The following is a 137,066-nucleotide window of genomic DNA, read 5'->3' on the forward strand; positions in this document are numbered from 1 at the left end:
AAATGTTAAAAGAAGCCACCACGTTCGCCGAGAGAGTCTAGAAATTCCCACGTTAATCTATAAAAGAGAAAAATTTGCACCGTTGGATTTTATAAAAATCTGACGGTCTAGACTATCCCAAAGAATTCTCTAATACTGCTTTATTATATTAGATGTATACAAGTACAACTCTATTGTTTTATATATGGAAATAGCTAATAGAACTGTAATAAGATTTTAATTCGACTTGATCATTGGCCACCATGGTAATTAGCGATAAAAGATGAGCGCAAGAAGAAGCTGTTGTGCCTCATGTTACCCAACCTATCCAACAGCAGTCAATGTGTAAAAGAACCAACTGCCGAGAACAATCAATTCTCCCAGCGCAGGTTCTAGCACGCGGGCTAGCGACAGCGGTCTCGAGCGCGCGGAGCTAGATCATCGGCAGCCAAATCGGCTGAATAGGAGCAGCTAAATAGGTTTATAGGTGTGACGTGCGCGTGGCACGGCAACAGCTTGATTCATGGAAATGAGGAACACAAGCGACCTGACGTTGGCACTATCGTGGCCGCCGGGCGCCGGCAAGCCGCTAGAGATGGAGCAGGGGTAGTCAGTAGCAGGAGGACTCGGCCAATGGCGAGGGGCCAGCAGAAGGTCGCAAGATCGGTGTTTGGCATGCAACAAGAGGAATAAACCAAATAGTATTATTAATTATTTGATTTCATTTTTGATTGAAAACTTCTAGATAGTGTGATTGCATAATGTGAATGTGGGGTGAAAACTTTTACTTTTGATTTAGTCTCTCGCTTATATTTCAGCTCAGCTATATATTTTTCCTAGCTCTGCCACCAGCAGAAGGAACCTGATTTGTATGGAGAATGAGAACAACATGATTTGAGCACGGAGCTGCTCAATGCTGTAAGGATAGCTCTATTAATCGAATGATAACAAGATCGATCTGGTAACTTGAAAACTTGATTAGAGCGGCCACATGGTGCTTTAAGACTAAGCAGAATAGCTAGTGATAGCTCCCACAGATTGGTTCTCTTGCAAAGCTATGAGAGAGAGAGAAAGTAGAAATGGAACACATTTTAGTTGACCACGGAAGATAAGTAGAAGCGATGGAGGAAGTTTACTTCAAGGGGAGGTGCTGCAGCCAAGGTTTTTAAGGCGTCGCCTTGGCGTTCAAGCGAAAAAAAATTCTGGGGTGTCTCCGTTGCTCAAACATCCGCGCCTATGGTGTCCGCTATAGCGGAGAAGGCGAACGCCTTGCGCGTTGGGCGTCCGGGCGTCGGGAAGGCGGGCGCGGCTTTGCGCGCTGCTTCGCGGGCGAATCAGCGCTGGCGCGGGAAGAATCACGCCTTCCGCCTACAGCGCCGGGAGAAATAGCGGGAGGGGGAGAGGTAAGACCGGGAGGGGGGAAAGAGAGAGAGGATAGCCGCCGCCGCCGCTCCTGCCATAGCTGCCACCGCAGCTCCAACCGGGGATTCCCGTCGTGCGCCATTGGATTGAAGCTCTTGAAGAACTCCGGCCGCCAAATCGGCTGGACGCTAGCTGCCAGCTCCATCCACCTTCCTACAGGTCGCGCGCGTGAGAGAGAGAGAGGCGGCGCATGTGGCAGGAGAGTAGGAAAGGGCTAAGTTTTAATGTGCCAGAAGAGGGAGATGGGTCAAATGAACTGCCTGAAGATCTGGGCCGGCCCATTTATTATTCCTGCTTCTTTCTTTTCTCTCTTGTCTTTTTTTTTCTTTCTTAATCCTACTGCTCTATCATGTTGTTTTGTCTACGCCTCTTCTTACCGCTTTAAAAACATTGGCTGCAGCAGTGACAGGTGGCATTCCAGTGATTTATTATTGATGGTGTCACAAGCAAAATTATATGCATGTTGATAAATTTAAGGTTACTTTATTTTGTGGCTGATATGCAGATGAAGAGATGATAGTGATGATGTATTGATGAGATGACAGTTCGATAAATTTTGCAAAAAAGAGGAGGATTTGAGGATGCTAATTCCAAACTCTCTATGGATATACCTATTCTTGCCCTTTCTGTTTCAAAAATTGCCATGCCACTTCCAAACTCTCTATGCACTGTCCTAAGTTAGGTAAGGTTGGCATTTAATGTGTGAGCATGGCAACAAAAAAATATCGGGTGGTGGAGGTCCATATATGACAGAGCATGATGCATAAGCAATAACACATTCCCTTTATCATGTTCACATTTTGTGCCATGAAATATGATGATAAAAAGATGATATCTTGACCTTAGCGATTTAGGAAAAACAATGACAATAAAACTACAAAACAAATTTTTTTGAATAAATTTAACTTGAAGTAAAAAGAAGTCTAAAAATTAGCATAGATGAAAACTAGATACCCGCGCTATTTGCGCTGGCCATCTTGCTAGTTATGGATAAAACCAGTGTTATGAACAATAAAATAAAATTATTTAACTATTTTTGTGTGTAAAAGAAGTCAAAATGTTAGGAGAAAAAAGCTAGTGACCCGCGCTATTTTGCGCGGGACACCTTGCTAGTTTTAGTAACTTGAAACGACCAGGGATGCAATTGATGGGATCCTGTAGCAAGAAGCATTTCCGAAATTCAGCATAGCGGATTTAGATGTTGAAGTTGTTGATGACATGATTGTTAGCACCCCCCCCCCCCCCCCATCCTTACTCCAACAGGATTGACACGTACTGATATAGGAGCAGCTAAGTTCAGGATACAGATATGCGAAATAAAGTTCGGGATAGGGCAGCAAAGCAAGGGATCGGGGAAGGACCAGAAAGAACAGTAGAGGGATAGACTTGAGGAGGAAGATGAACAGGTTCTGGTTCTGATAATTATGCCCCTTCCCCTCTGTGTGCTGCTCCTTGTAGTCAATCGACCAACCCGGCCGGGCGACAGGTGCCGCCGCACGTTCGCTAACACTGGCAGTGGCAATGTGCTGCTGTCGCGTCAGGTGTCCGGGAAGCTGATGTGTGCCATGTCGCGAGCAATCGGCTCAAGGTCCGCCAGGAGCAAGTCGAATGTGCTCGGCTCGGCTAGACGGGCGCGCGCTGCAGCCCTGCCGGGCGTAGACGCCTGGCCTGGCTAGCTTGCCGTGGGGAGCGGACGACGCGCGGGCAGAGATGATGGGAGTTGGGAGGGAGATCGATCGACTGGCGGGTTGGTAGGGCTGGAGCGAGGCTTGGCCGCGTGGGCCGGCCCGCCGGGAAGGCGAGAAAGTGAAACCCGTGGAACAAACACATGGATGGATCGAGCGACAGCCACGCAGGGGCGGAGACCAGGGGGGCGGGCAGGGGCCATGGCCCCCTCTAACATTGGTGTAACTACACATAAAACTCCATAATCTCATTGCTAATGTTGTTAATTAACAAAGTATGACTCCTCCTGATTATCGATATTAATAAATTGACCCATCTATGTTTCAATCCTGGCTCCGCCCCTGCAGCCACGCACGCTGATCAATCGATCCCGCGTCCAATTGTCAAGAAGGTAACACCTGGGATTTGTAACTGTTCGACACCATCTATACACGGGCAGCAAGCCAGCGGCCCCGGCCGTGGTGGTGGCTGATTGCCTGACGGGTCACCATGAATGCATATACATGTATACACAAAATCGACGAAAAGCTGTACGTGGCTGTGCCGCCGGCGCCGGCACCGTCCGAACCGCTCGCGCCGTCCACAGCCGAACTTCCATGCCGGTGACGGGTTCGTAGTCCGGCTGCCACACGGCGACGGCGATGAGAGGACGAGACGCCCAGCCACGCGACCGGCCGGCCTCCGGCTACGCCACGGGCATCATGCACATGCGCAGCGTGAACGCCACGAGCACGGACGCCACGGCCACCACCATCCCCCACTTCTGCACCCCGGCCACCGCCGCCTCGCCGGGCCTCGCCACGATCGAGAGCATGGAGAGCCCGAGGCTCGAGAAGAAGCCGAGGCTGATGAACGCCAGGTCCGCGCTGTACAGGGCGGCGCCGGGCCCGTGCTCCCCCGCCGCCGCCGCCTCGCCGGCGTTCTTGCTCGGGCCGTCCCTCCTGGGGAGGTTCACGAACAGCACCAGCGAGGCGGAGGCCGCGAAGAGGCAGACGGTCTGGACGCTCTTGGCCATGCGCCTCGACTCCGCGTCCTGGGCGGCCGGCTCCTCCTGGCTCTGTCCTTCCGAGGCAGAAGAGAGGCCGGCCAGCGGCGTCGCCGCCTCGATGTCCAGCGTGTGGACGGTCGTGACCGTTGCAGGAGCCGCCGCCTCTTGTGCTTGCGCCGGAGGGGCGGGCTCGTCCGCCTGCTCGGGCCCGACGACCTCGGCGTCGTGCAGCAGGCTGGTCCGGTCGTTGAAGGAGCCGGTGAAGCTGAGCACCCGGGTGAACCCGTAGCTCGCCGTGGAAGCGATGGAGGACTTGATCCGGTCAAGAGCCGGCCGGAAAATGTTGGAGGTGTCCATCTCTTTTCCAGCCAGTGATGATCACTTCACTAGCAGTTGGATATATAAGAGCTCCGACGACTGGGATGGTGACGTCCTAACTGAAGAGCGGGTCCATTCAACCAAGTTTTTTTTTCGAAACACAGTTGACTTTTTAACCTAGGAAAATTGGAATTGCCATATGATATATGCTCGGGCATTTTTCCTCCCCTTCTGGCAATCTGGCACCGGATTTTATTTCCTGACGCTCATGTGACGTGCAACTTACGTTGACAATCACAATGCAAGGACCCACAAGCCTGAGAACGCTGCCATAGGCGGAGGAACCAACTTGGGATGTCCACTTAAAGATGGCTCCGCTGGTATGCATGGCAATGGGGCGGCATGGAAGAAAGAAGACAAGCGAGAATGCCTAACCTTGTCTGTTAATCGCTCCGAGCTGACACCGACAACATAACGTAGCCGAGCAGCCAGCATAAATGCACATGTCGTCAAAGATTCCTCTCTAGATGAAAAATATAGATTGGAGGAGGATTTTGTGGGTAGAACTTGACGTAGTACATAATCACCAAAATATATAGGGCCCTTTTTTCTAGGGAAAATTCGATTCATGCCACCACAACTCCGTGAAATTAGGTTTCACGTTGAAAATCATGCACTCAATGGTATGGATTTCAACATGAAATCCAACTTCGTGAAATTGTAGTGGCATGGATCCAACTGACCCTTTTTTCTAAGGTCACCAGTCAATGCTGTTGAGCTCTGCGTATTCTGAAATCCAACAGGGACTGTTCTTTTTTTCTGGACTCGACAGCCAGATCTTCACAATAATCTTGCAAATCATACAACCATAGGCAGCTACCTGAAGTCCCTGCAATCCGCGCCGTTAACTCGCCCCCCCCCCCCCCTCTCTCCCCCTACTGGCAGGGGATCAGGCCACTGCCGGCGATGAGATCTCGGTGTTGGGAACAGTTGCTAGTTGCTAAGCCTATACTACTCTAACATGAGCAGAAAATATATGAAAATTAACCATATATTATACTGTAAAGGTTTTCTCTTTTCGTTTGCTCAGGGCTACTTGTGGAGCTAAATTCCGCGAGACTACTGTATATGTTCATCCGCTGATGAGCTGTGTGACATCAGCGGCAGAACGTCACAGCAGCCTGGGCCTGGGCGTCAGATCATCGCTCGATCGTTTAGGCACGCTAGCTGTAGCTTCTGTCCGAAGGATACGCACCTCGATTCTCAACGGAAGGCACATTATTGTATTGTATTTGTATTGTTGCGGCGGCAGTAATTGATCGGTCGTCGTCGATCCCATTTCTAAGCTGCAAATTGGCAACGGCCGGGTCCTCACAAGTCACAATCGCGCGCCCCGTGATCCTTGAGAAAGATCTCTTACTAGCCGCCGGACAGACCCTGGGCGATTACGAACGTGTCGCTTTGCTGAATAATCCTCTGATGGATCGGATCTATCTAGTGCTCGATCTATTTCTCTCCTTCTAGAGAGAAGGTAACGAAGCACATGGGGGCGGGTACCTGCCCGGCCCCAAAATTCTTCCGCCACGATCTAATAATTAACAGTGGATCGGATCGAGCGCCCAGGAGTGACGACGACCTGTCTGTCGTCTACGGCTGTGCCACCTTCATTATTCTCCGACCATATCTATCCGATTCCGATGCGCAGGCACGGCGCTCTTCTTCTTGGAGAAAATAGAGCCGGCTGAACGACGACAAAGACGACGACGACGCTAGGTAGCTCCCATGCGAGTCCAGAGCTCGCCGGCCGGCCGGCTGCCGCCACTGGCGGTCAAATCGGCGGCGCAGTTGTCGTGCAGGCAGTGGTGGAGCTTGAGCGCGGGGCTATGGTACTCTGTCTTGAAAACCAATGAACAGTAGCTGATTTACTATTCTTTTAGTGCAGGTTTTCAGAAGTCGGGGGGGTCATGGCCCCTTTCAAATGCACTAAGCTCCGCCAGTGTCAGATTCCCAAATGTGTGGCCGCTGCTGCCGTGTCTGCTGGGCTCCTCGCTGCGGCGACAACCGAGTACCACTGCACCTTTCGCATTGGCGGTATCGTGCTATCCTACGTGCTTTCGAGCATGTTAGCCCTGCTTGACGAGCTGAGGTAAATACTCCTAATGTGGAAGATGTCCCTATGTAATAGTAGTAAATAAGTGACTGCCTTGTGTACGTATGTCTATAGAAGAAGATGTCTTGTCTTACACTGGTGGAGCTTAAACACTAAACGGGTGGAGGGGGGCAACCTATGTAATTTAGCACTAAATATTTATAAACAGTAGCAAATTACTATTCATTTAGTGGAGATTGCGTTGAGCCGGGCGCCACTGCCTGCAAGCCTAGCTATATATACCCTCGCTTGAGCATAGGCATCATCAGCATTCAGCAACGACGACTACTTGACCGCGCAGGCACAACGACGTTGGGGATGCGTGATCCTAGAGTATCTCCAATGGTATCTTGTTTGGAGATCGAGCACGTGCTTGGTGTGCGCTTCAGACAAATTGAGCACGCACGGCTCACTGCTCATTCGCCAATCTGCGCGGGTGGTGATGATGACTGGCACTACTCTGGCTGGCTCCAAGTCCAACAAGTCTCTGAAAAAGAAGCCACTTGTGAGGACGGCCGTTCTGGCCCGTGCCCACAAGACCGGCCACAATTCAGTCAGTCCACGGACCGACCAGAAGGTCCTACAAGTTGAGCATCGGGATAGCAATGACGAGCCAAGAGAACAGCCGCAACTGAATTCACCTCGTTCACTATATATGCACATGGAGAGGAGGAAAGCGAGAGTGCGACAACAAAAACTTGACCGTGGCCGTGTTTGGTTAGTTTGCGCGAAATTACTGTAGCATCTTTGACCGTTAATTTAGAGTATCAAATGAAGTCTAATTACAAAACCACTTCTACAACCCCTCGTGTAAATCGCGAGACGAATCTAATGAGGCCTTTGACCGCGCGATTAGAGGATGGTTACTGTAGTATCACTGTATCAAATCATCAATTAATTACCGCCATTAGATTCGTCTCAAAAAATTACACTCATTCCTAAAAAGGTTTTGCAAATAGACTTCATTCAGTACTCCATGCATACGAGATTCTCTTTTCGAAAAACGTGCGCGAAAATTTTTTAATGTAACCAAACACGTGTGCGAGAGTGCAACAACGACGCTGATCTAGCACGTGCACGCATTGCATGGGGTGCATTCCAGACGGTTTGAATCCTTACGGTTCATTCAACAAAGCTAAGCTAAGCTGATAGGCCGTGTGCATATATAGATGCTTGCTGTTGGCTGGTCGTATCGGATCGATCGGCTGGTCGTGTTCAATCCAAAGTGTACTCCTCACGTACGCTAGCTGCCGGCTCCAAGCAGCTAGTCTCCGACGAAGCAGCAACTTGCCAACTTGGGAGTACGGTTCGCCACCACTGTCCACAATCTCGATCGCGAGATTGTAAGAAAAAAAAAATTCTCACGTTCTGAAATCAGAACGGTTCAGATCCGTCAGACCTGGAATTGTCAAGGGATGCCGCAAAAACTACAAATTTCTTTTCGCCGGGCACTCCCTACAATAATGGCAAAGCTAAGGAAGAAGCGTGCTCCGCCGTACGCCCGGTCGTCGCCGGCCGGTGAAATCATTGAACGACGACGCAGCAGCACCACGCAGTCCGGTCGTCGTTACCAGCGAAGGAACGACGGCAATCAATGCAATCAAGTTGACGTAGTACTGTGCATGTACAGATGTGCACTGTCTTTGTCAGGGGCGAGTCGTTTTCTGATTTCAAAAAAAAATTTAAGAAAAAGAATTTTGAGAAAAAAATTCTAAATTTTTTTTGGACAGCAGAAACTTTTTTCAAGGAAAAAATCAAGAAAAAATAGAGAGCAGAATTTTTTTTCAAAGAAAAAATTTGGAGAGAGGAACCTTCAAGAGAAAAAAAATTATACGAAACAAATTAAAAAAATTCAACAGAAAAAATTTTACATAAAAAAATAAAAAAAACTCAGGTAAAAAAAGAAAAAAATGAAAAAAAAGGAGATGCAGGTGGCGGGGAGGCCGCGCTGCCCCGTCGTGCCTCCCCGCCGCCGGGGGAGCGCGCGGCCCAGGGAGCGCGGCGGCGGCCGCACCAGGGGGAGACGGATCCGCGCGGCGGCAGCGCCGGGGAAGCACCCGCCGGCCATGGAAAGAAGATCTGCGCGCCGACGGAGGCGGAGGAGCGCGCGGCAACCCAGGAGCTGGATCCGGCGGCGCGCGGCGGCGGGGAGGGCGGATCCGGCGGCGGCGATGCGCGGAGGAGCACGCGGCAGCAGATCCGGCGGATCCGGCGGCGGTGGCGCTCGGGAGGCGGAGGAAGCTAGAAGGCTGAGGAAAGGCAGGGGAAAAGTGGAGTGGGGAAAGATGGACATCGACCGTGAGTTGTGGAACTCACGGTCAACCGCATATTCAGCATCCCGGGCGACCACGTCGATCAGCGATGAACAAATGACATTTCCCGGCCGTATATATGTACGCACATGCGCAAGTAGACTCCAAAGCAAGTCTCCAATATATATAGATATAGATATGAACTGTACATGGGCATATATATATATAAACACATAGTATATTTACAAATGGTGAATGAAAAGGAAAAACAGTCGATAACTATCCGGCCGTTTGGGGGCCACTGGAATAAAAATAGAAAACAGGTGGGGGATCCTGTCCCCCTCCGTTGACCCGTCAAAAAAAAAAGGAAAAACAGTGGCTAAAACTCCAATGTCCAACGTCCATTTCCTAGTCTGATGTACTGCTCGATGGCTCGGAGCTCGGGCAACCGTCGTCCATCCGCGACGACTTCCAGATCAACAGCGCAAGTGCCGGCGAGGAGGAGGACCGCCGCGCCGCGCCGGGCTAGAGCGACGCCGTGGGGAGCACCATGCACATGCGCAGCGTGAACGCCACGAGCACGGACGCGGCGGCCACAACCATCCCCCACTTCTGCACCGCGGCCACCGCCGCGCCGCCGGGCCTCGCCACGATCGAGAACATGGAGAGACCCAGGCTCGAGAACAAGCCGAGGCTGATGAACGCCAGGCCGGCGCTGTACAGGGCGCCGCCGCCGGGCCCGTGCTCCCCATCCGCCGCCGCCGCGCCGGCGCCGGCGCCGGGCTTGCTCGCGTTCGGGACGCCGTCGTCCTTTCCGTTGCCGGGGAGGTTGACGAACAGCACCAGCGAGGCGGACGCGGCGAAGAGGCAGACGGTGTGCACGCTCTTCGCCACGCGCTTCGACTCCGTGTCCTGATCCTGGAGGCCTTGCCCGCCGCCGCCCTCGGCTAGTGACGCGGGCGTTGCCGCCTCGATGTCGAACGTGCCCGGCGCACGCGCCTCTTGATCTGCTGCCGACGGAGAGGTGGGCTCCCGCTCCTGCTCCGGCGAGCGCGCGGGCGCGGGGGCGAGCAGCAGGCTGGTCCGGTCGTTGAAAGAGCCGGAGAGGCTGCTGAGCACGCGGTTGAGCAGCCCGTAGTTGGCGGTGGAGGCAATGGAGGAGGTGATCTGGGAAAGAACTGGGAGCACGCTAGCTATGGCGGCCATCGGTTATTGTTGCTCGCTCGCTCGCAACCAGCTCACTGCCCGGTCGAGCGCTTCACGAACTAAGCTTGCTACTTGCTAGGCATTATTGAGTTCGGCTGCGCGCATCATGCCTCGATCAATCGATAGATTGCTGATGGACTCGTGCTCTCTAACGGCTGCCTCGCGTGCCTACGGCTCTCCATTATAAAGCCGAGGGAATTCAGAACAGACAACAGAGACAAAACACCGGTCTCAATGAACGACTTTTAATTTTGTTTCCCCCATCAGTCGACGAGCTGCTGTCTTGCTGAGAGTGATGCCTCCGGTCTTTGGTGATGGCGTCGTCAGCTTGTTTGATGTCAGCGGCATTTGCTTGGTGACCATTTTTGCCATGTGACCATTTACTCAGCTTGGTCAGCTAATGACAGGGCGATGACAATGATGAGTTGTGATGTGCGTTTCTTAATTTCTCATCACGGTACAATATATACCGAATTTACTGCTTAGAGTTGTGAAAGGATACTGTTAGCGCTACACTTATGGCCTATTGGCTTTGCAATGCAATTAAGCCCTATTCAATTCACGGAGCTGTATTATTTTCTACTATCTCTTGAATAGGGCTACACTTACTTGAACATGTTTTTTCTTCCGGTTTCTATGCTCCTTCAGTCCTTTGCTATCACTGTCATCTAGAAGTTGTGAGACTACAGTTTGTGTGGAATCATATCGTATCAGTTACTAAAAGCTATAAAAAATGGATCTAAAAGAGGATGCTTGTTCCGCAAGCAAGAGAGAGAACAAACTTGATACTGTCCGACTCTAGCTACGCAAGCTTATTACTAGTTACCTGATGTTATTGTCAACAATGAATAAAACATCAAACCAAGGCGACATAATTTTGTTCAAACTCCCTCCGTTCCAATTATAGATTATTTTGATTTTCTAAATAATATTTTTTATAAAGTATTTAAAAATAATATATATCTAGATGCGTAGCAAAATAATGTACACTCAACTTATGCCGTCGTCAATTCGTTGAACCTGTCCAGGCCGTCTAGTGGATCGAGAGAAGCAGTGGCGGGGGGCTGGCAGGGGCCATGGCCCCCCCCCCTATGCTTGTTGTAAGTCTACTATAATATATATATATATATAATGATTGTATAAATATAAAAATTAAAGAATACACTAATCTAGTGTAGACATATAAAATTGATTTTTATTTATTACTTGTGTCAATATATTTTAACTATATATTTCACAAAGTATGATCTTTGAGTAATCATTATCATTTTTAGTCTTTTAGCTGATATAATTTGTTTATACCTAACCTTTTAGATATCATGGATAGTTAATAAATATATTCTTATGTCAACTTAACTCTGGTTTCTAAATATCCAAACATTTAACCCTAGTTTACTTTCGCCGCCCGCTACTCCCGCGTCGACGCTCCAAGACCTTGCCACCCGACGCTCAACACGTGGCCCCACCATGACCCTATCTTGCAACGTCTCCTTACTTTGTTAGGAATATAACACCCATGTAGCGCCCCTCACTCCTAGCCTCTTTTTCTATGACCATCACTTAATAATATCAACACTTAAGATTGGCTCCACACAACAAGAGTTTGCACCAAAATTATTTTTCGAGCAGACAAGGGATCGATATCTCACCCACCTACGAGCCTATTGTCCTAAAAAAAAAAGTCTATTGTCGCACTACGAGTGTGTTTATTTTATCTTATCACTTGGCCCCCTATCATTGAATCCTGGCTCCGCCACTGGAGAGAAGATGCACGTGTTAACTTACAACGGGTTAAAGCGTTGATGTATTTCTGACCTCGAAAAATGTATGAAAAATTATCTCGAGTCAAATGCCGGCCCGGCACTTCCAGGCCTCGTCGTGCTCACGGCCGTGGGCTGTGTACTATGTGGGTCGGCGCGGCAAATGCCGGCCCGGCACTTCCAGGCCTCGTCGTGCTCACGGCCGCCGACCGCGCGTTGCCCGATTTGGACTTCGACTTGGACAGTTCGACTGGATCCCCTCACGGCCTCACTAACCCTAACGCGCGCGGGCTGCGGCGGTCGCCGGTCACCGTCAGGCGCCGCGCGCGCGGCGGGAAGTGGCAGGCAGGCGCGCGCGCGCTGGGCGGCTGCGGCTCGCGGCCTCGCGGGCAGGCGTGCGACGGGGCCGGGCGGCTACGGACGGGAAGGCACGCCGTGCGCGGCAGCCGGCAGGGGACGGCGGTTCGGCGAAGGCAAGCTCCATCCTCCATTGCTCCGAGCAGAGGAGCAACCAGGTACTCATGTCACATCGCTAGGTGCTCTGCTAGAATCCTTCTCAATTGACATTTGCTTGTTACAATTGCTCAGGGTTTACCTACCACCTTAGCTATTATGGAATTGTTCAGTTCGCCAATTAGCTTGGTTTTACGCTTTTAATTGCCCATTGTGAATGTACGGCTGTTTCAGTTGTGGTTGAAGGTCAAACTCAAGAACTAGGACTGGCGACTTTATTTTACCTAATTTGAGGCATTATGAAAGTTTGGAGTCCCGAATAGACATACCAAGCACTAAAAAATCCTGGCTACGCCGCTGATTAAATGCATATATATATGTAGCATACGCACTAATTTCAATTTTTCTTTACATAAAATATACTGGATCCACCCCTGCTAGGAGGAGATGATTACCGAGAAGCCAACCTGGATTCGTCACGAGGGGCTGCAGATCTTCTCCATTGACATCCAGCCCGGCGGCCACCGCTTCGCGACCGGTGGTGGTGACCAGAAGGTATCGTGTGTGTTTTCTCCCTTCTGCTTACTTTGAACCCAAAGTAAAATTTCACTTGCTCCTTTAACATCTTTGAAGGAAAAATTTTCTGATTATTTGGCTTGTCAGTTTCATGCTTAGCCTTTTTAGTGCTAACTTGACATTGTGTCTTGTTTACTGTACTAACTGCTGTTGTTAACTTTTTGATCTAGTGATCTTCCCAAGTTGAAAGTATTTGAAAGCTAAGTACTGCTAGCAGCTTATGAGGATTCTACTATGTTCTTGGATACATCTTATTTGATTAAGGGTAATATTTTGGGTCAACTGGCTATTGGAGTATCTGAGATAACCTTAGGATTAGGTAGATAACCTTAGAATTGAGTACTGGTAATATTTAAAAACAGGACTTTTGACTGGGAATTGTTGTGCAATCATTGTTGTCTGAAATTCAAATCTTTTAAGGCCAATTCGAGTTATTTGTGCTGTTTTCAGTCCATTTTAGTTAGCATGTTGTGTTAGGGCGGCTCCAGTGTGTGTGTTTTGAGGATTCTAAAAGGAGAGAGAGAAAGATATAAGAGGTGCAATACATTGGAATGAAACTTTCATCTGCTACTACCCCAGCACCTGGTTCCCAACTTTGCACCCAGTTCCCAGGTTAAAAAGTTATATCCCGCAGCTTCTCCACCTGACATATATGCCATGGCTTGACCTAGCCGAGGAAGCCATCCATCCATCTTGTCGGCATCATGATGACCTGTAGGATGCTCTTTATCGGGCAAGTCTGCTAACCATGTTTGTGGTCGGGCCCTTGCGTTGGATGCAGGGACAGGGCCTGACATACACCTTGTCATCTATGCTTGGTGTGGTTTTCATCCAGCGGCATTATGTACAAGTGAGAGAAGCAAACAAGAACTGTATTTTTTCCTGAGATAGCAAAATTAGTCCATCTCCGATGAAATTGAGAGTACAGGAAAGAAAAGGGGTACGTAGCAATCATTTTTTTTTTTGCCTTGGATTTGTGCAGTGAGTGTTTTTTTTGGGGGGGGGGGTCGGATTTGTGGCTGGATTGCCATGGGAGGGGAGCTTGAGAAGGGTTTTGTTTGGATAAACCCATTCCCTCCCAATCCATCATGATTGAGTACCTAAATTTCCACCTTAGGCCTCCTCCAAAGGCTAGCTCATTGAATTTTTTAGTCTATGAACAGTGCCAAGAGTGAAGAGTTAGCTCTTGTTCAAGAGACAGTCTCATACATGAATTTCAAGATTACAAGAGGATGGCATGTGGGGTCATTCATGCTATGAGCTATGTGGTAAGGGTTAGATCATTGGAAGAGTTGTGATGTGGGGGGATAGCTGAATTAGGGTAACCCGCCCTCACGTTGGAGGCCCTAGGAATTGGACTCTAATTCTGCTTGCTTTCATTGATGAAGCCGGCCCCATTATATAGAGGCCGTAAGATTACAATATCCTAAAGTATCTCAACTTCCTAATTGAATAAGATTAATTCCCTAATTAAAATTACATGCCCAGATCACACGTTGCTTGGGCCTGAAGTAGAGGAGCTGTGCGGTTGCTGTGCCCCATCCTGCAAGGCCGGTGCAGTGCCTGCCCCGGCGCCCTTCTTCCTTCTCTCGTACTTGCGACCCACAAACGAGTCCACAACACTTCCGCCCTCCTTTTGAAACAGCTTGTCCTCAAGCTGAAACGATGGATAGCGCTCCTTGAACGACTCCAAAGGCTCCTAGGAAGTGTCGGCAGCCGGTAGACCGAGCCACTGCACGGAAAGCTCCCACACGCCACGGTTGAGTCTTGCGCGCAGCACCTTCTCAGGGGTAGGGACGGCTCGGCCATGGTCGATCGGCGGTAGAGGTACTGGCGCAGCTGGAGGATCGCCCACAAGCTTCTTGAGGAAGACCACATGGAAGACGTTGTGGATACGTGCTGAGGCTGGCAGCTGTAGACGATAAGCGACTTCCCCGATGCGCTCCAAGACCTGAAACGGACCATAGAACTTGTGTGCTAGCTTAGCAGCCGCACTGGACGTGATACCCGCCGCGGCTCGGTGGTTGAGGCGCAACCACACCCAATCCCCCACTGCAAACTCCACGAAACGGCGAGAACGGTAAGCCGTCTCCTTCATGATGTCTTGGGCTTGGTGAAGGCGATCACGAATGTCGTTGAGGAAGACGTCGCGCTCATAGAGCTGGCGATCCAGGGCCACCACCCGCGCCAAACCTGGCCTGTAGGATGCCAAAGTCGGTGGGGAACGCCCGTAGACCACCTCAAATGGCGTGGCCTTGAGCGCGGTCTGGTAGCTGGTGTTGTAGCAGTACTCGGCCCATGGCAGCCACCGCAACCATTGCCGAGGTCGATCTCCCGCTAAGCAACGTAGGTAGACGCCCAAGATTCTGTTGGTGACCACAGACTGTCCATCCGTCTGGGGGTGGAAGGTGGAGCTGAGGCGCAGCTTGACACCGGCGAGGGAGAGGAGTTCCGTCCAAAACTTGCTGGCGAAGACGGGATCGTGATCGCTCACAATGGAACACGGTAGTCCACGGAGCTTCATGATGTTGTCGGCCTGGGCGACGGAGATCGTCGTGTAGGGGTGCCCCAGTGCGAGGAAATGGGCGTACTTGGAGAAGTGATCGACGACGGTGAGCACCACCGTCTTGACGCTGATCCTGGGAAAATCTTCAACAAAATCCATGGCGATGTCCGCCCAGACTGAGATCGGCAACTCCAGCGGTTGCAGCAGGCCCGCTGGGTGAAGGCGCTCTGTCTTGCTGCGCTGGCAGACGATGCAGCTGCGGACGTAGTCGGTGACGAGCCTGGACGCGTGGGGGCTGTAGAAAGACGCCCTCAGGCGATGCAGCGTCTTCTGGGCCCCTTCGTGGCCGGTCCCGTGGGCGTGCTGAAGGAGAACCAGCCACAAGGAGGAGTCGTCGGGCACAAATATGCGCCCCTTGTGGAGCACCAGACCGTCCCGCTCCGTCCAGGCTGCTCCTGCCAGGCCGTCGGCGATCTCCTTGCGCTTGGCGATGAAGGAGGGAAGGGACACCGCCTCCTGCTTGAGCTCGTCGAAGAGCTCGAACGCTGGTCGGGACAGCGCCAAAGCGTTGATGGCGCACTGATCCTCGTCACGCCGGGAGAGGGCATCGGCGACGACGTTCTGGCGCCCCGGCCAGTACTCCACCGTGAAGGAGTACCCGAAGAGCTTGCTGACCCACGTGTGCTGAGGAATCGTGGACAGCCGTTGGTCCAGGAGGTGCTTGAGGCTGCAATGGTCAGTCCGGACGACGAACGGGCGCGTCCACAGGTACGGTCTCCAGTGACGCACAGCCTGCACAAGACCAATTAGTTCGCGTTCGTAGGCCGCCAGCTTCATGTGACGGGGCACGACCGTCTTGCTGTAGAACGCGATGGGGCCGCCAAGCTGGTGTAGCACGGCCCCGAAGCCCGAGCCAGAGGCGTCGCAGTCGACGACGAACGGCTTGTCGAAGTCAGGAAGCTGCAGCACGAGTCCCGTGGTGAGGGCGTGCTGGAGGGCGCGGAAGGCGTCCGTCGCTTCCTGCGTCCAGCAGAAGGCCTCCTTGAGGAGGGCGGTGAGGGGCGCCGCGATGACGCCGTAGCTGCTGATGAACTTCCGGTAGTAGCCCGTAAGGCCAAGAAAGCCCCGAAGCGCCTGCAGTGTTCGAGGCAGCGGCCAGGCCTGAACAGCCGCTACCTTGGACTGGTCCATGGCCACGCCATCGCCGGTGACGATGTGGCCCAGATAGGCCATGCTCTTCTCGCCGAAAGAGCACTTGGACCTTTTCAGCACCAGCCCGTGCGCCCGGAGGGTCTCGAAGACGGCGCGGACGTGTTGCAGGTGCTCGCTCCATGTCTTGCTGTAGATGAGGATGTCGTCGAAGAAGACAAGAACGAAGCGACGAAGGAAGGGGCGCAGTACCTCATTCATGAGCGCCTGGAAGGTAGATGGCGCGTTGGTGAGGCCGGAGGGCATCACCAGGAACTCGAAGTGGCCATGATGGGTCCGGAAGGCCGTTTTGATGATGTCGGCGGCAAACATCTGGACCTGTTGGTAGCCGCTACTCAGGTCGAGCTTGGTGAAGAACACCGCACCATGTAGCTCGTCCAAGAGCTCGTCGACGACGGGGATGGGAAACATGTCGCGGACGGTGACGGCGTTGAGGGCGCGGTAGTCGACGCAGAATCGCCATGTCCCGTCCTTCTTGCGCACCAGCAGCACCGGCGAGGAGAACGCGGACGTGCTGGGGCGTATGATGCCCTGCCGCAGCATGTCCGCGCACTGGCGCTCGATCTCGTCCTTCAGCAGCTGCGGGTATCTGTACGGCCGAACCGCCACCGGCGCTGTCCCGGGCAGCAGGTGGATGTGGTGGTCTAAACTGTGGCTCGGTGGAAGAGACGTCGGCGGCTCGAAGAGGGCGGCGAACGAGTCGAGGAGGAGCTGGAGGTAGTCGATCGCTGCTACGGCCGCAGCAACTCGCGGACCGGATGGAGCTCCCTTGCCGACGAGGCGCACCCGGTGGCCGCCGTTCCAGAAGGACAGGCGATGGCGCGTGCAATCCCAGTGAAAGGATCCCAGGGAGCGCAGCCAGCGGTACCCCAAGACCAGCTCATAGCCCTCCAGCGGAATGATGAAGACGTCGATGTTGAAGGGTTCGCCGCTGATGATGACGCGGACGGCGCGGCAGATGCCGGAGGACTGCAGCCGCTCGCCATTGGCCACCTTGACGTGGACACCGCTCAGGGGCTCGGGTGACAAGCCCAGGCGCGCTGCTGTAGAGGTCACCATGAAGGTGTGCGTGTATCCCGAGTCGACCAGGGCGGTGATGGGAACGCCTGCGACGTCGGTCTCGAGGAGGAAGGTGTCGGTGCTGCCGAGGCCCGTCATGGCGCACATGGAAACCTCGACAGCCGGCTCGGAGTCCTCGTCAGAGATGTCGTCCTCCAGGGGGGTGTCTTCTGAGATCTCGATGGTGTAGACGCCCTTGCCCTTGCACACCTTGTTGTGCCCGGGAACGAACTTCTCGGGGCAGTTGAAGCACAAGCCGCGAGTACGGCGGTCGTCCATCTCTTCTGCGGACAGCCGGCGGAACCGTGTGAACGGCGGTGCTGACGGCGCGGGATCTGGAGTAGGCGCCGGCCGGGGCTGAGGGGCCGTCGCGGTTGTCTGAGCAGCCGGCGACATCGCTGCTGCAGACGACCTGGAGCCGCGAGGAGGGGGGCGCCACGTGGATCGAGACTCGGTGGTGATCGAGGTCGAACGCCGCTCGTACGCCCGAGCGAGGTTCATGGCGTCCTCGAGGTGCTCCGGGTGCTGCATCTCGACATCAATCTGCAGTGTGCCGCCCAGACCGGCCATGAACAGATCGGTCTGCTGCCGTTCGGAGACGTCGTCGCAGCGGGCAAGATGGGTGAGGAATTGGTCGATGAAGTCGTTGACCGTGCCCGTCCGACGAAGCTGAGTGAGCTCGCCGAGGGGGTTGCTGCGGATGGAGGGCCCGAAGCGACGGTTGATGGCCTGAACGAACTCCAGCCACGATGGAACGCCGCAGTTGCGCTCAAGCCGAAAGTACCATCGGGCGGCTGCCTTGTGCAGGTAGAAGGACGCCGTCCAGGTCTTGTTCGCCTCCGGGGTGCGATAGGCGAGGAAGCACTGTTCGCACTTGTGCAACCAGATCGCCGGATCGTCCTTGCCGTAGTAGTCGGGGAACTTGAGCTTGTGTGCTGGAGATTGATGGGGAGGCGGCGGGTCGGATCCGGACGCCTCGAACTGGTTGGCGGGGGCCTTCTCCAGAACCTTGGTTTGGATCCGGTTGACGGCGACGTCCAGCGCGGAGTACTGGTTCTTGACTTGGCCGATCTCATGGGTGTTGCGCTCGACCGCGCGGAGGAGGTTGTCGAGCTTGGTGCTGATGTCCGCTGGAATCTGATCGCCAGCCATGACGGCCAGGGGTGGCGCCGGGTGAGGGGATTCTCGGCCCGACGGCTGGCTGGAGATCGGCGGTGGTTGGGCTTAGGGTTTAGGCGCAGGGAAGGGTTTGGCGGCTGGGGTTGTAGGCGTAGGGGGTGTGGCGGCTGGGAAGGCAGGATCGAACAGGAAGCTGATACCGGATGATGTGGGGGGATAGCTGAATTAGGGTAACCCGCCCTCACGTTGGAGGCTCTGGGAATTGAACTCTAATTCTGCTTGCTTTCATTGATGAAGCCGGCCCCATTATATAGAGGCCGTAAGATTACAATCTCCTAAAGTATCTCAACTTCCTAATTGAATAAGATTAATTCCCTGATTAAAATTACATGCCCAGATCACACGTTGCTTGGGCCTGAAGTAGAGGAGCCGTGCGGTTGCTGTGCCCCATCCTGCAAGGCCGGTGCAGTGCCTGCCCCGGCGCCCTTCTTCCTCCTTCTCTCGTACTTGCGACCCACAAACGAGTCCACAACAAGTTGTCTCTTAAAGTGCTTAGAGCTAGGTACTAGCTCATACCTTTGGAGGAGGCCTTAGTCCCTCCCAATATGTATGGATTAAGAGGGGATTTGTATGTATCCAAACAACGTGGAAAGAGGATACGGCCATCCAGGTCACCGGTTGAGGTGTTTGATTGCGTTGTTCACAGGAGATACAAAAGAAGATTTTTTTTTCTTAATGCGCTAATTGGGCTTTGTGGATGACTTTATTTGGCTGAAAGGTCCATATGGGCTCAGTTGAGTGTTGGGCTGCGTAGTATGCTGACTGCTTCTTGTACCATGTTGATTGCTCGATCTATCCCAGATTTCCACAATTTCAGGATTCAGCCTCATTACCATGCAAACGCTTAGGCACTCCTAGGTACGCCTAAGCTCTAGGCAGAGGGTTACCGCTTGCTTAGCTTTTAGCGCTTTTTTGAACCTTGATTCTAACACCCTAATACGGTTTCACTTACAGCTTACTAGGATTAGCTGCGTGAACTAAACACAAGGTTTGGCATTGATGTGATGCTTCACCGAGGATGATGGTAACTGGTTTGTTGAGTGATAATTGAAAATTTAACGTTTAGTTTATTGCAATTTCTTATCCTGTTGAGTCATATAACTTGTTGGCTTGTTACCACTTGTTTCCCCCCTTTTATCTTTTGTATAGGTGGCCTTCTCCTTACTAAGTCCCTTTTATTTGCTTTGTTGTTGAAATAGGTTCGAATATGGAGCATGAAATCTGTGGATAAGGATAAGGCCAGCAATGATTCCAGCCAAAGATTGCTCGCTACAATGCGTGACCATTTTGGATCAGTAAACTGTGTGAGATGGGCCAAGCATGGCCGCTATCTTGCTTCAGGATCAGATGATCAGGTTATCCTAATTCATGAGAGAAAAGCTGGTTCCGGAACATCTGAGTTTGGTAGTGGAGAACCTCCAGATGTAGAAAATTGGAAGGTTATTATGACTTTAAGAGGGCATACTGCAGATGTGGTAATTATCATCTAAAAAATCCACTGTGCTATGTTTATGCTCGTTCATTACCTCTTACTATTACCTACTGTTATCATTACTGTTAACTGTTGAATACCTTTTCCATTTCTTATGCCTAAAGTAGGTAGATCTTAGTTGGTCGCCTGATGATTCAACATTGGCTAGCGGCAGCTTGGATAATACCGTTCACATATGGAACATGACCAATGGTATGTGCACCGCGGTCTTGCGAGGGCATTCCAGCTTGGTCAAAGGGGTTACCTGGGATCCTATTGGTTCTTTCATTGCAAGCCAATCAGATGATAAGACTGTCATAATATGGCGTACAAGTGACTGGAGTCTTGCTCACAAGACAGAAGGCCATTGGGCAAAATCTGTATGTCATGTTTGATGACTTTTTTTATTAACTTTATTTGTGATCAACCTGTCTTGTTTTGCTGAATGTCTTTCTTGCTTTCTTTGTTCCTGCAGCTTGGTTCAACATTCTTTAGACGACTTGCTTGGTCACCTTGTGGCCACTTCATAACTACGACTCACGGGTTCCAGAAACCTAGGCATTCAGCACCTGTGCTTGAAAGAGGCGAGTGGTCTGCAACTTTTGACTTTCTAGGACATAATGCACCTGTTGTGGTGGTTAAGTTTAATAACTCAACGTTCCGCAAGAATTTCTCAAATGGTCAAGACATAAAGGCTGTGCCAGCTGGATTGTCCAATGGAGCATCGAAGACATCAACAAAAGAACAGCAACCATATAATGTTATTGCTATTGGAAGCCAAGACAGAACTATTACTGTTTGGACAACAGCGAGTGCCCGACCATTATTTGTTGCTAAGCATTTTCTCTCAAAGTGTGGTTGATTTATCTTGGTAAGATACTTCCATTATTTCTGTACAGCCAGTATTATCCTGTATGCTCTGGCTCATGGTGATACTGTTCTTTTCACTGACAGGAGCCCTGATGGTTATTCACTTTTTGCCTGCTCCTTGGATGGATCAGTGGCCAACTTTCACTTTGAAGCAAAGGAGCTTGGATACAGGTTAAGTGACGCTGAAATGGACGAATTGAAGAGGAACAGATATGGTGACGTCAGAGGACGTCAATCAAATCTGGCTGAAAGCCCTGCACAGTTGCTGCTAGAACAAGCATCAGCAAAGCAATCAACTGTCAAAAAGGGGTTCCAGCCATTTCAAGCACCCCCAAAAGTTTCTACAGATGTGCCTAACCCAGTTCCTGTTGTGCAAAGTCAGAAAGCTCCTGAAGCTTCACCTGCAGATGATAAGAAAACAGCAGCTCCCACTTCTGATGATGTAAATAAAGTTAACCGGTTATCTAGTCCAGTGAAACAGAGAGAATACCGGCGTCCTGATGGCCGGAAAAGAATAATCCCAGAGGCAGTTGGGTTTCCTTCTAACCAGGATAACACACCCAATCTTTCTCAAAATCAAGCTGTGGATTTTTCATCTCTGGATCAACGAATGAATGGAAAAAGACCATCTTATGGCAGCAGCAGTAACTGTAATAACTGCGAGGCTAGGGATCGCTCTGGTGTTACAGCAAGGGCAAACATAACTGAGAGCCTTGTTATTCAAAAAGCTTCAACTAGTGCTGGCAGTGATGGAAGGCTGAGTATAGAACACACCGGATCTGTAGTTCCAGGCTCACTGACCTCCTGCCCTGCGCTTTCTATCCATGTACAAAATGAGAAAGACAAGGATTCTATACCAGCCTGCCTTGAAGCAAAGCCTGTAGAGCGTGCTGCAAGTGATATAATTGGTGTCGGTGGTGCCTTTGCAACGAAGGAATCCGAGATAAAATGTACACGAGGTACAGAAACTCTTTGGTCTGATCGTATCTCTGGAAAGGTTACTGTCTTGGCAGGCAATGCAAATTTCTGGGCTGTTGGTTGTGAAGATGGTTGCCTGCAGGTGAGTAACATCCCCTTTCAAAATTTCTTAATAGATCGATTCTGGGTTTCAATTTGGATGCTACTACACATGTCAATTAATATGAAATATGCTTTTATTTTCTAACTATCTGTTATTCTTCAACATTTAAATTTATTTGTTCTGAATTAATTAGGTTTACACAAAATTTGGGAGGCGGGCAATGCCAGCAATGGTGATGGGATCTGCAGCTGTTTTTATAGATGTTGATGACTGCTGGAAGTTGCTTCTTGTCACAAGGAGAGGTTTAATGTGCATATGGGACCTCTATAACAGGACCTGCATTTTGCAGGACTCTTTATCTTCTTTGGTTGCATCTCCAGATGAGTCATCTGCAAAAGATGCTGGTAACTATTTTGCATCCAGTCTTCAGTTCTCACGTGCTACCTGAGATGGCTAAACTGAACTTGGTTGCATCTAGATTCTTAGTGTTTGTTGAAATAGTTGGCCCTTACTAGTTGCCGTCACTTTGTTGACAGGTACAGTAAAGGTTATATCCGTCAAATTCTCAAGATGTGGTTCACCCTTAGTTGTCCTTGCCAGCCGTCATGCTTTTCTTTATGACATGAGCCTAAAGTGCTGGCTAAGGATCGCCGATGATTGTTTTCCAGCATCAAATTTTGCTAGCTCATTTGGTTCCACTCAGGGTGGGGAGCTAGGCAAGTTGCAGATTGATATAGGCAAGTTCATGGCTAGAAAGCCTATTTGGAGCAGGTCAGTGTGCACATTTGATTTCTTTAGTATTATAGGCTCTTGAAAATTGCTTTGGCATGCTAGTGTGCTATGTATCCGCCTATCTGGGTTTGCTCTAAATTTACTGATGTGGGTGTTTCTGTTTCAGGGTTACAGACGATGGGTTGCAGACACGCTCCCATTTGGAGACCCAGCTTGCTGCTTCTTTGGCTTTGAAGTCAGTACAGGAGTATCGCCAATGCCTCTTGTCTTATGTCCGGTTTTTAGCTAGGTTCGTTCATTGTATCTTTTTATTTTCTTTCCATGTCTGTTGATTATCCGTTAGCTTTTAGCATTGCTTTTGTGGTCCTCAGCTCCGTGTTTGAATTGGTTGAGAAAATATGTGATATTGTACATCTTATGAAGATCTTTGCTGAAATGCTTCCTTTTCATTGGTCATCTTTTGCATGCAGAGAAGCAGATGAATCTCGTCTACGTGAAGTTTGTGAGAGCTTCCTAGGTCCTCCGGTGGGCATGGCTGGTTCTGTGTCATCTATGGATCCCAAAAATCCTGTGTGGGATCCCGATGTTCTTGTAAGTCTTCTTTTCCTTGGGCCTTGGCCATTTGCATACTAGACTTATCCACTTACATTTTTGTAAAAATGACTTTCGATTTGTCACAAGTAGTGTCCTTCCTAGGTAACCATGAGGCTTCATGAACTATAAATAGATAGAACTTCAGTTCTCATGTTTCCTAGTTTGACATGATGTTCCAGTCAGTAAACTAACTGATGGTAATTCCACAGGGAATGAAGAAGCACAAACTTCTTAGAGAAGATATACTTCCTTCCATGGCATCAAACCGGAAAGTCCAGCGGCTGCTCAACGAGTTCATGGACCTCCTGTCAGAGTATGAAGCTGCCCAGACCAAAGCTGACCTGATGGATGTCACACTGACACCACAGCCCACAGCAGAAGCCAGTGACAAGGTGATGCAGCCGGCAACAGAAGCCAGTGACAATGTGATGCAGCCGGAAGGCAATGACAAGGTGACGGAGGCCACAACAGAAGTCAATGACAATGTGATAACCTCGTAGTTACCCTGGCATCCTCCAGTCTGGTTGCTGGAGGCTATACTGAGTTACTGACCCCCCAGCCCCTGCGGTAAGTATGCTAGGATAGTTTGGCACAGATATATGTCCATTTCGGGAAGTGCTTATATTAATCAATTAGTTGTGCATGTAGCTGGTAGATTGTTTAGCAGGGCGAAAAACTGATTCTGAACCCGTTAGATGTAACGCTGAGTGTAACAGTAGAAAAGGGCGCGAGGTCGCCTAGTGATCACCGTGTAACAGTAATCAGCAAAAGGCCGGATAAAGTTCATTTCATTTTTAGTTCCAGGGTAATTTTGGCCTTGATGGCTTTTAGTTCAGGCTGTCTGTTTTTCATTTGTAGAAAATTTTGCTTTGTCATGGCTCGTAGCAGCTTGTAAAAAAGATGCAGCAAGTACAAGCAGAAGAGCATAGGATTGTCCAGGCATGGACGTGAAACAGTAGCTGTTGCCTGTTGGTAACTGGATGAAGATTGCGATAAGCCTTGCGGGCTTCCTGCCCTTGAATATAATCTCAGAAATTGATTCAGCCATTTATTCATATCTTGCCATAGCAGCTGTGACAAGAGGCTTTCACTAATAATGAGGCCTTTTCTGCGCTAGCTGCACATAAAGTTTGTCTGCACATGGCTATCCATCGGTGACTTTTCAGGCCGGCGTACGTGAGCGGAGCTGATCTATCCATAGTTTACGAGTGCCCCCAAAATTCTCACAGAAGCGTGCCCTTTCACCAGTGGCCACACCGATCGATCATAGATCGCCGCATGGACTCATTGCGCTGTAAATTTCTGAGCTGATCATTTCTTCCAAAAAAAAACTGAGCTGATCTGACCAGGCGGCTACTTTTACCTTTTTTGTTGTTGTCTTTGCATATATTCTTCATTCTACGGCCCCCGGAGACGCCGCACCAAATGGCTGCCCAGCGGCGGCGGCGGGAGGTCGAGCTGTACATGCCATGATGCCAACCGGATGACCGACCGGCAAGCCTTTGGTTTGTTTGGTTGACTTGTTAGACCGGTCACTTCACTGAAGCAATTTTTGCATGGATAATGACGAACTTTTTTATATGATAATAACGACACTTTATCTATGTAGTACGAGTGCAAAGCTGCTTGTGCTTGCTGCCATGTGCCAAAGCATCTCGTCCTACCGGATGTCGCGCTAGAGGCCATCGGCCCGTGTGAGATGCCACGGGCTGTTGCCTCCTCTGTCAGTGCGTTTTTTTATTTTTGTATTTTTCAAAAAAAAATTACAGAAATATATTTTTGGTTTTATGTTTTACAGTTCTATACCCCTACCACCCGGCAGGGGAGCGACAGGGGGCCTATCGCCCGGCAGGGAGGCAGTAGTGACTTATATGTAAATATAAAAAAAATTATTTTGCGCAGAGGCGGTAGGCTCCCTCCAAGGACTTCTGCGCAAAATAATTTTTTTTATTTACATATAGGTCCCTACCGCCTCCCTGCCGGGCGGTAGGGGTATAAAACTGTAAAACCTAAAACCAAAAATATATTTTTGTAAATTTTTTTTGAAAAATACAAAAATAAAAAAGACCCTCTGTCATTCCGGCAAGGAGGCCCCCGTGGGCGCGGAATTATTGGTGGGCCAAAAGCGGTGCCAAGAAGGCAAAGACGGTCTCCGATGTCGTCGGGCCGACTAGGCCTCCCGCGCGAACGATGGGCCAGAGACCGCAGGGGACAAGCGCGGGCCGTGGTGAACATGCGCCAGAAGGGGAGAAATGCAGGGACTCAATCAAGACCTCCGCTATCGCGCGCGGGGAAGAAGGTACTACTGGGCGCCGTCGTCCCCGGGCCAGAACCTGCCCTGTGAGCGCCGTGCCCGCGAGGGAGCGACGCAGCGTCAGGCACACGTGTTGGTCCTATCCTCCACGCCCCCCACTTCCCAGGTCCACGAGAGGCAAGTAACCGCGAAAAGCACCCAGGCCCAAAGCAGGCAGCAAGGCGCGGAGAAGAGTGAAGCTGGAAGATGGAGGACTCTCATGGAAGATCCATGCTGATTGCTGAGCCACCTAGTTTTCAAAAAATTGCTGAACCACCTCAAAATTTTTTTTTAAAAAAAAACAAATGCTCAGCCGATGGCTAACACCTGTTGCCTTGATTGCCACAGACACAGGTGAGAATCGGTCCGGGCTGGATTTCCATTTTCTGTATGATCTCTGTCAGTCAGCGCGATCACCGATCACTCCCGAAGGCCACTGGTGATTGATTGATCATCCTTCTGCGCCTTAGATTACCTCGAGATAGGCGCCCCGTGGTCCAGGTCCAGACTGGAAAACAGAACCAGAAGGACGAATGGCCACGTCCGCGCCCCCGGATTAGCCAATCAATCAGGGATTCCGCTGGCTGTGTGCTAATCACTCACCCCTCGAGCAGTTCAGACTTTCAGAGCTGCCCCAGATACAAACCGAGCCGGCGAGCCCCCGCCCCCCGCACAAAACGAACAAAAAAAAAAGAAGGCCTCGAGGAAAATTCCGCAGCCATAGCCCCCGCTTCCTCCGTGCGCTGTGCGCAGATATTTTCTCCTCGCTCCTCTAACCCGTCGATCACGCGCCGGCGAGACCTCCGGATGGCGACCTCGGGCGCGGCGGAGGCGGACCCGGTGGAGCGGGACGACGACCACCACCAGCGCCGCCTCGCGTCCTCGCTGACGGCGCGGTACTCGGACTGGGTGCTGGAGGCGCTGGACGAGCTCCCGGGGAGCTTCCTGCTCACGGACCCGGCCCTGGCGGGCCACCCCATCGTCTACGCCTCCCGGGGCCTCGCCGCGCTCACCGGCTACGCGCGCCGGGAGGTGCTGGGCCGCAGCGCGCGCGTCTTCCAGGGCGCCGCCACCGACCGCGCCGCCGTCGCGGGGTTGCGCGAGGCCGTGCGCGCCCAGCGCGCGCACCAGGTCGCCATCCTCAACTACCGGCGCGACGGGTCCCCGCACTGGGTGCTGCTCCACCTCGCCCCCGTCTTCCACGCCCGCGACGGGAGCGTGCTCCACTTCCTCGCCGTGCAGGTGCCCATCGACGACGCCAGGCGAAGGGCGGGGGCGCCGCCGTGCCGCGGCGCGCAGGGGCCGGTCCTCGCCGCGTGCCGCGAGGAGGCCAGGGTGGATGAGGATTTCCCGTGCGCGAGCTCCTCAGGGAAGGTGTTCGTTGATATTGAGTTATTGACAAGAGAGGTCAGTGTGACTTGCCTGTGTTAGTTACTAGTTGTAGTTGTACTAATTAGGTTACCGTCCCACTGTAGTATTGGCTTTAATAAATGAAATTACTGACTATTACTAGCAATAGTATAATAGACTAGAGTCACCATTAATTACAAGTGAGCAGTTACAACCCTTTGTTGTCCCTATAATATCAGCAATATGCATATATCTGTGAAATGTATGTTACAAAATTGACCTACACAAGATTGCTCATGGGCACGTCCTTGTTTGACTGGTTAGTCATGTTGACCATCATAATTTTAGTTGCACTGATCTTATTCATAGGCACGCCCAGACAAACCCAGCAGTAGTGGCACATTACTCAGAATACACCCCTGTTCGAGTTCTTCTTGGTTCAAAGTCTGTTAGTTGTGGTTATACCGACCCCTGTTTTTTCCAAATGTGGACACAAATACTTTCTAGGTGATGGTTCTTTCCTTAGGTGAAGCTTACATTGGTTGTTCACCAAATAAAAGGCAAAATCAATAATAGGTTTGCGAATCAGGACAAATCACATTATGCAAATTCCATGAATGAAGATTCAGTAGCCAGCCATAGCTAAACAAGGCACATGAAACTTTATCTGGGTTTGCCTTTCTTACTCGTTTTTCTTTTTCATTATACTGTCATGTTAGCTCATTTTTGTGGCAGAATAGTTATATGGGCAATTTCAGATAGGTGTTATACTTGACATCTTAATGTTTTCACTCTCACAAAAACCATAAGTGAATCAAGTTGTCAATATGTTGTTGCTAGTTTGCTGTTACAGGGCTGGAGGCTGAGGAGCCGCGGGTAGCTAGTGATAGTGAGAAAGAGAAGGCAATAAGTACGGCTAACTGCATTGTCTCTGCACTGAACCGCTACAGCAAGCTAACTGGTCTAGTGGTCAGCGGGAAGAGATGTGACTCTGTTGGCATCCCAGCACTCAGTTCTTCATTAAACCTCTCTCTCGGTAGAATCAAACAGAGCTTTGTATTGTGAGTTATTTGCATATCTTGTCATTATTTAGTTGTCTTGTCTTATTTCTTGTATTCAAAATATTTTAGTGTCTAACCCATGCATACTTCATTAAATTGATCCTTTTGAACTGATCACAGGACTCACTCCAGCTTGCCTGATATGCCAATAATTTATGCTAGCGATGCTTTTTTATCATTAACAGGTACATGTTCCTTGACTGCTAATACCAGAGTATGCATTCTAGCAACTTCTTGAAGTAATGTGTAATATGTGCAATTCCCCATATATTACTGGTATCTTTTCATATTGTTTCGCTGGCTCGAGATAATCAAACTGATTATACTTGGTGCATGCCTACACAATACTCATGTCTTTTGGGATTATCTTGGGAAGTAAAGATCATATTTTCCATCCCTGTAACAGAGTGAATCCTGTGTTTGAGAAGAAAAAAAAAGAGTGAATCCTGGCATGGTCTTAATTTAAGATGGCGGTTTATGGTCTATACTTGTAATTTCCTTCTAAAATGATGTAAAATTGCAAGTTTGTCCTTGGTGATGTTTTTGTGGCGAGTGGTGACAGACTTATTGATGCACTTCTCATGTATAACCAGACAATTTGATGTAAGCTGCTTAGAGACCACACATTTCTTGCTTTGTCTCGTTCCTTTGGGTGCGGTTTATTTTTGGTGGGAGGCTGCTGCTGTTTACAGGAAGGACTTATGTTGGTCTTAAATTTTTGCTTCTTCAGGATACTCTAGAGAGGAAATATCGGGCTGTAATTGCAGAGTATTAAACGGTCCAGGTACTAGCTTGGAGGCTTTCGAGGAGGTGCGGACCACGATTACATAGCTTGTATGACCACATTCCCTATCATATTGCTTACTGCTTGAAATTGGATTGGACGTACAGATAAATCAGCATATTTGTTCTGAGCAGGCATGTACAGTGGATCTACTAAGTTACAGGTGTGTTCACGAGTTTTTTGTACTGGTAGCTAACAGGTTCAGCTTATGTAAAGAGCTTGACAGAAATTTCGTTGCCTCTACTTTCTAATCAGGAAAGATGGAAGTTCATTCTGTGATCTTCTACATGTATCTCCTATCAGAGATGCTTCAGGCAAGGTTCGCTTACATCTTTCTCAGGTCTTCCCTGAAAGAAGCTGCTTTTCAGATGAATTAAACAATTACTAGTACTGAATGGTCATGTTTTTAGAGGGTTGTGTATTCTGTATCCATGTTTCTATGGAGCTTTGAAGCAGAATGGATCGACAGTTTGCAATCTATCAGTCAGATATGATGCTCTTGCAGTACAAACAGGACAGAAAGTTCACAGCTGACTTCATGCCTATGCAGGTCGCATTTCATATCTGGGCTCACCTTGACGTGGCTGCAAAGCACGACTTCAATGGGTTGACCCCTGATGTATGGCAGCTTGGAGCTGTTGGTGCGGTGAGAGTTGCAGTGAGAGGCTTGTCGGCATCAGGTAGCCTGTTGAGACCGTCCGGCCGTCCCAATAGCGACTGCAGTCTCCTCACCATTTCATGACATGTCGACTTGCCAATGTACATTGCTGCTGGCTATTGAATGTAAAGTGACTGCTTAGCACAAGAACGAAAATGAATTCATTTGTAAGAGAAATTCTTGGTAAATACAGGATGATCTTGTGATTATGTAACCATCAGAAATGAAGCAAAGAAATGAAACTAGAGGCTCCAGAAGTTCTCCGATCTTGTTCTGATCTTGTTCTAAAAAAAAAATCTCCGACCTCATAGTATAACAGTTTTAATTGGTTATTACTTTTGACACAAATGCACTAGATGGATCTGTGTCGGTTTGGCACTTTGGCCTCACAAAGGTCTGCTCAGATAATAATCCACTGATCTTGTTAAGCACAGTAATTAAGTCTGGCTGCAACTAGTAGAGAGAATTCCGCTTGTTCGAAACTGGAGTCCACAGGTTTTGATTTTTATTTGGTAGGATTAGGACGTCATTGAAAACTATCGTCGTGCCCAACTCGCCTGAAAATGACGTGTCCTGCAACATATCTGTAGCAGGCTTCAACAATGACAGCTTAATCTTATCTCCAAACTCTCGTGGCAGATACACTGGCACGAGCCACCAGTCTATCCGTCCGCAGCATCTGCAGCACTGCGACAACCGTCTTCATACATGAACATGGAAGTGCTTGCGATCTTAGTTAGATAGCTTACATCACAGTGGATAATAAAACAAAAAACCAAACAAAAATAGAATAAAAATCCCATAACTCACACATGACTCTTTTGGTAGTACAGATGCTGCGCCCGGGAATCTGGAACTGTGCTGGTGGCGATGATGAATTTTTTTTAATATATATTATGTAGCACTGAAAGTCTGAATCGAAGCTTCGCAGATGACAGAGCTGTCGGTCCGCAGCCAAGTGGATGCGCGCGCAAGCGAACGAACAACCGCATGGGCCACGGCGGGACGCCGCCCTGTCTCGTTTCGTTTCCTGGCGCGTCCGGCGAGAGCCGAGGGTTTTGCCTCGCCGGAACGGACGCGCGACGCCGCGGTATGCACCACGAAACCCGAAGCCGAAGGTGAAAGTTCGTTCAGGCCCCGGTCACTGTCCTCATGGCTGATGCTGACGTTTTTGCTCCTGAAGTTTACACAGCAACAGTAGAAACAAGAGCTAGAAACAACTGGAGCTTTTGGAGCCTCGGTCAACCCGTCAAATACTAGTAGTAGTAGTAGTCGGAGTGGCGAGACTTTCAGGGTCCCGTTCGAGAGTGTTGTCGTTGCTAGCCTGCCAGCACTTCCCATAACGGCTACGAGGAATTTTCTAAGGGATCCGAGATCCGACAGACGGCAGGTATGCAAGGGATCGTTGATCGTTCTCGTGTCCTGGCCCTGGGACGGAGCGGCAGGCCGACCTACCCTAGCCGTCTCGAGTCGCCGATGTGTCGAGCGGCAACTAGGCCGCGAATCCCATCGTCGCAGCCGCGCCCCTGGCGCCGAGGGAGCCAACAGTCCGCCGCTTGTCCTGCCCGTGCAATATCTGCCCGAGACGCAACGGCGGCGCATGACCCGACGGCGACGTCCACGGAGCACGTTTGTGCCGCTCGACGGATGAGCACTGACTAGGATTTGCACTGTAGATAGATAGCCTCAGGCGGCCGATCGAGGCCGACGGGAAGCTGCCGGGAACACGGCCGGCCGCGTGATTAGCGGGCTCGATCCGGCGGCGCAACCGGCCGCTGCGGCCCTGCGTCAGCTGCCAGGTGCCAGTCGTCCGCTCGCAGCGCGCCGCCGCCTCGCATCGTACGGGTGCGGCGCCTTGCACGCGCATGCCGCAGCCGACAGGGCCAGATGCTCTGCTCTGCTCTGGTCTGGTCTGGTGGCGGCGCGTGCGCTGTCCTGGCATGGCACCGTGGCACGCCCGGGTTGGGCTGGGTGGCAACTGTACAGATATCTGGGCGAGATAGCAGCAAATATCTGGGCATCTGGTCTGGCTCGAGGGGATGGATATGGATGGCAGCCGTCCAAGTAGCCAACGTCTCTGTCCTGCCTCCAAGAATGTTGCGTGCTGCGAGCTCCGTCCTCCGGTTTCTGCACACACACACGAACCCGATGGAGCGAACAGGAAGCCATCGACACAGTCCATTGTTTCATGTTTGGTCTTGCGATAGGCGCGACGAGGTGGCCTTGCAAGACCAAGTGCCAGCGCAGAGCGGGCCGTGCATAGTGCTACGGCTCGATGGGCGCGGCGACGACGGCGACGGCGACGCCTCTCGATGCCCCTCATTAGACGCACGTTTTCTTTGCACGTCGCCGATTAGCTGTACATGGAAAGGCGGCAACGTAGCTCTGGCCATATTTAATGTTCATCCACTCCTTCGGATAGCTCGACGATGGTACCAGCGGCGGAACATTGCATCTGAACCCGGGTCCATCTCAACGAGGGAGGACGATGAGTTATCTTATGTCTAATCTAGAGCATGTTTGGACATACAAATGCTAAAATTTAGCACTAGTTCATCCAAACGGACTAAGCTTTAACCAAGATTAAAAAACTTTAGCAAAAATATGAGTATGGTGCCTGCAGAAGCATCTTCGGCTCTTCGCCGACTCTCAGATCATGTCACGGCAGAGCTGATGGTTTATATTTTTTATATATGTGCGAATTAATTTCGTAGGCGCAGCCTTCCTCGATCAAGTGACGCCACCCACTTAACCAGGCAGTAATAATTAATCAGCAACTGCTGGCTACGCTGGGTCCTGGTAATTTCCGAGTTAATTAACTAATAATCATGCACGTGCTGGAGAATTGACGTACGTCATGGTTGGCAAACATCGAGATCCTCCATGGATACATCACTAGTGTGCTAGCTGACCGACGATAGATCGGGCAATGCGCCAACGCGTGCGTGGTGTATCTAGGACGACGACTAGACCGCGGTAAAGTTGACGCCAACGATCGTTACGTTAGCGAGATTCAGTTAATGTAATTCCAAGTCACTGTCGCCCGTCGCCTACCTCACGTACGCACACGCAGCATCATTAACCGAGGTAGATAGAACGACACCGTGTCCCCGGCGTCGTCGGCGCACGGCCACTACTTTCTACTGCCAGCACTGCTGCTGCTACGCCGGCGTCAGGCCGACCTAGCTCGCCGGCGAAAGTGAGACCAGGCCAGCTTCGTTGCTAGCAGAATGCGAGGCTGATAGGCTCGTGAGTCGTGACAGGTGTCGCCTGCCCCCCCGCGGTCAGGTGCGCCGTACCGTGCCCAGCGTGGCAGTAGTGCGCGCGATCTACCGATCGATACATCGATAGGTCAGGAACACGGGCGATGGATCTTGGACTCGGACGCTATTTTGGACCCGAGGGGGGAAAAAACTTTGGACTCGGAATCGAGGTCGGCACACGGCTGCGTTTCAGCTTTTTCAGGTTTCCTTTCATTTAGACGGCCACGATCGCTCCGCCTGTACGTAACGTGGTGCATCGGACGGCCGGAAATGCACATGCTGATCGCGTGGTAATCCATCCGTGCCCAGCCGTGCAATCATGCATCTCACGGTCACCACTCACCACCCGTAACCAGCGGCGGTCGCGGCTCTCCCTCCTTGACTGATGACTAGCTAGGGTTACATTTTTTGTCCCGTCGAAAAATTCCAAAAGCGCCGGGCAGGGGGCGTCACGTCGCCGCCGTACCAATCGACACGTGACGCATCCGAGTGAGAACCTTCGGATCAGGATCGGGCCCTCCGAAATGAAACATCCATGAAGCCTGCTCGATCGATCGCTTCAGGGTTCAGACGACTTCGAGCTCAGCAGCAGTAGCTGATGGCTGCCTCGCGCGGGCGTATAAATTGCCGGGCCTGACACGGGGAGTTCAATTCCGTCGTCAACAGCAGCGCGGCCAGTGTAGCGGAGGGGTGGAGCAGTGATCGGTGTGCCGTGTGCGAGCGTGCAGTGCGTGCGCATGGCGGCGCAGCTGGGACTCGTCGGCCACGAGGCGTACGCCGCCGCCTGCTCCTACCCGCCGCCCGCCGCCGCCTCCTCCTACTTCTTCCCTCCCGAGCTCGTGGCGGACAGCGGTGGTGCTGGTGCCGTGATGATGGAGTTCCCGCCGCCCGCCGCCTGCACGGCTGACTACTGCCTCCCGGAGATCATGGGCGCGCGAACGCACGACTACTACTGCTCGCCGCCGGCGCCGGCGCTGGCCAAGGGCTGCGCTGCCGCTGCCGAGAACGAGATGATGAACATGTAAATTCTTAGTAGTAGCTTGCCTTGGAGTGTGCAATAATGTGTGGAAGAGATGGTCATGCAAGGTGCTGATGAGTTGGTGGTTTGGTCGAATCCAGGAGCTACGTGGACGATGGCGGGAGGATGACGATGATGGGCGGGTCGGCTGGGAACGGCGGCCGTCAGCCATCGCCGCGGATCGGGTTCCGGACGAGGTCGGAGGTGGACGTCCTGGACGACGGCTTCAAGTGGCGCAAGTACGGCAAGAAGGCGGTCAAGAGCAGCCCCAACCCGAGGTACGCACCCGCCCGCCATTGCCGCCGCACGCAGATTATATTCCACGGTCGCGCCGCTCATCAGCGGTCGATCGGCGGTGCAGGAACTACTACCGGTGCTCGGCGGAGGGGTGCGGCGTGAAGAAGCGCGTGGAGCGGGACCGCGACGACCCACGCTACGTCGTCACCACCTACGACGGCGTCCACAACCACGCCGTGCCCGGCCGCGGCGGCGCCGCCCAGCAGCCGGCGCGCTCGGCGGCGCCCCTGGTGGCGGCGCCGTGGAGCGCGCCCGCCGCTCCCTGTGACCCGTGGGGGACGCAGCTCCATGCCGCGGCTCACTCGTCGGAGTCGTCCTACTGATGGGCCATTTCTAGCTTCCTACGCACCACCATGTAAAATGTTCAGAAATGGGGAGATCGATCCCTGCTTTTTTTGGGTTTGTACCATAATAGTTACACGATGAATCGGTTTGTCTGATTCGCTTGACTGGACATTACAGATTCCTGTGTGTAGTTACTTGTTGTAAGATCTTACATTCTTACTCCTTCCATTTTTTAAAATATATGGTGTTTAGGGCAAGTTAATTAGTTTATTTTAAATGAATTTGCCAATCGATCCTAAACATAATATATTTAGACATGGAGGGAGTATTTTGTAGTACTGATCCAGCTGCTAATCAAGCTTTGGTGGGAACACATCATGGAATTCTATGGTCAATAAGAATGGGGATTGCGCCTTTTATTTCTCTTTTTTAGCATAAAAGGACCGTTTTATTTCTTAAGGTGTTGTATTGATAATATATTGTTCTTGTCAAAAGAAATGAAAAGGCAACCCTATTTCAGGAGCTGATAAGACTGAGCATATACTGGTAAATGAGAGTAAATTCATATTTCGCGAAGTAAACTTATATTGCAAAAAAAAACATCAATTAGGGCGCGCGACTCCATTCATCAGTTAGCCATGTCGTCTTGTCTTCTCTTACGAGGACTCTGCAACTTACGGTGGTTGGTTTGCTTGGTTCAGACTTCAGGTCAGAGTTTCAAGTGCTGTTATGTGTGATTAAAATCGAAGCATTGAAGTAGTAGTTTGTTTGTCAGGTCTCAATACTGTGGCTAATTCATCTTAAACAGCACAGTTCGGGGATCGAAAAAAAAACTCTTACACTTGAGCAAGGGGTTTTGAACAAATTAGGTCTGATAGGTGAATGAACGTGATGAACTGAACATAGCCCACCTCTCAAATTAGCTCGCACCGGTCGGACCGAACGCAGGGCGAGATGGTGCTAGAGGCGCTATCGACTAACCCGGCCCAATCTGATATCGTCGCAGTCCTTAATACCGGTTGAAATTCTGTTGTCATTAATTCTAGGGGAAGTCTGAATGTATGTATATGGCCTGAAAGCGCTGTTTCAGAAACTGAAGAACACATAGGCAGGCAGAACCTGTAACATCCAGCCTCGCGGGCAGTCCGCTTGGGGCTGCGGACGGTCCGCGACGGCCCTGCTTCAACCACTCCAAGACCGAGGTTCGTCGGTCGCCGCTACGTGCCGACCGACGAGATCGTCCCTGCCCATTCCCGTATGCCGCATTGAAGTCGCGCACCGCCCCAACCCACCCCGCGCCCACTCCCTCACTCTCTCTCTCTCTGTTCACTCTTCCTCTCCCTCCCGACGCCATAGGCGACGTTTGAGCGCTCTCCCCTTCACCGGCCAAATCCGCGCATTCACCGCCCCCCATGGATTTCAAATCCACCGCACCGGAACCTTGACCACCTCCCTAGCTCCCTCCTCAACCCCTCCAACCACAGCCACAACCCCCACCTCGCCGGGAATCTCGGATTCCCCGGCCGTCGGTCTTAGTTTGGTCCAAACTTGACCTCACCGTGGAACTCCATCGTCCGAGCACCGTTTCCTTCGCCCAAGGGCTCAAATCGATTGTAAGTGAGTCGCTAATGCTCATGCTCCCCTCGTTCCTCCACGTTCTTGTTGTTTCCACGCACGTTCACGATGATGTCGTTTTGACCGCCACGGGCCGCATGTCGCCGACTAGGTTAGGCTTGAGTTCTTCGCGTGCATCACCCATGCCCGTGTGCGCCTCGTCCAGTAGATGGTGTAGTGCTAGCCTCGCTGTCGGTCGGGCCACCATCGGCGGGAACGGCGCGCCGCGGCGCCACGCCGGCCTCACTGGTGGCGGCGCGCGGTGTCAAAAGATAGGAATCGCGGACAGTCCGCAGATCAAGTTAGAAGTTGTCCAAAGATGATGTTGTCTCTGGTGTTTTCGTAGAATTGAACTGCGGACGGTCCGCTATTGGAGAGCGGACAGTCCGCCGTTGAGTTCGAAATTTGTCCAGAGACGATGTTGTCTCTGGTGGGTTTCGCAAGGTTGAACTGCGGACGGTCCGCTAATGGAGAGCGGACAGTCCGCCGTAGAGTCTAGAATTTTGTCCAGAGACGTTATCATCTCTGGTGGAATTGACAGAGTGAACTGCGGACGGTCCGCCAAGGAGGGCTGGACAGTCCGCCGTAGAAATTAAAAATTTGTCCAGATGCGTCGTTGCCTCTGGTGGTTTTGCGGAGTTAAACTGCGGACAGTCCGCTATTTTGGAGCGGACAGTCCGCCGTATAGATTTGAAATTGTCCAGAGAGGTAGTTGGTTCTGGTGGGTCTGCAGAGTTGAACCGCGGACGGTCCGCCACTTGGGTGCGGGCAGTCCGCAGGGCATTTCAGTTTGAAGTATAGTAGTTGCATCATTGAGCTGCACTCAATTATTTCATATGCATTCGTGTAGCATCCGCCGTTTGAGGATGTCGTGTTTGAGGTGATTGCGGCACCGCAGGAGCAGCCAGAGCAAGCCCAGGAGGAGAGGCGTGAGAACCCAGCCCAAGGCCCGCCTGACCCTAGCTCTGAGAGCAGCCCGAAGGCAAGCCCCGGTGCACATCCGATTATTTTAAATTATGACACATTTATATGTCTCCATTATTTGTGCATTAGGTTTAGGGATTGTTTGCATGTATTTACTTTTGATGGTCTCTCGTATGGCTCGACTGACTATACGCTGGTGGGGCGGTCCTGTAGTTTGTGGCGGGGAGGGGAATGGTTGGTGCGTGTGGTCCGACGGGGCCTAAGCGTGCCGTGTTGGTTAGGTCTACCTTGCAAGGTTAAATCGAATCGATTCGCCGTGTCTCGCGGATATGAGGGCCTCGATCTCTTTGTCGCCTCGTAGAAATGAATTAGAAATGTTAGTGATAAATGATATTTTGAATCATTATTGTAATGCTCCAACATGATTGTTGTAGATATGCCAACATTAGATGAGAGTCTTTCTATATAGAACATGTGGCTAAAACATTGAAAGTAAGGATTCAACTGTAGATGCTTTTCTGCAAAACAACCCGCTGGCCAGAAAGCCGTGCATATCTAGATAGAGGCTATGTATACCCCTGGTCAGGTAAGCCTCGCTGAGTATTAGTATACTCAGGGTTTGTTACCACAATTATTTCAGGGCACCTGGACGTTGACTTCTGTCCCTGCTGCGTTAAGTTCATCCGTCGGGACGCAGTGGGATGGGAGGTTGTGGAGCCCGACACCTAGTTAGGAGACTTCTCGTTGTACACTTGTGGCAGATGTAGGCCTTTTACATCTGTTCGAACTCTAGATTCGGTGATGTAAAGTTTGTAGATTATACAGGTATTTAAACTTGGTTTGAAAAACTTATGGCAGAATCTCGTGTATATTGTTGTATTTTCAAATATGTGTCGTGCTTGTACCATCTGCGCTCACCTTCGTGTGAGACTATCGGTGATGTTTCGATCGGGACATGGACTGAGAAAGGGCTGTCAAATTAAACCATTAAGCTAACGCGCCCGATATGTTCAAATGACGGCCATTACGTTTAATTTAGAGTTTTATTTTGGCGGTTCCGTCACAGAACCTGTTCCAGAATCTGAAGAAATGGACAGCGCACACACTAAGACAATCAACTGAGAGGCTCCTAAGTTTCCTCCAGTGGATATTTAGTCAACTTTGATTGGTTCGCCGGTCGTTGTCATCTCTGACGAGCAAGCAGCTGCCTCTCTGGCTAATCTCCAACTAATGCGGTGGTTGCTTGACCTGGTTCAGATCAGAGTCCCTCCAAAGTCATGGTAATCAACATTAATTCAAATTTGAAATTTATATCTCGCATGTGGTGTTTAATTTCCTGGTATTTGACCCTCTCTGCAAGCTCAATTCGTCTACATCAGTGCCACTTCCTCGACAGGGCTAACTGATCGATCGGACAGCGCAGGCGATACGATTAGCTCTTGAACAAATCAAATGACCCTTGATCTTCCATGATTCCATCTCAAAACCTCAGTTGGGACCTGGGCATCTGGCAATGGGCGAATATTTGACGGCTTCTACAGCTTCATCATTTATCATGACCGCTGATCTTAATCATGCTGCACTTGCAGTTGCAGGTTCAGAGTTTAGACCCCATCAGATTTAGCTGGAACAACCTGATCAAAACTTCTTTACTTTTAATTCCACCCATTCATGGTAGATACAGTTTACTCATCCGCTCTATGTACTCCGATTGATCATTTCATCCCTGTTACATAGATATGATCACCATTTCTTCCCAAGCCAATGACTACTAAAAACTCCAAAACTAATCCGATCAACAAAGTAATTAACCACGATGCACTTATTAATTACATATGAACCACTGCCCTACACAAAATCTAATTCGTGCGTGCGGGCGCCGATCACTTCTGGGCGGCGGCGCCTCCGCCGCGCCCCATGATCGACGTGATCGCCGCCACCAGCGCAGTCTGGAAGCTCGGGTCTGACGTGATCGCCTTGGCGAGCGTGTCCGTGACGGCCGGCGCCACCGCGCCATGGCCGGCCCCGAGGCTGCTCGTCCTCTGCAGGTACGTCTGGGCGCCGTACAGCTGCTCCGGCCTGGACGACCCGCCCAGGCCGCCGCCGAACAGGTGCCCAAGCGCCGGCGAGCTCTTGCCGTAGTACGACGGAGGCGCAGCGCCGTACGCCAGGTACCCACTGCTCCACGCCGCCGGGACCGCCTTGGACTCGTAGCCGGCCGCGGCGGCGGCGGCGTACGGCGAGGGGTGCATGAGGGAGTGCGGCGGCGCCGGGGTCGTGAGGTCGAGCGTGATGGTGGGGCACGACGCGGCGGTGGAGACCATGGTGGTCGGGCCGAGCAGCCCGGCGGCCGCGAGCGGGAGGTGGTGGCCGTGGGCGAGCGAGGCCGGGGAGGAGGAGGAGGTGGAGCCCGAGGTGAGCATGGCCGCCGCGGCGGAGGTCGTGGACGCCATGGCCGTGGCCGCCGGCGGGAGCTGGTGGTTGTGCTGGCCCTCGTACGTGGTGATCAGGATCGACGTGTCCTCGGCACACCGCTGCACGTGCTTCCTCACCGGGCAGTGGGGCGCCACCGTGCAGCGGTAGTAGGCGCGCGGGCAGGGGTTCCCCTTGGAGATCTTCTGCCCATACTTCCGCCATTGACAACCATCCGGCATCTGACGATCACCAGAACGACGACATGAATTAGCTCCGACCGGCATAATTATTTTCTTGTTCGTAGTAGGGCAAGAAAGGTAGCAGACGTGTCACGTACCGTGGGAGTGTTGCATTTGACCCTGACGGAAACCCTAGCCTTCTTGGCCTGCTGCTGGACCTCGTCGTCGGCGCCCTCCCCGGCGCTCGGGCTCTTGCGCGAGGTACCAGCAGGCGGGCACGCGTAGGCGTCGTCCTGGGCAGGCGGCTTAGCGGCGTCGCCGGCGCTGCTGCTGTCGGAGCTCAGGTTCAGAACGGGCGCCGCCGACGCGCCGCTCGCCTTGTCGTCGTCGGCGGACAGCCCGCTGCCCGGCGCGATGCCGAGCCCGAGGGAGAGCTGGCCTTGGTCGGCGGTGGTCTCGGCGGTGCCGCCGGACGAGGACGAGGACCTCTCGTGGCCCTTGCGGCGGGCGCCGTTGGACCGCGTGCCGAGGCTCAGGGAGACGAGGTCGTCGGCGTCGTCGGCGGCTCCGGTGGGCAGCGAGGCCGCCGGCGCCGGCGCCGCGGGGAGCTTGGCTTTGGCTGCTTGCTCGTGCACCTTGACGACGTCGAGGAAGTGCGTGTGCAGCAACTGGTACTGGCTGACGATGCGGGACAGCATCGTCTTGAGGCGCTCGTTCTCCTCCCTCACCTCACCCATCTCCGCCTTGGCCGCCTCTAGCGTGCGCTGTTCCTGCAGCAGAACATCCGTGCAGCAGTTCAGCGAGATGAGAATTACGTTGCCGGCAATAGAAATGATACCATCTTTCTCAAAATTTCAACCGATCGAATTTCAATTTCAATTCATCATGGAGCCGGATTTACCTGCTTGATGCTCGCGTCTCTTTGCGTTGATGGAAAGCTTTCGAAGACGATCGGGAGAGGGCTTCCCATCTGCATCCACAAAAGCAACCGTCATCCACATCAGATATTCAGATCTCCGTTGCGTTCAACTATACACAACTAAAGAACAAAAGAGCAAGGAATTGAAGAGGAAGAGCAGGTCATGTACTGAATTCGTACCGCTGCAATCTCCGGCTTGGCATCGGCTCTCTTCTCCTCCTTCACCGGCGTCGGCCTCTCGACGGCGACCTCCATGGCAAACAAGCTACTAGCTAGCTCGACTAGAGCACAAGCTAGTAGTAGGACTAGGGAACTCGCCGCCGCACTGGCCCACGTCCAGGCCGACCTGCCCCTTTTCGAGCAATAGCTTTTGGCAAGCAATGCCTTGTCCTGGCAGTAGTACCTCTGCCCTCTCGCCGTCCTTATAAAGAAGAAGAGGAAGGAAGAGACGAGGCAACGAGGCTTTTAAGCCTGCAGTTTCTGACTGGCTTGGAGTAAGCCAGACTAAAGAATGGCGAGATGCCGCACCGAATCCCAGTGGCCCGGCCAATCAGGGTCCAGTCGTCGTCGCCCATACGGCTGGGCGCATCAAAAATGTCAACCGGCTTAGCTTGTCATTGCCAGCCGAGCCCACGGCCGGGCCGGGGGGCCAGCAGGTTGCGGTGAGATAAGCGAGCGCAATAGAATACTCGCCGTCGTCCCCGTTGTCATCGTCGTCGCCGTCGTCGGCGTCGCGGTCCTCGATCCCCAAACGTGCCCTGCATGTCGTTGCCGCCGCGTCGCCGTCCGCGCTGGTCCACGCGCCAGGGCTCTCTACGCGAGCTACAGCTAGGTACTTAAGCTCTACTGCTCCGGCGACCGGCTGACCGCCGTTGGATCACTCGGTTAGCCGCCACCGCCGCCGCAACTTTGCAGGCGAGGTCGACGGGGATGGCAGCGGCAGGTTCTGACTTGTCCAGCTGACAAAATTCGTGCTGCGTTCTTACATGTTGCTGGCCCCCGGCGGCCGGCGTGTGTACGATACGAACGCGGGAGCTCGATCGCTCGCGCCCTGCATTTGTTTAGGGCGCCCGGTTGACTTCGTACGGCCGGTGGTGGGGGTGCTACCTGTCGAGTAGAAGAAGCAACCCGGATGTTGAGGAATTGTTCAGCCATCAGTGGATCAAATCTGAGGAAATTAAACAAGCTCGCCGAATCAGATTATCCTACTATACTGGAACTGACGACGCTTCTTCTCGTCAGATTTTAACAGGTCAAGCAGAAAAATGAGACCTGGATGAAAATTGAAAAGTACTGGTGTGCTCCAGCAATCCACATGCATGGGGATCGTTTACCTCTTGATCCGCGGTGAAGTATCTTCTTCTGAAAAGATCAACCTATACATAGAATGAAAAAGGATCAGATCTGGACGGTTGACCTAATCCTAGCCTCGTTTAGATGCACCGTGTAAAGTTTTTGAAAGAGAATCTTTTCACATTCGAAGTATTAAATATAAACTAATTATAAAACTAATTACAGAACTCGCATATAAACTACGAGACAAATCTAATGAGCCTAATTAATTCATCGTCAGCATATATTTACTGTATCTTTACTGTAGCAATTTATTGTCTAATCATGGCCTAATTAGATTCGTTAGATTCGTCTCGCAATTTACAAGCAAACTGTGTAATTAGTTTTTATTTCGTTTAGATTTAATTCTCTATGCAGGTGCCGCAACATTCTTTTGGAATTTGGAATTTTGAATTTTAGATCTAAACAAGGCCCTAATGTATTTTTTATCGGATTTGGAGCAAAGCGGATATTACATGGATGCGTATACGAACATGGATTATTTCAAATACCGAAATCGGACGTGATTGGACTGGCATTGAAGTGAAAGTAGACTTCAAATGAAGTTTGTGCTGTTCAGTAATTCAAAAACTAGAGCTTCTCTTCAATTCGTTTTTTTTTTTTGTGTGTAGAAAAAACTTGTCTTCGGACTTTACTTAACTACATACTCAACCACTGAAGGGCATATTCGGTTTGGAGGGCATTGACGGTTTGTTCGGTTTGAAGGGGAATGGAAAGGGTTGGGAGGGATTTAAATCCCCAACAAGCTAAGTTAAAACTTAAAATCCCCCTCATCCCCTCCAATGAGTCCAATCCCTTTGTGGAGTGGATTACACGCTCCCAAGGTGGATTTTGTTTGCGAAATACGAAGCGTCCAATATGCATCAAAAATCTTGTCCGGTACAGAACCTTCTTGCATGTAAGAAAGGTTTGTGGTTGGCTCATCAATGATGTGACGGCCCAATGATTCTAGAGTCTGATTGTTCTAGTTGTGTGGCTGTTCTTGCTGAGCATGGAATTAATCGTTCTATTCATGCTAGCTTGGTAGAAGATAGCAAAAACATCATGAGAATGCTGGGAAATGTTTGTTTGGTCAAGATCAATAGAGCTGAATATAGTTGCACATGAATTGGCACAGCATGCTAGACGAGCTTTCAGCTCCGAGGTTTGGTTAACAGAAGTTCCTAGTTGTATACAACATGTTGTTGTGCTCCTAGATTGTAACGAGACCTAATTAAGCTTAATGATCAATCTTTTTTCCTCGCAAAAAAAAAAAGATCCCAAAGCAGAACAACAGATTCTTCCACGAGCCTGTTGAGAGACCGTGGGAGGCGTCACCCTTGGGGGGATAAGGTCCCTCCCCTCCCCTCCCCTTTCCTAGTCGCGTGTCGGCGTGTGAACAGTACTACGCGTAGTACTCTGCGTGTACCGTGGATGGGGGCCCACAGAGTCAGCACCACCCACCCGCTCGCGTTTCGCACCATGTGCCGAATTTGTAGAGGTGTGGGGATCGGACTCGGAGCCGGGGGGGTGGGCGGAAGGAAGACCAGCAGCTGCAGCCTGCAGGGACCAGGGAGGAATAAACAAGGCGCGGCATGTGACGCGAACGCGACGTGAGATCGCTGAGATGGGAGAAGCGACTCCCGATCGAGCCCGCATTGATGAGCAGCGGATACCATCCATCGATCCGTGCGCGTGCGCATGCGAATGCGACGCGACCACGCACCTGCCTGCACGCGCACGCACGCAGCAGCTTCTTCCGGACCATCCCAACTGGTGTGCCGCGACCGCGACAGTTCAGTGTGTGTTGCGACTATTCGCGTGTTGCCAGCCAATCGGCTTCAAGTAAGATTTCAGAGGATCTTTTTTTTTTAAAAAAATGTTTGGGTAGGGGAGGGAGGAGGTTTTGGTTGGCCTACCTGTTGAGATCCCAGCAAAACCCGTTGAAACTGTTGCGCCATAGGCCGTACCCGCCGGGATCCTCCACGACTACCTCGCCTTCGGCCTTCCCTTCCCTCTCTGTTCCCATCTTCTTCTTCTTGTTGTTGTTGTTTTTGTTTAATCGGCAGGCATGGAGGGCGTGACCTCACCTCACCGCCCGTTGAATATGGTAGCAGCCTTGATCCGTCTCCACCGCGACCATTAACAAAATTGGCCGTGGTGATCGTGGTGATCGATCGTGTTCCCATCGGCCGCTACAGGGCCCGCGCAGCGCGGGGCCCACCGGCGCGGAGACGAACCGATGCGCCCTTCTTGCTGGGTCTGAAACTCTGAATCATCGGATTGCCTGAAGAAAGTAGAGTACTACTACTCAAAGCGCCCTCATGCTTCAATGACAGGCGCTGCAGCTGCCACGGCTCCCATCAGAGGGTTTACGTACCTCGGAAAAATGAAGGCAAGTCTGCGTTTCAGTTGCACCTGACCTTTTGTGATTCAGAATTTCAGATAGGAGAGCTTTCGCATTCAGGGGAGGATTTGGTCCAAGGCGGAATCGCCCGTGACGTATGATCCCTATACAGATGGTGTCATGCCATAGCACCATTTCCAACAACGAGAGAGCACGCATATTGGATTTGAAAAAGGGCACACCCGCGGAGAAAAAAACGGCAGAAAAGATAAATAAGCACATGGAGGTTGGATGATGGACTCAGTTCAAGTAAACCGCAGGTTTAGTCAACGGATGCATCAAGGAGGCGTCTTTCCTACCTATTCCTAAATGAATACAGCTAACAACCAACAAAAGGAAAATAGTAAATGGGAGGAGTAAGCTGATGAGCCGACCTTGTTTGTCGACGCACCATGTGAAGCCAAGCTTTTTCAACGATCTGGTCAAATCTTTGGACCTCAAGTGGGGCAGGAGCGATGCAGATTTCCATCACATTTTTCTTAAGGAAAGACCCCATGCACCCTCCTTGGTCCTTGCACAGCCCAAAGAAATTAAGCGAAAACAAATGGTTTCTCCTCTTGTTCCCTTCCGGTGTTTGATGCTTGGAAGCCACTACTGTTACATCATCATCGCTCGGCAAATTTCAAAACCGGCGTCGCAAATTCAGACTCACCCTACCGACGGTCCTCGCCGAGTTTTCCAGGTGTCAAATACTGCTGGCAGTGGTTTCGTTTCATGGATTACTGAGTCCTGAAAAGAAAACTGCAAAGTCAGAAGGAGATCATTCTGGGAAGTCGTCTTTCACATGGATCAGTTCAGGGAACTGCCCTATGGGAACAATTGTAATGTAACTTAGCCACAAAACGAATAGATTAATAGCAAAGTTCTTGCAACCTGTGCATTCAAATAGTCGAGGTCAACAATTTGTCAGAAATTATGGAAGTGTCAGATCATGGATCTGCCACACCAGAACTGAAACTGAAGACTAATGATGGACAGATATAGTATGGCCCTGTTTAGTTGCCTTCAAAATTCCAAAACTTTATAAGATTCTCCATCACATCGAATATTTCAACCCATGCATGAAGTATTAAATATAGTTAAATAAAATAACTAATTACACAGTTTGTCTATAATTTGCGAGACGAATCTTTTGAGCCTAATTAACCCATGACGGGATAATAATTACCAAATACAAACGAAAGTGCTACAGTACTTTACACCCAAAAGTTTACGCATCTAAAAAAGGCCTATGTAATTCAGTCGCTACAGATCATACACCCCCAATAAGACTTTTCCACAGATTTGGAACAGTAACAGTTATTTCTCTCAGAAGACTTTGCGATTGCTTGACCAAGATCAAGACTTGAACTGCACTTTTTCCAATGCATGTGGAAAGGAAATCATCAACTCAACAGAAGTGGTAATAAAGTACAGGAAATTCACTATGTAAAAGAAGTGTTTGTTCCTATTTCACTTTCTTCGTAGAAACTAGTAGAGAGTATGACATCCACTTTCGCCAAATGTGTAAACTTCGGAACCATGCGTTTTGGACTACCAAACAAATAAGTCATTACAGTATCAAATATAGTACGTGTTTGGTTATTGTTTGTAGAAAATCAGCACGTAGTTCATGTCCATTTGTTCACTAGCCCCAGAGAGAGAGAGAGAGAGAGAGAGAGAGAGAGAGAGAGAGAGAGAGAGAGAGAGAGAGAGAGAGAGAGAGAGAGAGAGAGAGAGAGAGAGAGAGATGTGAATGTGAATCGAGATGTTGAGCAGCCCGGGTTCGTTCATTGATAGCTCAAAACAAACGTTCTTTAACACCGAATAACATCATAAAACTTTCTGTATGGTAATGACGGCACATTGTGATCTCAACTTGGAAAACAGCAAGGACCAGCATAGTCAAGCTGGGATCACTTAGTTTACTTAAACTAATGAGTAACGACAGAAACTTGATAATTAATTTCTGGACTAACACGCTGACATGGAAAGGACAAATCTGTGGATGCACAATACAACCAAGACTAGATTATCTGCTAATGCTAGTTAAACTGAACACCGATGGTGTGTCGTGGCTTATACCACACAGTGGACTGCCTGTAATTAACTGAGTTATTAGCAAATTAGTTAGGAGATGATGCTGATAGTAGCCTACTTGCTACTCGTTATATAACAACTGTACACGAATACTGACAGCTGTTGCTTGACCTGGTTGTTGATCTATCAAAATGAAGTAAACTTAAACAACGGGCTACTTGATGATTCTCACTATGCTTCCTTTAAAGGGTTCAGACAACAGCGATCGAGTATTGTTAATGATTCAAACTGCAGACGAAATATTAGCTTTTACTGAATGTAAAGAATGTTAACTTCAATTGACTTTTATGGATTAGTACCTAAGTTGCAGGGGAGGTTTCATTCAGCACGGTAGAATCAAGTAATTAATGAAAATAACATGTAATGTATGTTTATATGTTAGGTAAAAGCAATGACAGGACAGCACAGACATATGTGAAACTAGGTAACGTCAGAATTTTGACTTTGGATTACTGAGTTTCAGTGTACCGAGTACTATCCAAGTTGCATCTTCAACCCTGTGAGCTTACCATAGACTATTCTCTTTTGGCATGGACCTCACTCAACTATAATTTTATTCTTCATGCAATGGTTCATCAGCTATTAATTTAATATACCCTGTAATCATCATTAGCGATAATAGCGGGAATGAGCTAAAGATAAGGCTGTAGTAGTCAGCTTCGAGGAAATAGCCCAGCTCAACTTGTCTCCATGCCCACAAGAATGACGCAAGCTGTACTGTTGTTCTCGCTTACTTAACAATGACTTCCTAAAAAATCTGAAATAAAGGGGATATTTGGCAGGCTGCATAACTTTCAGAGGCAGGGAACTTTGTAATTCTCTGGAGCATAAGGTTGAACTTTCTTCTAAAGAAGGTTGAGCTTTGTTTTCCATTTTCTAAAAGTAGTATACTCTCTATCAAATTTGCAATATGAAATGAAATAAGAACATATAATTTAAAACAAAACAGAGGTAATTTGGGGAGCTGGGTTATTTCCTTGCAAAAAGATAACGAAACGTTCTGATGGCTCTCAAGCTTACTTGGAAAGCATGGCCACATGGGAAAACGACATCTTGCTGGCATCTAAGATGGTACTGCTGATAGAAGAAATTCTGAGAAAGTAAACCCAAAACATTCTCAAGCAGATCAGCTTCAAGTAAACCCCTGTGCCAAGACCATTGGTGCAATAATTGACTGCCTAATTAACGATTTGCTATAAAAACAGAATAAAATAATGTGACTAATTCAAATGTCAACTACTCGGTTGGTGTGCGAAAACCAAAGAAGATTCCGTCACACCAGCCTTTTTTTTCCCCAATGTGGATAAAATCACAAGGGGGGCGCTCAGCCGCTCACCTCTATCTTCAGCAACTAAGCAGATTAAATGTCAACCCTAGGTTTGTAATGTGTGAACACTTGCATCGGCAGCTTGGGCTGTGACAATATTGTACGGCAAGTCAGGAGGCTTCTCTTATCTCTGGTGACAATGCATGTTTGACATTGTAACATGATACAATACAATTATAATTGCATGATGGATCTAGGTCGTATTCATACCGAAGCATAACTGTAACTTCGGGATATCATGCAAAAGAACAAAAGATTCAGTACGAAACGAGTAGTATGTTTGATGAGTTTGAATAACGACAACCAATCAGTGCTTACCAATATGCCCCATCTATTCTTCATTCTGACCAAATTTCTCCAAAAACATTTATCTCATCTGTTATGAAGCCATTCAACTATTGAAGAGACCATCTATGCCCCCCCCCCCCCCCGCCCCCCTCTCGACAAATTGCACCTTGTAAACAACAATGGAATAACTTAAGTATGGCGTGTCTTCTTTCCACCAGTTGTATGGTGCTTGGCGCATGCATTCTTTGCAGTTAGGGCTGCTTCTTGAACTGTAAGAAAGCTTAAGTGGTGATATTATATTGTAATAAAAAGCATTAGAAAGCACCAATATGTAGGGTATGGGACATATACAGTAACTTCAGAAGATTACAAATTTTAGGAATTGAGTACCTATACTAAAGTGCCAAGAATTCGCGCGCTCTCAGGGGCCTTGCTACTGTTTGCGGGCCCCACGGGGGACGTGCACTGTTCACGCGGGTCCCGCAAAACTATTCACATGGGGGCCCACGTACTATTCAGGCGGGACCCACGTACTATTTAGGCGGGACCCGCGTGGGACCCATGTACTATTCAGGCGGGACCCACATGGGGCCCACGATTCTATTAAGTTAGTCTTTTTATCTTAAAAAATATTTTCCTTCTATTATTTGACAATACAAAATATATTTAACTACTTCCTACATACAAAAAATAATAACTAAACTTTGTATACTACATTTACATGTGGTAGTTGTACTACTTCTTGGGCTTCGATTTTCCTCCGTAAACCCACAAAATATAATTAAACTGTTCATTCATTTCTAATCTTACTTTTTTCCTACTAAAGTTAATTAAACTATACCTACTGACACAAAAAAAAATATTCCTAAGGAAAAATTACATGTACCTCTATACTACAATGCTTGAGATTTGCGCGCTCTCAGACACAAAACTACTATGCCCGCTTTACTATAATTTTTATATCTAACTCAATACATCGATACGATGTTGCTTCGAACATAGTAACGGATAATATCTTTCTATTAATATTTTAGGTCCACAACCTGACTAGTTTAAGTTAAGTCCCCCTGCACTTTAATTAATGATGAGCATAACGGCGGGAAACTTTCTGCAATCAATTCTCTTGGGAATCACTTAGCTGAAACCCTAAGAGTACAATAATACTAAAGTAAATAGAGTAACAAGAGTCCCAGGATTTTAGGGTGAATGATGGTTTCTTAAAAAAAAACAATCTGCTGATACAAGTATGCACCTGATAATTAAATAGCCAGAATTCAGAAACGAAGGACATGGAGCAACTGAAAGAAATTAGAATGGTATCGACCTAACGTGAATCCCCAGACAAGCGAGACATCAGGTTCCAAAAGTTTCGAGTATATATAAGAACCCAACCAAAAGTAGCAATAGCAAAATCTTCTGTAGGCAGCTTTAGCTAAATAAGTAAAAAATCTATGTAAAAAATTGAAATATCACATTTCATGCATAGTGGGTAGACCAACAATTATCATTGCTTCCTTCTGGCAAGGAAAATGAGTATGCATGCACAAAATCAAAAGTTATAAGTTCAGGAAAGAAAAGCACAGCTTTAATTCAATAATTCAACAATTTCCAGCACTGCAGAAGGTTGTGCCAATCAGGCAACATTTTTGTAAACCCAAGAATGGGTAGGACTAATGCTATCTGATAGACACTACAGACAGAACTGAGGGAAAGAACAAGTATACACCAAGGGGCTACATAACCTATTGAGCTGCCAAGCACGTTCCTTGTTCTCATTGCTTATTACTAAGTAATTCCAATTGGAGTAATGATGAACTGCGATTCAATGATGATCAACGGAAGCCTTAAGGCCCAGCTCTCTATGTACGGATTTCCATTTGGTCACCTTCATTTCAGCAATGTATTTACACCAAAACACATGTGCTCCACGAAACCAAGGCATCCTCACAAGCATAGGAGTTCACTGGTCCAAAATTCTTGGGCCCATATATGTTGATCCAACAAGATAAAAATCTTGTGGTGTTTCACTCTCTTCCAGCCATTCATATCTGTCACCTCCAGGCAATAACATCGAGCCTCCTGTGAAATGCACCTTCTCAAGTTAATTGGCATAATTTTATCTTTCTGTTAGAATGCTTACAGGTTGCAACGTATAATATGACCAGGGAACATGGTACAGGAGATTAAACTTAAGGTGTGAGTGGACAATATTCACAGTATAGTTTTAGCACTTTCAGTGAGTAGGAGCCTAAATTACAAAAAAAATAAAGGCATGATACTTGCTTAACTAATAGAGTTTTCTATGGGACTGCAGTCGTGATTTCAAAGGACAGACATACATAGATTTAATAGAATGGGCAGTATATAGGATATATATGGATATCAATACCTGATTTATTGTGTGCCAGAATTTAATTCTAACAACATATTTTGGATCAAGAATATGCATTGAAAGTTGAACCAGAAGACATAAATATACTAGGCCAAGCCAAATTGTTGGTTTACAAAGTAACAATATTCCAACACACCTAATGTACAACCATATGAACTGAGGTCTTACCAACAGAAATTGCAGATGAAGAGACATTGTAGTACTGGCAGTGCCTTCCACTGCCATCATCGTATGGAGGGCCAAGGACATCAAGCACTGCACAAGCATTCTGTGCGGTAAAGCAATGCATGTTACCACCATCTTCTGGATACAGTACTGATGTTTCGCGAGGTGCAGTCAAGATGCCATCAGACTTCACCTTTGCCAAACGTGGCCCTTGCAATTGAACATCTATGATCAAAGGAGAGAGATAAAACAAAACGTAATTTGTTAAATTATGTGTGAGAACGTTCTGCTCAGGAAAAATGAACTAATCATACCAGGTATATCTTGTTGGGCAGCAGCCCAGTCATAAGATTTCACATGCATGGTGCCAAATAAAAGTTTGCTAAACACAGTCATGCCAGGGTGATTATGAAGAGGAATGACACCCCTTGAAGGCAAGCAAAAGATGCCGATCTGTAGGAAAAGTACAGACACATATATATGCCTTAAAACTCCAATGGGACAGCTTCAGCATATGCTAAATAATCAAGTTCTGTGGTATTTTCAGTGATGAGTAAGCATACCGAGAAAGCCTCACACTTATAGAGGTGCAAGTAAGTGATTTTAGGAGTGCCATGGGGATCAACACGTCGAAAATATGACATGTTGGGCGTTAGGCCAACATCTGCTGCTGTAATACTATCTGCAGGACACAAACGACAATCTATATCAGCAGAACAGAGAATATGCTGAACTTGGATAGTGCAACTCTCTTACAGTCGCAGACCCCTTTAACTAGAACATGAGTAGAAAATAATGAATCATCATTGTAAACATGTGATAAACTCACCTAAAAAAGAACATGTGATAAACTCATCATAAACCTACACTTTTGGAACTCAGTGTAAACTCAAAGAAGAGAAAGCTCGTATGCAAGAACTATATTAGCTGCATGATAGGATTGAAGATTGATTGGCATAAAAGGCCTATGGATATCATGTTTACAAGTACGGAGCCAATATTGAAATGGTTTATCATCTCGTAAACTGGATTAAATTAAGGTGCAGCCTGCATTGTCATGTATGGTAGTAGCAAGAACAAATATATAGTGATATGTGCTATCTTCAGGGTGTGTCCTGAAAAAGGAAATCGAAGAACCAATTGGCATGCATGTGGACGTAAACATAACACTACGACTCTACGAGCACCATTGACATGAACACAAACATCACGGTACGTCCATCAGGAGGAATAAATAAAATATCCTCAAGGATGGTACGTCCATCAGGAGGAACGTGCTCAGCAAGCTTGGCAAGTTGCCATTAAGTAACTATTCATGGTACCTGGCAAGCTTTTGGCGGCCAAACGAAATAAAAGAGAACCCTAGTGCAGCTCCAAGATGGATGTAATATTGACTGTATCCCGCCCCACAAAGCGAGATAATACCAGCAGCTGCATCATATTTGTGTGTATACCATGGGCAGCACATGGTTTCTGGTATCTTTTGCCCCACCAGTCTTTATTTCCATCAGGAACATGCAACTGGCACAAGTCAGGCATTGAGTATTTCGTTCTCACCAATAGCATGCTACTTGCATTGCATCTAAACCACGCTAAAACGACATTGCACATTTGCATCACAGCATGGTAGCCAATGTGCTATTTCATTGGTTGGTTGCTGGTTTACTTGCAGATAATTTTGTTCTTGAGAAGAAGCCAACGGGTCTAAGTTAGTGAATCCACCTCAACCAATTGCACGTATACAGTATACTAGAATACTAGATAAGTCTAGAAAGATCATTTCAGTTTTTCTCAGTGGCTCAACAATCGTTTTCCTTATTTCCACCAAAAAACCAAAATGTAATTCTCAAAAAGCACTCTAAGCTTTACCAGCCAAATCTATTTCAGGTATCACAGGATCCAAATGGTTACTTACATCCCCACGCCCAACTATAAACTACGATTGTATGAACGAAATGGCCACAGATCTATAACGTCGAACACAACGCATGCATAGCACACAGCGCACACAGCAGGACCACAACCACGCGCGCACAAAGGTGCGATTTCTGGAACCACAAGGTGAGCAGGCGTTGAGAATCAATTACCTAGAACGGCCTTGACCCTCTCGATGCCGGCCGGTGGTGGAACTGCGCCTTGACCAGCGTCGTTGAAGACCTCGCGGCACGCCTCGAAGAGCCGCTGCACGGCGGCGACGGGCGCGGCCATCGCTTGGGGCGCCGCCCCCGCGCCGCGCCGCGGCCGTCGCTGCCGCCGCCGACCCACGACGCCGACCTGCTGCCCTCCAGCTCCGGGAGGCCGCCGGCGGCCTACACCCGCATCAACACCCTCGCGGGATTCGGGAACGCGAAGGGGCTTGAGGAGAACTGGGGTCGAGGGGCCGAAGGGTTTTGGAGTTTGGACAACGGCCGCCAAAGTGCTCGGAGTTCTTGAGTGGGCTGGGGAAATTTAGGTGTAACCGAAGATTTTTATAGTCGAATGGAGGCTGACTCCTGGGGACATGGGGCATTGTGAAATACTTTTGCTACACGGCTCCGCATTGTATCTTTCCTCCCACCACAAATAAATGGCGTTTTGAATTGCAATCAATTATTTCAAATTTTTATTACGAATACATTGAATTTGGATATTTAAAATAATACGAGTATTTATATTTGTGGATGGGGAGAGTATTTCAATTGATATCCACTAGCTATTTACAATTATTAGAATAATATTTGTGTTTGGTATGGATAATGGACCATATCATTTATTTGTGGTGCCATGGAATGCAAAGTGGTTTTAAAAAATAGACTGCCCAAGGTGAACTCCAAAATGAAAATTTGGAATATGACAATGAAAATCCTCTTTATTTCACACACGCTTGGGATGCATGAAAACAATAATAAGAAATAATGACTATTCGTTGCTACTACATTACACCAAATAATAAGAAATAAGAACATGGAATTTTCCGAAATTATAAAATAGAAAATTTTGCCATAGTATATGTTGGTAATAAGAGCTTAACAGCCCGAGCCTGCCAGTAATGATGCTTTGGCCTCTTACAAACCTTCCAAATATATGACTTCGTTAACCTAATCGCAAATACTTTTGCTTCCTATACGCTAAAGCGGAAGAAAATTGAGTATTTCTCTCTGCATTTTCGTCATCGTCCAATTGTGTTGCCAGCGGTGACCCCACCTTCACCGTCCCGTGTACACCAAGGAAAAATGGGTTTCAAGTTTTATAAGCTATCGGAGAGGGCGATTTTTTTATTTTTTTTATTTTTTATTTTCATTTTTTACAAAAATATATTTTCGTTTTCGAAATTTACAGGAATATACCCCGGCCGCCCCGCTGCCGGGCGACCGGGACCTGGTCGCCCCGCTGCGGGGCGGCAGGGGCTTTTGTGCAAAATTTTTATGAAAATATTTGCACGCAAGTCCCTGGGGCCGGTCGCCCGGTAGCGGGGCGGCCGGCCCCCCAGGCCGCCCGGCTGCAGGGCAACCGGCTCTCCCACTCTTATATAAGGGTTGGCTGATCCTCTCACCCCTCATTTGCATTACTAAAATTCCAGAAACCAAAAAAAAAGAGGAAGGGAGGGAGAGAGGCGAAGTCCTGCCGGATTTTCGAGCCGGCGACTGCAGGTAACCAAAATTCTTCTACGCTTATAGATTATGTTGTAATTATTTTTGTTGAAACAGTAGATTAGCAATCAATTTAATATCATGATTGTGTGTCTAAATATGTCGAGCAAGCTTCGTTTTCAAGTTTATTATGTTGACTACTATATTTCTCATGATGCGTATGGAGTAGATCTATCAAGTTTTGAACGAAGAGAGTGCAGAATAGATAAACCCTTAGAGAGGAGTTTTGGTTCCATACGCAAATGGCTTCACGAGATATTCAATATGAATCCAAAGACTCATTTCCTAACCGTTCAGACTGTGACGAATTGGGGAACTGAAGGGGATTTCTGGGAGTTGATGCTTATAGCAAATACCGAAGAATGGTGGACTTACATGCAAGCAGCTCTTGACCGCGGGTGGCCTCTTGCAATGCTAATTCAGATTCACCAGATGGCAGCCCATTTCGGTGAAGGGTCAACAAGTACATCATCTCATATGAACCAAGCAGTGGAACAAGAAAATGAAGATCAGAACATGCATATCACAGAACCTGAGTCGCAAGATATAGCTGATCAGGTAGGAGAAAAAGAAGATCAGAATGTGCTTGTCATTCAACCTGAGCCGCAAGGTTTAGCTGATGAGGGGGAGCAGATACCTGGAATAGTGGAAGCTGTACAGAATGAAGACCAAGAGGCTCGAATGATGGAAGAATGTGGGGACTCATCAGACGATGAGGACTACCCGTTGCTAGGTGAATGGCGAGACAAGGGTTTTGGAAATCCAGTGATACAGGATATTAGAAGTAATGAGTACGAATACAGAGAGAATGAGGTTGTGCAGGGGGCAAAGTATCCTAGCATTGAAGCTGTGAAAGATGCTGTGAAGCTTTGGGCTATATCGTTGAGGAAGGTATTCAGAGTTGTGAAGTCTAGCAGCAAAGAATATGAGGTGAAGTGTGTCAATGGCAATTGTACATGGCGAGTACATGCCTACAAGGGAAAGTACAAGGCACACTGGGAGTGTTCAATTGTTACACCACATACATGTAGATTAACTGTTGTTGCGCAAACTCACCGTAACATCACATCCACTTTCGTGGCCAAGAAGATGTATGGGGTGATTCTGGACAAAATTGATTATGAGCCAAAATTAATAATTAGGGACATCGACGACCATTTTCAATACAAAATCAGCTATGCAAAGACTTGGAGGGCAAAACAAAAAGTGTTTGAGATGAGATTCGGCACATATGAGGCATCATATGATAACCTGCCTCACATGCTGTCAGCAATTGTACAGAGAAATTCTGGAAGCGCGACTGATACCTACATTGTACCGAGTTTATGTGGGGGACCTGGATTTCTACTTCGTGCTTTCTTCTGCCTTGGTGTATGTGTGAGGGCATTTATGTATTGTCTTCCTGTTCTATGTATTGACGGCACATTCTTGACAGGAAGATATAAGGGGACAATACTGACAGCGATTGGAGTTGATTGCAACAAGCAGGTGGTTCCCATCGCCTTTGCTTTTGTTGAGAATGAGAACACAGAGAGCTGGTACTGGTTCCTTGAACGTGTGAAGATTCACGTTGTTGCTGGAAGGCCTGATGTTTGCCTCATCAATGACAGACATACAGGTCTTCTAGCAGCAATAAGGCAACTACATGAAGGAAGTCGAGGACAATCTCCTCTATGGCCAGATGTTGTGAGTAGGTGGTTCATAAGACATATGGGTGCAAACTTTTATGAGCGCTTCAAGAATAAGGAACTTATTAATTTGTTCAAGAGGTTGTGCACTCAGAATCAGCAGCGGAAGTTTGATGCATTATGGCAGGTGCTAGATAACATGTGCGCCGAGCTGCTAAAGGAACAGGCATCAACCTCCAGCCGGAGACGTTCCGGCGGCGGACCTTTCACACAGTGGATTAAGGATGCACCTAAGGAGAAGTGGTCAATTCTATACGACACTGGTGGTCGTCGATATGGGATCGAGACAACCAACCACGCAGAGTGTTACAATATGGTAATGCGTCATGTTCGTGGATTTCCTCTTGTTGGCATAGTTGAGTTCATCATGTACGGATGCACAAGGTACTTCAGAGAGCGGTACCAGGCAGCTGCTGTCTTACTTAATAATCCAGGAGTGATTTTTTATAATAGGGTCACTAATTACATGAAAGAAAAAATTGAAAAGGCTCAATATCACAGAGTGGTCTCCATGGGCACAAAGGATCAAAGGTTTGAGGTTTCATGCAAGGATATGGCAGGGCAGGGTATCCGCAGACAAAGGGCCGTTCAGGATTGCTCGATAACGCCGGAAGGAAAGGTTTTTTGCAGATACAAGAAGCCACGGCTTCTTCACTTACCATGCTCCCATGTCATTGCGTCATGTTCAGAATCTGAGTTGGATCTTGGGGTTTTTATTTCAGAATATTACAGAAAAGAAATCGCTGTGCACACTTGGGGCCATGAGATATATGGCATAGGCAGTCTGGAATCATTCACTACACCAAATATCTCTCCAATATACATTCCCAATCCAGATGCTAGGAGAGGGGTAGGTCGACGGCAGACACTTCGTATCCGTAACGGAATGGATGAGTCTGAGGCAGGAAAGAAGAAAAAACGATGCAGCATGTGTGGAGCAGATGGTCACACTTACAAAAAGTGCCATAAAATGAAGAAGATAATGCTGGTGCTGAGGTTGGGCCTTCTGGAAATCCCACCGATGGATTGCTTCCGGATTTTGGAGCCTGTCGCGTCTAGATTTCGTTATGTGTGCATATATATTTGAACCAGATGTATGGATATGTATTCCTACCTATATGTGATAATTACATTTCGTTATGTATAGATATTTATTTGCACCAGATTGTAGCATGTAATATTACGAAGATATTTGTGTAGTAAGATTTCTTGGTTGCAGTTCTAAATGTGTAGGTTGGTTCAATTAGATTGCTCACTGAATGTAGTGTACTGAAAATAGAAAGGTAGTTACGAATCATAAATTTTCGATTTGTAATACAGTTTTGTAAACAATGCTACGATTACAAAGCAGAGGTCTAAAGCGTTCGTACTACTTGAACAATGAAAAGCATGGCATGTGCAACACGATAACCTCGTGTTGTGAGTAAACCTAACATGCCTTAGGAAATGTAAAATGCCGGGATTACATGGTGGTGCTTTACTGAGTGCACCGAGAATATTTTCCCTTCCTAACAGCTTCAGACACTGCTTCCTTAGCACGGCGGGCCCTCTCTCGCTTCCTCTCCCTATCAGTTTCACGTTCCTCTGCCTTCTGGCGTTCCACTTCTGCAATCCTCTTCTGAATCTCTTTCTGGTTTTTCTTGCGCTTCTCCTCCATCTGTTATTCATATAGCATTCATTGCCACCTTTGTGCAGCCCACCTTGCTTGACGCTCCACGTGGTCCTTATCCTGCTGAGATTGCTCGGTGTCTAACCACTGCACGAAATCACATAGAGGCGGTGGAGTCTTTCCCCCAAATCATGTTAGAAATCATTACTAGATCTGAAAGTGACAAACTCTGATAGTGTTTTGTAGTACCTTTGCTCGGTCCTTGCCGTAATGCTTGGGCGGGTCGTACTCGTAATTCTCGCACATGAAGAACCTCTTGCCAAAATCGTCCCCCAAAACCCTTGATTTCATTAGTTTGCACAAGGATCCGCAAAAACACATAGGCACCTGGACTCCTTGGGGGATTGTTTCCGTCACCTTACTCCATGGAATGTAGATGGATCCTGAGGATGTCATGGTGTTGAGCCCTGGCAATCACAAGTGAGCAATCAGATTGCTAATATACTATATCAACGCTAATCATTATCAGTAACTACACCTAAATGTACCACTAATCACTCCTAATAATAATTAAATTGATTGCTAAACTACTGTTTCAACAAAATACTTTCTACAATTTTCTAACATTTTCTAAAAAAATTTAATATTATCTTCCAATTTTTAAGACTTTCTAATACTTCTCTAATAATTTTCTAGTACTTTCTAATACTTAATCTAACACTAAATGTACTGTATCAACGCTAATCATTACAAGTAACTGCACCTAAATGTACTACTAATCACTCCTAACAATAATTAAAATGATTGCTAATATATTGTTTCAACAAAAATAATTACAACATAATCTATTTGTAAAGCGTAGAAGAATTTTGGTTACCTGCAGTCGCCGGCTCGAAAATCCGACAGGGCTTCGCCTCTCTCCCTCTTTTTTCTTGGTTTCTGGAATTTTAGTGATGCAAATGAGGGGTGGGGGACCAGCCAACTCTTATATAAGGATGGGAGAGCCGGTCGCCCTGCAACCGGGCGGCCTGGGGGCCGGCCGCCCCGCTGCCGGGCGACCGGCCCCTAGGGACCTACGCGCAAATATTTTCGTAAAAGTTTTTGCACAAAAACTCCTGCCGCCTGGCAGCGGGGCGGCCGGGGTATATTCCTGTAAATTTGGAAAACGAAAATATATTTTTGTAAAAAATAAAAATAAAAAAATAAAAAAAACCGCGCCGGAGAAGAACCAAACCAGAGACCATCGCATCAGACATTCCTGTGGGCTGGGCTGCGGACCAAACAGCCCTGCAAAACCTGCGAGGGGTCTGGGTCCTCTCTGATTTGTTGTTGCATGCCTATTTTGTCATGTACAATGCGGAGCTAGGATCAACGTGCCCATGACGACCATGAGTGCTCTCGCTGCAGAAATATGCCGTAGCCTTTGTTGCCTTGTGCTGTTGGGCACAGGATTCCTTTTGGATAAAGAGGCAGGTGACGATGAGCCTTTCTGGCCTTCTGGGTATCAACAACATACTTACTTTGGAGCTGATTTTAAAAAATACTTTGAAACTGATTGTGTTTGCATTTTTATTTAATTTATTTTCTGTGGAAATTTTCTGATTGTTCCATGAAGCTTTGGAGTTGCAGGCATAAACAAACAGCAAGGCAGAAGCGCAATACCTGAAACATTATCCTTGCGATCTCCAAAGCAACGAACACAAACAAAGCGGTATGATGATCAACACCCGCGGCGCCCATGGTAATGTAACCTCTGGTATAGCTTGCTGCAGCATCCTGCACGCATGATGCAAGCACGCCGGGCAACCAGCCCCAGCTGAAAAAGATGCTCACCTGAGTTGACGCACATATACTACATAGGCCAGGGGCAAGATAAACTTATTAATCTTCTCATAGAGAAGTAGAGAACACATATATTATATATAAAAATAAACTTGAGCCTTGACTTCGGTAATGATCCTGAGGTAAAAGCAATGTTCAATGCCTCTATTGACATCGAACTTGGAGATGGCTGCCTCACTTTGTTCTGGTCAGATCATTGGCTCGGCCAGAACTCACCCTGTCTGATCGCGCCTGAACTTTGCAACCTCGTCAGACCGAGGTTCAGGAACTCAAGGACAGTGGCGGAGGCGCTGAGCGACAAACGCTGGATTCAGGACATTACAGGGACCCTCACAGCTCAATCACTTTCTGAGTACCTTATCCTCTAGCAAATCATTGAAGCAGTTGAGCTGAGGGTGGGGGTCGAGGACATCATCCGGTGGAAGTGGACTACAGATGCTGCTTATTCTGCCCGATCAGCTTACCTAGCGTTTTTCCAAGGCACCATCCACTTTGAGGGAGCAAAGCCGATTTGGAAAACTTGGGCGCCATAGAAGGTGAAATTCTTTATGTGGTTGGCAGTCAGACAGCGCATCTAGACCTCGGACAGGAGACGCCATCGTGGGCTGACGAGCGATGCAACGTGCCGGCTGTGCGACCAAGAAGAGGAGACGGCTGACCATCTGCTCTGCACCTGCAGCTTTAGCCGGCAGGTTTGGCATACCCTGCTCTCAGTTCTTGGGATCCAAAACTCGCCGTCTCCTGCCGGCCTCAACTTTTTGGAGTGGTGGCTCCTCCTGCGGCAAGGGCTGTTGAAAGAACATAAGAAGGGGCTAGACACTGCTGTAATGCTAGTGTCTTGGATGATTTGGAAAGAGCACAACGCCAGGGTCTTCAATGGCACCCAGCAGAGCTTGAGTTCGCTTGTTCAAGGAATTCTCGAAGAGGGAAGCAATTGGATTCGAGCTGGTGCAAGCAAAGCTTGCGGGGTAGGTTGGCCTCACCAGTTGAGAACAAGTAGTTTTGTTCCTGCCTAGGCTGCTTTTTCATGAGCCTCTTGTTTGTATTGTAGTGTCGTATAGTCTTATTCTTGCTTGTTGAGGTGTGCGTGCGCCCCTTATAGCCCGCGTTGTAAAAAACTCATTTCTTTTCTTCTTAATGGAATGATTCGTAGCTCTCCTACATATTCTCGAAAAAAAAAAACTTGAAGAATCACGCTCCTTTACAAATATTTCTCTCCTGTCTTTGCTCTTTACAACTGCTGGTAGCAAAACTGAAAGCTCCTGCGAGATGCAGCTTAACTAAATTAATAATAGCCTTCGTCCTCGCTATCATCGTCGTTTTCACCGAATTGACGGGGCCTCCAGAACCTGGAAGCCTCCTCGCCAGCTGAAGGTGCGGGGGCGGAAGACCTCAGAAAGTCCCGGTAATGCAACACGCTGCCTTCCGGAGAGCTGCCCGCCATGACCATCCTGCACCCGTCCACAGCCATGGATGACACTGTGATTCTCCCCCCGGACCTTGCAGGCTCGCCACAGCTTAATGTGTTCAACAGTTCGCCTGTTTGCGTTTCCCAGACATGGACCTGGCCGTGTGATGCCACTCCCGTCACCACCTTGTACGGGTCCAAATGAAGCAACGTCACTGGGCCGTCAGATTGCATTTCCGTCACTGTGTTTGGGAGTTCTTGAGCCTTACGGATGTCCCACAGAAGAGCCCTGGTCAACAAACAACAATTAGTAATTTAGGTTTAACGCCCTTGGTCAAATTAGAAGGAAAAAAGAAGAGCATTGGTTGCAAGGATTTTGTATTATTACTTGTCTTTCGTGCCGGTACATATTAACCATTCAGATGGCAGCATCTCACAAGAAAGTATTCTGTGGTCATCGAGTGCAAGAACCGAAGCCTTCTTCATTGTCCGCAAGTCAATCGCTGTCACTTCAGATCCAGTGGCCATGTAGCAAAGGGATTCATGGCACTTCATTGCAATTGGTGGGCCGCTTGAGTTGATGTGAGTACTGCCTACACATGATGATGAACCACTGGAAGGAGCCACTGTGTCCCAAACTTTAACCTGATACGAAATATATATCAACATGAAAAGAATGTAAAATGATTCCTAACCAAAAGGACTTTGTAAAGAGCAGAAGAGATTTTCGCAGACAAATTAAGGTTCCGGTATACTTTTTCTTATTGTGGTTTACCAGATATTTGTTACAGATGTTCCATTACCTTTGAATCTTTGGAACTGCTCACCAACAGGGAGGACTTATGCCTGCAGAGAAATAGACGGGAAAAGGGGTTAAACTAAGAAATTGTTCTAATGATGATTTTAAGATGCCATAACATAGCATGAGTAGTGCCCCCCCCCCCCCCCCCCCCTCTATAAAAAACAGGTACATGAAGCTGTGCAAAGTGAGAAATATAGGCTGCAACTACAGTGAGAATCGAATTAAATGAAACCATTATTTGAGCGACACAGGTGCCAGAATATGGAAGTCGGGGTAACAGCATAATATGAACAGCAGCGTTAAGATACTTTGACAGTACATACCGAGCAACGGATAAAAATGACAGTGCCTTTTCATGGCCATGAAATGTTGCTATTAGAGGGCGATTTTTTGCCCTCGTACTCATAGACCATAGGCGAACAGTGCAGTCCTCCCCTCCACTTGCAAGTACTTTAGATTCACCGTCCACAAGCAATTTATCAGCCAGAGCAGTGACAGGTGCCAAATGGCCCTTGTAACAGCGAGAGTGGCTCTACATATAAAAATGTTGAAAACAACTCATAACATCAGTTTCTGCGTCCAATGAAGATAAACCTGCCTAAAAGGCATGTATGCTATGCACTGATATCAAAGGACAAGGCTTTTTGTAAAATCAAATAGAAAAGCTCGCGATCAACCAATCATGAAGGCCTACATTTGTATATCACATTACAATGGGCAAAACTTTCATCAGAGGGGGTGAAACCCATATCAGATGCTAAGAGTGGAACAGATGCAAATTGATCCCATTTAATAAAGTTTTCGAGAAAAATGCACCAAAGGTCCCTAAACTATTAATATGTATATCTTCGCCCCTGAACTTACTTTCAATTCATTCAAAGTCCAAACATCTCTATTCAGTGCTGATCTGCCTATTTGGCATCTACATGGAACCTGATTTTTCCAACTCATACTATCATCGTTGAGCCCCACGCCCCCACATTGAAACAATTAAAAGAAAATTACATGAGGACCCATGTCATCCCCTAACATCTTCCTCCCCCATTCTCTCTCGGTGGTCCAGACGAGAGCTCCAAATGGGTCATGGAGGGTGAAGAGAGCCATGACCACATAGGCAGGCATATGCTAATTACTGATACTGGGACCTCGAGTGACACTGACACAATTAACAAGTTAGGGGAGCTAAATATGCAAATTTAAGTTTAGGGACTCAAGTGACACCAAAGAACAAGTTTCAGGACCACTGGTGCACTTCAAGGTTTCTAACCAAAGAGGGTTTTTATGTTGTGATACTTTCATTCTGGAGATATCCCCACAAAGCAGGTAAAAAATTGCAGATGTTCATATGCAAATGACCATGATGTAGGCAAGGACAGCAGCATCAACAGGGTACGGTAATGCTGAAATGAGGTACCTTCCAACAGAGACGGATTGTTCTATCTGTGCTTGAAGTGACTAATGCCTTTTCATTTTTTTGTGTATCATTTCGAAACAGTGGAGTATCACTCAGTGAAAATAACCTGCACAGTCAACAAAGAATACTTTAGAAATTTCAAGTGCTGCTATTTGAGTTGTTAAAGAGGTGGGCATAAGGAGCACACTGGCAATGCATCATGCACAGTACCATTGTTGTAGCGCAGAAAGATGGAAATTTTTTGGGAATCATGATTCAGGAAAATGACCCAAGTATAAACATAAGTATAAGACAGTAAAAGATAGAAGTTTTACTCTCTCCATCATTATTTTTGGGATTAAACTAGAAATAAAATCAAGGGGTTAATTGGCAACCCTTAATCTTCGCAAGATGAAGCATAGTATGATAACGCAAGACTTAGGTGAGAATAAATGCAGCTTTACATAAACTGTCCTGAATTTTCAACAGATAGCTAACCATAGAAAAAGTTATTTGTTTTACAGTTACCTCATACAAGTGATCCTTGCACCATGATTTCTGTGGGTCTCCACCACTTCAGCGTCTGGCCAATCTACACTGAGTTTTTTGGCTACTAGACCCTGCACAGAAAAAACTACATGTCAACGATATGGAGCTCTCCTGCGTGTTCAAGAGAAAGAAAAAAAAAGTATTGATACTACAAAAATCCCAACTGCTTAAGAGAAAGAATAGACATCCTCAATAAAAGAATAATAGATATTAATACTTGTACTCACTTGACACACCCAGATGGAGTTCCTATCCAGCATTAGATGGCTGGGTGTAGCTTCCGCAGGATTTAAGTGATAAATAGCTGATAAGGGATCATCAAATTTCATTTGACATACTTCAGTGTGCCTACGTTTGTATAGTTCTCTGAGCCCCAAAGCTCCACATGGCACTTCCTCAAATGGCCATTGATCCCTGAATGTTTAAACAATTACATGAAAGAAAAATTAATTAGATTATAAGATGAACATATCATTTTTTACAACAACAACAAAGTCTTTTTATTCCCAACCAAGTTTTTGGGTAGGCAAGAGATGAGACCAAACAAGACAAACAATCAAGGTATAAAAGTATAAAGAGGTATGCATAGATTGATTTGTTAGGTGTAATGCACCCAGCGATTTCCTTATCAATATATGTCACTATCAAATTTCATGTATACATTAAAAACAATATCATGGATTCATGTGTGTAGACTTTAAAAGTAACATATCAACTCCATGGACAGAATTACTTAATCCATTTGAAGCTGCTCACTGCTATTCGAAGCTTCAACATCCTAGTTTATAAACATGGAAGATAGCATTTCTTCCCATCATTAGAATTTTGCAATAAAATGCAGGTCATTGCTGAAAGACACCGGAAAAACTGATCCTGTGCTGAACATCTCAAAATTGTATATGTTTGCTGGAGACCACAGTAATTCTCTAGCTTCCAGGAGAAAAGATCATGCCTTGTGGCAAAATTTGCCGGATTGGGCAAAACAGAATTCCGACTTAGTTACCCAAAGAAGATAATGCTAATCTGAAATAAATCACAAGCTTGGCCAGGATGAACTTCACGGTCTCTTTTTGAAGAAAAACTGAAAAAGTTAACACAGTCTCTGAATCGAAACAAAAGCAAATGGAATTAGAAGATTTTCCCGCTACAACTAATGAACATCCAGAACCCAAACTACTACTCGTCCAAGATTGTGCCTTCCTATGCCCAGCTGCCGCCGCCCACCAGAACAATATATGTTCGAAAACCCCTTTATTAACCAAAGGACCAAGCACATTTAGTCCCAATCCAACCAGTATCAGCACACGTAATTCCTCTGCAAGCAAATGTTTCCCAAATTTTTATTATCCCCATCTTAAATCGCATCCACGACATAACTCGATAGCTTCGGCCCGGTAAGTAAAAATATCGCTGCCCAAGTTTCCACCCTGCACCATCTCCAAATCCTGACCACGCCGCATACCGATTGCTGCCTAAACTTTGCCCCAGGTGAAGGCAAGCGCGTAACGAGATAGTACCAACGCGTGACGAATTCCAAATCTGGAACCATACGAGCCTGGAGTTAGAGTAACGACCTGAAGAGGCGGTACCAGACGGCGTCGCCGTAGGCGGCGGCGCGCAGGGGCCGGCAGGCCATGGCGAGGCTGGCGACGTCGCGGGCACCGAGGTAGCCGGCGCAGTGGGCCAGCACGTCGCCATCGAGGTCAGCGAGCGTCCGCACCGGCGGCGCCGACATCGCTGTCGCGGGCGACGAGAACCCTATGGCCAAACGGCGGTGGCCATAGTGCCGGGCCGCACGGCGAAGAGGAGGGACGGCTCAGAAGTGGAATTTGTTTCGTTTTCTAGTTCGCCTAAAATAAACGAGCGAAATCACGAGATCGAGAAGCTTCTCTGTCTCACCCTCTTTCCTGGGGCATATAAACTGAGGTAATATATAAACTCTAATATTTTTTTCAAAAAAATGCAAATAAATTAAAATGGTATTTTAAAAATGAGAAGTCAATTCGAGATTGGACCACTAATACTAGTTCGAAAAAACTCGAATTTTTTATTTTTTTAATACGATTGTTTATGGTAATTGCAGAATAATACTTCAGATTTGATAAATTTCAAAAATAGGTCATGATCATTTGTGCAGCAGACGAAATCTCAATTTTCATCCGTCAATTTCGTCTAGCCATTCCAAGAAATTTAGTTTACTTTATTTTTTTTCAATTTAGATCTATTTTATGCTATTTTGAACATTCATCACAGTTCAGTTATTATTTTTGCATACAAACTTCTCGACCAATACGTTGATTGATCATGCAGACGAAAGACATTTCATATAGTTTTTTTCTGACAGTGCACTTGTTACTTTGTATGATTTTTACATTCAGGAACATGAAGTTCATGTTTTCCAATTGGAATTTGAATAGGTTGATAATGTTTTGCCAAAAATGCATTTTTTCGATGAATGTTCAAAACAGCATAAAAAAACTAAATTGAAAAAATAAAGCAAACTAAATTTTATCGATGGATTTCATCTACTCGGTGGATGAAAATTGAGATTTCATCCACTGGATAGATGAAATTATAAATTTATCATAGGAAATTATAATAAATTACAATTTTCATGGACAAAAATACAAATTTCGTCTAATGATTGGCCGAAAATTGTTTTTGTCCATCCGGTGGACGAAATTTTCGTCTCCTAGGCAGACTATCGTGACCTATTTTTGAAATTTATAATATCTGAAGTATTATTCTGTAATTATAGTAAAAAATTGTATTAAAAAAATAAAAAACTCGAAAAAAATCAGTTGAAGCACTACATCATACAAGGGGAAATATGGAGAAATTCATAAAAGTTAAAACTGGTTAATTTGGGTACGATAAACAAGATAAAGGGTGTAAGATAGGGATTTGGGTAGGGATGAGCTAATCCCAGATCTGTCTTAAAAATATAAGACCTTTAGGATGATTTAATAGTTTAAACATATATATAGTTAAAAATGAGTATTACATCAGTACCATCAATGGAAACATCTCTAACAGAAAAAGGTTGTTTGGCCGCTTTTGTTTTACGCTCTCAAACTAAAGTGAGAGAGGAGCCATGATTTCTTTAGATTTCTATCATATTATATTCGATTTTTTAACAATTATTAGATCAGCATATAAAAAGTCACGTAGCCATGAAAATTGAGAGAGGAGAAACTTTTAGGCGATTGGAAATTACGGAAGTTGCTATAAATGAGAGGAGAAAATAAATGAACGTGAAAATATTTTGAGCTTTGGATTGACTCTCTCTCCATTCTCTCTAAAAATTCTTTATTTTTTCGGAAACATGCAATACATGTATTTCTTAGCATTTAGTTAAGAGAAGAAGTTTATTTTGAAAAAAAGATAAGGGGAGGAAAGGCCATCAGATAATCAAATTGACAGTATACCTCTTATTGTCTCATACCAAATGGTACAAAAGATCGAATTTGCTGTCTAAAGTAGTATTAACGAAGATAATGTGACAAATAAATACAACCAAAAGTAACAACAGCATTAACCAAACAGAGGCATCTTTTGCGTCACCATTCATCTCCCTGCAGTCAAGTTTTGCCATTTCATCAGCTATAAAAAGGAAAGAAGTTCAGGGCAGGTCTGCCTTCATGCCACGAACGAACTCCTCGGAATGCTCCTTGGTGACGCAGCTGGCGAGCATCCGCGTGCCGTCGAGCGGCAGCGGCGCCTTAAGGATGACGACGGAGGCGATGAAGTCATTGTTCACCAGCGGGCCGGCGAACACCGGCGGGCCGAAGCCGTAGTCCGCCTCCGAGAACCCGAGCTTGCTCCAGTCCGAGACGTAGATGGACTCGTAGTTGAAGGTCATCTGGAACGGGTCCTGGTCGGTCTCCTCCTTGGCGAACTGGAAGAACTCCACGGCCATCCTGTCCTTGGCCTGCCGGATCATGTCCACGACCTCCATGATGGACGAGCCGAGCACCTTCTCAGCCGGCGCGGACATCTTCACCGGGAAGATGGAGTTGCCGTAGTACCCCCTGTCAAGCTTGAGCAGGTGCCGGACGCTGGCGAAGAAGCAGAGCTTGACCTCGGCGTTGGGCTCCAGGTTCAGCGCCCGGGTGCGGCACTGCCAGAGCTTGGCCGTGAGCACGTCGAAGCCCGAGCAGAACTTGCCGCTGTGCTCCTTGTACTGCTTCTTGAGGCCGTCGATGTAGCCGGTGGGGAAGTCGAGGACGATGTAGTCCAGCGCCAGCACGGGGAGCTCCGGGAGCGGGCCGGGCTTGATCTTGGGGTTGGGGAACTTCTCACGGTCCCAGACGGGCTTCACCTTGGGCTCCGCGAGCCCCCGCGCCATGTCGCCGACGGCGTTGATGAACTGCGCGGCGCCCATGCCGTCCGCCGACGCGTGGTTGAACCGGAGCCCCATCACGAACCCGCCGCAGGTGAACTTGGTGATCTGAGACAATGCAAGAACGTCACTGAATTCAGCACTGCATTTCGAGCCAGAAAAATTCAGCACTGCATTACAAGCCGGAACAGGATGGCATGCTATCTAGTAGCTACTAGTCTCTACTCCAACAAACATCATGCAAATCCACACTTTGTTGGACATCGAGCGAGCATTGTTAATTGTTGGTTTGTTCAGTCATATTGTTCTGCAGATAAGTTAGCTTTGCTGAAAGAGACCAGCTTCAAATCTGAACCAAGAAAATCCATTGGCACTCTGTCTACTCCTTCCACGCCATGAGTGCACATGCCAAAGCCAAAGAATGATGGCGGTCATCACGCGGCGGCCAAGCACCACCCACAGCTGCAACCAACAGCACTAAAGAGAGTACTACAGTACTCGAGAAAGGTATCCACGAGCGGTCTACACACGTGACACGACACATCTCGTCTCCAACAACCCCTAGCAACCCTGTCGGTGGACGAAAGTACAAAAGCAGAGAAGAAGCCAAGAGCCTTGGCTCCAAAGCAACGCATCCACTACCACTAGCAGCTAGCTCGCACACCGCCCGCCGCTAGTATGTGGCAACGACAACAACTGGTCAGCTACTGGTCAAGAGCTAGCACGGCCAGTTCGGCACGCCTCCCCTCGGACCAGGCCGTGCAAACCGGGCGGGGAACGGAATGGAGCAGGCCAGCCGGCCAGCCCGGTGGTCCGTCTCGTCTCGTGGCCGTCGCTTTCGGTTCCGGCAACCAAGTCCGGCCGCCGTCTACGCAAACGCGGACCTGCCTACCAGCCCACCAAACTCCCCACCCGCGACGCCGCGCCGAGCAAGCCTGGAGTCGAAGCAAAGCCGCGCCGATGCTGGTGTCGCATTGCAAGGCCAGTGATGCCAGTGGCTTCCCGTCCGCGAGATGCTCGCAGACTGCCTTTGCTCGGTTGCCGCAAGCCTGCCTAGCTAACAGCCTAGCACTGGATCCTAGTTCTAGTGACAGTGTGAGCAGCTCGGACTGTGTTTAGATCCGTAAAAAAAGTGGTAAAAAAATCACATCAGAAACTATAGCACACTATAGCACTTTTTGTTTATTTGTGGTAATTGTTGTCCTACCATGACCTAACTACTCTCAAAAGATTCGTCTCGTCGTGTACATTAAAACTATGCAATTAGTTTTTTTATTTATCTACATTTAATATTATATGCATGAGGCAAAATATTTGATGTGATATATAAATAGTGAAATTTGGATAAAGAAATTTTGGAACTAAACACAGCCTCGGTTTCTCCGACGCGGCGCGCAGGTGAGAAATTTCGAGGTCATCTTTGCTGCCGGCGCCTGACCTGGGCAGTTCGTGGCGGTGGCGCCAGACCACGCGCGCACGACTGCACGGCCGTGTCCAGATCTGCCGGGGCACGATTCAGCGCGAGGCCATCCGCACGCCAACTGCGTGCGGCGGTGCGTGGGCGTTTCCGCGCGAAACAGAGCAATCTCCCACCAAACTCCAAGCCATTGGAAACTTCGAGCGGCGAACTAGGCGGCGGCGAGCGAAACCACTGTTCAAGCTAACCGTTGGTGACTAGCTATGTACAAAATAGCCCGCTAATAGCCCGCTCTTGTCTGCTATTAGTTTTTTAAGAGATTTCCTACTACGCTATACAATATTTGTCTGTTATAGGGGTTTTTTATAGGATTTAGTGATAATAAATATCCGCTAAAGATGTAACAAAAAAAATAAAAAATCAATATAAATAGGGTGGACCATAGACACCACAGGCACAGTTAGACAGTCAAGAGATGTGTCGAGTCTATTTTAGAATGTTAGACCAATGATGCTTCTAATTTTGTATATATTATGGACATATGGCTATGAAAAATTTGTTGAAATTGATTGCATTATTGATGTTATTGGCTACATTATGCATATTTTTTTACAAACTGCTAAATGGATAGCTCCGCTATAGTTTTCGATATAGCTCTTAGTTTTTTTGGAAGGGTTTCCGCTAAACTTGTTAGCCTGCGATTTTATACCTTGATGACTAGCCGTGCATCCCAATTTTTTTCCCAATCAAGTACTTGGTACTAGGAAATTTTTTGGAAGTGTGATCGTGAGACGGAGGTCAGGCAGCGTGTGGGACCCACGTGGCAGCCTCCTTAACCGTGGTCAACCTCCCCGACTTGGCGAATTCACCTCCCCTCCCCGGAGCCCTTTGACCTCTTCTCGAGCCTCTGCTCCCCGCTTCGCTTCGCTTCGCCTCGCCTCTCCTCCCCAGATCTACCGCCGGATCTGGCAAATCCCTCCCGCAAGCAACCGCAATCGGCCGGAGCCGACGCCACCCGCGCGTCGCGCGTGCTTCGCCTTCACGGATGAGCAGGGCGGGATCGGATAATCGCCTAATGGGATTGGACGGTTGGCTGGTGAGTTACCTGCATCATCATGATGGTGTTGTGCGGCTCGACGCCCCAGCGGTCGTCGCCGGGGTAGGGGACGAGGTCCTCCTTGGGCAGCAGCAGCGGGCGCTCCAGGAACCGCACGTCCTCGAGGCTGCAGTCCGCCTCGGCCTCCGCGAAGTAGACGCCGTCGGCGGTGCAGCGGATGGCGGGGCACCCGGGCTCCGCGCCCTCCACGATGCGCCCCGCCAGCGGGTAGAAGAAGGCCAGCGCCTTGCCCAGCGCCTCCCGGATCACGCCGGGCGCCGCGTCCGCGCCCGACCGGAAGATGTGCATCGACTCCACCAGGCCCCGGTGGGTCGGGTACCGGTCCACCCACGCCAGCGGCAGCGTCTCCTCCGGGGTCGCCGACGCCGGCTTCACCGGGCCCTCCGAGATCCGCGTCACCTTGAACCCCGCCATCTCCACCTCGCGCCGCCGCCGCCGCCGACGACGACGACTACTCCCCCTCTGCTCTGCTCTACCTCCTCTCGGGTCTCGGGCTTGTGTGGAGATGCTGCGGGAGGAGCTTGGAGCCTCGCTGAGCTTGAGCTGGCCTTAAATGGAGGAGGAGGAGCTGCCGAGCTAGCTGGTTCCCCTTGCAGCGGCCTGCGGGACTGCTCGGGGTGTGTGTCGCTGGCGAGCGGGGCCCGCGGGAGAGCGCGTTGCCAGTTCGGTGGCGGCGACGGCCGGGATCGGCCGCCGGATGGATGTTTGACGTACAGATGCCGCTTGCCGTCGAGGCAGAGGATGCGGTCGTCATCTGATCTGCTAGAATCTCGATGTGACAAATTATGGACGTGCTCGAGCAAATCCAGAGATCCCTTAAAAACTTCAAAAATCCAGGGATTGGTCATGTGCAAAGGTCGCTCTCCCACATGTTTCCATTATGAAATATAGACCAGATCAACATTTGATCGAGCCAGCTGAGTTTTTTTTACCCCCCAAAAGGTTGTAACAAATTGCACCGGCGCAAACCCGAAACGTACTCCTGCAGTTTGAGTGTTCATGCTTCCTGCGCCGACAGAGTCTTCGGGCAGTTTGGGCATTGGAAAAGGGGGCCCTCTCACGTCACGCTTTCACCTGCGTAGGAACCTTCCAATGGAGTTTCTTGTGTCTTTTGCTTTCTTTTTTAATCCGTGCGACGACGTAGAAAGAGGTGCTTCATTACTACTCCAGTATTATCTTGATTCTAAGTTGGATAGAGATGTCTAACCACCAGTACGACGGGTCACGGGTGTGCATATTTTACAAGACGATTGCAGGACTGATAATGCCACACACACACACACACACACACACACACACTAAAGGCTTCATTCCTTGCATAAGTGCTGTTCGAGTCGGATACACGAATAGATCAAAGTTTACAATCTACGCACACTGCAGTGGTCTCGGAAAGGAATAAACTACTCCAACAACTCAGCTCAAGTTGCATTTTTACGTCATCAACTTCTTTTTTGTTAAAAAAATAGTCAAAAAAAATCGTCGTGCGTGGTTCCGAAGAAGTGGGCAGCATGCATGCATAGCAGGACGAAAATGACATTTTTAATAAAGTTCGTTGCCAAACTCTGGTCAAATCTACAAATGGTCACTGGTTCGAGCCAGCAAATGGATGCAGAGAAAACTAGCAATAGCCCGAGAGAGTGCGTGCCCCGATGGAGACAACCTAACATAGAGTTGGCGCAGCCGCCCTCGTTTCATTTGTTGGAAGGATAAGCCGCATGTGCGGTAGCCAATAAGCTTAGATGCGCGCAGCAATATGGGCACTTGGCAGTCCACGCGAAGGTGACCTCTCGTGCTGTACCAGACCTGTCGGCGGCTGTGGGATCCATGGAAATGGAATTCTTTGGTATCCACTATCCAGCATGTGGAGTTGGTATGGTTCGGTACAGGCGGCATGTGTTCTGAATGCACGACCCTGATGAACACACTACGTAGGCGTAAATTCAGTAAGGCATGGGCCAGGTTCTCAGGTGACGACTCCATTGGTCTTGAGGCTTCGTCAGGGTGGGTAAAGTCGTCTTCTCAGATGATGTGGTCACGAAAACTGTAGCATGCATTGCAGATTAGGGTTTAATTAACTAGGTAGTTAGATGATGCTGGTCATTGCGACGTGCGCCCACGCGCATCGCATCCTGCCTTTAATTATCCGCTAATTGATAGCTAGCCACAAGCCACAGCCATTAGGTAACAGACATGGCACCCACTCACCATCGAAAGAAGCAACCACCCACATTGGCAGCATCAGCTTCCTCGTCCGTCTGTTCGGCTGGTACGTGCGCAGCCCTGCATCAACGTGGCCTAGTTGCAGCAGGAGCTATCAATCTCTCTGCAGGACAAGTTGAAGCCGTACGTGCTCGCCTTTCGGCAGGGCAACAGCAGTGCGCTAGCGCCGGGGAAGAGGAAAGCGAGCCATGCATGCACGCGCACGTACTGCACGGGATGTTTTGTTAATTTGCTGGTCCTAAACCTGCTGCTGGCTGCTAAGCGCCTAAGCCCAGATTGAGCTGTAAAGCAGCGTGCCAGGAGGGCGCGCATGCAGGAGGGGTCACAAGGACAGATCGAGCGAGACGCGAGTGAAGAGCAGGTTGTGGAGAGCAGGACGTACCATGTCCATGGATGGATGCGACGCACGCAGGCGCCAGACGTACGCTCTACGCTGCAAGCCTGCATGCACGGGATCGATGTTGACAGTCACACACACTGGAGGATGGGTGATGCGGTGCCTACTAGCTAGCACACTGATATGGCTGCTGGTTCTGGTTGCTGTTTCCCTTTCGTCTCTTTGCCTTCAGCGGGTGGATGCGTAATGCGTTGCCGATGTATCACCGGCAACGACCTGCGACATATTGGTCCTGGTATGGCTTTACGCCTTTATTCGCACGGATCGGAGATGGTTGCCCGATGAAATTAATCTGTGTCAATGTGGGTTGCTAGCTTGCTTTAGAAAATAAAGATGTTCTACTTCTACGGGTGCGCCTACTCATAGGGTAAGGAGCGGATCTAGCGGTGGTGCGGATGGGGCTCGAGCCCCCCTATTGTCTTCTATAGGCAATGGAGCTCCCCTTGAGCTCCCACCATTTTTGAGGAAGAAGGAACAGAAAGGGAGAGAAAGAAGAAGGGAAGGAGAGAGAAAGAAGAGGAAGAACGAGCTTCTCCTTGGCTCGTTAGCAGGCTCCGCCAGGGGGTTTAACAACTGAAAGGCCACATGAGAGCTCCATGGCGTCAGTTAAGTAGCATTATGTCTGTGTCTTACCGGCCGTCAGTCTGGCATTTTGCGATCGAGGAGTTAGCCGAGAGCCTGAAGACTGAATCATAAAACGGCCCATACCAAGCTGTAGCCTGAACGTCACTGTAGCGTCGGAGCTTCGTCTTCGTTGGAAGCTGGTTTCTGCGGTCCATCCCGATCCATGGTGGTTGGTGGTCCATAATGTCCCCAACATGGTTGATTACACGCCTATTTTAGGAGCTTACATATTAAGTGTAACCTCGAACACGTTCCTGATGGATGTTTGGGCGCTATGAATTTCCCACAAGAAGCTCAACTGTAAGGGCTCATTTATTTCGAAAAACGTACTAGGCTACCTTAGGAACTTTATGGGCGGCAGCCAGACGAGCTTTTGAATAAACTTCAAATTTCAACTAATAGACGCTAAAATTCTAAAACACAATCTCTTCTCTGCTTTGCGGCGGGGTGGCACAGGTAGGGGTGGTAATGGGTCATGACTCTAGTGGCCTCTTCACAGCACAACAAGGCTCTTAAATTATTTAGTTCAAAATTATATAAGATTAGAGCCCGGTCCTTTTAGGACCCAGCCCTTAGATTTTCTAGTTCAAAATTTTGGACCCTTTACCACCCCTAGGCACCGGCGGTCGGCGCACTGGCGGAGCTAGGTGGAGGCCAAAGTAGGCCATGCCCCTACCTCACCATGCAAAAACTCTATTAGATGAACATTAATTTTGACACTGTTTATTAGTTTAGCACCTCAATTACCAAGGCTGCCCCCCTTAATTCTCTGATCTGGCTCTGCCACTGGGCCGGCGACGGCACGTAGGAAGACAGAAGTTGAGAGAGAGAGTTAGGCTTTGGAGTGCATCCAAGGGATTAGGTCGTTTGCACGAATCTCAAATAGTGGAAGGTGAGGAAGAAATTTTTTTCCAAAAAATGTATTGGATTCCCGGCCCATGTCTCCTCCATCCATGCATGCACAGAGCCCACAACCGAGACCGACAATGCGAATTCGGCCAGCGAGGCGAGACAATGCGGATTCGGCCCAGTAACTGGAGGTGCAATATTGGTGATATTACACCTCTAGAGCTGCCACTGGTGTTCTCTTGCAGGATTGGCAACTACTATCTTCTTTGTATTTTTCATTTTTTCTTAATCATGGAAAAAGGCTACTCGACTCCAAACAAGTAAATTAGAATCCATCCAAAACAAAGGCAATCATAATTAGATATTATTTCGTGTGCATGTAGCGATAACTTGCATGGTGTTCATGCAGTCCTGATGGCAGATATTGTGCAAGCTGAGGTAGGTTTCGCAAGGGCTGGTAGTTTGACTTAGCGTGGCTGGAGACAATTTGCTCCCGCACATGTCTGTCTCGCTGATTAACTCGATATCATTTTTTTTTCCAATTCCTTTATATGTGAGGGGATAACATCATCGTGCAACAGTTCAGTGAATCAAAGGTTAATTAACTCTGTTGATTGCTTTAATGGTCAGCGAAAATTGTTTTGCCGACTGACCGGGCAGGACGTCACTAATAAATACTCACTCCGTTCCAAATTATAGGTCGTTTGACTTTTTTAACCTCAAGTTTGATCGCTCGACTTATTCAAAAAAATTATGCAAATATAGTCAAATTTAAGTCATTCTTAAATAACTTGTATTGATAAAGCAAGCCACAACAAAAGAAGTGATATTTATACACAAATTTTTGAATAAGACGAGCGGTCAAACTTAGAGTTAAAAAAGTCAAACGACCTATAATTTGGAACGGAGGGAGTACTTTCTCTGTCCATAAAAGAATGCAACTCTCGCTTATCGAAATAATTCTAAATTTGACTAAATTTAGTATGGAAATATATCTCATAGTTAATTTAATGATACTTATTTTCTACATAAATTTTAGTGTTATTTATTTTATATAAATCTAGTCAAATTTGAAATTGTTTGACTTCTCGATAAGTGAAAGTTGATTTTTTTTGGACTGAGAGAGTATATATATCCATCGCAGATGATTTGCAATCTGCTGTCGATGATAATGTGTGTCGTGGCGTGGTGCCTCTCCACCGAGCACGGTGCACGTACGACAAGTTTTGGATAAATAAAAGAAACAAAAAACCTACCCACTCAGCCATAGGCGGAGCTACATAGAGGCCAACCTGGGCTACGGCCCCCTTCCTCTATACAAAGCATTGAAGACGTAGGCTACATGCACAATTACAGGCAGCAATGCATCATCTTGGTAAGAGAAATACAGTCCAAAATAAGCTCAATGGAATGTATTTATGCTTTGGCTAGTTAATCCCTATCAATTGTGAAGCCCAATTACAGCCCAAATATCTATAAAACCATGATTCGACTCCCTTCCTTTTCATTTTGCACACATTGCTGCATCAGTTACTTTTGGACGTGTTCATAGCTGGCGCCGGTGATGTTCAGAGAAAAAAGAATCTAAGCACTAGTTGAAAGGCCCTTGTTTGATTTTGGTAATTGAGTGACAACTTAGGTGGACTAATAAGTATTTATGTTGAGATACACAGGTGATTAGTCCACACAAAGACACTAGTATGAGCAACATGTGCCATGGAGGAGAAATGGCTAAGTGTTGAAGCTATACTCATATAGTGTGATGAAGGAACTCATTGCATATGAGACATGACATGGAGTCATGTGACCAAAGTGGAGAAAACCAAGACAAGTCTTGGCTTGATGGACCGGTTGCAATGGTGAAGGGCAAGTCAAGGCTTTGAAGCGAGAGACCACGAGGCGGTGAAGCTTAAGCAAGACTTGGCACCGATGGACCGAGGCGACGGTGAAGAGCGAGCAAGGTCAAGATCGACGGACCAAAGAGGTCATGTGATTATATGGAGTGGATCATATCATTCAAGGAAGATCAAGCCAAGTGTTGACTCATGATGATGATCAAAAGGCTTGACGGAGTTTGGTGCTTGTGTGGCATCAAAGATGAAATGGAATGCGCAAGGCAAAGGTATGACTTGTAGGGCATTTCATTTCACCGGTCAAAGGTTGTGTAGAGAAGTGCATGACCGGATTTAGGATAGATGGCCGTTCTATCAAGAGGGGCAAACTTGTTTGCATATCGGTCATCTAGTGCCACTTGAGCGATCTAACATTGCGATGTTGCTAGGATCGAGTGATGTGATGAGATCAAGTGAAAATCCTTTGAAAAATGTTTGTGAAAATACTAACAGACATGCACATGATGGCGTTCACTTGGTGGTGTTGGCACATTTGCAAAGGATAAGGTGTTGAAGTTGATATTGATCAATTTGGGAAGCAAGAAATGTTTTTCGGTGTTCTAGACTAGGTTGGCTCCTGGAGTGGAATACTACTTTGATCCATTATGTTTTGAATCAAATATTCAGTTGGGTTGTATAGTCCTCTGAACAAGCTTTCCATAGAGTCCAAGATCACCTAATTTGGACATCGGAGCTAAAAGTTATGGCCGTTTTACCGATGTTCGTTTCTGCTGGAAATGTACCTGAGGACGGTCCGCTTCTGAAGGGCGGACGGTCTGCCATTGTCTCGTTTGGGAATGTACAAAATTGTTCTTGGCTCTAGATGGTGGTCCAAAATGAACTGCGGACCGTCCGGTTCTTGGGGGCGGACAGTCCGCCTTTAAAACCTGAAACGGGCACAGAAACATAGTAGTTCTGTCTTGGGTGTCCAATTTGTACTGCGGACGGTCCGGCTCTTGGGGCGGATGGTCCGTCTCCTACTGAAATTTTTGGGACAGAAACCTTGTAGGTTCTGGTGGTTTGCATGAAGTGAAGGGCGGACGGTCCGCCCAAGGGGAGCGGACGGTCCGCCCCTCAACTTTCAGTTTGCCCAGAGACGCTGGCTCTCTGAGTGTTCGAAGTGTTTGAATGGCGGACGGTCCGTCCTAAGGCGCGGACAGTCCACGAAGGGCTCTAATGGTCGACTCTGATACGTAATCATTGTGATTCTAGCCGTTGGTTTTGAATGGCGGACGGTCCGCGAAAACTCTGTTTTCACGGGATTTGAGTGTAATGGCTAGTTTAGGGCCTCCCTCTATAAATAGAGGGTGTGGCCGGCCATTTGAGATGCTGAGCACCTTGGGGACTTGGTGTCCTTGTGGAGAGTGCTTGGGAGCCCTCCAACTCACTTGTGGCTAGTGCTAATCATATTCGCTAAGTAAGAGAGCGATTCTAGTGCGTTGCATTGAGAGATTGCAAGAGTTGGCACTAGGTGATCGAGTTGCAAGTCGGCGGTGCTTGTTACTCTTGGAGGTTGCCACCTCCTAGACGGCTCGGTGGCGTGTCTCCATCGTGAAGCCCACAAGAAGATTGTGCGGTGCTCCGGAGAAGTGATTGTGAGGGGTATTATGCTCACCCCACGGGAGCTGCGAAGAGCAACTCTAGTTGAGCGAGACACGAAGAGCAACAAGTGGTCCGGCCGAATCATGTGCTAGAGCTCGGTGTGAGCACTCCACGTGGGAGAGTGTGACTTGAGAGTCACCACTAGCAAGAGGATCGGTGGCAACCTTGGAGCTTGTCTCAACGGGGACTAGCTTGGTGGCAACCAAGTGAACCTCGGGATAAAATTCACCATGTCAACTTTGTCTACTCTTCTCGGTGGTTTGCATTCTCCAAATTACAAGCCTTATATTTACATTTATATATATCTTGTGCTTGTGTAGTTGCTCTAGTGATTAGTTAGCTTGTGTAGCTTGCTAATCATCTTCTTGCTTGTGTAGCATAGAAGTAAAGATCATAGTGTAGCTAATTATCTTGTGTAGTATAATTAGTTGCCGTGCCTAGCTTGTGTAGCTAACTAAGTTTGAGCCTTTGGATTTGGATTGTGTATCCTTGTCTCTTGTGCATCTAGTGAGCTTAGGTTGGCTTGTGCTTTTACTCATTAGAATTGTGTAGGAGCTCACCCCCGGTGTGTGTATTACTCGTGCTTAGATTTGAGTGATCTTGCATTAGAATTGGTTAAGTGAGCTCTAGTTAGCCCGGCACTCCTTTTGTCTTGTGTAGGATTTTTTGAAGGTGTCTTAGAGTTATAGTTGGAGGAGTAAAGTCTTGGCTAAGCGAATAGTTTCAATTCCGCATAAGTTTCGATTAGCCGGCGCAATTAGTTTTTAGAAAGGACTATTCACCCCCCCTCTAGTCCGCCATCTCGACCCTACATTAGTGCCGACCATTGAACTTGCCCGGCCCCTCCTAGGTATCAAGGCTGGCTCCGCTACTGCACTCAGCTCAGTTAAATTTGGGCTTTAGATTTCCAAGAGAGAATTCAGACCTCCTAACTTTTAGACTTGACGGGCCTTATATTTGGTAGCTGTTAACAAACCCGCCCGATACGCGTCTATGAGACTAGCCCAACGAGCAATAGCCTTAACATCAGACTCTAGAAAAGTTTCGGTGCTTCCAAGAGACCAGAAAGGCAGAAAAATACCACAAACACTATTGGCAATGACTCTGTAATAGCCGGCCGTATTTTATCCGGTTGAACGGCCGATGGATCCACAGTCTGTCATTTATCCAATGAGCCTGACGCCCTGGCCAACCATGTGCGCCTGACCCACCGGTCCCACATTCGAGAAACTGGAGACCGCCCCCCGTCCTCTCACACGCCTGTTCATTTCATTTCCTCATCCTCTCTCTCTAGGGTTTCCCTCTCATCCATCCCCTCTCGCATCCACAGGCTAATCTGCTCGCATTCCCCACCATCGGCGCGAGCAAATGGATCCCTGCGGTGTGGTTTTGAAGCACGGATCAGATCTAGGTGAGTATTTCGCCTACTCGCCTGCATCATCGGATTCCATGGCGTTTTGATTTTTTTCGCGTTTGTTTCTGGTGGGGGTCATTGATGCAAGTAACTGGAATCGGGAGGGGTACTGGAAGGGCAGATCAGATAGGTGACTTCATTCCCTTCGCACATCTAATAATCTCTCTCCATCTCGTCTCTGATTTGGATGTTTTGTTTTGTGCAGAGACATCAGCATCTCACGAGATTGGAATATGGTGGTGCATGTCAGAATCAGGTGAGCGACACCCTCTTCCCCTGCGCGGCGTGAACCACACAACCAAAACCTCACTCACACCCCATCTCCTCTGATTTGAGAGCTTTACTGTGCAGAGACATTAGCAGCTCATGGGGTGAAAAGTGCAGATTCTGAATCAGGTGAGCGCCCCCACCTTCTCGCACTATCTTTTTTTGCTGTGACTTGGATCTCTGACTACTTTTTGGCTTTGATCCCTCTCTGATATGGTTTTGTTGACAGATTCCGATGAAAGGAGCTTTGTTGACAGTGGAAGGATCTCTACTAGAGGAAAAAGCGCACATGGTGAGTAAAATAGATCCCTTCCCCCTCTCCTCTATTTTTCAGCATGTGCTCTGTGATTTTTGCATCTCTAGATTTTTTGTTTAGCTACATTTTGTTTGTGGTTAGTTGGGTGATGGGAGGAGGTAGGGTACACTTGGCTAATGATTGAATAGAGCGTGAGTTCTAGTGAAATTAAATCATAGTTTTGTACTGACGAAGATTTCTTGCTATTTGCATCTCGCTTACTAAATTTGTTGCTACTCACTTGTTTTTTTACTTTCGATAAACAAATACTGCAAAAAAAACACTAATGTGGCTGATTTTTGTTAAACATTTTTGTTGTTAGATGATGTGTGGTTTACTATGCCAAGAGTACTGAGGCAGCAACAAGGCTGTTTGTGACATCACCTAATGTGTTATGTTTTGAAAATAAATCTATCATCTGGTATTCTTTTGTGTTCATGCATTTTTTCATGTGGTGGGTTCTGAATTAGGCAATAATACCTTTTAGGTTCAGGCAAAATCATGCATTTTCATTTTGCAATTTTATTGAATATTCTTACATCTAAAGCATTTTTTACTGTCGTAGTAGTATGTGATTTTGAATTAGGCAAAAATACTTTTAGTAGAAGGTAAATTCATATATTTCGTTAGGCAAATTAATTGAATCTTTTTTACATCTAAAGCATTTCCTGATTTTCAAAAATTTTGTTCAAATATGTGAAGGTTCAAAGAAACAGGACGTGGGCTCGATTGTTTTCTGATGTTTTTGAAGCAGTGGTGAGTGGAAATCAGAGAGACCCAAAGAAGGGTTGCACAATAAGGTGAATCCACCTCTCTGCCTTTTTCTTCAATTTTGCCATTTGTTTCGAGTTATATATTGGGAACTCAGAATTTGAGAGTGAGATTTTTCGTGAACAAGTCAGTCTCCGGTGGCACTGGACGGCAACATGCTCGAGGGGGGGGGGGGGGGGGGGGGTTCGAAACTCCTTTTCTCGTAGATCTGCATTTTTGCATCAGTGGTACTTGGATTAGATCAGGGTGTTAGGGTTGCCTTAACTTTGATTTGATTGAAGTGAAATGTGCAAGCTAGATCTAGGAATTGAGAAATATCTCAAGAACATTTACAATGCGAGTGATCTTTTACTGTTTCAATGCTTGGTTAGAGAGGTGCAAATCTGATTTCTGTTTTGCTAAATGATAATTTAATCAGTGAGCTAGGCAACCTAGTGCACTTATTTAGGCAATTCTTCTGATTTCATATACTCAACTCAAAGCATTTATCTAGGCAATAATGTGTTAAGAACAATGCAACTCAGTGCATTTACTTAGGGTTCTTGTTTTGCTAAATGATAATTTCATCAGTGACCCCAGGCAATCCAGTGCATTTATCTAGGCAATTCTTCGGATTTTATATATGCAACTCAATGCATTTATCTTGTCAATTCTTCCGTCTTTGAAGTAAAATGCTACTTTTATCAAGTCAATTTTTTATTTTGTCTTTTGTAAAGTCTGTTTGTGCAGCTCTCCAGGTTATTGTTATTCTGTAGATCCAGCAAGTTTGTTTCTGATTTAGTTCAGCAATTAGATAGTAGCAGATCGGTTTTGCAGCATATATTATTGAAATTTTATTTTATGTATGGTTATATTGCAATACGAAGACATGTTTTATCTGTGACCTACATCTCTGTTGATCTTGTCTTATTATTAAATCTGCATATTACTGAAACATTTTGTTCTATACAGCTGAACCTGATCATGCTACTGGCAAGAATGTGGAAAGACATGGGTATAGTGAGTGTGTACACCAAGCCGCAGGGTTTAGCAACGTTATTTCTCGAATCCAATTGTTCTTCTACTGTATGTTCCCTACCCCTCTATGTTTTTTCACCCCAAAACCTAATGAAAAGAGCATTAATCAATAATCTAGTCATGGCCTTCGACCTGGGGCAAGACCTTCATCAGGTGCTCCTCCAGTTTGTTACTGCTCGATCTACATGCCTCTGCACGCCGGAGGAGTACCTCGCCACATACGTCATGTAGTACTACTGCATCATGTTCCTGAACTCGTCCTTGCTCATTTAAATCTGTAGCCTTCGTAACTGTGAGTGAAAAAATACAGAATTACATTGTTTTGTTTTTCATTTGTAATTTTTGTAAACCAGAGTGGTGGCTTGACTAAACAAGTACAAAACTATATGTTGGATGTTTGCGACCCACAAACTTTTCTACTATCATTATCATAAGCATTTAAAGAAAAATAGTAGGCATTTAAATACGATTCCGATAGCATTTTAAATGTTCAGTTCAAGCAATTTTCTATCATTTCACATGTATCATGCGATAGACTCTCCTTTTATCCAGAACCAAGTCTTTTACATCATTATAATCATATGACAAATAGATTATGTTCCTATAGATGAATAAGCACAAGACTTTTTTCTATATCATCAAAAGTTCCTTGCTCATTTCTCTATACATTTTGGAGCAATGTGACTAGGTTGACTTGCAAATCCTGCACTTTTTTTTCTTTCCCTTTGCCTGAACATTCATCCCTTAGCTAGCATATTTTTCCCTTTTTTGGCGCCCTTTAACTTTTGATTTTAGTGGGTTGATTATGTTTGGCCATGTAGTTGCACGACAAGCATCAACTGGATTAGGAGGTTATGTACATTTCTTGCCTATTTTTACCTAAATATTTTACTTTCATTGGCAGTAAATGTTGTTTAGATTAGGCAAATTATGCACTTTGTTAGGCAATAATATGGTTTTCAATTACAAAATAATGTGGGTAGAAATTTCAATAACATATTTCCAAACTAGGCATAAATATGGTCATGAATCAGCTAAACACTGCTCATCAGGTCATATAGAACAAGCAACATTTCCTTTTCATAAAAAATCAAATGTTTTTCAGAAGTATTCAGTCTTGTTGATGTTTTTACTCCTGATACTAACTGCACTGGCTATTCCTTTTCACTAATTCATATTTCCTTTCCTCCTTTTCAGTACCACAAAAGAGTGTCTAGAAGTTGATATGCCTTTCTTTTTGCCTGCAAGTTTCTTCAGCGGATAAACACTATAATGCTCTACATCTGTAAGGCTCCTACCATTTTTGGGGTATATCCATAGTTTATAGTTTTCAATTTTTGATCCATAATGAAATAAAGACTTTCTATTTTTCCTTATAGCTTTGGTGTTTGGTGGCCAGAAAGTCCATCAGATCAAAATCGGCAGCAGTTTAGTTGCAGCTCAAACTTGATTTTATTCATGTGTATCTTGGTATTAGTTGTAGTAGCTCCAATCATTTTATTTGCTCAGTACAACAGTTGAGGCAATCATGACGTGTATGCTGGTAGTTTTGAAATTTTGTGAATGTTTTGAATTTAGATGGGGTGCAACTTTATGAATGTACTAATTTGCCTACAATTTTTTATAATTTTGCTTATGAGGTTTCAAAAGTTGTGTTTTGTCATTGCACCTGTTGAAACTAGATGCAAGCAAATTAGGAGTGGTGCCACGGTGGTGCAGGTTTGATTTTTGGTGAAAAAAATTAGCTGTGACCAGTGCCAACTTTTTTCTCCTAATCTGACAGTTTTTTTGCCAAATAAAAAAAGCTAGTAATCCTCTTTACCAAAAAGGGACGGGCCGTACGGCCGGCCTAAATTACAGTCGGCCGTACGTTAGCCTAGTCCAACACTATTTGCGCATAAAAAATATCGCAAACGCCACGAGTCGTTATAAGATATCTAAGAAAAATTACAGCGGTGCAGACCGATATGCTCTTGATGTGTCCACTGAAAAAAAAGGATAAGTTACGGCCTTGCAGCCTTGCAGGGAACCAGATCCGGCTGTTGGTGGGTCGACATCGGGCCATGGTTTCTGAACAGATGAAGCAGAGAGTGAGGTGACGAAGTCCACCGACCACAGCTCACTCAAAAGCCTCCTAACTGCATTTCCAACGCAATAGAGGTAGAGTCCTATGGTAGCGACCGGTTTCTGGCAAATTTACTATCGGTGGTCTTCTTATTGAGTCGGACGCGACAGATTTGGTTTCTAATTCTGACAGGCGATGCATTGTATTTATAATTCTCCAGGCAGTATGCAGTATGCCGCTGTTAGTAATAAACTTCAGCCAAACTTCACATGCCTTTGATTGGAGAGGCGGATGAAACTATAGGATACATACAAATTCCTTCTGAAAATATCTTTGTGTATCACACTCCATCGGTCGCTTTCAGTTTGGACATCAGTCTCGACGCCAGAGAACTGAGAGAAGAGAGATTCTAGCTACGTGGTGCACTGGTGGATTCTGGAATCCGATCCCGTGGATTCCGTGGCAGCCAAGTCCATGATCCGGTCCGGGCGGTCTTGCTTCCAAGGTCAACCGCTCCCGCGTAGCAGTACTTATCTTGGAACTCAAGTTTCTCCAAACTGAAAAGGTGATCATGGCGCCCGCATTATATTCGAACGGCCCAGATCACACGGCGGCTCCACGAAACACCACCAGCCGACGATCCCAGCCGTCGCCTCGCGTTAACGGAAAGCGGAAGCCAGCACAACCCGTCACACACCGGGTGACGCGCATGCCCACGCGCCCCGTGCTGGTGGGCCCGGCCTGCACAAGTGGGCCTCGGTATATAGCCGCTAGTGGGTGTGTGACTTGGGTTTAGTCCAAACCCACGCCCCTCCCCTCTCCTCTGAATCCCAATCGCCCCAAAACGAGGCACGAGCTCCTCTCGCCGGAATCCTAAACCCTAGCTCGCTCGGGCGCGCGTCGAGACCGCTCGCCGGAGCCGGGAGCGGGAGGGAGGGAGGAGGAGATGGGCACCGGGGGAGATGGGGAGAAGTCGGCGCCCGCGCTGCCGCTGGAGGCGCTGCTGGCGCTCGGGCTCGACCAGCGCACCGCGGAGAACGCGCTCGTCAACAGCAAGGTCACCGCCAACCTCGCCGCCGTCATAGCCGAGGTCAGGATCGCTGTCCGGTCTCCGCTGGTGGTAGTGTCTATTGTTGATGTGGAATTTCGGGGATTTTAGCTTGTTCCGGGTGTGGGATTTGTTGGCAGAATTATGGATGCGGACTAGGTGCCCATTTTTATTTTATATAGATGCACCTTATATATGATATGTGTTTAGTAATTTTGGTTCCTAATTTTGCAAATCTGCTACCGACTTCGCGTTTTGTTGCAGCACCATTTGGTCCGTGCTTCAGTGCTTGCTTGATTTCAGCTGTACCGTCTGTGTGATCTATTTGATGCTTCGCCAAAAGTTTTTCTAGGCTTGTCTTGTGCTGCTACATTTAGCCCTTTTCCCTACCTATAAACCTGTTTAGATAATGCCACAGTACTTTATGACTTGTCCAGTGGAACTTGTTATTTTTGTACATGATGTGATTTAGGATAGGAATTCGGACATCATGATTGCTCATGCTAGTTATTAGGGTCGCCTTCTTCATGAACTTAGCATAACTGTTGATGTTATCTTATTGTTGTTCTAACATCTTGCACTGCTAATCTCTTGAAAACATGCTGCTTTGTCCTGTTTAATTAACTGGTCTTACCTCAACAGGCTGGTATAAAGGAATGTGACAAATCAGTTGGCAATCTTCTCTATGCAGTAAGCACCTAGACCAATGAATCATGCGTAATCTATTAGTTTTGGATTTTTTACAGTAGTTGAGGATATTTTTTATATGTAACTCCTAAGGCTGAACTTATGTGTGAAACAGGTTGCCACTAAGTACCCAACTAATGCACTTGTTCATCGTCCTGTCCTTATTAAATATGTCTTGTCAACAAAGGTATGCCCCCTGTTTTTATCTTTGAATCCTTTGTGTTCGTTTTGTGGGTACCAGCATAGTATTTTCTTACTCCAGTCACTGTCTTGATTATGTGAACATGAAATCCATTTTCAGATAAAGAACCCTGCACAACTAGATGGTGCTCTATCATTTCTTTCTAATACTGGTCCTGATTCTCTGGATGTCAAGAAGTTTGAAGAAGCATGTGGTGTAGGTATGTTTCCTTTGAATGACTGCTTCTGCCAGTTATAATATGTGCTATACATAGCTCTTAGAATTTTTTGATGCTGTGCTGGGTTTATCATTCCTCCAGTACTGAGGATTTGTTTTATAAATATGTTTGCTGATTGAGAGGCTTTGCTGCTGCTCTGCTATATCCTATATGTTTGCTGATGCATTATACATTTTCCGAGTGAATGTGAAGCTGGAAGCTCTCACAGGAAGTGGTTTTGCTTAGACTCTCAATACATTTTATTTGAAACACTAGACGCTATGAGAATAATGATTTCATTGAGAAGTTTGACTATTGGATAACAAACGACACTACTTTTGCCAATACCCAATAGTTTATTCATAGTCCATATTACTTGACCATCTTATAACTAGGACACAATGCTGTGCCTGCAGGTGTGGTTGTTTCTATTGAGGAGATTAAGTCAACTGTTACTGATGTACTTGAGGAGAATATGGAAGCTATAAAGGAGCAGCGGTATCACATAAATGGTTCGGCTTCCAATCCAACCTGCATGATAAATTGCAAGCAAATTTATAATCTAAAATACGCATTATGCTCACTGTTTTATGTCACATTGGATGCACACACACTTCTAGTTAGTTTAGTAATTTACTAATGGCTGACCATCAGGACTAATCCTTAATCTCGTCCTCTCCTCAGTTGGTACCCTATGTGGACAGGTTAGGAAGAGACACCCGTGGGGTGATGCTAAGGCAATAAAGGTGCAAAGCAATTATCTATACAAAATGTAATTGTTCGGGCTGTCTTTTATTTATTTTTAACATCAGCATATTCTGCTTGTACAGGAGGAAATTGACAACAGGCTTGCAGAAATACTAGGCCCGAAGACAGAAGCTGACAATATAAAACCAGTGAAAAAGAAGAAGGAAAAACCGGCAAAAGTTGAGGTTGGCAAGCTGCCCATCCAAGCTTACAGTAGTTTGGTTTGATTTATTGCATGGCTTCGTTATGGTTTATGTGAAATGCAGGAGAAAAAAGATGCAGTTGCCACTTCTGCTCCACCATCTGAGGAGGAATTGAACCCATATACTATATTTCCCCAGCCAGAAGAGAACTTTAAGGTATGCTCCACTCTTCTCGGACATATAAGTCATAATTATACACCCAAGCACCTTGGTCATTTTGTTAATTTGTTTTTTCCCATCACATTGAATTTACTTCAGCGATTTTTTTTATGATTTAGGTTCATACAGAAATATTTTTCAGCAGTGGAAATATATGGAGAGCACATAACACAAAAGAAATTTTAGAAAAACATCTGAAGGCAACTGGAGGAAAAGTGATGACCCGTTTCCCACCAGAACCTAATGGATATCTACATATTGGTCATGCCAAGGTTTTAATAATCTCCATGAATGCATTTCCATGCACACCAAAATTTTAAAATTGAGGTATCCGCTTACATGCTTCATCATACAGGCCATGTTTATTGATTTTGGGCTGGCGAAGGAGCGAAATGGTCACTGCTACCTTAGGTAAGGAGATTTCCATTGGGAATGGTTTCCTCTAGCAAGTTTACGATTCCTACAAATGTTCATGGCTGTTAATGCTGCTATAGGGAGTATATAATTATTGTATAGAATGCATTAGAAGAGTTCCTTCTCATCTTTGTCCTTCGCTAGTTTTATGTCGTAGATCATGGAAATTTATGCCTGTATTGTTTACACGACATTTACTTACCCTACATTTCTGCGAGACTTGTGCTTGGTTTTTACATGATTTATAGTTTGAAGTTATTGTTGTTGCCTCAGTTCCTTTCCATTTTTTATGTTTGTTTGAATAACAGGTTTGATGACACAAATCCAGAAGCTGAAAAGAAAGAGTATATAGATCACATTCAGGAAATTGTCCATTGGATGGGATGGGAGCCCTACAAAGTAACATACACGAGTGACTATTTCCAAGCTTTGTATGAGCATGCTATTGAGTTAATACGGAAAGGGCTAGCCTATGTGGACCACCAGGTACATTCGACTTATTTGATCCAATAGTAATCGAAGTGCACATGACCTGTGCCCTCGTAGGGAAAAGGATATTTGTGTTGAGTCCTTGAGAAATAAAATGCCTGCTTAGTAACTTGTATATACTTACCAGACTGCTGAAGAAATCAAGGAGTATAGGGATAAGAAGATGAATAGTCCATGGAGGGATAGGCCAATTGAAGAGTCACTGAAATTGTTTGAAGACATGAGGCGTGGGTTGATTGCTGAGGGCGCAGCAACTCTCCGAATGAAGCAGGACATGCAGAATGAGAACAAAAATATGTCTGACTTAATAGCATATAGAATAAAAGTAAGTGACAACGCTCATCTATAATAATCTAATTCTCGTAACACAGAACACTAGAATTCATTGTTTGTACACATACAGTTCACCCCTCATCCACATGCTGGCGACAAGTGGTGTATCTATCCAAGTTATGACTACGCTCATTGCATGGTGGATTCTCTTGAAAACATCACACATTCGGTAATTTTCTTTTTCCTTTTCCTAATAGTTTTGAGCTGGGTTAACAATAACTTGGGAGGAACTAAGCGTGTTTATTTCCTTTTTGTTAGTTGTGCACGCTTGAGTTTGACATACGTCGCCCTTCATACTACTGGCTACTTGTTGCCTTGGGCCTCTATCAGCCATATGTGTGGGAATATTCAAGGCTAAACATATCAAATACTGTGATGTCTAAAAGAAAGGTAAGTCAATGAAGCTAAATGAGAAGAACAATGCTATTCTAGTTGATGTCATGATGTGTTGTTACTTGTTACTAATAATGTCATTATGTCATATCATTGTCCATCTGACCTTGTTCTACTTGCAGTTGAATCGACTTGTGACAGAGAAATGGGTAGATGGGTGGGATGATCCCCGTTTGTTGACATTGGCCGGACTCCGGCGACGGGGAGTATCATCAACTGCGATTAATTCGTTTATCCGTGGAATTGGGATAACAAGAAGGTACAAATACATGAATTGCTGTTGTGCACATGGATTGGTCTATCCATAATTACGTAACTATTGACACCTATCATTTTGCTTTTCTGAATGTATTTTTTTGTATTTTGTATACAGTGACAATAGCTTAATTCGAGTTGACCGCCTGGAATATCACATCAGGGAAGAGCTTAACAAAACAGCTCCCCGAACGATGGTTGTTTTGCGCCCTCTAAAGGTTTGGTGTTCAGTTCCTGTTTGAGATCACGCCATCATTTTGTAGTCCGTTATCCTCATTGTGTACCTTTTTTAACTTCAGGTTGTAATAACCAACTTGGAAGAAGGAAAAGTACTGGATCTAGATGGGAAAATGTGGCCTGATGCTTCTGATACTGATGCTTCCTCCCACTATAAGGTGCCTCTCATTTTCAGTGTACAAGAACAATATCTCTTGTTGCTGTGTATCAATTTAAAATGCTGCGTGAAATGTGCTATAAGGAAACCAAAATTCTTACTCATAAATGCATCACATTTTTTCATTCTGCAGGTTCCTTTCTCAAGAACTGTCTACATTGAGAAAACTGATTTTCGCCTAAAGGACTCGAAAGATTACTATGGTCTAGCCCCTGGTAAATCTGTCATGCTAAGGTACCCCCTTTTTTTTTTGAGAAAGTTTATCTGAATCTACCTGCCTATCTATTTCACCTGCTCTATATTTACAGTAATATGACATTTTTTTTCCTTTGGTTGCTAGGTATGCATTCCCCATAAAATGCACAGATGTTATCTATGGTGATAGTCCTGATGATATTGTCGAAATTCGAGCTGAATATGACCCTTTGAAGACTTCTAAACTTAAGGTAACAGTCCACTGGAATCTCTTTGAAACTGTGTGAGCTAGATTCTGCTATTTGAACATTTTGCACATAAGATAAATCTAGTTGGGATACTTGACTTCATTTAGATGATTGACTTGGCTTGCAATTCTTACAGGGTGTTCTGCACTGGGTTGCTGAGCCGACACCTGGCGTCGAACCGTTAAAGGTGGAAGTTAGATTGTTCGAGAAGCTGTTCATGTCAGAGGTATTGTGCGGCTTACATTGTTACTGCTATTTCAAGTGCTTGTTACACTGAAAGTCACCTTACTGACATTTTTGTTGATCTGCATCTAGAATCCCGCTGAATTGGAGGATTGGCTGGGGGATCTTAACCCGAACTCAAAAGAGGTGATAAAGGATGCTTATGCTGTACCGTCACTTGCCACTGCAGTTCTGGGTGACAAGTTCCAGTTTGAGCGCCTTGGTAATTTCAGAACTAGACAACCTACATATGCTTTTATATCATTCATTCATTGGGTTTTCTCGACTCAACTAATCAACCTACCTTGGTTCTGGTTTTAGGCTACTTTGCTGTGGATACCGACTCCACGCCGGAGAAGCTTGTGTTCAACAGAACAGTTACCCTCCGTGATTCGTTTGGGAAGTCTGGACCCAAGTGACTTCTATCTAATTTTGAGAGCGTCGGTTTTGATTGGGTGCAGACTGCAGAGGCGCACCTGAATCACCTGATCCATACAATTTGTGAAGCAAAATGATAGTGTAATCCATGATCACAGTTTTTTGCCTCTCTCCTTGTGAAATGTGCATGTGAATGCAGCTTGTTTGCTTCGATTGAAATCTGATTTTGTATGATCGTATTAGTGCTGGTGTACCCAATTTGTGCAAAAAGCTACAAATACATATGATTTGGGATGTCAGCAATCAAAAGCTACATATATCATAATCTGGGACATCAAGGTTAGTTTTTTAATTGTTAATTGAAAATTAATTTGGATTGTTTCTTTTTCTTTTTGAGACAATTAGCGTGGCACTTTCTATACCGAGCTTAGGTTGTTACTGACTGTCATAATGAAGTCGCGGCAAAAACTATCCCTTAAAACTACGGAAGACAAGCAGCGAACAAAAGTGTGTGAATAAAACGACACATCATATACTACTAGCGTACGTACAAAAGTGTTTGAATTTTGAAATATGTATATGTCGCATGCTTTGAGGGTTAGAAAACTTGAAGATCAATCGCGTGATGGCAATAGAAAAACTGGCACACTAAGCGGCAAAATAAACCACCAGGACGGGACATGCCATCTCACTTCCTAAATCATCTAATCTACCATTTTACCTTACTCAGAGCTGTACAAAATTTGGGCAAGGAGTGGTTAAGCGCATCCGTTGCCTTGATCGTACTCTCAATCTAAGGCAGGATCAGACGTGCCGAGCTGATGCCCGTTGACCGAAGCATTCTTTCTGATCCAGGGCTCGCTGATTCTATCGCCAGCAGTTGCCCGAACCCCAGACCCTGTTTAGAAACAAAAATTTCCACGTGAGCCTCCAGCAAAATAGAATAGTTCCTTCTATAATAACGTCAGTCATTTTCAGAAATCGTTCAACTAAGGAAAACATAAGCGACATAACTAACCGGCAACTCTGAGCTGTTGTATCCTATTCGCCTTACTGTTCGTTGCAATCCTTCCTGCACCAACAAAAAAAAAAAGAGAATAAAAAACTGGCCTGCACACACGCTGGTCATGCTCCAGGACTCATATCACTTTAAAAAAAACATAAACCGAATTTCTTCTTCTAATCTTTATGACAGTTCTGCATTTGGCAGCATTATCTTGGCATGGAGAGTTGGAGAGTTTGAGTTTTGTAGGTGAAAGCAGTTGATATATCACAAATATACTATAGGTAGATCAAGATATATAGTGGGGTTGGGAAGGACAATGAGCTGGCAACAAAATATAATTGAAAAACAAGTCTAGCACAATTCGTATTCTTTTACTATCTATATGATTTTCTAAAACAACAATATAGGTTGCGTGGTGCAATGAACTCCAAGATGTTGGCACAAGAAATAGGGGATACATACCAAGCGTTCTGGCAGCTTCTCACCCCTTTGTTCTATGAATTTGCAGAGATAATCCACGGCCGCACATGAATAGTTCTGTTGATAAGATATTGTTAGTCATCAAGGAAGAAAAGACAGTATTTTGCTGCTCTTTGTTTATATCATCCATTAAGGGGAAGATCATGGAATACTTTACTTCCACGGTCTTACAACAAATTGAAGATAATGCGAATGCTGCTAAAAAAGGTAATAAGTTACCTGTTTTGCTTCAATTGAATCCATCTTTTCATCCTGCAGAAACAGCAGATAAATGTATACTAAGACAACTACAAAAGTGAAAATAAGAGCGAATCAAATGCAAGCTCTGCTCAATTGCTTACCAGACCGACGACCATATTTTTTATTTTATCCATGTCTGATCCAATGCTCTTGATTTTCAACTTTGCACCAGTAACCTGAATGAAGGGGGCATATGAGATTACAAGCACTAGCACATTCATATTAGCAGGTGACAGGTGAATCCATAATCGATCAAATATGGGAAATTAGTCAAAAATAACTTCACATTGGTGCACGGACATCCACACCAGTTGTGGTTCAATAGGTGTACAATCTTCCAGGATTATGAAAGTTCAAGAAATACCTGATCTTTTATCTGGCCAGAAATCTCCTTCTGCTGCTCCAATTTATCATCCACATGCTGAATGCGCTGGGACAAGTGCTTTTTAGCGGCCTGCACAAGTTGGCATTAAATACATTTAGATTATTTGAGAATCCCACAAGCTACTTTTGAAGAGTACAGAGCCTCAAAATTCAAAATAACATTGAATTTTGTTTCTAATTTATTGATATAATACTTCATTTAAATCTTAGTTTAGCATCCAACTAATTTATTGTGGCACAACATTATCTAGAAGCTTATGCTGTTAATCTTCATCCATTCTTAACAATTACGGGAAATTACATGCTGACTTTGCTAGGAAGGGATGCTGTTAATACTTACAGCAAGAGAGCCCTGCACTTGATCCAGATGCTTAGTCATACTTGCAACAGCATTAGCCATATTGCGCTTGGTGACATACATAAGGCCAGAGAAGGTGATACCCTGAAAAGTATGCAGGTACAGAAGTTGTGGTTAATCAAACAAGAACCACTAACACCAAAATGTACTCAACCAGAACAGAATAACTGAATAAGCTCAAGTAAATAAAAAATAGCTTAAAATAAACTATAGCATTTGTATAATGTAACTATGTATACGGTATACAACAATGACGTCATCTAGCTAGGTTTTGAATTTCATGAGACTTCATATAGTTCAACGAAAAGGTACACATACTTCATATAGTTCATACATTTTTTTTTCTTTTTGGAAGGAGCAACACCTGACACATGTGTTTTCTGCTATATCAAAATGCACATGTCCCGTGTTGTTCATTAAAAAAACGGCATGCAGGACTTTGGAATTAGATCACTATGCCGAATTGTAACAAGCATGTACTATGTGACAGATAAATGCCACTTGGAAGGAGGTGAAACTTATTTCCATTTCTTTGCTGAAAGAAAAGTAATGGTGACAACTATCTGAAAGCATAGAGGTTGAGGAAATAAAAATTTTGTTAAAGTCACTGGAACTGTCATTGATTAGTTCGGACTTACATTCCACCACATGTAACAGTAGCTGACTGCACCAACAGCCACAACAGGTAATATCAAAGCTGATCCGACTGCCAAGAGAAGAAATGAGGGTTTTAATCATTACAAAACATAAACAAAAGGCAGGTTTATATTCACAAAATAGCTAGTGCGCACAAAATTTATTTATATTCATGCACAACTTTACATCTAATATGCAGTGCAGGCTTATGCTGACACATGCATGTCTGGTACAATTACAGAAGAGATGTTCAGCTTGTTCGCATGCAGTGCAGGCTTATGTTGGCACATGCATGTTTGGTGCCAAATTACAGAAGAGATGTTCAGTTTGTTTGCATTTGCATGCAGTGGATTTAGTAAAGGACGACGATTCAATGCATGCTAAGACAGGATTGGAATATTGGATGGTAAGACAGCAAAACTAAGTGTGGACAGAAGAAACAATATCTCAGCGCAGCTGAGTTCGACATACCTCCGCCGTTGCCCATATCCATCTGAATAACAGCGTTATTATTTGACGCTAGTTGACGAACATCGCTAGCCAGCATAGCAATTTGGGACTGCAAAGCCTCCTGCAACAAATCGGAGCACAAGCGCACAAGCCATACGGGGGGTGAGGAGATCGATCATCAATGAACACTGCATTGTAGATTCACAAGCGCAGCGTTGGGCGCAATGACGTACAGCAGTGGCGTCGGCAACGGCTTCCCCCGATCCCGCCGCGTCCGCCCCCTTCTCGCGCGCAGACCCCTGCGAGACCACCACCAGCACACGCGCGCGGATCAGGATTCAGCGCACAAAAGCATTGATCGAGAGCCAAAAACCAAATCGATGGAGGAACCAGTCCGTGATTTCTAACCACACGCACGCACCTGAAGCTCGGCGAGGATTACGGCGACTTTGGTGGTGCCGGCGCCGACCACCCCTGCAGCGCACGATCGAACAGAAAAAAAAAAGTGAGGGAAATAAAGCAAAGCAAGCGGGCCGGCGGCGAGCGGGTAAGAACCGAAGCCAATGAAACCACCGGCGTGTATGTATGGCGTTACGCACCGGCGCCGATGAAGAGGGCGGCTCTCAGGCCGGCCTGCGCCATCGCCATTGCGAACCGCTAAACCCTAGCTTGCTTGGGCAGGGGGTTAAGGCGCCGCACGTTTTATCGGGGGGAACTCGGATCGTGATCACTGATCAGCCCGGCGAGAGTTCTCTCGCCCCGATCGCAATTTGTACAGCGAATCGAGCGAGGGCCGCGCGCGCGTCCACGACGGACTCGCGGCTGCGGCCACTTCCGAACTTTCTCCTGCCTGTCTCTCGCGGGTCAGCTCGTCTCAACTCTCAAGCCGTTATTGCCGGCTTAGCGCCACACGGGATTTTTTTCTTCTTTTTTTGATCAAACACGGAAATGAAAAAAGATTACAGCTACCACAATACTTCATGGTGTTTCAACTAGATCCCACCTTCCTTCCAACTTAAGTTGGACTAGAATCTATTCCAGTTTTCGAGATTTCGGATTTTGGATTAGTAGGGATTTTCACCAAAAGTGTCCAGGGCAATAAACATGGCTAGCCAGATTTTCACCTAAATATTGGAAAAGTGCAAATGAAAAACTTTCAAAACAAAATCAACTCTCATAAACCAGGTATGCTGATTTTACACAAAACTCACTAGAATATACCCGTACAATATTTGCACTGCATAGGTACGCTACAAGAAACACCTAGCAATGCTGAGTAGTGCCCACCGGCGTACACATGGTACAGCAATTTCGTCTGACGGCAACAAAGCCAACTGCTGTTTACATATATATCACTCTAATTTCAGTCAGTGCCCACTGCCAGATCAGATGAGATAGTTTCAGGTCACGAACTGCACCAACAGTCAGCGATTTCCTCCCACGTCTCAGGCGCATGAGTGTGACTCTAGTCAGACTCATTGCCGGAATCCACATCAACTGGTGCCTCACCACGATAGACAGCGGATTCCTTTTCATAGCGTTTCTTGTCAACCTGGGCCTGCTGAATGTAAGGCTGCTTCTCTTCACCTGCTCATGACAAGGAACGAGGACATCGTAAGCACACAAAGGATATCTTTCTAGCTGTAAACATAACAGAAAACATTGCAGATAGCACTAGCATTATTACTCAAAGCAAATATAATGGAGAATGGCCTAGAATCTTACTTGACATCTTTTGCCACATTTCCCCAAGCTTCTTTGCAATCTCAGTTGTAGGCAAATCAGGGTTGCTGTTCTTCATGTTCTGCATCATGAAAATAAACACTAAACTTCTGTTTCAAGATCAGATATGTAGCATCTATGGATAGTAAGTTTCTAGTATTGGAAGGTTTCTGCTCTACCATCAGTGACAAATATCTTATAAACAAAGAATTTACATGTTACAAAGTAACCTGCTATGTTGCTCAATTGTTTCTTAAAAACAGCTCCAGATCAATTATATCATCCTTGCCAAATAGAATCTACTATGCTGAGAATTATTAACCAAAGCAACTTACTCCTCGCTCGGCCATTGAGAAATACATGAATGGCGTCATTGCCCTTTTGGGGGCATTAGGATCTTTTTTCTTCTTTGTTTTTTTCTTCTCTGGACCATCCTCATCCCGGCCTTTAGGCTTCCTTTTCTGAACAGGCTTTGAACTGCTTGCTTCCTTCTTGGATGATTTCTGGGGGGGGGGGGGGGGGGGGGGGGAGCAATAGCACATTACGATAATGGCTTCACGCTTCAGGCTCACTACAGGTCTAAAGCAACAATAAATTACCTCCTTTTCACCACCGCTATCACTAGCGTCTGAGTCCTCATCACCAGAGTCATCAGTAGGAGACCCACTGTCATCCTTATCCGCAACAAAATCTTCGTCCTAACATGAAAATAAAGAATAAGTAAACAGGAGGGCTCAGTAACAAGTCAACATCAAGAAAAACAGAGCACAATACCTCTTCATCACTTTCCTCATCCCCGGCCTGATTTTTAATACGCTCTAGATGTGGGTCAACAGCATCATCATCAGTGTCCCGTAGAACATCTGTAACTACACCACTTGTACCTTGTCCATCTCCTCCAAGGTTCATTATTTTCATGTTCTTTCCACTAAAAAAGATTGTTGGAAACAACACATAAGTTTTCGGTACAACAAGAAAGATGATGAAGCCAATAAAAAGGAACATACTTGATGAAGTTGAAGAGGTTGTGATATTCATTCCTTTGGATATTTCTGAACAGATGTTCTTGGTCATTTTTCAGTTTGACAAGGAGGTCAAAATAGTGAGATGACATACTGGCACCCCCAGCACCATGCCGTTCAAATTCAACGAATTCAATCTGCATTGAGTATGGAATGGGTATGAACATCAGTTGCTATGATTGGACACTCAGCAATGCATGAAAAGTATGATCACTAGCTTCTACCACAAATATGAACCAGTACCTCCTCATGCAGAATGAGTGTAGGAGGCTTTGGCAGGAAGAAGAAACCCTTCTCAAGTGGATACAAAAGTCCATCTTCAGCTTTGAGTGAAGATTTAACTGCATATCCATCTTGGCAACTTCTGAAAGAACCTGGTCTTGTGACTTTAGCACCAGATAACCCACGAAGGACTTTGGTAAACACCTCATGTATTAAACCCTATGGATAAATCGAAAACCCAGTGTAAGAAAAGGATAAATTAACACTAAAAGTGTAGTTTTCAGTAAAGTATCAACTGCATACTTGTCCCCCAAAAAACACTATAACTGAACCTGGAATAACAATAGATGATCAACCCTTAATTGAGACCAAATGACATGAGGATTAAATAGAACTAGGCTACTGTAATCCAATAGATGAAAAATTGACTGAATAATAAATTTAAGGATTTCCAAAACTTAAGCACTACATTGGCACACATTTGAGGGAGGGAGGGAGGGAGGTGATGGAGCCTGGATTGACCAAGAAAAGGAACAAATTAACACCAAAAGCATGCAGTACTGTATAAAAGCAGCAGAGGATAGAAATTCAGAATATTAATGTTCACCCTTCGACCATCAAACTGATAATCTCCATTGAATATCTTTCTACATTTATAGCAGGACATAAGTTAATAATTAAACCAATTCCCTCCATATCTAAAATAATATGTTTTAGACTTCTTCAAGGAGAGGCAGAACATTACTATTTGTCCCTACTAACTCCATCTCTCACAATGCCCAATGGCTTCTTAAATTCGTTTAATTCAGATCATAAATTGCATATGAGCATGAAAAAGCATTCAGTCCCTCATAAGTCAGCTATTTTGATATTATAAGTCATTAACTTTTTTTCCCTCAAACACACAGGAGAGTTGCGTATCAATATATTAAAGAAGGACGAAAATGGGGGAATCCCCGAGTTACAGAATTTGGGGCCTGTAACCCACCCTGTGCATCAGACCAATTATAAGTCATAACTAGACCATTATTTTGATATGGAGAGAGGTGGAAGAGTAGTTCTTTTGTCAAAAAAAAAGAACTTTTTATTGGAAGGGATTTTTTAAGGAACCTCTTTGCTCAAAGTTATTAACGACAACGTATATTGGAGCGAATACTGAACATGAAGAAGGTAAACTTAAGAAGATACAAACATAGTTTGTCTCAAAATGATCCAGCACCATTCTTTTAAATGCAAGAGGCTGTTCCTATGACAACATTTAACCTTTCCACTATTCTTAATGCAATGATACGCAGCTCTCCTGCTTATTCGATAAATTTTTGTTTTGATAAGATAAAATATCATAATATTAATTAAGTGCTTGCTCAGCTTCAAATCCAAAATAAATTTTGAGTGTTTGACAAAGGTGTAATGCAATTATTAAGAAAGCATTAAATGCAAGATGCAAGATATTAATAGAAATAGTTCACACGTGACTACAATAAAACATCCGTCAACAGCATACATAATGCTTGAGATGGAGTTCTCCAAGCTCAGAAAAAAAAATTCGACATGCGCCTTTGATGATTTTATCTTGCAAGCTAGATTTCAGATTTTTACTGGAATAAATCAAGTCAACAAGTAAGCAGTATTCTTTCAAAGTAACAGATACCTCACCTTGTAAGATTCCTCAAGCCTATCTTTGTATTTTTCAGCCAGAATCTCTTTACTCAATGCCAGGTCTCTTTCAACTACCGCCTCTGTCTCAAACTGTTAAGATAAAAGGGAACAGATTAGTCTATTCAAAACAAATCCTGAAACCAATGGTAATGCAACTACAAACAGCTAAACATCATGAATTTTTTTTCAGTACAATACCTGAATAACAATGTGAGGATACAATGTTTGCCCTTTACGGATTGGTGGATCAAGAGTGATAACAACAAACGTATGAGGATTGTTTGACTGCAAAACTCAGCCATGCAATGAGTTTAGTTACATGTCAAAGTATAATATCATGCACAGTACAACACTGTATACAAGATCAGAACCTTTGGCAAAAGAAAGAGGCGAACAATGCTGCTGTATTGGATTTTAAAGTCATTAGCTTGTCCTTGGAGTCGCAGAAATGACAGATGAAGCTCAACACTATAACGTCCTCTGTATTGGGAAAAAAATCATTAGTTTTTTATGGAAAGTATGAAACATATAATCCTGAAAAGTCATCTTGTGTTTCCCATAAGATAAATGGTTCATATCTTCCACCTTGGTGTAAGAATCGCAATTCCTTCAAAGGTGACAACTGGCTCTTCAGAGGAACCAACATCGGCAAACTTCAGTATAGTCTCCCAAAGAATCTAAAGAAAATGGTATTTCAGTGGTTAGTATTTGCAACTTCAATGTGTTCCATTTACACCAGTGCTGACTGAGCAAACTTACATGAGCCGGAGGGCGATTCTCATCCCCGACAAATTGAGTATTTGAAGTAGGCACATGAAAACTTATATCCATGAGCGAATCTTTCTACAACCATGAAGGATTAACATTTTTAGCACAATACTTGACGATGTATACAAGAAGCAACAGAAATGACAGTAATAACAAAACCAATCTAGTATTGGATGACAATTTGGCAATGTGAGTGGAACCACTACAACTACTACAAACCTCATTGGCCCCAGTAGTATCATCATGATGAAACTCTAAGAGAACATCTGTTTTTCCTTGCATCTGGGTTTGGGCAACATCTGGTAGAGACACTTCAAATGCTTGCTTTGAACCAACCATGAAGGTAAGCATGTTTTCTACAGAGGAAAGGATGACAAACATCAAAATCAAATTGAGCAAATGTTAAAATAAATTAAAAGGTCGCCCAATTACCATCTATATCAATCCCTCCCCAATTGTGACCACTAACAGAAAGCTGCTTTTCATCTGGTGTGACGCCCATATTCTTTTGTATGAAGTTGGTCAAACTGCTTACATCCTATGCAAGAAATGACAATATCAAATATTTTTGTCAGGCAACAATAAAGGGCATACATTAACCTCAACAGTCATCTTTACTGACAAGTAAAAGCATACTCCCAGAAATAATTGATAATATTTCAAGACAATAATCTAAGGAAAATCTAACAATTGAAATGTAATTTTGAATTTTCCATATGGGAATAACACAGTGCTAGTCATCCGGTAATGTGGACTGACAAAAAATCCTAGAAAATTGAACAAAGTTAGCACTAGTTTAAACTTTTTTAGGTTTTGCGTCAAACTAACTTACTCTAATTTTATCCGAACATTGTATCTAGACTCAAGATAGCCATTCTCAAGATCACAGCAGCCTATCAACATCATTAATAAAATACATGGCATTAGAGGACAAAGGAAACCTGTTCACGGAAGCCAATAAACCTGTAGAACAGGCCATCTTTAATCCTGACTCCAAGTTGATATGCTCTTGGGACTTTCATCCATGTAACTGAGGTTACATCAGCTTTGTCAATTTCAATGGTCTTTCCTCCACCTTGTCTCTTCCATGCAAGTCCACCAGAATGCACTTTAAATTGACCGGGGTTCTGCATAGGTGCAAGAGTCATGAGATTATGTCAATATTCCAAACATTCACAAAAGGTAATAAATTCCTAAACCATTCAAGAACAGACACAGGTGCACAAAACAGTAATAGATTTTCAGGAAGGCATAAGTGCATGACATGCGTTTAAGTAAGGTTCATAAGTACAAGTATAACATGAGTGGTGCAAGCGTTACAAGTACTAGAAGATCTAGGTTAGGGCAAACATAGGTCTATACATTGAGATGAATGCACAAACCATATTGGCAACAGGTCAAACACTAATTGTGAATCAATGGAAACAATATAATCACAGAATCTAGCACCTTGGGTGTGCTTTCTTTTAATGTCTAGGGATGGGGAGCGCTACAAAGGCATCCTATTGTATTGTATTCTGCTTGTAAGGTTCAGAAACACAACAGATTTTGTAACTCATTTCCTACCATCAGTTATCGATGTTCTCGTATTCTGCAGCCGCCCAGCCTAGAATAGACTCATAACTCCCAAAACCACCCTAGAAATATAAGGTTCTGCATAAAAACCTCGGCACGAATTGGCCATACAGAAGCCACAGCAGCGAAATCCAGCAAATCAGAGGAAACACCCCACACCAAGCACCGGATTCAACGAAATAAGCAGAAAAACAAAAGCCGGGAAAATTTTGGCCTAAAATGCGGCGCAAACCCTAAACCCGACCAATACGTAGCCGCAGGTAAATCGTCGGGAAAATATTGAGCCGACAGGTTCAAATCGAAGGCTAATTGGTGAGTCGCCAGCGACGACGTCATCTCGCAGTAGCCAATTTTGGAGCGGAACCCTAGAACCTAGCAAACGGCGGCGGCGGCGGCGGAGGAGGAGGTGGAAGAGCTTACCGTGCCGCCGCGCCCTCCGAGGAGGATGTTGTTGAAGTGGGGGCCGTCCGTCATCTCCGCCGACGAGGCGCCTTGCGGCCGCCGCTTGCTACCTCCCGCGCCCCGCCTCCGCTCGAGCTCCGCTTCCCCGAGCTGGGGGCCAAGTCCAGAGGCTTCGCTTGCTGCGGTGCGGCTCTGCGGAGGAGGTCGAGAGGGGAAGAGCGCGCGGCGCGGCGAGAGCTGTTCTTATAGAGCCGCAGCAAAATTGCTTCCCCTCTCACCGACACACGGACCCCACCGGCCAGAGACCTCGCTCCGGCTCCGCGGCGCTGCCAAAGCTGTCCCCGCAACACTGGAAATGGGGCCCACAAGTCAGACGTGCTCGATTTTATTTTTTTTAACTTCTCGTCCCTTCGCCCCTCCACAGCTCCACTTCCCCCGGTTCTCCCGCCGTTCCCCTCCCCTCGCGGCTTTCTCTCTCTGCGCTCGGTCATGGCGGATTACCACTTCGTGTACAAGGACGTGGAGGGGACGACCACGGAGTGGGACGACATCCAGCGCCGCCTCGGGAACCTGCCACCGAAGCCGGAGCCCTTCAAGCCGCCGCCCTTCGCCCCCAAGGTCGACGCCGACGAGCTGCCCAAGTCCAAGGAATGGCTCGACGCGCGCGAGCCCGAGGAGCTCGAGGAACTCGAGGACGACCTGGACGACGACCGCTTCCTCGAGCAGTACAGGTAGCCCCCCTCTCCTCGGATTCGATCCATGTACGGGTTCTGATTGCTGATCCGTGATGCTGTCTTTTCCTACCTTTTTCTTGTCGGCATCTTGCGATGCGCCAGTGCCTGTAGGTTTGGTCTGATCTGACTCCGTGTGGTCAACTGATATTATTCGCGTGCTTCTGATGCAATATGATGTCTTCCTATTGTTGATCTGGATTCGGCGCTGTACTAATGGGCTTTGGATTGTTCAATGCGTTTTGCGATTGGTTTGGTACAATTGTGGGAAATTATTCTGGCGGTTTGATGTAATTTGATGCTTGCAGGAAGATGAGGCTTGCAGAGCTCAGGGAGGCGGCAAAAGCCGCGCGATTTGGCAGTATAGTGCCCATCACCGGCTCGGACTTCGTACGTGAGGTGTCTCAGGCGCCATCAGATATCTGGGTTGTGGTCTTCCTCTACAAGGACGGGTAACTCTTTCTTCATTCAGTTTACTGCAGCCTTGGCTTGACTTGATATGTCACGATAATGGCAATAATTCTTTATGGTTTGTTTACCGAACTGAAATTAGATCAGATAGAACTGAATTTAGATTCTGACTGCACTGTGTGACTGTGTCTACATATGTTGGTTTGTTATGTTAAGGTGCATAAAAATTAGGGTAGGAACTTTACATCTTGTGCTGTGCCTCATAACCAAATATTTTATTGTAGTGAAAAAGGTTCTGCAGTTCCTAACCTTGATAGCAACTGTTCCTTTTTTCCCTTTGGACTTACTGGACATTGTTGTGCCGATTTTGTCCACTTTATGTTGTGATGTAATTAGTGGTGTGAACTCCTTGTGCACTCCTCTTTCTGGTACAGCTTGATTTGAAGCTGTAGGATTGTAGTTAATTAGCCAAGTATCATATGGTATTCTTTTCGCATGGAAGATCTTTCATGAATCCGCTATGCTCTTTTCTGTAGGAAGTTTTAGTATTTCCAGAAGGTGCTTACATCTAAGTTATACATAAAATTCATTACAATGTAATGAGCTCCATATGTGCATGATGTTCTTTAGTAACTTGTGGTGCTTATCAAATTCTATAAAATCTTATGGCAGGATACCAGAATGTGGGTTGCTTCAGAATTGTTTGGAGGAATTGGCTACAAGATACCCAGCGACAAAATTTGTTAAAATTATCTCAACAGACTGCATTCCCAACTACCCAGATAGAAATGTTCCTACAATACTGGTGTATAACAACAGTGCTGTCAAAGGGACTTATGTTGGTTTGCAGAAGTTTGGTGGGAAGAGATGCACACCTGAATGTAAGTTATCAAAATTAGTATCCAGTATCCGGTTTCCATTAATTGATTAATCCCAGTTGGTCCAGTTCTGTGCTGTTTGGACTTTTCTTTAGCGCATACCAGTAAATTTGTCAATGGAATATGCTTATTTAGCCTGTCAGCTTCCTTTTGGATTTTACTATCTAAACCTCAGCTTCCTTTTGGATCATTATACTATCTAAAGCTCTTGGATTTAAGCAAAACATTTGACCTTCAGATGACATTTTTAAAATTCAAAAGTAAACAGTTCATTGTTTTTTTGGAAGACATGTATGCCTGCAATGTGTACACCTCCAGATCCAGTCCAGATGTATGTTTGCATTGTTTCATCTGTGAAATTATTAGATGGTGTCTATCTAAAATAGCAACATGATGGTCCACAGTTCTACTTACTGTCAGCATATAATTGATCCTTTTTCGTAATAAGAAATTAGGTAATCTTTTACTCATTTAGATGACAATGGATTTACCGAAGCTTTCTTTCGCCGCAAAATGGTTTCCAGATTTTTTTGTAAATAATCAGAAATATTTCATTGCCATACAGAGGTTCCATCTCCCTACGCTTTAAAACTAAATCGCCATTATGTTCCTTTCAGCTGTTGCTTTATCCCTTTGCCAATCAGACCCTGTACTGAATGATGGGCATGGTGGCAACGATTCATCCCGGGACAATGTCATAGAAGGTGTTCGCAGGAAGTTTATAGAGAAGGTTGTGGCCCAGCATGAAGAGCGGGAAGAAGAGGATAGCGACTAAGCTTATATTGTTTGTGATAGTTTGCCTCAGCTAGCATATCCTATTTGGTTCCACTGTTAACTGATTTTATGTGGGTGTTTACCACAATATACTGATTTTTTCTGGTTTGCTGATCTGTGCCTGGGTCTGTGGTTAGAGTTAAAGATCTGTCATCTGTGAATTATGCTCTATAGTAGTCTTGGTGTTAGTAACCTATAAGATGTAACACGGCTCAATACTATTGTTTGAGAGATCAATATGATTATGCAGCCTTCCCTGCTTCCGTTTCTTGTGTTAGGGTTTCCATGATAACATTTTTTTTATGTTGGCACAAACGGCAATATTGTGGGAGGGCGATGACTGAGGAAGGATAACGATTGTTGGAAAATGATTGGATGGGCCAAGTTTTCCGTTGTCAGTCACAGATGTTTTGTGGTTGTATCAATGAAATTCTCGAGTTCTTTTTCTGGTTATGCCAGCGAAATTTGTCTCAGATTACTGATCATTATTGGCTAAGTGGATTTAATGTACTAGTCGTGTTTTATGGAAGCAGTAAAAACATGGTGTTATTCCTGTGGCATAAATTGGTACTATTGTTTCAGAAAGGAATTACTGTGCCACACTCGTCTATGAAAAAGATCCATCCAAGCTCCAAGGCACCGCGTGTGAATCCATGATCCATGGCATTTCGACATTCAGATAACATTTCATCAAACAAAATCCGGTGGGCATATAGTCCATTTTGTCGACATTACATTACAGTTAGTTCTTACATTCTAGCTTCTAGGCAAGGATTTTATGTGACAAATGGGGAGAATTGGAGAAACTGATGCGTCTTTTACTTGGGGGAGAGCCATTCCTGTAAGGCCTGTAAGCTCCGCTGCCGAACTCACGGAGCCCTTGGCCGCGTCCTGGCGCGAGCGAAGATTATGACCGCGCTGACGAGGATCCACGGCGGAAAGATCCCGTTGATCACCCTCGACGACCGCAGCGGCTCCGGCACCCCGTTGATCGCCACCGCCGCCATCAGCGCGGGCACCAGCAGGCCGGCGACGATCAGCGACACCGGCTTCGTCCACGACTCCTGAAGGGAAGCAACTGTGGGTTCTTGGGATATCCATGTACCGCGAGGTGTAAATCGGAAGAGAGAGGTAAGGCCACTCACTGACCTTGGGCTCGCCGTCGAGGGCGATGGCGGCGCCGTCGCGGAAGGGCAGCGCGGAGTAGCCGGCGGCCGGGTCGCACCTGATCCGGAAGCCGCGACGGGAGCCCTCGGGCTTGAAGGCGTAGAGAGCCCGGAGGCCGTGGTTGGCCTGGATGCGGCGCACGTCGAGGCGGCCGCGGCGAGGGCCCGACAGGTCCGACCGGAAGATGGCGACCGGCCCGGCGCCCCGCCGGTACAGCCGCACCTCCACGAACTGGTCCCGCCGCCCGGCGCTCCGCTCGAGCAGCGGCGCCGCCAGCGATTCGCCTTCAGCGGCCATCAGCCCCTCGCCTGCTGCTTGCTGGTCTCACTAGCCTCTACCAGAAGTTCAGCGGTCACGGCACTAATCTCGTCGAGTGTAAAGAGCTTGATTGGACGCGGTGTTTTGGATAAAATTCGGACATCTTAGTTCAAAATTTAACTAAATCCCCAAGTTCTTATGGCAATCACGCTCCTTCGTTGATATATGCACAGAAGGCAAAAGTTCATAAAATGTCTGCATAATGCTAGAATAATTGAGCTTGTATTCCAGATCCAGCATAGGTAAAAAGCTTGTATTCCAGATCCAGCATAGGTAAAAATCGAAACGGAACAGTCTCCACCGGTCCAGCCAAGATAGAGAAGCACGGCAGCTCATACAGGAGAACATCAGCCCCAGGCCCCCAGCTGAATTCGACTATTCAGTTACACAAGCACATGCATTTTGGTATGGTAACGAAGGACCAGAGGGGGCGCCGGTGAGAAGCTGCACGATGCAATACATCACTACATCAGTCCGCCGTCCAGCTCTGCTCCACAACCTCCCGCACTTTGCGGTTGTACTCTCGCTTGTTCTCGCTGAACATGCGGGCAGCTTCGGAGTTAGCAGGCGAATTCGGGTTTGGATCACACAGCAACGACTGCAGACGGCACATGCCTCAGCTTAGTCACACAATGTAAGCATCAACATAGATGGATGGTTCAGGAACATCATATGGCTCAAGATAAACAAAACTGACATGTCAACTCAGCACGGACATGCAGAGTAAACAGAACCGTGTGCTTAGAACAATAAACTAACTGCCATCTAGAAGAGTTTAGTGGCTGAAAATACACATGGCTTTGCAGAAGTATCAAGTATGGAGTATGTCCCAAATCTCAACTTTGTAGCATGCTATGGATTGCAATGTTAAAGGTTATTGTAACAAGCAAAAGCCACAAACATTGGAAAACAAATAATCTGGGCTGCAAAGAAACAAAAGATTTATTGTTTGTGTACCTGGATGGATGTAAGTATAGCAGCTACATCATATATCGGGCTCCACTGATTCTGCAGGATATCTAAGCATATGCTCCCATCAGCATAAACTGCACGCCATGAGGAAATTATGTCAATACAGCATATAAGTAGAGATTAGAAGACAATATTATCCTTAGACCAGAGTCGGAGGAGAAAGAAAAGGCAGAGTCCCATTGGTTTAACATCAAAAGCACTACATCCACTCCAAAAAATGCTGCATATGCAGCAGCATGCTTTGCTAACGCAAGGACAGTTATAGGCATTTACAGCACAAGTGCACATCAATAAAGAAGATAACGGAAAGCACAGAACATTTCTCAATACACTGAGTCTCTGATGTCCAAGTGCCTAGAACAAGGTGTTTGTAGTTAGAATAGGACGAAATTGAGAAAAGTAAAACATACTGAGGATGAATCATATCTAATGGATGAATCATATCTAATTGTTTTCCGGAGTACCCATGTGCCATATATGAGAAAAACAACTTACTGTTAGGATGAAACATCCGAGAAACAAATCGCACAGTTGGTGGCTTGTTTGGATATTCTTCAGTAAACTGGAGAGTTAGCTTGAACGTACCTAACAATAAAACATCATATCAGTGAGAGGAGTTAAACTATGTAGCAAGCACAAACCCATAAGCAAAGTGATACATGATCTACGAGACGTGGTAAAAGAAAACACTTCAGCACATTGCTGTGGTAAAAGAAAACAAGTAACACAGAAGGATGGCGCATAAATATTCAATCGGTAACGGAAGTTATATAAACTAACCTCCATCCCATGGAGTATCGTCAGGGCTGTAAATGAAATCAAGATATACAAAGACGATGTCACACTGCAGTCCAAATTAATAAAGGGGAAAGGGACAGTTCTGCATCATACCCAAAGATCACAGCATTCCATAGCAGTATGTTGTTGTCCTGCGGGGCGCCACTTATGCCGGCCGGAGGGTCCTGCATCAACCGCTTGAAATCCCTCATCAGCCGCTTCCTCGCAGGAGTCGACATCCTCGGATGTCCCTGCACAATACATATACCTCCACGTGAGCCAAAGGATCGTACAAGCCAATCATCGATCCACCACCATCCCGCCCCAGCGCACACCCAGATCAGGTGCGGAATTAACAACCAAAACAGAAACTGGGGGAAAACATATACATAGCTGTTAGCACCCACACCACACAGCGAAACAAATCCGCGGAAGAATCGCTGGATCGGAGCATCCATCCCAGCCAGGACGCTGTGGATTTGACTAATCACAGGCCCACAGCACATAAATGATCCTGCAGAGCTTACCTAGGAAAGAAGAAGTCAATCCAGGTCCAGCAGATGGATGGATGGATCTCATTCCACACTAGCTCGTGCGCCCCTTGGTAGAGGGGGGGACGAGGGCGACGACAAGAAGACGAGGTGGGAGGAGCCCCGGAACGCGTGAGACGGTGAGAGGGTGATCAGGTGATGTATCACTGATGTCCGATGAACGGACTGGGAAGATAGAAGGGAGTGGAATTTCAGGTCGAAATAAAGGGGCGACTGGTATTAATGAATTTTTGGGGGTTCCAGGGAATTTGTTCTTTCTAGTTTCTTTCCCTTTTCTTTTTGGCATGCGAAGAACAAAACTTGATCGAGATTTTCTGAAACTTTGCCACTGTGGTTAAATACTTTCTTAAAGAATTTTTTTGAGAGGGTCTTAAAGCATTTCTTAATTCCCTCCAATCCATTATGGAGGCCTGCTGGGGCATGGAAGTGAATGCCCAACATATTGGGCTGGATGGGCAGCAGGCCGCCATTGTCCGCTCAGCGGCTCAGGGCCGCTCACACGCGCATTCGCATGCAAGTAAATCGCGACGCTAATCTCAAAAAAAAATCCCTCAAAAAAAATCTCAAAAAAAAATCGCGACGCGCCTCTTATAAAAGAAAAAAATTGCGAGGCGCAGTCTAGAAGCAAACCCTAGTCATACTAAGGGCTGTTTGGCACAGCTTCACAGGCAGCTTCACATGAAACTGTGCCAAACGGTTATTTTTGGAATTAGCTTCACGCTTGAAGCCATCCATGAAGCTCCTCCGCGCTTCCACTAGCGGGGCAAAGCCGCAAATCGTGGCTTCGGACGGCTTCACCTCCACCTCACATCGTCCTTAGCAAAAATGCCCTCTGGGCGCATCGGCGCAGGAGCGGGAGGAGGGAGCCGAGCTGCTGCCGGCGTCACGGCGGAGCGGGAGGAGGGGGCGGAGGTGCCGGCGGCTCCGCGGCGGAGCGGGAGGTGGGGGAGGAGGGGCCGCCGGCGCCGCGGCGGAGCGGGAGGAGGGGGCGTCGCTGCTGCCGCCGCTCGCCCGCCGGTCCCCCGCGCGGCCGCGGTGGAGACGGTGAGGTGGGGGATTGGCCGGCGGGGAGATAAGGATAGGGAGGAGAGAAAAAATAGAGAAAAGAAAGGGAGAAAAAAATAGAGAAGAAAAGGAGAAAAAAATAAAATAAGGAAAAAAACCACATTACAGGCTAGAGAAAATCTCAATCAAGTCAAATAGCTAAGGGTATATTGGACATATGACTTCTTCCATCCATTCATAAAAAACAGAAAGAAGTTATTTTGCCAAATATTTTATAAAACAGTTTCAGTTTCACCAAAGAAGCTGCTTCACCAGCCATTTTAGAAGAAGCTGAAACTATGACAAACGAGCCCTAACGCCACCTCGCCTCCGGCTCCGTTCTCTGCCTCCACCTCCACCGATGGCATCCAGTTCCTGACCAAGCCGATCCCTCTTTCTACGGTGCTGTTTGTGAGCCGCTACGAAGCAGGATGGGCAAGGTGTTGTTGACTAGCGATGGACGTTCAATGGCGGAAAGGATAGAAGCCGTAAATAAGGTAAGTTAAACTGCTTTTTTTACCCTTCCATATACTTATTTTCTTTTTAGATTTCGAGCTTTCGTCCAATAGCAAATTTGCTTATTTCCAATCGGCCGGAAGCAATTTTTTATTTTTCTTCTGGTTTTGAGCTTTCTTTCTTCCAGTCTTCGGATAGTATAGTGGATAGGAATCACGACTACAAGGTGCACACATACATAATATATAAATTGTCTAGTTCTTCCTTGGAGCTTTCGTTTCGTTTAATAGATCTGCTTATTTTTAGTAACTTGAGCACGCTTTTTATTAATATTAATAAAAAGAGAATTACAATGACGCAATTACAAGAGGACCCTCGTATAAAGCACCACTAAGCTACTGGAGAGCGACTAGCATAAACCAAGAAAGCAAGAAAAAAATGGAGAGGAAGAGAACATTATTAGCTAGCCTCGGGAAACCAAAAGAACGATGCTACGACTGAATCTGCTATAGATCTGCTTATTTTACGATCGGCTGAAAGCAAGAGATTCCACGACCGTTTGGGAGTGGTTAGGAATTTAGGATTCACTTTCCCCACAATCCCTGAAATGGTATGGATGATGGGGGAATAGATATTACTTGTTTTCAATTATTTGAACCACAGTCTAAATCTAGTTTAATTCTTTTTGCTCTTTGTGTTTGTTTACTTTCCCCAAACAACACCAGCAATCAATATTTTAAGAATTGAGATGCCCATGTTGTTTGTATCTAAACTTAGAATCATTCAAGATGCCTCTTTCCGACGAGGACTATGATGATGAGGAGGAGGAGGACGACGATGATGATTGTCGTGGTGCTGCAAACCACAGCCGGGTGACGGAATGCACCCGCCTAAGCCCAGAGGGTGTGTACTCGGGGATTAGCTAGTCCTAGTTCGATCTCGCTCAAGAACACGATGAACACCAAGGATTTAGAGTGGTTCGGGCCGCCGAAGCGTAATACCCTACGTCCACTATGTGTTGTATTGCCTTGCCTCGAGAGAGTCTGCGAGTCTGTGTGTGTGTTCTAGAGCGCTTTTCTGTACAACGAGCGCTTCCCTTTTATATCTCAAGGGAGGCGCGTACATGGCTGCTGGGACCCCGACAGGTGGGCCCAGTATTGTAGTATAAAATAATGTACTGTTTATACATTATGGCGTCACAGGCAAATGAGATCTTTCTCCGGATATTTTTGCCTGCTCCTGGAGTCCCCCTTCAGCATGTCCAGGCGCTGTCTTGTCGGAACGGCGCCAGGTGTAGCCAGCGGCGTCGCCTGCCACGTAGCTGAACGGGTCGTGTAACTTGCGGCGTAGGTGGCATGATGAAAAAGTGCCGTGCCGTCGTATCCAATTAATGCGGCAGACGGGCTCTGCACGGGTGCGGCTGCACTGTGTACCTTGGTAATACGCGATGCACAGTGGGGCCTGACAAAGGCTGCCCCGCGTGCTGTGTGGCAGAGCACGCCTCAACCACCAGCATTGAATGCGGTAGGCGGGCGAGTCTTCCAGCGGAAGGCTCGCGCCCGAACCCATGCCTCCGGGACACGTGGCGGCTCCGGACCCCCATGCAGTATGAGAGGTCCGGATGGACGCAAGAGGTCCCGGACCCCCACGGGGGTCCGAGGCCTCGGCTGTCAGCTCGGGGCTTCCCTTCCTTAGGGACACGTGGCGTCTCCGGACCCATCCCCAGACGGGGAACGGGTCCGGTGCCGTTGGTCTGGTGAGGAAAAGGCCTGACCCGTGGGGCCTGGCTGCTCCGTCCTTTGCGCGTAGTTACGGATAACTACGTGGGTCCTGTCCTGCTGCTGTAGGAGTGGGTATCCCTGCTACAGGGTGCCGACAGTGGCCCCCGAGCCCACCTCGGGGGAGGTACGGACCCGTAGGTGGGGCCACTATTGAATATTTACCACCGGCACAGTTCCCGAAAAGCTCGGCCATGCCAGCGCTTAATACGCGTACGTCAGCTCAGCTTTCGCCTCGCTTTGCGCGCGGGCGACGGTTCAGATCCCGCCTTATCACACCTTTGCTGGTTACCTGCTCTCCCTGACAGGTGGGCCTGGGCCCCCTTGTCATGGGCTGGGTAGTTAACACCAGGTGCGAGCGCCGCTTGGGTTCCAGCGACGGTTCCGGGGCACGCCGGTTGAGTCAGGCTTTATAATGGGGCGAACCGCATACCGTGGTTACTTTCCCGCATTTGCCTTCTTCCTTCCAACCTTTGCACCCCTTTGCCTTCGACATTTCCTTGCCCCTTGTTCCCCCACGCAGATTGCTTCTCACCTCCATAGAGAGATGGCATCCCTTGTTCATCCCCGCCGCTTCCAGACCGAGGAAGAATTGAACACGGTGCGCCGCCTGCTTGGGTGGAGTGCACAGGAGACCGGCTGGGGGGTCCGAGCAGGCTCAGTCCCCCTCGGCAACCTCCGCGCCGGGGAGTTTGTGCTATTCACCTCGCACATCTCCACCGGCGTGGGACTGCCGATCTCTTCGTTCCTGCTGCTGCTGCTTGAAGACTTCGGCCTCCAACTTCAGCACCTGACGCCCCACTCCCTCCTCCTGACATCCACCTTCGTGCATTTATGCGAGATGTTCGTGGGAGTGCGGCCCTGCGTCATCCTCTTCCGCTACTTCTTCATTCTGGTGAAGTCCGGGAGGAGCAAGGACGAAGTGGGGGGGTACTACTTCCAGGTGAGGAGTGACCTGCCGATGCCCTACATTCCCGGCCTCTCTGGCGGAAAGTGGGACGATTGGTGCAGGGATTGGGTGATCGCCACCACCGAAGCCAACGAGCGCCTGGCGCTGGTGACCGGGGGACCCGCCACCGACCGAGCATCCTGGAGGGCCAAGCCGTCCCTGCAGCCGGAATTCGACTCCGTGCTGGACAAGATCAGGTCGCTGGCGGAGAGCGGCCTCACCTCGTGGCACGTGCTCGGGGATTTCATGAAGCGCCGGATCGCCCCCCTGAAGCAGCAGCCGCGCCCTGCGTGGAAGTTCATCGGCCTCAACGACTGCAGCAGGACCCACCGCGGGGAGGGGAACGACCTGACCCAGGAAGCCTTGGAGGTCCTGATGCGGGTGGTGACAGGAGACGCCTTCATCCCGGAGAACCTGATCCTCCCTCAGGGTATAGTCCCCCTCTGCGAGGACTCCGCGAGGGTGGCGGTGTTGGCTACCCTGCCAACTCTGGACGAAGGGGGGCTGAGCGCCGCGGGGTCCGGCGCCACTACGAAGGGGAAGCAGACTGTGGCCAGTAGCGCCACCACAGCCGGTTCCAGCCAGGTATTGGGTGGCTCCGGTGCGTCATCGGGGGATGCAAGCCGGCGCAGGCTGCTCAGGGGCGACGGGACCCTAGTCACGGAGCCCGCCACGAAGCGTCAGAGGACCGCTGAGGGCACGGGCCAGGGTAGTTCCCGGGCCACCGGCCCTCTCGGGTCCTCCGGGGCGACTGCGCCGCCACCATTGCCGCCGAGAGATACCTCCCGCCGGTAGCAACAGCAGCAGCAGCAACCGCGGGAGCAGCCGCAGCAGGCGCGGGAGCGGCACCAGCAGCAACAGGAGCAGCCCCGAGTTGCGCCCGCACCGCAGCCACGGGAGCAGCGGCAGGAGCAACCCCGGGTTGCGCCTGCATCACAGCAGCGGGAGCAGGAGCAGCAGCAGGTGCGGCCCCGGGTTGCGCCTGCATCGCAGCCGCGGGAGCAGCAGCAGCAGCAGGAGCAGCCCCGGGTTGCGCCTGCATCGCAGCTGCGGGAGCAGTAGCAGCAGTAGGTGCGGCCCCGGGTTGCGCCTGCATCGCAGCCGCGGGAGCAGCAGCAACAGGAGCGGAGGTCGGGCTTCCGAGGACGCTGGGTACCCGGCACTTCTGGGTTAGTGTCACTCTCTTCTCTTCCCTTGTGCCAGGTGCTCTGCTTTTTACTGATGGCTTCTCCACCTTATTGCCAGGGCTCCTCGCCCCAGCAGTTCTTCTACCATCGCCGGCTCGTCAGCTGGTGTCCTGACGACCGCGGCCTCGGCGGCAACAGCGGCGGCGACGGCGGGTGTAGGATCCTCAGGTACAGCGACCTCTTCCAGCCCAGTGGTGCCCGATGCTGTGGCGGGTGTGGCAGACACAGCGGCGGTGGAGGCGCCGGTGCTGGGCGCAGCCGCACCCGACGCAGTGACGGCGGAGGCGCCAGTGTTGGGCGCCGCCGCATCCGACGTTGCGGCAGCAGAGGCGCCGGCGCTGGGCGCAGGCGCACTTGACGCGGCGGCGGTGGAGGCGCCGGCGCTGGGCGCAGCCGCACCCGACGCGGCGGCGGCAGAGGTGGAGGCGCCGGCGCTGGGCGCAGCCGCACCCGACGCGGCGGCGGCAGAGGCGGAGGCGCCAGTGCTGGACGCAGCCGCTCCCGACGCGGCGGCGGCGGAGGCGCCGGTGCTGGGCGCTCTCGACGCAGCGGAGGCGGAGACGCCGATGCCCGGAGCAGCCGTACCCGACGCAACGGCGGTGGAGGTGCCGGCGCTGGGCGTCGCCGCACCCGACACAGCGGCGGAGGAGACACCGAAGACAAGTGTTGCAGCGAAAGGTCCCACCTCCAGCTCCGATCCTGTTGCAGAGGAGGAGTTGGAGGTGGTCTTTGGCAGGCATCTCCTGCAGCTTCAACTCCCAGAGGAGGAAGCGACTCCCCTTCCCCAGGTGCTGACCCAGGTCCGACGGTCGATAGTGGAAGCAACTTCCTCCGCCAAGGCGGCCTTCCAGTGGGAGTGGTCTGCCCTGGAGAGCGAACGCCAGCGCCTCTCCGACTGGCACACCCGCCTGGAGGCGCACACGAAGGCGGAAGCTTCCCGTGCTGCGGAAACCCGGTCAAAGCTCAAGGCCGACCAGGAGGCCTATCGAGCCAACCTTCTGAAGGTGTTCAACCGGGAGCTTGCAGTATCGAGCCGGGAGAAGGTCCTGGCCCAGCGGGAGGAAACTTTTGCCTTGGAGGTGGTTAGCTTTGCGGCTCAGCGGTCCGACCTCGAGACTCGCCTCGCGGCCCAGTAGTCCGAGATAGAGACTCGCAGCCAGGGTCTCGAGGTCCGGAGGCAGGAGCTCGACAACCTCTCTGCGACTCTGCAGGGATGGCGTGAGCAACTGCAGGAGAGAGCTAGCAGGCTGACTGTCGCCGAGGCGGATCTGGAGGAGGGCCGGAAATCCCTCGCCAAGCGGGAGGCCCATGCCACCGGCATAGAGAAGGAACTTGGGTGCCAGCGAGACTCGCTCAAGAAGCTGAGGGAGTGGGCGGAGCAGAGGGAGGCCAAGCTCGAGGAGAGGTCCCGCGAGGTGGAGGTGGCCAAGACGGCTCTGGATACCCGGGTGCAGGAGGCGGTCCAGGAGGCGGTCCGGAAGCACCAGGAGGACCAGCGCGTCGGGGCCCAGCAGATTGCTGACTGGGCGATCGAAGCGAGCCTAGCACTGGTGCCACTTGGAATGAGCCCAATCCAGGTGGCGAAGCCGCCAGCTTCGATAACTGACGCTCTGCCAGTGCTGAATTCTGCTTCGGATAGGCTCCAGCATCTGGGGCCGGTCCTTGCTGGCCAGCTCGAAGCCGAGGGTCGCGAGCTGATCCGGATGGTGGCAGAGCACATCCTGACCTGCCTCCGGAGTCACGACCCGGCCATCTCGCTGACGCCCGTGGTCGACGGTCCTATAGCGGAGACGGAAGCCGCCACTCGGGACAGCGTGCGGGAGGTCGTCGACTTCGTTGTCGCCTACTTCAAGCGGGAGCCTGCAGACCCTTGAGCTGGGCATTGTATCTTTGTATCTTTTGCGTTATGTAACAGACATTGTACTAGTTGAAATTTTGGAATAGAAGAAACTTCAACTTAGCTTTTTGTTAATTGTTGGTTTGCAGTATACAGCACCCCAGCGCCCTGGCCCCCTGGCGGATAGGTTCTGTTGATTGGACCTATCTGTCATCTGATCGGTAGAAGATACTCCGGACCTCCTTGGGCATAGGTGCCGCATAGTTTGCAAGCTGGGCGAGCGTCTTATGCCCTTCCCTGCGTAGCAGAAAAAACTACAGAGAGAAGAAACAACTCGTTCGCATGGTAGTAATGATACCGCGACTTAGCTGTTTGACGTATGCAGATGGCGTGGCTCAAAGTGAACGCCCCGGCCCCTTGGGAGACAGTCTCAGGTGTTTTTGAGTCTGTTTACCACCGAGATTGGACCTCGATCTGCATGAAGCTTTAAATCAGATGCCGGGACCCCCTGGTAGGTAGGCTCAATGGTTGAGACTGGCTACCACCATTCATGGTTTAGCCTGTGTACCACTTCAAAGTTACAGCTCAGTAGCAGGCCTGTGCGACCTATTCTGGACCGGCCCCCAGACTAGTACAAGGTCCGGAGCTCTAGACATACAGGTCCGGGCAATTCAGTGTTTGTTACAGAGTGGTGGAGTGTGTAGGCTTAGGGTGCGAGACCAAGCTAAGGCGCTGCACAGGGCTCCGGACCACTCCAGGAAACAACACGAGTTCTCCGGACCTGGGTCTGAGCTCCAGACCCTTCCTAGCAGTGGGTGAGGCCACTTTATCGTATTCGACCCTTTGAGATATGGAGCTGGACATGCCGTGTAGGACTTAGGAACTCAACTCTTGAGCCAGAAGGAGGTCCGAGCCCCTAACTACCCAGTTCTAGGTACTAGAGCACTCGTTACAGGGCGGTGGAGTGTGTAGGCTTTTGGGTGCGGAACCGGCTAAGCGGCTACACAGGACTCCAGGCCACCCCAGGAAATGAGCATCCCCTCTCCAGAACAGGTCCCTAGGAGTTCGGACCCCTCCCCAGCAGCAAGATGGTCCGGTATCTGCACGACAGTCCAGCAACTCAATACAGGTCTTAGCTGTAGAGACAAGAGTGGAAGTCTGCACAGGGGTTAGAAAAGTAAAATTTCGAGAATCAGAATGCGAAATTAAATTTTGACACAAAGACAGAACTGGGAGAAAATCTTTCCTTTGCAATCTTGATGTACATGGCTTTGCGCGATGGATGCCAGAGGCCGGGTTCACGAGGTCGGACCTCTACCGCTTTGAGCCGCGCGTTAGCCGACGGTGCGATGGATGCCAGAGGTCGGGTTTACGAGGGTGGCCCCCAACCGCTCTGGGCCGCACGTTAACTCTATCTTATTACAAAGGAAAAGTTTATTTCCCTGCTCTACCTAGGTGTAAAACTTACGCAGATGCTCTATGTTCCATGGGTTGGGCAGCGGCGCTCCATCTTCTATGGCGAGGCGAACGCATCCGGGCCGGCATACCTCTGTGACCTTGAAGGGCCCCTCCCAGCTGGGGGAGAGTTTATGGAGCCCGGCTCGATTCAGGATCCGTCTGAGGACGAGGTTGCCAGCCCGGAGCTCCCTACTATGCACGAACCGTTGATGATAGCGCCGGAGCGCCTGGTTGTAGTGTGCATTTCGGATTGCTGCTCGCCACCTTCGCTCGTCAACGAAGTCCACGTCGTCACGCCGCTGCTGCTCCTGCATGGATTCGTCAAAAGCCTGGACCCGTGGTGAGCCCAGGTGAATTTCTGGGGGAAGGCATGCTTCAGCCCCGTAGACCAGGAAGAATGGAGTCTCCCCGGTGGCTCGGCTGGGTGTGGTCCGGTTGCCCCATAGTACGCACAGAAGCTCATCGACCCATTTGGCACCATGCTTCTTCAAGCAGTTGTAGGTATGGGTCTTGAGTCCCCTGAGGATCTCTGCATTCACTCTCTCAACTTGCCCATTGCTGCGGGGATGTGCCACGGACGCAAAGCATAGCTGGATGCCGATGTCCTCGCAGTACTCTTGGAAGAGTCTGCTTTTGAATTGGGTCCCGTTGTCCGCGATAATGCGGTTTGGGACGCCAAATCTGCACACAATGGACTTGAGGAATGCGGCTGCTAACTTTTTTGTGATATTCACCACAGGGGTAACCTCCGGCCACTTTGTGAACTTATCGATGGCGACGTAGAGGAACCGGTACCCGCCGACGGCCCGGGGGAACGGCCCCAGGATATCCACACCCCACACGGCAAATGGCCATGAGGGTGGAATCATCTGCAGAGCCTGAGCCGGTGTGTGTATTTGCTTTGCATGGAACTGACATGCTTTGTAGGATTTTACCAGCTCAGCCGCATCCTGGAGTGCTGTTGGCCAGTAGAAACCGTGCCGAAAGGCCTTGCCAACAAGCGTACGGGATGAGGAATGGCTTCCACACTCGCCTCCATGGATCTCCGAGAGCAGCTCGTGGCCCTCTTCCTGGGAAATGCACCGCATGAGGACACCATTGGCGCCACGGCGGTAGAGATCCCCTTCTAACACCATGTAGCGTTTAGCCAATCGGATTATGCGCTCGGCGGACACATCATCATCAGGAAGGATATTATCTTTCAGGTAGCCCCGGATCTCGGAGATCCATGCATCGGGAGCTCCCTGAGTAGGTGGGGGTGGCTCTATGAGGTCTCCAGGATCCTCAACAGAGCACACACCCCAGGCTGGACACCATAGGTGAAATGCCGCCGGGACTGCTAGCTTCGAGGTGCTAGCTTGATCCCCTTCTCCCAGTTCGGCAGGCTGGGCGGTAGGCCTCAGCAGCCGTCTTTCGAAGACGCCCTCGGGCACGGGTGCCCAGGTAGATGCTCTTGCGGAGAGATCATCTGCTGCTGAGTTGAGTTCGCGGGGAACATGTTGCAGTTCCAAGGCGTCGAAGTCCTTCTCGAGCTTCCTCACGTGGATGAGGTATGCCGCGAGCTGGGGATTGTTACAGCTGCAATCCCCCCGGACCTGCTTGATGATTAGCTGAGAATCGCCCTTCACCAGAAGCTGCCGGACCCCCAGGGTGAGGGCTTGCGTCAGGCCGAAGATCAGGGCCTCGTACTCCGCCATGTTGTTGGTGGCCTTGAACTCAAGGTGCACCATGTACTTCAGTTGATCTCCGTTTGGGTCGATGAGGGCCACACCAGCTTCAGCCCACTTCTCGCGGGCGGACCCGTCGAAGAAGAGTGTCCAGTGGGGCTCGGTGAAGACTGGTGTCCTGATTTCCGGCTCCGGGGGTCCGGCGTTGAAGTCCGGACCCCCAGAATTGCTTGGGGAAGGAATCCACTCCGCTATGAAATCAGCCAGGATCTGGCTCTTGACCGCATGGCAAGGCTGAAAGTCCAGCTGGAACTCAGCCAGCTCTGCCGCCCACTTGGCGATGTTGCCCATGGCGTTGGAGTTGTGTAGTATCGCTCTTAGTGGGTAAGAGGTCACTACAACAACTCGATGTGCCTGAAAGTAGTGGCGTAGTTTTCTGGACGCAGTAAGTATCACATAGATAAGCTTATGCGTCTCAAGATACCTGGCCTTTGCCTCATGAAGGACTTTGCTGACGTAGTAGACTGGCTTTTGGACGGTCCGGACCCTTGTGGACGGGTCCGGCTCGCCCTTGTCCGCTTTGTCAGGTCCTTGGGCCCCCAGCGGTTCTGGGTTCCCACTGGCACGAGGCTGCTCCGGACCCCCTTGTGCGGGGTCTAGACCTTCAGGCTGGGGTGAGGCTGACAGGCCCCCGTGTCCGGGGTCCGGCTCACCATCCTTGGCCGGGGAGACCCTGGTGTCCCCCTAGCGAGCTTGCTCCATCCTTTCGGCGACTAGCACCATGCTGACCACTTTCGCAGACGCAGCTAGATATAGAAACAACAGCTCACCGGGCTCTGGAGCCACCAATACTGGCAGTGAGGTGAGGTGCTGCTTCAGTTCCTGGAAGGCGTGTTCAGCCTCTTCGGTCCAAGAAAATGGACCGGACTTCCTCAATAGCTTGAAGAAGGGGAGGGCCCTCTCAGCCAGCCTTGATATGAAGCGGCTAAGAGCAGCGAGAGATCCAGTAAGCTTCTGGACGTCCTTGATGCGGCCAGGAGGCCTCATCGCTTCGATCGCCTTGATCTTGACTAGGTTTGCCTCGATTCCTCGATGTGAGACCAGGAAACCCAGCAGCTTCCCTGCTGAGACGCCGAAGATGCACTTCTCGGGGTTCAGCTTCGTGCGCGTGGCGCAGAGCCGGTCGAAGACGAGGGACAGGTCCTCCACTAGTGTTGACCCTACCCTAGTCTTGACCACAATGTCATCGACATAAACCTCAACAATATCTCTAATTAGATTACAGAAGGTTTTGTTCATAGCTCGTACAAATGTGGGTAAGGCATTCCGTAGACCATATGGCATGACAATATAGCAATAGAGCCCATCTACTATTACAAAAGCGGTATGCTTCCTATCCTCTCTAGACATCTGAATCTGGTGAAAACCAGAGTATGCATCTAGGAAAGACAAAAGGTCACACCCGGAGGTGGTGTCCACGATCTGATCGATACGTGGAAGAGGATAGGGGTCTCTAGGACATGCCTTGTTGAGGCTGGTGTAGTCGATGCACATCCGAAGCTTCCCGTTGGCCTTTGGGACGACGACCGGGTTGGCCAACCAATCAGGGTGGTGGACCTCCTCGATGAAGCCAGCCTGTAGGAGCTTGCGGACTTCTTCACGGATGAAGTTCTACCGCTCCACAGACTGCTTCCGAGGCTTCTGGCGCACCGGCGTGGCGTCAGGGTAGATCCTCAGATTGTGCTTGATCACTTCCCTGGGGATCCCGGGCATTTGTGACGGCTCCCAGGCGAACACATCAACATTTGCCCAGAGGAAAGTGATGAGCGCGTCTTCCTATTTCTCCTCCAGGTTCCCCGCGATGCGGGTGGTCCTGGTGGAGTCCGCTCCAATCTGCACCGTCTTTACGGGAACATGGTCCGGATCAGGCGGTTTGACCTTGGGAGCCTTCGCAGGCGCCCTGAGTTGCGAGGTGGATGGATCCTCTTCGGAACGTGCAGCCTCTGCCGCCAGAGCATGCAGTTTCTCAACTGCAGCGACGGCAGCGGTGCGGTCTCCCTGCACGGTGAGGACACCGGCAGGGGAAGGCATCTTCAAGACCAAATACCCATAATGAGCAATGGCCATGAAGCGGTATAGTGCCGGTCGGCCAATGATGGCATTGAACGGGAGGTTCACCTCTGCAACATCGAACAGAACGCTCTCTGTGCGGAAGTTCTCCTCGGTCCCGAACGTGACTGGCAATGTGATGCTCCCCAGAGGGAACACCGGATGTGGGCCCACTCCGGAGAATGGGCGAGAGGGAGTCAGCTTGGACTCCTGGATCTGCAGCTGTTTGAACGCTGCATAGCTGATGACGTTGAGGCCAGCCCCACCGTCGATCAACACGTGATAGAGCCTCACATTGGATATGACAGGAGCGGTGACTAAAGGTAGTACACCAGCTACGGCCATATTCTCCGGGCAATCGGTTGGCCCGAAAGAGATGGTGGTGTTCATCCACCTCTGGTGCGGTGACGCCTTCGGGACCCCCGGCTTCACCGAAAGGACTTCCCGGCGGAGGGTCTTCACGTCCCGCCAGGAGACAAGCTCCCAGCTTCCGCCGTACATTACGTACAGCTTCTTGCGGCGGTCGCCGTTGTCGGAGTCGGAGTCGTCGTCGTGGTAGACGCCCTTCAGCTCCCAAGCGGGGGATTGGTACCCCAGCTCCTTCTCCCCGGCCGCGGCCCCGCTGTCGGAGGCCTTCTCCTTGCCGGGCCGCTGGCGAGGAGGAGGTGAGTCGTCCTTAGAGGACTGCTCACGCCGCCCACTGACCCGCTTCGCGAGCTTCTGGATCTCGTGGCAGTCAGCGGCGCTGTGGCGAGCGATGGGATGCACCGGGCATGATCCTCCGCTGCCACCCTGCGGGCGTGGACGCTTGCCATGCGCGTTCTGGCCCCCAGCCGCTGCCGCTGCGGCTGGTGCCGCAGTAGCAGGTGCCGCTACGGTGACGACTGGTCCGCTAGGCCGCGACTCCCCACACTCTGGTTCTTGTTTTTCTTCTTCTTGCCACCGCCCTGAGCGGTAGCAGCGGAGCCACCAGCCTTGGCATCTCCGTCTTGGGGGGCTGAGTGCCATGCGCGGCCCTCAGCGGCCCTTGCACACTTGTCTGCCAGGGAGAAAAGCGTGGTAACGCTTTCCACCTCGTGCGTCGCGAGCTTCTCGAGCATCTTCTCATCACGTACCCCCTGTCAGAAAGCAGTGATAATATATGCATCGGAGATACAAGGAATGGTACCCTGTACCTTGGTGAAGCACGAGATGAAGGCCCGGAGCGTCTCCCCGGGTTTCTGCCTCACAGCGTGGAGGTGAGCCTCCACACCATGCTGCTGGTACGCACTGGCGAAGTTCGCAGTGAACCTCGCACAGAGCTCCTCCCAGGACTGGATAGTCCCTGGAGTAAGGTTCATGAGCCAAGTCCGGGCTGGCCCAGTCAAGGTTACATGAAAGTAGCTGGCCATGACGGCGCCGTTACCACCAGCTACTGTGATGGCGGTAACGTACACCTGCAGGAATTCCGACGGGTTAGTGGTACCGTCGTACTTCTCCGGCAGGTGCGAGAGGAACTTGGACGGCCATGCCACTGCGCGGAGGTGATCCGCGAGCACAGCACAGCCTACCCCAGCCACCGGGGTGCCCGACTGTATCCGGACATTCATCGGAGGCTTGGGTGCCACCGCATCCAGGTCAGCGTTGAGGTTGCGACCCTCGATGTTGAGACGGCACTCTCGCGCCCTCTCCACGGAGATGCGGGCATACTCTCCCGCGCGCCGGCGGTTGAGCTCCGCCCGCAAGTTTTCTGTTCGTGCACCCCTTACGGTGGGGGAGCGCACGGATGCCGACGCACCGCCCTGACGCTGGCGGTAAGGTACCACCGCATTGCCGGGCGGAGGTCGTTGCCCAGTCCTTGCAGAACTGGGGGAGGCCTGAGCCAGGTGGAGGAGACGGTCAACGTCATCCCGCCACTGCCTCAGGGCGTCTGGCGAGGCTGCTGTAGCCGGAGGGTTGCGAAGCAACTCCCTAGCCGCCGCCAGCGCTCCGCCGCTCGCAGCTTGTGAGGGGGCCCTTGATGGATGCCCTGACTCTTGCCAGCGAGCAGCGCGCGCCGCCGCCGACGGTGGCTGCTCCACAAGCACAGTTGCCCCTGGAGCAGGAACGCGAGAGGCGTGTGGCGCGGAGGACGCCACACCCTCCGTCATCTCTACGTCGTCCACACGAACCATGGAGACGAGGAAGAGATGAACTGCCACCAGCTATCCCCCCTACCTGGCGCGCCAAATGTCGTGGTGCTGCAAAACCACAGCCGGGTGGCGGAATGCACCCGCATAAGCCCAGAGGATGTGTACTCGGGGATTAGCTAGTCCTAGTTCGATCTCGCTCAAGAACACGATGAACACCAAGGATTTAGAGTGGTTCGGACCGCCGAAGCATAATACCCTACGTCCACTATGTGTTGTATTGCCTTGCCTCGAGAGAGTCTGCGAGTCTGTGTGTGTGTTCTAGAGCGCTTTTCTGTACAACGAGCGCTTCCCTTTTATATCTCAAGGGAGGCGCGTACATGGCTGCTGGGACCCCGACAGGTGGGCCCAGCATTGTAGTATAAAATAGCGTACTGTTTATACATTATGGCGTCACAGGCAAAGGAGATCTTTCTCCGGATATCTTTGCCTGCTCCTGGAGTCCCCCGTTCAGCATGTCCAGGCGCTGTCTTGTCGGAACGGCGCCAGGTGTAGCCAGCGGCGTCGCCTGCCACGTAGCTGAACGGGTCGTGTAGCTTGCGGCGTAGATGGCATGATGGAAAAGTGTCGTGCCGTCGTATCCAATTAATGCGGCAGACGGGCTCTGCACGGGTGCGGCTGCACTGTGTATCTTGGTAATACGCGATGCACAGTGGGGCCTGACAAAGGCTGCCCCGCGTGCTGTGTGGCAGAGCACGCCTCAACCACCAGCATTGAATGCGGTAGGCGGGTGAGTCTTCCAGCGGAAGGCTCGCGCCCGAACCCATGCCTCCGGGACACGTGACGGCTCCGGACCCCCACGCAGTATGAGAGGTCCGGATGGACGCAGGAGGTCTCGGACCCCCACGGGGGTCCGAAGCCTCGGCTGTCAGCTCGGAGCTTCCCTTCCTTAGGGACACGTGGCGTCTCCGCACCCATCCCCAGATGGGGAACGGGTCTGGTGCCGTTGGTCTGGTGAGGAAAAGGCCTGACCCGTGGGGCCTGGTTGCTCCGTCCTTTGCGCGTAGTTACAGATAACTACGTGGGTCCTGCCCTGCTGCTGTAGGAGTGGGTATCCCTGCTACAGGGTGCCGACAATGATGATGAGGAGGAGGAGTACGAGGAAGAGGAGGTGGAGGTGGAGGTGGAGGTGGAGGTGAATCAGAATGCAAGGAACCAAGATTATCAAGAAGCTTTTAGTGCCAATGACGGGGAGAAATTGGGGGAGGAACAAATAACTCCCTCTAATTTGTAATGATTTCTGCAAACACACAATGATTACTGAGGTGCACCTGTGTTCTTTATATTTGATACCAATTCATGATAATTTTTATAATGTGCACTTGAGTGCCAATAGTAAAAATTTTAGTAAATTTGCCCCTCATTCATTATCTGGTTGAGTGCGATTCATTAGCATATGATGTTAGCGGCCAAGAATTTATAGTATGTTCCAGCAGCGACGACGATGATGGCTCGGCCTTCGTGCGACAAGGTCAAAATGAGAATTGGTATTGCTTTTCCGATTCGGTGGTGGAATTGTATAGACATTTCGGTATCCATCATAGTGGTATTTTAGCTATTTACTAATATTGTTCATTAAAAACAATATATTTAAGTTGACTGATTGTTATCACATTATTTGGCCGTAGAACATACTATTTCAGACATGAATAACATTTTCATATGTTGGAAGAATGATTAACAACTTATGTTTTCCGGAATATCATATACTACACATAAAAAAAGAAAATACTCCTTTTTATTAACTTATTAGACAAAGGAATGTTGGTGTTGGGGCTAATCCTTTATGGATGCCTGCTGGGCCATTGAAGTGAATGCCCACCTTTATACTGGGCTGCATGCGCAGTAGGCTGCTCGTGGCCCATTTGGTTCATGCTATAATTCCTAGCACACGTAACTCGAGAAATTTTTTTTATATGTATGTAGTACTAAATGAAGTCTAATCACGCAGTCAAAGATATTATTAAATTCTTCAAATTTCTAGTGTAAGGGTTTTGGAGTTAGTTTTGCAAGCTAATTTTGTGCGACATCATAATTAATGGTCAAAATTTCTCGACTTGATTGCCATCTTCTTCCAAAGCAAGAACCAAACACGGCCCGTATGTTCTAGCAGCGTTGTCGATGGGCTCGGTGCCTACGCGGCTACTCGCTGTCAGGAGACTCAGGACTCCTCGCGTCGGTGGAGTCGGAGGCGCCGGCGCCTCCGCCACTCCTCGGTTAGGTCGGAGGGAGCGATACGACGAGATCTGGCGGGGAGATCAGCTGCTGCTAGGTCGCTGCAGCAGGTATGCACGGCCATGCGGCTTCCTGTCCTCTGTTTGATTGGTCGGGGGCGTCGTTCCGTCTCAACAGCATATCATCGCCACCGGCCGGGCATCGCCGGCTCGCTCGGACTCGGCGGCGGCTGTTGTTTATGAGTTTATCCATGTTGTTGTGAAGGACTCCAAACCAGGAGAGGCCTCCGGCGCCGCCGCGCCGGGCTGTTTGATTCTGTGTCAATTACGAATTTACGAGTCCATTACTATCCGAGTCGACCTTCTGTACTCGAGATTCCGTCCGGAACGGAGTCGAGTCCAATGGCAGCTCGGCCTTCGGGCAACAAGGTCCGCGGTAGTACATATATATATATTGGATAGCCGTGTCTAGCTTTTACCAAAACCAAGCTAATCGACCACAGGTATGCCTAAAGATACCATTGCGAGGAGCGAGCACGACGGGATCGACAGCGAGCGGTTGATGGCGAGTGCGGGTTCTCCCGACCAGGACCTGGACCAGGAGCAGAAGAACGCAGCGGCTGCTCCGCCGGTTGACGCCGCGGACGCGGTCGTGGACACCACGGAGAAGAAGCAGGAAAGGAGCAGGACGAAGAGGATGAAGGAGATCATCATGCCGCAGAGCGAGGTGGACTTCGTCCTGTCCTACGAGCTGGAGCCCTGCGACCCGGAGACGGAGGCGTGGATGAAGGCCTCCCATCCTGACCTGCACGCCGTGTTCGAGAAAGAAGATCGGCGGATGCTCGCGCAGCAGGAGGATTTCAAACGGCAGATCGCGTCCAAAGGGTACGTCGCTATGATGGTCGAGGTTGCCGATGATGAGGAAGAGAAGGACGAGGACGACGACGAGGACGAGGATGAATATGAAGAGGACGACGACGATGAAGATTACGTCCTGGATCACGAAACACTAGAGAAACCGAGAAACTTAAATTAAATCTTTGTTGCTGTTTTCAATTAAATCGGCAGGAGAGCATCAATAAGGGCTTTGTTTGGACAAGCAGGCTTAATGGAGTATATTAGTGCAATCTGGTGCGAAAAGAATGCTATGTTTGGTGATCAACCAATGCATTGCTAAATTGATATTCTTTGAAATGTTGCTTCGTGAACCTCTAATAATCTTCCTCTGAACATCTGGAAAGGGCGAAACAGGAAGACCTTCGACGATCAGTAGACAGTAGGTTCACGCAGCTGTTGCTCTACACCATTCCATCATCGACCTGAATATCTCGGGTCGACTGGTCGTATAGGGTTACTGACAGTCATCATAAGGCTGTACTACTTTTTTTTTTGATAAGAAGGCTGTACTACTTCCCTCGAGCGACAAAATTGGTCATGTAATAGGCTAGCTGTGATTCCTTTCTCCCATTTTTTTTCCCCTACGACTCTACTCTTCACAAATCTTGTACAGTATGCTAGTAACACCTTGCATTAATCAATAAATATATGTTCAGGCCGGCGTACTCACTGTGAACTTCTAACCACAAAGTAACAATTCTGAAATATATTTGTTATAAAAAAACAATTCTCAACTACTAAAGCAGTGAAACTATGGCCAAATGGGCCTAGCATAGTGATGAGGCCCATTGGCAGTGGCACATTTGGGTCGTCTCTCTCTCTCTCTCTCTCTCTCTCTCTTCTCGGACGCCCCCTCCGTGTATCGGCCTCCCTCCTCTTATCCGCGCCCTCCCCTCGCTAAACCCTCACCAGCCACCCATGGCGATGGCCGGCGCCGCCGCCGCCGGTCGCTGCCTGCTGCTTTCCCGCCCGTCACCCCTCCGCCTCCGCCTCCTCCGCGCCGCCCTCTCCAACACCGCCCCCACCCTCACCCCCACCACCTCCACTCCCGCTCCCCCTCTGCGGCACGAGCTCCTCCTCGAGCGCCTCCGCCTGCGGCACCTCAAGGACGCCTCGCCCCCCGGATCCCCGAACCTTCCCCCGCGGGGGAAGGCGAGGGGCGGGGAGCGGGCCTCGCAGCACCCGCAGCAGGGGAAGAAGGTCGAGGCCGCGGAGAGCTTCGAGGAGCTCGGGCTCGGGGAGGAGGTGATGGCCGCGCTCGGGGAGACGGGCATCTCCAAGCCCACGGAGATCCAGTGCGTCGGCGTGCCGGCGGTTCTGGACGGCACCAGCGTCGTGCTCGGCTCCCACACAGGCTCCGGGAAGACGCTCGCCTACCTGCTCCCACTTGTTCAGGTACTCCCTTCTTCTCAGTATGGTATTTCTTGCATGTACACTTGTAATAATCGTGGAGGGAAGAGTAAATTGCGCTGCATTATGCGATGATTTTGTTTCACAGTTGTTAGCTCATGATTTTGATAAGATGACGATGCACGACTCATGCCAATGAGGATCATTTCTTGTCGTAGGGACGTTTGCCCTACTCATTCTGTAAAATTGGTTGAGGTGTCTGTTTTTTATTAAAACGAATTCCTGATGACTGCTTGCTTCTGTATCATCTAAAGCTACCGAAGCCAAGAAAAACTGTATCACCTATGCAAGTTGTATACGAGCCCCATATGTTATAATCTGATTGCGTTTGAATAAAGCATTTTTTTTCTTTCCCCAAACTAGAAATTAGGGATTTTCTTAATTTAGGTATATCTGAGTCAGTATGTACATCTGATGGAAGGTAACTATGGAACTTTCTCTATCCTGCAGCTACTTCGGCGGGATGAAGCAATGTTGGGGATGTCAATGAAGCCAAGGCGGCCAAGAGCAGTAGTACTCTGCCCCACAAGGGAGCTAACCGAACAGGTTGGTCATGATCAAATTATTTTCTTGCAACGATGCTATTATTTGGGTTGCAACGCTGCTTAATTCACATTGTTCAAACTGCAGGTCTATCGTGTTGCAAAGTCCATCAGCCATCATGCACGTTTCCGGTCAACGATGGTTAGCGGAGGCACCCGCATAAGGCCCCAGGAAGATTCTTTGAACATGCCTGTTGACATGGTTGTTGGTACTCCTGGAAGGATCCTGGATCATATCAAGGATGGTAACATGGTTTACGGTGATATCAAGTATCTGGTATGTTATTAAGTTTGTTCAACAGATAGTTACCATGTTATGGCATCTTCACTGTTCTCCTAATTGTCTCGTTCTCTTTTTTTTTTCGTTTGCAGGTTCTGGATGAGGCAGATACAATGTTTGATCAAGGCTTTGGACCAGACATACGGAAGTTCCTTGCTCCATTGAAGAATCGTGCTTCAAAGCCTGGTGATCAGGGTTTCCAAACTGTATTAGTTACTGCTACCATGACGAAGGTCTTGTGCCCACCAGTCATCCCTCCCTCAAAACCTGTCTGACTCTGCTTGTAATTCATATATGGCATAGGATACACTGTTATTTCGTATACTTTTATATATTCGGCTACCCTTTAAGCATCTTGCTCGCTGCATAAATTACTATTTAATTACAAAACATTTTGACACCTTCCATGTTGCAGTAGTGATACTTCAGATATACATATAATCCCTCTGTATTTAATATATGACGTTTTAGACAAGGCTAATTTGTTCAAAAATGAATTAATTTGCTTGTCCTAAACAACATATATTTAGAAATGGAGCGAGTCTTGTTTTATTATGTATTTTAATCCCGTTTCTTTGTATTGCTTAATGCAGGCTGTACAAAAATTAATTGATGAGGAATTTGAAGGTATTGTCCATTTGCGGACGTCAACATTTCAAAAGAGAGTTGCAACGGCTCGACATGACTTTATCAAACTTACTGGCGCAGAAAACAAACTTGAGGCTCTTCTGCAGGTTAGGAAACTCTTACCACTCCTCTTCTTTGCAGTTTGCATATACACCTGTCTTTCCATCCATTCCTGGCTACTTTCAAGCTGGAGTGCCGGACAGTTGTCAAATAAAATTCAAAGACTACCTTTATATCTGCATTCTCCATTTCTTGTTGTATCTTGTTGTCAGTACTCAGTACAGTTATGTTTCTTTTTTGGAAGATCTTGTATCTGGTACTGTACTGTTCCACTCTGCAATAAATCTGAATGAGTCTCTGGCACCTCCTCCTTTTTATGATAAATATAGCAGAAACAAAAATAATTCAAATAAACTGCAGCTCTGACAACTCATTCTCTTTAATCTGCTTGGACCCACTCCAATACCCATAGGAAAATCCCCGGCCATAACAGTGTACTTGTGAAATATGAGTTGCCCACACTCTGTTGGGTGGATGTATTTGATTCCAATTGTTGTGAAATGTGAACTCTGAATGAAATAGTAAGCACACTATTGCTTCTGGAATTTATTTAATGAAGTGATCTTTTATCGAAACATCTTTAGCTTCCTACTAGTTTGGGCCTTTGGGGTAGTCTGTGAGACTACATTCTTTGCTTGCTGTGATTATTAATCGAGTTGTATTTTGCCCTATGTGGACTTTAGTATTGAGTGTGCAGAGTAGGGAGCCAAAAGGAGAACTGCAATATGCATCTGTTTTACATTATCTAATTTATGAGATAATGAAGAACTATATTTATGTAGGTTCTTGAGCCAAGCTTGGCAAAGGGAAACAAAGTTATGGTGTTTTGTAATACTTTAAATTCAAGTCGCGCAGTGGACCATTTTCTGACTGAGAATCAGATATCTACTGTTAACTATCATGGGGAGGTTCCTGCCGAAGAGAGGTTTGTTGTATTTCTTACTCTGTTGTGTTTTTTAAGCAGTAGGTGACTGACTTTATTTCTATGATACCTGATAATCAACTGTAGGGTTGAGAACCTGAACAAATTCCGTAAAGAAGAAGGGGATTGTCCAACATTGGTATGCACTGATCTGGCAGCTAGAGGTCTAGACTTGGATGTTGACCATGTCATCATGTTTGACTTCCCATCAAATTCGGTATGTGTTATATTGCCTATATGGTCTGTCTGTTTGTATTTCCTCCCATCACAGTGATTCTTATGCACAGTCTATCTTGTGATTATTGTTTGTGCTTTTAGATTGATTACCTTCACAGAACTGGACGAACTGCACGCATGGGAGCCAAAGGTAATGATTCTTAGCTGTAATTGAGCATATTCACTTCCTCTGTATCGTTATTCGTTACTTTGCTAATCATGTATTCTATACACTACGATCTCTTATATTTTTGTGATGACCCCATTCCGGACCAGAAACGCCCTCCATTGTTGAAACTTAGCTTACCATTTCTGTGTCTTCACTGCAGAGAAATCTTGCTGTTCATTCAGTAAAAGACTTAAATAATACTTTGAATAAAAGAATTTAACTACACTTTGCAAGCTTAGAAAAAGGGATAGGATAAAGGGAGTTTGAAATGGCTTCTGTGAAACAAAATATTATGTGAGTTTGTGTCTGAAGTGAGATGGGTTCGCAATATAGGTTTGCCACTCAGAAATATCCACATAGCTGGGTGATTTTTGGACAGGTAGCAATATTCATTTTTCATATTTTCTGTCTACTCGCAAATTCTCATTATCACCCCAAAATGCAGGGAAAGTTACAAGCCTTGTGGCTAAGAAAGATGTGGCTTTAGCTACACGGATAGAAGAGGCCATCAAGAAAAATGAGAGCTTGGAAGCTCTAACGACTAACAATGTCAGAAGAGCTACCAACCCACAGAGTGCGAGCACCAAAGGAAGGACCTCAAGGTCGGTTAACACTTCAAGTGCTCTTAAAGTTGTGAATCAGAAGGGTAGAAGGGGAGTTGTGCTATCTAGCAAGTCATCAAGGACTCCCAAGGACACAACATCAACCCGAAGGCGCTCACCACCAAAAATCCAGCCAAAAGCGACGAAATCGGCAGCCCCTCGCAAAGCCAAGGTGGTGAAACCTGCCAACAGTGTGAAGGTTTCAAAGGTCAAAGCAAAACCTGAGGGCCGAAAGGCGAAGGGTGATGTTCTGAACAAGCTGGGAACTAAGCTCAGTGTGGTCGGATTCAGAGGTCGCAGCTCGGGCAAATCTGTGCAATCTTCATAAGAGGCCTGGAGAATTTTTTATTCCCCTGCTTCAAGAAAGGCTGGAGATTTTGGATAATGCACCCTGTAAATATATGAGACTTCATTTCTTCATTTTTTCCCTTGCGGTGCGGGCTTGCAAGTTAATTAAAGAGTAGAATCGAGATGTTAACACAGCACATCTATGTAATACTTATGCATAATGTTGGAATAATATGTTGTATTACTTGTACCCACGAATTTTCTTGAGTATATCAATGCTCATTGTTTTTTTCTTTTAAAATTCTGGAAATTAGCATTGCCTGGCTTTCGCGTTTCGGTACCTTGGTTTGGCGTTTCTCAACCAGTCAAATCATTAGAACTCATGCAGTATCAAATGTATTTGCCCACGGCGGAACGGAATAACTTTCGCAGCTATGCTCACTTTGTTACAAATTTGAAGTGATCAACAAATTTCAATCTTGAATTTGAAAATGCGGAATGGATGGGAGAGCATTTCTGTACGGGTAGATGTGGAACTTTCTAGAGAAGAACGGCACAGAAAAGTGAACACAAAGCGCTCACAAGTATCTGTTGGCAGACCGTCGATAGGACCAACGGCCACGTGTCCATCAGTCCATGACATGTGGCCCCAGAAACATCCCTGCCAAGGAGGGAACTTCTATTCTATTCCAGATTCTTCTCCACCACCGGGCGATCCCCGTCGAATGTTCCACCACCTTCCGGACTCCACCGCTCGTCGGCTCGCACCACCAATATAAACTCAACTCCGCCTGCCTCGTCACTCGACACACCGAGAATCACAAAAAGCGCAAGAGCAATCCACAGATCAAGAAACCAAGAAAGCCCAGAGCGATTCAGTCGAGAGGAGAGACCCTAGAGAGCGACATGGATGCGATGATGTTCGGGCTGCAGATTCCCCGGATGGCAGCGCTGCAGCACCTGATGGACATCCCCGACGGCGACGCCGGCGCGGGCGGCGACAAGGCGGGCGCGGCGGCGAGCGGCCCCACGCGCACCTACGTCCGCGACGCGCGCGCCATGGCGGCGACCCCGGCCGACGTCAAGGAGCTTCCCGGTGCCTACTCGTTCGTGGTGGACATGCCGGGGCTGGGCACCGGCGACATCAAGGTGCAGGTGGAGGACGAGCGGGTGCTGGTGATCAGCGGCGAGCGGCGCCTGGAGGAGCGCGAGGACGCCAAATACCTGCGGATGGAGCGCCGGATGGGCAAGTTCATGCGCAAGTTCGTGCTGCCGGACAACGCCAACATGGACAAGATCTCCGCCGTGTGCAAGGACGGCGTGCTCACGGTGAACGTGGAGAAGCTGCCGCCGCCGGAGCCAAAGAAGCCCAAGACCATCGAGGTCAAGGTCGCCTGAACTGTTGAGCGAGGATCGATCGAACCTAATAAAGGGAGTTCAGGGCAGTGCCAGCGAGTTGTGGCGAGGATGAGAGCAGTGATGTGGGCAGTAGTGACTAGCTAATGAGTGTGTTCATGAACATTAGCGTGTTCATGAGTGTTCAGTTCTTTTATGCCGTGCTCTGTTTGTGGCTTTTGTGCTACGAAACGCAGAAGCTGAGCTGATGTGAGCTGCTTTCTGAATAATTAAATCCGTATCTTGTTCGTTTCTTGCTCTCTTTTATCTGGATGAGAATCTCTGAATGACCGTCACCACCATATGAGTTAAAATATGAATACTGTGTAGGACAAGTGAAATAGGATCAATCTCGAGTAAGCAATATCTCTATAAAAATGTTTAAAATCATAATGTGCTAAAAATAACTTCATGTTGCACTTGCAGAGACTACAGATAGTTTAGGAAATATTTGCAGATATTTTAGATGTTGCGGTATGTAAATGTATGTAAATCTCCGCGATAAGCATTTGAGCACACTATAATGAAGATAAACATTTGAGCACACTTGCCGAGCAAAACAAATTTAATGCTCTCAAATTGACATTGATCTATAATTGGTTGTTTTAGTGGCGAGTGCTTCCGATCTGGTAGCTTTTGTGACAATAGTTTCAGTACATAGCCTCGCAAGGATAATATATAAGAGTAAAATGTATGGGTGGTACATGAACTTGCCTTGCTATGTCATCTAGGTCCTCAAATTTCTAAAGTGCATTTTCAAGTCCTCGAACTTGCTAATTGTGCCATATGGATCCAAATCTTCATAATTTACACTAAATAGTCCAAGTGGCATGCTGACTGGGCAATGACATTGACCTGACATGTGGGTCCCTCTTGTCAGCAGGGTCAACGACCCCACCTGTCATAGGGACAGATGTAGGGGCGGCGCTTTGACCGGCGAGAGCTCGCCGCCGGCAAGGGTTCCGGTGACGGGAGCACTACCATCGGACTCCTCTCGATCTCTAGCATCTAACCATGGGATGCGGGGTGGAGGGGGGGGTCCAAACGCGGCCCCAAGCATGAGCGGCGGCGGAGAGGGGTGCACGGCAGCGCTAGCCGCTGGGGCGGCGGCGTGCTCGCCACTGCCAGTGAGGACGCGATAAGGGGGGCGTGGGACTGTAGGTGCATGCGCGGGACATGGGCTCGGGTTCTGGGGCGCAAGGCGGTGGACATCTTGTTGCCGCGCTCGGGTTCCTCGCCGGTAGTGTGCAAGCAAAGACAAAGCTCTGCCACCCGCCTCACCGAGCACCACGACGGCCATGGCGACCGCTGAGACCCGGGCCGCGGCGCTGCTCTTCTCCTGCTCCGCGGTAGAGTTCCTCCTCCTCGCCCATGCGGCCCTCTCCAGCTGCCGCACCGGCGCCCCACCGATGTCCTGCTCGCCGCGCTCGACCGCCTCCACCCTGACAGCCACAGCCTCCGGGACCTCGCCACGCGGAGAAACATGGTCCTGCTCTACCACGCCATCCTCATCGTCATCCTCATGGACGCCGGCGCCCCTGCTCGCCGCCGCGGCGCGACCCCGAGCACCACTACTGCCGGCGCAGGCGCGGAAGAAGGCGCCTGCTCCGCTCCTGCTTCGGCTCAAGTGGCGGGGAGGAGCGTCATCGTGTGGCGGCCGCAGCGGAACAGGGCTACAGCCAGGTGCGACGACGCCCCGCGTCGGCAGCGGTGGCGCTCGGCGGTCCGGTCGGTCTTGTGAGAACCGACCAATTTGATACTACTTTAAACGAACCGCCGGTCATTATCACCCAGATGAGAGTTAACACGTGCTTGCCGTAGAGCGTGCCACGTGTTATCCCACATCTGGAGACACGAATAACCGACACGTCATTCATTCAAAATAATACCAAATCCGGCAGTCCCGGTATGTGCTCCAACCTACGCCCAGAATCAGCATATGCACATACCGTATACAATCGAATACATAGCCAACAATCCACAAAGAGCAGTTATATAAAACCAGAGTTCGAGACTTAATATTACAAGTTCAATATGGGTGGGTTTCAAGTTTCACTTTACAAGCTTTGGGCTCACGCGAGTCATATTAAACAGAGATTTAGAGCTTATTGAAAATACATGCTCTCCCGAAGCTCAGCTTCGATAAAACTTACTTAAGATGATGATGCCTTGCTCAAGGACATCACCACAGGAGCAACAGCCTACTCTTCCCCCGCATTAGGATCAGCGGGGTAGAAATGGCCGAACACCACTTCTGGCTCACCTGCAACTAGGTTTAGAAAGCACCCTGAGTAAAAAAGGTACTCCGCAAGACTTACGCGATTAAATAAACAAGGATCATGCAAAGGCTCAAGGAAAAGCTTTAAGTTTAAGTACTTATTGCATAAGCATAAGCTGCCTAGACTATCACCTAGCAAACTTAATTAATCTTGCCCAACCCCCAGAATTTTAGTGGATTAAGAGAGTAACACAAAATACATAACAGATCCTCAACATGACATGAAACCAAAGCCAACAAAACCGAAACTCTCTAGGAAGAATTCGACGAACCAAGAGCTTGCTCATATCCGAGAGCGCGGCAATTCGAATTGATTATAACCTTGCAAGGGTGTACTACTTTACCTACACGACGCAAGGACCATGCGACTCACCCAACCGATCACGCCGGGCAAGGGGGTACTCACGTCAGCCGTTCCCAACAAGGCTCAACCGTTGAGGGTACGCCCAACTTGCGCGTGGAGATTTAGTTCCACCAGAGACTTCTCTAAACTTTCCTACACATAGTTCCACCCGGGGACACACTAAACCTCCCTGCATAGCCCGATGGCCACGCATCTGGGACCGGGCCCCAATGATCACGTCAAAGAAGGTATTTGACTCATCCGTTCCATTATATTGGATATGTGGTAGCACGGAAAGGTGCTCAAGGCCGATGGCATCAACTCGGTCCTTAATCGATCCAAGCGGACTATGCCCATGTGACTTCATTCTCTAGGCCCTACTATTCCGCTCGAATCTCGATACTACCAAACCCATACCACTAAACCAAACCAGTGCGATCAAGGGTAACCAGCAAGTGTGATCCTCCAGACTATTCCTGTCTAGCGAGCAAAAGAAGTACTCTAAGCTGGGCTAAGCATCTAGTCAGATTAAGTTATTACTGACTAACAAGTGACAAGGACATGGTTAACAATTCAAGGAAGATAATGCAGGAAATTAGGTATAAGAATGCAATACATACATACTATATATAACCCCACATTACCCGGTGAGATATCTAGTTAAGTCAGATTAAAAGGAGCAAAGATTCATGCTTAGCTGCTTGCCTTGGTTAGCTTCAGACTCGACCACGAACGGGATTCCGGGTTCAGCCTCCACGGGCTCGGCGGGTTCCACGGGTTCGTTCTCCGACGGTTCGGTCACTAAAATGCATGAATGCGATGCACGAATTAAGTAACGAACTTAACAACAAGCATTAATCACGAAACAAAATAAACATGCAGAGGATGATACAAGGGACTCATGAAAAATGATTTTGCAGGAAAAGCATTTTCCTATAAGTAACCATAAATAGATCAATTTTCAGCCACTCTAAACAAAGTAAAACAGAAAAGGAATGCAAACTGAACTAAACAAATCCAAGAAAATTATCATGGAAACTAGGAAGGAACACAAAGCTAACAAAACTGGTTTCGCCATTTTCTCACTTTCCAGCAAAAAGTTCTATATTAAACCACATTTTGGACAGCAAGCATGAAATCGAAATGAAACCCTAACCAACAGCAAGGAAACACATGAGTAAGTTGCACTACTGGAAACTACACCTTACAGGGAGTCTAACAAAATTTGGTTTGACATTTTTCGAGCAGTAAACAAATAACCAAGCATTAAACTCACTTTTGCACGATAAAACTATAGATAAATCTACAACAAAGTAACATGAAAAACAATATTTTTCTTGAGTAGATCTCAGCTAGAGGAATCTAACAAGACAAGTCTCACAATTTTTGGAGCTATACAGAAATTTCTAGGGATTTTACAAGTTTGCAGGAAAACTAAACCTAACAAAACCCTAGCTAAAAGCTAGGCGCACCCGAGGGCAGCCACCCCGGCCACCGACAGGTGGGCCCAGGGGGCCGGGCGGCACCACCAGGCCGGGTCAAGGCCAAGGCCTGCCTTGACCCCGCGCCTGGGCGCGGCCACGCGAGCGCACGCGCGACGCGGCGGCGCCGGCGAACGGCGGCGCGGCGGAGCGAGGCTGGAGGGGCGAAGGGCGAGGGCGCATGGCGTGCCCTAGGTGATGACGAAGCTCACCGGCGGCTTGGACAGCGGAAAACGGCGGCGAGGCGGCGGCGCAGCAAACAGAGGCGGCGGCAGGCGAATGCTCTCGCCGGCGGCCCTGCAGGGGAGGGGAAAGGGCCGGATTAGGGGCGAAATCGGAGGATGACGACGCGAGGGAGCTCCCCAAGCGAGGAATTGCGGCGGCGCTCACCGGAGCGGGTGAAACGGCGGTGGGGAGGGAGCTCGGGCGGCGGCGATGGAGAAGGGGATCGGGCGCTAGGGTTGGAGAGGAAGGCCGGTCGGGCCCGGGAGCTAGAGGGCGAGGGGGAGCGGGCGGCCGGGCGGATATGGACGCACGCGAAGCGAGGATCACCGGCACGTGGCCCGAGGATGGCCGGCGGCGGCGACGCGTGCGGGCTGCGCACGGAGCAAAACAGAGAGGAGGGAGAAAGAGACTGACAGGTGGGGCCCAGCGGGATTTTTTTTTCTTTTCCTTTTTTTTCTGGTTGTGACAATTCTCCCCCCCTTAAGAAAATCTCATCCCGAGATTTAGGTAGACAAGAGGGGAAGGATAAAATTCGGACTAGGTTGAGGCCATATTCACCTAGACAAGATAAACATCTAGGAGATGATGCACAAAGACAGGGATGATGTGGTGTGAGACATTCCTAGGGTTTTCTTGATGATGACTGTGTACACATATAACAGTATCTAGGAAACTAAACTTCAACAAGAAAGCGGGGTGTGGTAGATAGAGAACTTACTCATCGGAAAAGAATTCCGGATATTCTTGAC

General features: G+C 48.1%; 17 protein-coding genes and 1 pseudogene across 26 annotated transcripts; 9 read left to right on the forward strand and 9 right to left on the reverse strand.

Moving 5' to 3' along the window:
• Window positions 1–8,973: 8,973 nt before the first annotated feature.
• On the reverse strand, window positions 8,974–10,186 carry LOC120710432. The gene has a single exon (XM_039996118.1). The coding sequence runs from the start codon at window positions 9,998–10,000 to the stop codon at window positions 9,320–9,322; it is 681 nt and encodes a 226-aa protein (XP_039852052.1). The 5' UTR covers window positions 10,001–10,186; the 3' UTR covers window positions 8,974–9,319.
• Window positions 10,187–11,996: 1,810 nt separating this feature from the next.
• On the forward strand, window positions 11,997–24,372 carry LOC120705752 (annotated as a pseudogene).
• Window positions 24,373–26,310: 1,938 nt separating this feature from the next.
• LOC120705753 (protein TWIN LOV 1-like) lies at window positions 26,311–29,845 on the forward strand. Of its 8 annotated transcripts, none has more exons than XM_039990253.1 (7): window positions 26,311–27,130; window positions 27,914–28,134; window positions 28,255–28,319; window positions 28,865–28,944; window positions 29,053–29,081; window positions 29,174–29,232; window positions 29,469–29,845. In XM_039990253.1, exons 1-7 carry the CDS (start codon window positions 26,531–26,533, stop codon window positions 29,495–29,497), a joined length of 1,083 nt encoding a protein of 360 aa, XP_039846187.1. In that variant the 5' UTR covers window positions 26,311–26,530; the 3' UTR covers window positions 29,498–29,845. The 8 variants fall into 8 exon arrangements, with proteins under 8 accessions (XP_039846187.1, XP_039846191.1, XP_039846184.1 ...); XM_039990257.1 differs by having other exon boundaries at window positions 26,313–27,130; window positions 29,179–29,232; window positions 29,469–29,609; XM_039990250.1 differs by having other exon boundaries at window positions 26,315–27,130; window positions 29,026–29,081; window positions 29,174–29,237.
• A 3,617-nt stretch (window positions 29,846–33,462) lies between these two features.
• Window positions 33,463–34,862, forward strand: LOC120705754 (WRKY transcription factor WRKY24-like). Its single transcript, XM_039990259.1, has 3 exons — window positions 33,463–33,860; window positions 33,959–34,135; window positions 34,219–34,862. The coding sequence occupies exons 1-3, from the start codon at window positions 33,577–33,579 to the stop codon at window positions 34,475–34,477; spliced, it is 720 nt and encodes a 239-aa protein (XP_039846193.1). The 5' UTR covers window positions 33,463–33,576; the 3' UTR covers window positions 34,478–34,862.
• A 3,734-nt stretch (window positions 34,863–38,596) lies between these two features.
• On the reverse strand, window positions 38,597–40,877 carry LOC120705755 (probable WRKY transcription factor 72). The gene is made up of 4 exons (XM_039990260.1): window positions 40,671–40,877; window positions 40,473–40,541; window positions 39,730–40,341; window positions 38,597–39,631 (listed from the first exon to the last, which is right to left on the reverse strand). The coding sequence occupies exons 1-4, from the start codon at window positions 40,743–40,745 to the stop codon at window positions 38,861–38,863; spliced, it is 1,527 nt and encodes a 508-aa protein (XP_039846194.1). The 5' UTR covers window positions 40,746–40,877; the 3' UTR covers window positions 38,597–38,860.
• Window positions 40,878–49,459: 8,582 nt separating this feature from the next.
• LOC120705756 (plant cysteine oxidase 2-like) lies at window positions 49,460–52,928 on the reverse strand (the record flags this gene model as incomplete). The annotated part of the gene is made up of 5 exons (XM_039990261.1): window positions 49,460–50,002; window positions 50,484–50,705; window positions 50,795–50,933; window positions 51,044–51,162; window positions 52,568–52,928. Coding segments are annotated over 5 exons (960 nt in total), but the record flags the coding sequence as incomplete, so codon positions are not given.
• A 7,483-nt stretch (window positions 52,929–60,411) lies between these two features.
• Window positions 60,412–65,261, reverse strand: LOC120705757 (nuclear distribution protein nudF-like). The gene is made up of 8 exons (XM_039990262.1): window positions 64,975–65,261; window positions 63,628–63,814; window positions 63,380–63,471; window positions 62,873–62,978; window positions 61,782–61,990; window positions 61,460–61,502; window positions 61,045–61,301; window positions 60,412–60,945 (listed from the first exon to the last, which is right to left on the reverse strand). Exons 1-8 carry the CDS (start codon window positions 65,133–65,135, stop codon window positions 60,534–60,536), a joined length of 1,467 nt encoding a protein of 488 aa, XP_039846196.1. The 5' UTR covers window positions 65,136–65,261; the 3' UTR covers window positions 60,412–60,533.
• A 1,547-nt stretch (window positions 65,262–66,808) lies between these two features.
• On the reverse strand, window positions 66,809–70,828 carry LOC120705758 (acyl transferase 9). Its single transcript, XM_039990263.1, has 2 exons — window positions 70,265–70,828; window positions 66,809–67,850 (listed from the first exon to the last, which is right to left on the reverse strand). Exons 1-2 carry the CDS (start codon window positions 70,688–70,690, stop codon window positions 67,023–67,025), a joined length of 1,254 nt encoding a protein of 417 aa, XP_039846197.1. The 5' UTR covers window positions 70,691–70,828; the 3' UTR covers window positions 66,809–67,022.
• Window positions 70,829–79,115: 8,287 nt separating this feature from the next.
• Window positions 79,116–80,641, forward strand: LOC120710433. 2 transcript variants are annotated; one of them, XM_039996121.1, is made up of 5 exons: window positions 79,116–79,404; window positions 79,489–79,530; window positions 79,626–79,670; window positions 79,771–79,833; window positions 80,539–80,641. In XM_039996121.1, exons 1-5 carry the CDS (start codon window positions 79,356–79,358, stop codon window positions 80,574–80,576), a joined length of 237 nt encoding a protein of 78 aa, XP_039852055.1. In that variant the 5' UTR covers window positions 79,116–79,355; the 3' UTR covers window positions 80,577–80,641. The 2 variants fall into 2 exon arrangements, with proteins under 2 accessions (XP_039852055.1, XP_039852054.1); XM_039996120.1 differs by having other exon boundaries at window positions 79,116–79,530.
• Window positions 80,642–84,485: 3,844 nt separating this feature from the next.
• Window positions 84,486–90,590, forward strand: LOC120705759 (glutamine--tRNA ligase-like). The gene is made up of 22 exons (XM_039990264.1): window positions 84,486–84,779; window positions 85,380–85,427; window positions 85,540–85,611; window positions 85,726–85,825; window positions 86,239–86,334; window positions 86,507–86,568; window positions 86,653–86,754; window positions 86,836–86,928; window positions 87,051–87,203; window positions 87,287–87,342; window positions 87,654–87,831; window positions 87,962–88,159; window positions 88,238–88,336; window positions 88,426–88,557; window positions 88,683–88,819; window positions 88,934–89,033; window positions 89,115–89,210; window positions 89,343–89,443; window positions 89,550–89,655; window positions 89,789–89,878; window positions 89,968–90,097; window positions 90,196–90,590. The coding sequence occupies exons 1-22, from the start codon at window positions 84,636–84,638 to the stop codon at window positions 90,291–90,293; spliced, it is 2,391 nt and encodes a 796-aa protein (XP_039846198.1). The 5' UTR covers window positions 84,486–84,635; the 3' UTR covers window positions 90,294–90,590.
• Window positions 90,591–90,753: 163 nt separating this feature from the next.
• LOC120705761 lies at window positions 90,754–94,710 on the reverse strand. The gene is made up of 12 exons (XM_039990266.1): window positions 94,406–94,710; window positions 94,228–94,280; window positions 94,040–94,105; window positions 93,828–93,927; window positions 93,359–93,426; window positions 92,703–92,804; window positions 92,343–92,432; window positions 92,080–92,154; window positions 91,958–91,990; window positions 91,721–91,795; window positions 91,271–91,324; window positions 90,754–91,150 (listed from the first exon to the last, which is right to left on the reverse strand). The coding sequence occupies exons 1-12, from the start codon at window positions 94,452–94,454 to the stop codon at window positions 91,046–91,048; spliced, it is 870 nt and encodes a 289-aa protein (XP_039846200.1). The 5' UTR covers window positions 94,455–94,710; the 3' UTR covers window positions 90,754–91,045.
• Window positions 94,711–94,952: 242 nt separating this feature from the next.
• On the reverse strand, window positions 94,953–101,393 carry LOC120705760 (FACT complex subunit SSRP1). The gene is made up of 16 exons (XM_039990265.1): window positions 101,195–101,393; window positions 100,141–100,326; window positions 99,632–99,737; window positions 99,419–99,555; window positions 99,191–99,274; window positions 99,017–99,108; window positions 98,803–98,911; window positions 98,630–98,716; window positions 98,429–98,521; window positions 96,794–96,991; window positions 96,536–96,687; window positions 96,303–96,456; window positions 96,128–96,226; window positions 95,864–96,031; window positions 95,532–95,610; window positions 94,953–95,393 (listed from the first exon to the last, which is right to left on the reverse strand). The coding sequence occupies exons 1-16, from the start codon at window positions 101,246–101,248 to the stop codon at window positions 95,272–95,274; spliced, it is 1,920 nt and encodes a 639-aa protein (XP_039846199.1). The 5' UTR covers window positions 101,249–101,393; the 3' UTR covers window positions 94,953–95,271.
• Window positions 101,394–101,545: 152 nt separating this feature from the next.
• Window positions 101,546–104,239, forward strand: LOC120705762 (phosducin-like protein 3). The gene is made up of 4 exons (XM_039990267.1): window positions 101,546–101,907; window positions 102,216–102,359; window positions 102,991–103,199; window positions 103,814–104,239. Exons 1-4 carry the CDS (start codon window positions 101,666–101,668, stop codon window positions 103,969–103,971), a joined length of 753 nt encoding a protein of 250 aa, XP_039846201.1. The 5' UTR covers window positions 101,546–101,665; the 3' UTR covers window positions 103,972–104,239.
• A 375-nt stretch (window positions 104,240–104,614) lies between these two features.
• On the reverse strand, window positions 104,615–105,497 carry LOC120705763. The gene is made up of 2 exons (XM_039990268.1): window positions 105,120–105,497; window positions 104,615–105,034 (listed from the first exon to the last, which is right to left on the reverse strand). The coding sequence occupies exons 1-2, from the start codon at window positions 105,432–105,434 to the stop codon at window positions 104,840–104,842; spliced, it is 510 nt and encodes a 169-aa protein (XP_039846202.1). The 5' UTR covers window positions 105,435–105,497; the 3' UTR covers window positions 104,615–104,839.
• Window positions 105,498–105,647: 150 nt separating this feature from the next.
• LOC120705765 (ubiquitin-conjugating enzyme E2 2-like) lies at window positions 105,648–108,046 on the reverse strand. 2 transcript variants are annotated; one of them, XM_039990269.1, is made up of 6 exons: window positions 107,732–108,027; window positions 107,319–107,455; window positions 107,208–107,233; window positions 106,923–107,012; window positions 106,413–106,501; window positions 105,648–106,053 (listed from the first exon to the last, which is right to left on the reverse strand). In XM_039990269.1, exons 2-6 carry the CDS (start codon window positions 107,441–107,443, stop codon window positions 105,925–105,927), a joined length of 459 nt encoding a protein of 152 aa, XP_039846203.1. In that variant the 5' UTR covers window positions 107,444–107,455; window positions 107,732–108,027; the 3' UTR covers window positions 105,648–105,924. The 2 variants fall into 2 exon arrangements, with proteins under 2 accessions (XP_039846203.1, XP_039846204.1); XM_039990270.1 differs by lacking the exon at window positions 106,923–107,012 and having other exon boundaries at window positions 105,688–106,053; window positions 107,732–108,046.
• Window positions 108,047–125,087: 17,041 nt separating this feature from the next.
• LOC120709430 (transcription initiation factor TFIID subunit 7-like) lies at window positions 125,088–125,618 on the forward strand. Its single transcript, XM_039995061.1, has one exon. It carries the CDS (start codon window positions 125,088–125,090, stop codon window positions 125,616–125,618), a length of 531 nt encoding a protein of 176 aa, XP_039850995.1.
• Window positions 125,619–126,298: 680 nt separating this feature from the next.
• On the forward strand, window positions 126,299–130,865 carry LOC120705766 (DEAD-box ATP-dependent RNA helicase 39-like). The gene is made up of 9 exons (XM_039990271.1): window positions 126,299–126,874; window positions 127,340–127,435; window positions 127,520–127,708; window positions 127,804–127,944; window positions 128,305–128,445; window positions 129,181–129,323; window positions 129,408–129,537; window positions 129,639–129,687; window positions 130,151–130,865. The coding sequence occupies exons 1-9, from the start codon at window positions 126,398–126,400 to the stop codon at window positions 130,633–130,635; spliced, it is 1,851 nt and encodes a 616-aa protein (XP_039846205.1). The 5' UTR covers window positions 126,299–126,397; the 3' UTR covers window positions 130,636–130,865.
• A 446-nt stretch (window positions 130,866–131,311) lies between these two features.
• Window positions 131,312–132,245, forward strand: LOC120705767 (17.5 kDa class II heat shock protein-like). Its single transcript, XM_039990272.1, has one exon. It carries the CDS (start codon window positions 131,502–131,504, stop codon window positions 131,991–131,993), a length of 492 nt encoding a protein of 163 aa, XP_039846206.1. The 5' UTR covers window positions 131,312–131,501; the 3' UTR covers window positions 131,994–132,245.
• Window positions 132,246–137,066: the final 4,821 nt, after the last annotated feature.

This window comes from Panicum virgatum, chromosome 5K (genome assembly GCF_016808335.1).
Source record: "Panicum virgatum strain AP13 chromosome 5K, P.virgatum_v5, whole genome shotgun sequence".
Classification (NCBI taxonomy): Eukaryota; Viridiplantae; Streptophyta; class Magnoliopsida; order Poales; family Poaceae; genus Panicum; species Panicum virgatum.

Coding starts and splice junctions, on each gene's coding strand:
- LOC120710432 (XM_039996118.1), bottom strand. CDS start 10,000: ATGGCCGCCATAGCTAGCGTGCTCCCAGTTCTTTCCCAGATCACCTCC.
- LOC120705753 (XM_039990250.1), top strand. CDS start 26,531: ATGGCGACCTCGGGCGCGGCGGAGGCGGACCCGGTGGAGCGGGACGAC. Junction 27,131..27,913: donor TTGAGTTATTGACAAGAGAG/GTCAGTGTGACT, acceptor TGTTGTTGCTAG/TTTGCTGTTACAGGGCTGGA. Junction 28,320..28,864: donor TGCTTTTTTATCATTAACAG/GTACATGTTCCT, acceptor TTGCTTCTTCAG/GATACTCTAGAGAGGAAATA.
- LOC120705754 (XM_039990259.1), top strand. CDS start 33,577: ATGGCGGCGCAGCTGGGACTCGTCGGCCACGAGGCGTACGCCGCCGCC. Junction 33,861..33,958: donor GAGAACGAGATGATGAACAT/GTAAATTCTTAG, acceptor GGTCGAATCCAG/GAGCTACGTGGACGATGGCG. Junction 34,136..34,218: donor AAGAGCAGCCCCAACCCGAG/GTACGCACCCGC, acceptor TCGGCGGTGCAG/GAACTACTACCGGTGCTCGG.
- LOC120705755 (XM_039990260.1), bottom strand. CDS start 40,745: ATGGAGGTCGCCGTCGAGAGGCCGACGCCGGTGAAGGAGGAGAAGAGA. Junction 40,342..40,472: donor GAGACGCGAGCATCAAGCAG/GTAAATCCGGCT, acceptor GTTCTGCTGCAG/GAACAGCGCACGCTAGAGGC. Junction 39,632..39,729: donor TCAAATGCAACACTCCCACG/GTACGTGACACG, acceptor GGTGATCGTCAG/ATGCCGGATGGTTGTCAATG.
- LOC120705757 (XM_039990262.1), bottom strand. CDS start 65,135: ATGTCGGCGCCGCCGGTGCGGACGCTCGCTGACCTCGATGGCGACGTG. Junction 63,815..64,974: donor GTCTGGTACCGCCTCTTCAG/GTCGTTACTCTA, acceptor TTAAACATTCAG/GGATCAATGGCCATTTGAGG. Junction 61,503..61,781: donor TCATTTTTATCCGTTGCTCG/GTATGTACTGTC, acceptor ATTTCTCTGCAG/GCATAAGTCCTCCCTGTTGG.
- LOC120705758 (XM_039990263.1), bottom strand. CDS start 70,690: ATGGCGGGGTTCAAGGTGACGCGGATCTCGGAGGGCCCGGTGAAGCCG. Junction 67,851..70,264: donor ACACCATCATGATGATGCAG/GTAACTCACCAG, acceptor GCATTGTCTCAG/ATCACCAAGTTCACCTGCGG.
- LOC120710433 (XM_039996120.1), top strand. CDS start 79,356: ATGCAAGTAACTGGAATCGGGAGGGGTACTGGAAGGGCAGATCAGATA. Junction 79,531..79,625: donor GTGGTGCATGTCAGAATCAG/GTGAGCGACACC, acceptor TTTACTGTGCAG/AGACATTAGCAGCTCATGGG. Junction 79,834..80,538: donor TAGAGGAAAAAGCGCACATG/GTGAGTAAAATA, acceptor AAATATGTGAAG/GTTCAAAGAAACAGGACGTG.
- LOC120705759 (XM_039990264.1), top strand. CDS start 84,636: ATGGGCACCGGGGGAGATGGGGAGAAGTCGGCGCCCGCGCTGCCGCTG. Junction 89,444..89,549: donor GGTAAATCTGTCATGCTAAG/GTACCCCCTTTT, acceptor TTTGGTTGCTAG/GTATGCATTCCCCATAAAAT. Junction 90,098..90,195: donor GTTCCAGTTTGAGCGCCTTG/GTAATTTCAGAA, acceptor TTCTGGTTTTAG/GCTACTTTGCTGTGGATACC.
- LOC120705761 (XM_039990266.1), bottom strand. CDS start 94,454: ATGGCGATGGCGCAGGCCGGCCTGAGAGCCGCCCTCTTCATCGGCGCC. Junction 94,281..94,405: donor CGCCCTCTTCATCGGCGCCG/GTGCGTAACGCC, acceptor CGTGCGCTGCAG/GGGTGGTCGGCGCCGGCACC. Junction 91,796..91,957: donor ATTCAATTGAAGCAAAACAG/GTAACTTATTAC, acceptor TCTTATCAACAG/AACTATTCATGTGCGGCCGT.
- LOC120705760 (XM_039990265.1), bottom strand. CDS start 101,248: ATGACGGACGGCCCCCACTTCAACAACATCCTCCTCGGAGGGCGCGGC. Junction 99,109..99,190: donor AGAATCGCCCTCCGGCTCAT/GTAAGTTTGCTC, acceptor CATTTTCTTTAG/ATTCTTTGGGAGACTATACT. Junction 95,611..95,863: donor TCTCAATGGCCGAGCGAGGA/GTAAGTTGCTTT, acceptor TTCATGATGCAG/AACATGAAGAACAGCAACCC.
- LOC120705762 (XM_039990267.1), top strand. CDS start 101,666: ATGGCGGATTACCACTTCGTGTACAAGGACGTGGAGGGGACGACCACG. Junction 101,908..102,215: donor CGCTTCCTCGAGCAGTACAG/GTAGCCCCCCTC, acceptor TGATGCTTGCAG/GAAGATGAGGCTTGCAGAGC. Junction 103,200..103,813: donor GAAGAGATGCACACCTGAAT/GTAAGTTATCAA, acceptor TGTTCCTTTCAG/CTGTTGCTTTATCCCTTTGC.
- LOC120705763 (XM_039990268.1), bottom strand. CDS start 105,434: ATGGCCGCTGAAGGCGAATCGCTGGCGGCGCCGCTGCTCGAGCGGAGC. Junction 105,035..105,119: donor CCCTCGACGGCGAGCCCAAG/GTCAGTGAGTGG, acceptor GCTTCCCTTCAG/GAGTCGTGGACGAAGCCGGT.
- LOC120705765 (XM_039990269.1), bottom strand. CDS start 107,443: ATGTCGACTCCTGCGAGGAAGCGGCTGATGAGGGATTTCAAGCGGTTG. Junction 107,234..107,318: donor TGGAATGCTGTGATCTTTGG/GTATGATGCAGA, acceptor TTTCATTTACAG/CCCTGACGATACTCCATGGG. Junction 106,502..106,922: donor TCGGATGTTTCATCCTAACA/GTAAGTTGTTTT, acceptor CATGGCGTGCAG/TTTATGCTGATGGGAGCATA.
- LOC120709430 (XM_039995061.1), top strand. CDS start 125,088: ATGCCTAAAGATACCATTGCGAGGAGCGAGCACGACGGGATCGACAGC.
- LOC120705766 (XM_039990271.1), top strand. CDS start 126,398: ATGGCGATGGCCGGCGCCGCCGCCGCCGGTCGCTGCCTGCTGCTTTCC. Junction 126,875..127,339: donor ACCTGCTCCCACTTGTTCAG/GTACTCCCTTCT, acceptor TCTATCCTGCAG/CTACTTCGGCGGGATGAAGC. Junction 129,538..129,638: donor TTGACTTCCCATCAAATTCG/GTATGTGTTATA, acceptor TTGTGCTTTTAG/ATTGATTACCTTCACAGAAC.
- LOC120705767 (XM_039990272.1), top strand. CDS start 131,502: ATGGATGCGATGATGTTCGGGCTGCAGATTCCCCGGATGGCAGCGCTG.